Source organism: Centroberyx affinis, unplaced genomic scaffold, assembly GCF_046629955.1.
Source record: "Centroberyx affinis isolate AG114_WGS23_722 - 3 ecotype Tasmania unplaced genomic scaffold, CSIRO-AGI_Caff_v1 ptg004576l_1, whole genome shotgun sequence".
NCBI classification, from domain to species: Eukaryota; Metazoa; Chordata; class Actinopteri; order Beryciformes; family Berycidae; genus Centroberyx; species Centroberyx affinis.
In genome coordinates, this window is record NW_027282199.1 from 217,447 (window position 1) to 361,625 (window position 144,179).

At 43.4% G+C, this 144,179-nt stretch overlaps 2 protein-coding genes across 3 annotated transcripts; one reads left to right on the plus strand and one right to left on the minus strand.

Annotated features, from left to right (window-relative positions):
- The first annotated feature begins 24,690 nt into the window (after positions 1–24,690).
- On the plus strand, positions 24,691–98,601 carry hdac4 (histone deacetylase 4). Of its 2 annotated transcripts, none has more exons than XM_071544435.1 (26): positions 24,691–24,888; positions 33,654–33,884; positions 34,169–34,317; positions 35,632–35,782; positions 38,782–38,902; positions 41,013–41,131; positions 49,083–49,211; positions 49,673–49,779; positions 50,157–50,276; positions 50,967–51,180; positions 52,026–52,249; positions 56,741–57,013; positions 59,312–59,498; positions 59,838–59,971; positions 62,163–62,265; positions 64,260–64,306; positions 67,568–67,675; positions 70,304–70,359; positions 70,727–70,814; positions 71,965–72,084; positions 72,564–72,661; positions 81,321–81,439; positions 82,664–82,797; positions 92,238–92,322; positions 92,625–92,766; positions 93,055–98,601. In XM_071544435.1, the coding sequence occupies exons 1-26, from the start codon at positions 24,885–24,887 to the stop codon at positions 93,092–93,094; spliced, it is 3,303 nt and encodes a 1,100-aa protein (XP_071400536.1). In that variant the 5' UTR covers positions 24,691–24,884; the 3' UTR covers positions 93,095–98,601. The 2 variants fall into 2 exon arrangements, with proteins under 2 accessions (XP_071400536.1, XP_071400537.1); XM_071544436.1 differs by lacking the exon at positions 24,691–24,888 and adding an exon at positions 33,442–33,463 and having other exon boundaries at positions 33,654–33,877; positions 34,177–34,317.
- Positions 98,602–108,500: 9,899 nt separating this feature from the next.
- twist2 lies at positions 108,501–112,784 on the minus strand. Its single transcript, XM_071544439.1, has 2 exons — positions 112,049–112,784; positions 108,501–109,019 (listed from the first exon to the last, which is right to left on the minus strand). Exon 1 carries the CDS (start codon positions 112,577–112,579, stop codon positions 112,082–112,084), a length of 498 nt encoding a protein of 165 aa, XP_071400540.1. The 5' UTR covers positions 112,580–112,784; the 3' UTR covers positions 108,501–109,019; positions 112,049–112,081.
- Positions 112,785–144,179: the final 31,395 nt, after the last annotated feature.

Here is a 144,179-nt window from a genome sequence, read left to right on the forward strand (position 1 = left end):
GTGTGCGTTCGTGTGTGTGTGTGTGTGTGTGTGTGTGTGTGTCTTGGAGGCTGCTAAAGCAGGTCATTGCCGTGTGTGGCTGCCAAGCGACGTGTTCACCCAATGAACAGAGGAGGTGAGTCACACTTCCTGTTTGCCTCACAGAGGTGAGCCCATATACGTGATTCACTGGACACACACACACACACACACCCACACACACACACACACACACACACACACACACAGGCATCATAGAAATGCCACAATTAGGTAAATCACCTATAGAATGCACCTAAAGAATGCATGGCGATGTGAATAATGAGCCTTTCTGATCCATTCATATCTATGTATAATATTTTTCTACTGAGAAACGTTGAAAGGTAGCTGCTCATACAGCTTGCATTTACACACACCTGTAGACACACACATGCACAAACATGCACGCGTATTGCTTTCACCTTGCACACACACACACACACACACACACACTGCTGGCTGTGACACACACTTCGCCGAGTATCAACATGATTGGACATGTTGGGAATCACACCCGTATTCCAGGCATCCAACCACGAACGGCGAACACAGCTCTTGTGAAAACAGGCTGTAAGACAGACAGGAGGTATATTTAACTCTAGTGGTTACAGCCTGGATGGTGGTTTGCCTTGTCCAATCTCTCTCTCGCATATCCACACTTGTTTCTGAGGGGAAAAAACCCAAAGAAAAGCGCAAGCAAAAGTAATTCGGGATAGAGAGACAGAGCAACAGAGGGACACACACAATCAGCATAGTTGAGATATCAGCGCTCATTGTCCTACCTTTAGAAGATGAAGCCATTTACTGCCATTCATTCTTTTGCAGTATGAAAAACAATTTCCAGACTTTCTCAGTGCGTTGTGGTGACTCCTGGGTTTGAATCCAGCCTGGGACATTAGTCACATGTCACCCCCCTCTCTCTACTGTCTCTCTCAACTGTCAGCTTGCTAATAAAGCATAAATGTCCTAGAAATCTTAAAATATAGCCTCAAGTGGTCCGAGCCCATGGACCAAACACACCCAGATGCCTGAGAAATTGCAATTTGCAAAATTGCCAATTTGAACTCTCAGCAACATTATGGAGCATGATCAATTGTGATCTGACACACTTTGGAACCCATTTGGAAATATGTATGTGAGGTTTGATTGCTCTCGCATTAAGTTTTTAGGTTTGCGCATCTTTTCTGTCAACTTCATTAGTGTGTCTTGGCCAAAATATGACATGTATCAAAATTCTCTGGACTAGCCATGATGTAGGCAGTTGAAATATGGTGTGTGTAAAATTTGGTGCAGATTGAGTCAACTTTGCAGGAGTGCTTGGACCCCTAAAAATAGTGTCTTCCTCTCTGCAGGAGCACAGCCTGGAGGCACAGAGAGAGACTGTACTTACTGTGTATATCACACATGCATATGCGTGTATTATTATATTTGTGAGGACTCATTCCCTAACCAATAACTTTAATCTACCATGTAATGTCCATATGTGCAGCACTCTGACAGACAGAGGGGCCCTTCTCTCTACCCAGTGACCCTTCCACTCTTCTGTCTTACTGGGTACGATACACATTCAAGTGTCTCTGCAGCCAAAAACCAGACAGAGACGCATAGAGACTCTGAGCTACACACACACACACACACGCATGCACGCACGCACACACACACACACACACACACACACACACACACACACACACACACACACACACACACACACACACACACACACACACACACGGCACCCTTCTCAGGTATCAGGGGGATCTCCTGTCTCCCTATGGAGCTAGCTCCTGTTGCCTGCCTGCTGCCAGACCACATGGCCACTAGCCTCTTTCTGAACAGTCCTCTGTGTGTGTGTGTGTGTGTGTGTGCGTGTGTGCCTGTGTGTGTGAGAAAGTGAGTGTATATGGGGTACCAATGTTGATGTGTGGATGGATGTTTGCATACTGGAGGCATACTGTACACACAGACACAAATATATAATACATACAAATACACCTAAGTCTGAGATCATTTAGGGGCCAAGATGCCTTGCCCCTTGCCTATTACACACGCAAGCACAGACACACATACACAGACACACACAGAAACACACACAGACACACACACAGACACACCAACAGACTTAAAAAGGCCCGGCAGTAAAAGTACAGTCAAAGGGTGTGGTTTATCTTCTAGGTTTAGAATGCCCAGAGGAAGTGCTAAGTAGTTGGTAAACATGGCCGCAACATCAACAAGCGGTTTTAGCAAGGCAGTGGTGAGAGGTTATGGAGGGATTCAGCCCAGCGCACAGACTCTGTCTGGCTCATAGTCACACTCGAATAAAGCACCAAGAAATGGAAGAAGGTAAAAAACTGCCAAATCTCCTGTTCTGTAAACATTCATTTCATAAGCACTGCAAACCAGGAAGTCTTGCTGTCAGCCGTTCCTACTGAAATTATCTGATTGAGATGCTGGCATTTAAACCAGAATGTCACTGGACAGATTTCATGTGTGATGTAATTTATATGTGTGTGTGTGTGTGCGCGTGTGTGTTTAAAAAAAAAAAAAAAAAAAAAAGTACTCAGCCTCCAACATTAGCTTCGCTGGTGCATTTTCCCCAGTTTAAAGCAATAATTGAAAACAGAATTATTTAAGTATAGCCCTGTCCAAAAATGAAATATTACCTTGGTTTACTTTGCTACTTTTCTACATTCATTTGAAGCATGATTTGTAGACCAAACTTTCAAAATGCATATTTGAATGGTGGTAACTGCGACCGGCATTGATGGCTTATCTTTTCATGAACTCTCTGAGAGGGCTGTGCACTAAAACATGAAACTGTTCTACCAAAGCGAACTATCTCCTATCTTCTAACTGCTGACCCTTGGCATTGTGACTTGGCAGTGTTTGTGGCAGGTAGACTGGCTCCTATTTAGAAGGCAGCAGGGCATCATTTCCAGCCTGGCACCTGCCAGTGGTGTGGGGGTACAAGGGCACACAGAATGGGCTCCAGGCTCCAGTGCAGGTTAGTGCGACTGGCACCATATGAATAGTTTATTTCAAAAGATGAGATTGGATGAAACTTTAATGATCCCCATGGGCAAAATGAGTGTATATATGTATATATGTATATATACCCTAACCCATATATATATATATATGGGTTAGGGTTAGATATGTATATATATATATATACACACACACACATCTATCTATCTATCTATCTATCCATCTATCCATCCATCTATCTATCCATCTATCTATCTATCTATACATACTGTATATATCCATTTTGGAAGGATATATTTAATTAATGTTCATTATTTAATATCTGTTTAAATAGAGAGGATCCAGTGTGTAAAAATGTTAGCATTTTGTCAATGAAGGACTGAAGTTGCATTAGCCTTTAAAGAGTACCATAGTTTGTTTAAAGATTTTGCTATCAATCATTTTTGTAACAGTCAAATGATGGATATCTCATTTTGGAATGAACCTCGTCGTTTTTTGGCTTCCCAGCAGGTTGTCTTGTGGTTTAGAGTGGCGATGACAGGTTGGCATGGCTGGCACTCTCTCAGACTGGCATGGTGTTTGGTTGGAGCAGAAGGGCAGTTTTGGTGAAGCCTCTACAGACAGGATGGCATAGTTGGCAGAGGGGCTGGGGCGTTGGCAAAGCTCTGAGGCTGGTACCGAGGGCTCCGAATACAGCAGACTGAGTTGTAGTGGACTAGACAGGTTGGCATGGCTGGCACACTGTTGTGGTGATTGGCGGTCAGGTTGAGGTAAAGGCGGCCTGGGGCAGGGCGACTTGGCACTTTAACAGTCTAGCAGGGGGAAGGGTGATGTGTGTGTGTGTGTACGCACAAATGTGTATGTGCTGTCTATGTACAGGTGTATATATGAGCGTGTGTGTGCGTTATTGCGTCTCGGAGCAAAGTTGATGGGTTCTCCTCACCACTGTACACCGGGTGTGTACTCACTGAAGCAGGCACGCCCGCTTCCTGCCAGTCTACATGCCAACTTGTCCTCTTGCCAGGCGCGGTTAACTTGGCACTGCCCCCCTTCCTTTTCCATGTGGCGAACACGTATGTCTATCCACAAGGAAGTCTGTCAACACATATAGGCTTTTTCAGATGGGATATGACACATATGTAGAAGAGTAAATTTCTCTCCCACTTGGGGCTGGAGGCATGCGTGCACCATGTCCTGGCCTATATGTATTTTTATGTGCCATATGTGTGCTCCTACATGTCACTTGTGGGAATTGTCCATACTTAACTGTTGCTTAAGGCAACGCATATGGCGCAGGTCACATAGGTCATTACATTATCTATCCAGGGGCTGAGGCCCCTTTGGCTGTACATTAGCATGCTGAATGTAACAGTATTCTCTATACTAACCATTCTACATTTTCTGCTTGTATGTAGACCATGACAGTTTAATATAGCAATAATGCCCCATAGGTCATTCTTTTCTGTGATTATTTATATAAAGGTAATGTGGCTACATATAATGCACAGCAGTGTTTACTTCAAAATAGAGTTAAAAAAAAATGTGTCAGCACACTTAGCTAGTGTAGCAACAAACATTTTTGGTGAAATATAGCATGATGGAAGGCAAAGGGACAGTGCAAAACATGCACCAGACTCCATGCTATCTCAAGTGTCCACTTCTTTTCATTTAACCTGGCAGCGCTAAAGCTTGGACTACAGAAGGAGCTGGAAGAGGTAGTGAACCTAACAGGTCTTCCATCTCTGTCTCATCCCTCTTGAACTTTATCTGTTGGTAGTTCTGTAATAGCAGATGGTGGTTGTGTTGCGGAGAGGACAACTACTCAATACAACTCTTTTAGACAACAGAGGCCTAGCATGGACAGCAAAGTAGATGGATAAGTGCCTTGTTTGGACTGGGCGGAAGCGCTCTGGAGGCAGACACAGTGTGTACTCAAAAGTGGACTGTATGCACAGGCAGCCTGTCCATTGTGGCTGGCCTTGGAAGACAGTGAATTGTGAGCCAGGCGGGGTAAATTAGACCAGTGGTTGGCTGATGGACTGCACACTAGTGTTTTTAGAAGCTATCCATCCTGGAACCTCTATTCTATTCGATATGGGTCTTACGCAGTACCCTCTGTGGGGTGCTGTGGTAAAATAGTTGCCAAATTTAAGGGAGGCCGCACACTCTGATACTTGTAATTCAATGGACTGGTAGATTTTGAGCCTTATACTTAAATATAGTCCTCCTATACACTCCTATTAGTGTTCTACTTTGATTTGATAGCATAGATGCATATATGCCTTGCCTATACAAGTCTCTCTCTCTTTCTTTTTCTCTCTCTCTTTTTCTCTCTTCCTGCATATCTGTTTGTTTTGGTTTCCATGGCGATTGCCTCTCATCCGTGTGTGTTGAGGCAGAGAGCCCTTGGCCTGTCTTCCTCCCCAGGCGTCAAAGGTCAAAGTCTGCCCACTCCATGAGAAGACGACGTAGAAACCAGCCAGGTTTCCATGGGGTTCATTTCCTATACGCACACATGCACACACACACACGCACGCACACACACACACACACACACACACACCCACACACATACACTTCCATATATTTATCTTCCATCTATCTCTCTCTCTCTCTCTCTCTGTTTCTCTCTCACACTCTCTACTCATCACCTATATCGACACACTCCATAGGTTATGAGGTCAGTGGTTTCCAAAGTGTGGTCCAGGGGCCCCTATGTGTCCATGAGAAGTGTTTTAAGGGGTCCTAAGAGCAAAAAGCAAAAAAGAGAAAGTGATGGTTGTCATTAACAGAGGGAAACTGTGCAAGGAGTTCACAGTCACACTACACTTGCACTTAGCACTCCCGTGTGTGTGTGTGTGTGTGTGTGTGTGTGTGTGTGTGTGTGTGAGAGAGAGACTGCTTGGCCCTTCTCTGGCCCATCAGGCTCTGGTGTCGTCTTTCTGCCATCTGCCACTGCCACCCCACTGACGTACACACACACACACACACACACTTGCACACACACATGTACACACACAGACATACATACACACATGCAGCCTTCTTAAAATCCTCAGTCAAAACAAAGCCCAGTTGTTTAGTCTTTCTTCTCCTCTCCCTTTAGACTTAAAGGCTTCCTCTCCTTCCCGCCACCATCCACAGATAAACATGTGTGTTGTTTTTTTGTTTGTTTATTTTTGGGGTTTTTTTGTGTTTTTTTTTTTTCTGGTGTGGTGTTGGAGTTTTGTATGTTTGCGTTTGCTCGGTATCGAAACACAAACAAAGGAAGCAGGTTTTGCCTATGTAAGAGTATGCGTGTGGTGTGTGCTCGTGTGTGCGATATGAATATTTAATTCGGTCCCGCCCTCCTTCATGTATTAATCATGTAGCAGTCTGCTTGGGCTGAAAATAGCGCCCAGCAACCCAGAAAAACAAAAGCCCCAGTAGTTGTGAGTGTGTCATGTGCCGGTGCTCGTTCATGTGTGACACAGCACATGGTCTCCCCTCTCCCTCTCTCTGCTCCTGCTTTTTTTTTTTTTCTTCCACACTCCTTTTCTCTCGGCCTTCCTCATGTCAGTCTCTAGTGGTCCAGTGATGATGATGATGGAAATCGTGGCCATGCCTGCTCTTCGAACTCAAAAGTTTTTCAATTTCAGAAAATAATTGGATTTAGACTTTTCAAGGCCCTCTGGCTGTCAATAAACTGCCAAGACAGCAGCAGCATGGTCACAAAATTTGTCAAATTTCATCCGCTTTAAATGTTGAGACTGAGGAATCCGTTCCTTTCGACTGCAATGGCAGAAGTCGGAGTAGATTTCAGGAATTGCGAGTCGTGCACCACTATCCAATACAGTCTTATGATGTTCTGCTTCCTAGTATGCAGGCTTTGCTAGATTGTGATAAACTGCAGTAAATCATCTTTATTGGAGAGAGAAGGGCCTCTTGAGATGGGGAAAAATGGCCACTAAACTCAACTATTTTTCTCAAGTCATTTTGGCTTTTTATTAGACAGCACACAGTGAAAAATGACAGGAAAGATGGGAGAAAGAGAGAGGATGACATGCAACAATGATGGATTTGAATCTGGGCCAGATGCTGCAAGTATATTGTGGTATGCACTTCATTCTGCTGAGCAACCAGGATGCATTTCATAGGGTCGTCTCTTTACCATAATCCAGTTTTTCCCCATATAATGTTAATATATGGGCATCCTGTCCAGGTAAACTGATTGTAGCCCAGGTAAATTTTGGTTTGGTTTCATTTTGGGTGCTGTGATGCACAAAGCTGTAGCATTTTAGTGAAATACAGTGACCATAATTCATTGCACCTATGAAGTGGTGCACAGTAGTGATCATAGCCGATGCTCCTTGAGTCACTGTCTGTGTGCACTGACACAAACTGAGTCAGGGTGTTGTAACGCTATGAAATTTCACAGTACGGTACGGTATCTACCAAAATACCACGGTATATGGTATTTCACGGTATTCATTTTTTTCTCCCTTTAAATTAAACGTACTATGGCCCATCAAAAAAACAAACAAACAAGTATTTTGCTTTGAAGAAAAATATTGCTTTATTGAACTGCAACACAGACCTTGCAGAGCTGTGGATAGGTAACCCTCCATTGTAGTGGCGTGCGGTGCCGTGCATATGCCTGCATATGTGCATATATGCATACGTGGGCACGGTATTACAGGGAAAGGCTTACGGTTCAGAACCGTGGTTGCTTGATACCGCGGTATACCTTAAAACGGTATACTGTTACATATGCGATATATGATTGTCTCTACCCCTGTCCCAACTGCCAGCCTTTGTGAAACACTGCTGAGCTCAGACTGTTAGCAGCCACATCACCAGGCTAAAATCTATTACCTGATTTGATCTAGCTGACTGCAGGTTGAAGCACAACCAGTGTGGCAGGGTTGCATAGTGAGCAGGATTCAAGCCAGCAAGCATCCAACCTGCTGATTTCCTTACACAGATCAATAAAGAATCATATCATTATTATTAAATGGTGTTGCTGTAATGGGTGTAACATATAACACAAGCAAATGGTTGTCTGCTGACTGGCAACTGCACCTACAAGTTCAGGTGTGGCCAACTTTTCCCTCAGACTATCTCCTGAGAAACACTCTTATCTCTATCTGCCTGATAACAGGCTGCTTACATCTCGATCCACCAGGCTAATTATAGGCTTTCTGTGTGTGTGTGTGTGTGTGTGTGTGTGTGTGTGTGTGTGTATGTGTGTGTGTGTGTGTGTGTGTGTGTGTGTGAGACATGTCATACCTAGGTCAGATACAGCTGGGGATATAGCACATGATATCCCTTTTTTGTAAAGTCTAATACTAGCTCCAGGGGCCAGATCGTGCCCCCTTCAGTCAATAAATTAGATTGGAGTTTACACATGTGGAAATATGCCTCGGGCTTATCTCTAGTGAGGTGAAACAAAATGTGGTCAAACAAAATACAAAAAAAAAAATCCATGATTGAACAGCAAGACATAAAAACACAAAAAGTGTTGTAGTTTTATAGAGGAGAGGTGGAGATTTGTGGGTTTAAGAAAACAAGATAGTGGTGTTTGGAAGAAAAGAGTTCTTAAATACATTGATTGTGGCAACAATTTAAAGGAACAGGAGAGGAGTGGGGATGGTTACATAAGGACAGGAGAGGTGTGTGTGTGTGTGTGTGTGTGTGTGTGTGTGTGTGTGTGTGTGTGTCCTACCAGGCTATTTATAGACAGGTCCACCCTGAATTGAGCTACTGTCTGTTCCTGTTACCACTGTAATTATATGCAACACATGCTGCTCTGTGTGTGTGTGTGTGTGTGTGTGTGTGTGTGCGTGCGTGCGCGCACGTACGTGCACAAACATGAGACACGGGCCTGTGTTTGTTTAAGCAAAGGCAGCACATGTAATGAGTTAACGCTCGGTCTGCATTGATGTTTGCATTACTTTCTGTATCTGTCTCACTCTCTCTCCTTCATTCTCTCTCTTGCTGCAGTGACTGGATATCATATTACCGTAGTCATACCTCTTGTTGTCTTTTTCTTGCTCACTTTTACTTACTTACACACACACACACTCCCTCTCTTCCTTTCTCACTCTCAGCTGTTTCTCACTCCTCCCTCTAGCCTCTGTGTGCCCATTTCCCTCTCCTCTTCTTCTTAACTTCTGTTTACTTGGAACTGTAGACTGGTTTTTAGGTATTCTGAGGCAAGTTAGTAAATTAGTTTGGTGTCATACTGAGGACCGTATGTGAAACTGACTCTTCCTGCTCTCTGACAGGTGGCCTGACCAGCAAGGAGCAGCCTCTGGAACTTCTTAAACCAGCTGCACTCAACCACCTTCGAACTGGTAGGACCGGTGTGTGTGTGTGTGTGTGTGTGTGTGTGTGTGTGTGTGTGAGAGAGAGCTCTGTTGTGGGTTGTCAGCCGTTTCAAGCATGTCTCGGGGCTACCAGCTGGGAAGGACACGTCACTGTTCACTGAGCTACATGGACGGACTGACTGACTGATCAAGTGCAAGTGAATTGATAATGTGAAAATTAGGGATGCACCGATACCGTTATTTTCCCTGCCGATCCGATACAATACCAGAATTTTGAGTATCAACCGATACCGAGTACCGATCCGATATTGACCCCTTTTTTTCTTCTATAATTACACAGCTGCATACAACATGTAAATAACATGGGAACAATAATTTTATTGTTAAAAAAAAGAAAAGCAGCAGGGCAAAAGAACTGACCAAAATAGGAATGACAGTTCCTAGGATATATAAAAGACTGCTGCAATATAGGAATACAGTGCAAAAAAACTCACAAAAGTGCAAAAGAGCAATAAACTGACCAGTGCATACTGCTGCAAAACAATATTGAAACAACCATACAGCCTTTGCTTATATTTTTTTTTCTCTTCTTTAGTGTGAATAACTGACAGAAAAAATACTGCTGCACAGGCTTTTTCTGGCCTCGAGTGTGTGCCAAGTCTAGTCTAGTTTTAATCACTTAAGGACAAGGGGCAGGTTTTTCTTCAGAAACAGAAGCATCTCACCTCTCTCTGCTGTCACCCTGTTCCTCCGTTCACTGACAGTGTTGACAGTCACTGAGGCTGACGCACTCACAGGTCACGTCAGCGTCATCAGCGCGGTAGCATTAGCTTTAGACCCATCTCCAAAAAGCTTCGTTTTGTGAAAACGGAAGACTTAATTGAAACCTTTATGGTGGCGTGTACATGATACTAAGCCCAAGGACACTCGATGTAAGTTTGAGCTAAGGAGCAGGCGTTTGGAAGGCGTCACCAGATTTATTATTTCATTATTTATTTATTTATTTTTAACTGAGCCGCTTAAAGCTGAGGGCAAATTAACTTTTTTAATCCAACGGACAATAAAGTTGAATCTTGAATCTCTTTCGTGTGGACAAAGCAGAAAATCGATTTAGTTTGCTTTGATTTTTACACACACTCTGTTTCTGCCTGGTATTGCCCTCATATACCAGGACTGATGCTGGTGCATCCCTACTCGGAGACTTCATAACTGTGAACTGTGTGTGATGGAGTAATGTCTTTGGGTTTACTGATGAGTAATGCACTAAGTGTGATTACCGACCATCACTGCTGACCTGTGATTTGGTGGCATCACGGTTGCTGCACCTGGCTTTAGAAAACACGCTGTCTGCCAGTGTTTGTATGTGTGAGAAAACTTGTTATGTACTCTTGAGCCTGTAATCATTTTCACAAGCTGATGTCACACGCCGTTTTTAGTACCTGCCAATCTTTTATTCAGCGGCTTACTCCTTGAGAACTTCTCCGTGTCAGTGCACTCGTGCGTGTGAACAGAGAGGTGTCGATCGAGCTTCACGCTCTCGTTGACAGGAACGTGGGAAGTTCACGCCGCACCAGCGTGTCGTCAGCCCACCAGCGACATGTTAGTCCCATGTGGCGGGAGGAAACGCTGACGTGGCGGTGATGTCACCAATACGGTTGCCAAGACCTGGAGCCCATGGTCTGTTAATAGAATGTTTCATGGCCTTACAGCAACACATGAGTGCATACACACACACACACACACATTCACACTGACATACACACACATCACGCATACAAGCATATGTATACATTTATACCATCTTGTCTCATGGCCAAGTATCAGAAACTCGCTAATATAAGCTAAATGGTTTGATGCAAAGCGATAGGCATCTTGCTTTGTCTTGTGTTTGTATCTTTCCTTGTAATCCATGAACAACAGGCGGCACACACTATGAACGTAATTGTAAACTTCTCTTGTTTATTTACATGATGATGTACAAATTTCACACCGCTCAGGACGTTGCGGCACCTGCCTTCCTCAGGGTGTTGGTGTGTTTGGTTCAGTCATACAATAGTAGGGTTTAAATACCTTCTCCAAACAAAGAAACACTAATTGATCTCAATCATCTCATTAGTACAATTCACATAAATAAATAGTGAGTGCTGTCAGTTGTTCATGGATTATTTCTTTCTTGGGATTCAGCACCCTCTATAGCATATACAAAAAGAGACTGAAATTGGTTTCATCGAGTTGAACACACTCCTCTACATTGGATATCTTTCCGTGTAGAAATGAAGAAAGCAAATGGAGGAAGGCTTTTATTGCTCCCCTCTCTCTTCCCTCTCTCCCGTTCTTCCTCCCTCTCTCTCCCACACCTTCTTCTCTCCTTCCATTGATCTGTCTGTTTTATGGGTGATATAAAATGAACAGAAATGGAAAGAACAGCACACACACACACACACACACTGGGGATGTTCCTGAATCCAAATACCATATTCGACATATTTCTCACTGAACTCAGAAGAGAAGGGGCAGGGTTTGTTTGTATTTCTTAGTCAGTCTGTCACATACACACAAAGCTGCAACAAAGAGAGAGTGTTGCTTGCTTGTTCATAATTATGCTTTTTGTTTGCTGCGGGAATATTGTATTTGTTTTGATTGCTAATTTAGCATTGTTAAGGCCAGTTTTTCTCTTTTTCTTGTCCTTGTCCTTTCTTGTCTTTTTCTGCTCCTCTCCTCTTCTCTGCTGATAGACTTTAAGAAGGAAGTTGGCTTGACTGGGAGTGAATCAACAAGACTCCCTGTTCTCCGAGTCTGTTTATAAAAGCCTATGTTTAGGTTACATAACATCTAGGTGGCTGTTGTTAAATACAGCTTGAAAAAGCTGCATTTAACAAAAAACTTTGTTTTTATACTTGACTTTATACTTTTTATAAATTTTTATTGATAAATCATCATAAAACCACAAGTTTAATGTAATAGCAATGTTAATGATTGCAAGGGGGGAAAAAGCTAAGAATTTGGGGGATTTTTAAACCACACCCACTTCCGTTTTAAGCCCCACCCACCTTCAGATTTTTACAAATACAGATAATTTGGTTGGTTGAGCAAATGCTTATTATTTTTATTCATCATTATTATTACAGATATTACAGAAAAAATACAAATAGTAGCATCTTCGCACACTCCTAACACACACACACACACACACATACACATACACACACACTGTCTCTCTCTCAAGCAAACAAATCCATCTCAACAGCCCCGCTAGCAGTAAGTAGGCCTCCCATCAAACTCTGGTAAGATGAAACATTCCTCTCTTAAAACACGACCAGCATCTCAGAAACTGTCTTGGCAAGCAGCTTGACTAATTATAACACATCCTATGAACGTGATAACTAGATGTTGTACTTCCTCCCAAAAAAAGGACAAGATCATTTTATTGGAGGAAATACAATGTTCTGTTAACACATTCATGAGATGTGTTAGAATTAGTTAAATGGCTTGCCAAGAGCGACAGCAACACTTTCTGTGTGTGTGTGTGTGTGTGCGTGTGTGTGTGTGTGTGTGTTTGTGCATGTTGGAGCGAGACAGAGAGTCTATATAGACTATATAGAACTCATTCCATGTCCTATGTTGTGAAGTCGACTCTCACAGAAGCCATCGCGACGGCATCAGTTGGGGGTCAGCGCTATGTGTGTGTGTGTGTGTGTGTGTGTGTGTGTGTGTGCTTGTATGTGTGTGTTTCCATTTCAGTGAGTCATTCGCTCAAGGATCAAAAGTAGGATGAGTGTCAGCCAGAATGGATGACTGATGTGTCGGAGCGATGAAGAGGAGGACAAAGAGGTGGAGGGGGGATGATGAGGAAGGCTGAGACAGATTTGGGTGCATATTAACCAGGGTGACTAAGTTCTGCAAAGGGGGTGGTGAGAGGAACAGAAGTAATATCACCTTCTGCAGTCACTTCCGCACTCAAATGTGCACGTGTGTTGGAGCGTTTGTTTGTGTGTGTGTGTGTGTGTGTGTGTGTGTGTGACAACGGGAGAGGGAGCCAACACTAGAGGCTGGTCTAACATGTATCTGTGTGTGTGTGTGTGTGTGTGTGTGTGTGTCTGTCCCTGTCCGTCCATTCCACAGTATAGGCTAAACTGGGCTCATTCTCCCCCAGCCAAAACAGCTTTCTCCCACTCTGCACAAATTAGCAGCAGCCCACGCTCTACTCACACATAACTGTCAGAGCACAGACGCTGCAGGGAGTGAGGAGGAGGGAGGGAAGGTGAGAGAAGTGAGGAGGAAGGAGGAGGAGGAGGAGGAGGAGGAGGAGGAGGGGAGATGAGAGGGAGTGCGATTGATGGAGAGGCGGAAGAGAGAGAGGAGGAGGAGGAGGAATGGAGACCAATAGGTTTCAATAGGACCCCTGTCATCATGGGCCTGGGTGTGCGCAGTCGGTATTCGTCAACATACGTGACTAGTGGCTTTTTAAGCTTCGAGTCTTTGTAAGCATGTTCATTTTCTGTCTGCAGAGCGCTGATATTAAGGCTTAGCGGAATGAGAAGTCGAGGCGAGCAAATAGAGGGAGAGAGAGAGAGAGAGAGAGAGAGAGAGAGAGCGTGAGGGCCGGTCATACAGGAAGTGGCAGACCTGTTGACCAGCCGCTGTCTTCCCAATGAACAGCTTGTCTTTATTTAGTGCCCTCAATTATCTATGAGCACTTAAGAACCTGACAGGGAGATTGGAGGGAAGGGGGGAAGGGGGGGGAAAGAGATGAGGAGAGAGAGAGAGAGAGATAGAGAGAGAGAGAGAGGAAGAAAAACATGGGAGGAGAACAGCAATTTGAGGAGAAGAGGACATGGATAAGTAGAAAAAGAGTGATGAGAGAGGCACGTTATGCAAATATAAGCAGATTCATTACCATTTCAAAACTCTGGAAGGGAAATCAGGGAAGTGGAGAGGAACAGATTCTGCCTCTCTTTCTCTTTCTCTCTCTCTCTCTCTCTCTCTCTCTCTCTCTCTCTCTCTCTCTCTCTCTCTCTCTCTCACACACACACTTCATCACCCTCACTCTTTTCCCCTCTCTCTCTTGCTTTTACACTCAACTCCTATCTTCTCTCCCTCTTTTCTCAGTGTGTGATTTCTATTTCTATGCTCATTTGGCCTCTGATTTTTACATGCTCTCTCCGTCTCCATCTCTCTCCCTCTCTCTCTCTCCTCCTGCTCTCCCGCCATACTTCCTCCCTCTCTCTCTCTCTCTGATTGCACTGAACATGTCTGGCCCAGCTCTAATATGGTAGCTCTAACATGCTGCCAGGGAGCCAACTCTGCTGCCTAGTCTGCTTTCTAAAATTAACTCTCAATTCACAAATAATAAACCCAAGTAATGATTAAGGCTCCAATTATCAAAGGTTCTCCGACAGAATTGTATTTTAGTTTCCCTTGTCAGAAGAGGCTGAGATTTTATGTTGCAGTTGTGTCAAGTGAGGTCAATCAGTCAGTTGAGTTTATTAGTCTTCTCTGCTGTTTAGTCTCAAATTGGTGCAAACTGCCAGTTGCAACAGTCCAGAAGGCATGTTAAGGGGTTTCCATGCTCAGAAGGATGCAGAAAATTACTTCAAGCTAAGTGATAAAATATTTATTAATAATGAATAATAATGAATAATAATCTTGATCATATTTATTTTATTGTTTTGCCTGACAAAGACATTAGGGTTGAAACAATGTAGTACTATGTTGAATGAATTAAAGTATTTAGAAAGGAGTTTAAATCCAGAGTGTGGATAATCTATATATAGATTATATAATCTAAAATATTTAGCCCTAAACTTTGACCTCAGTTGCATTTTTTTCTTAACACTAATCAGATAAGACTTTATTAATTAATATTAAGTGTGAAAGTCAAACTGAAATGTAAAATCATAAAAACAGTTGAAATATACTTGACTATTTCTCCTTTAGTGAGCTCTAGCATGCATTTAAAAAGGAAGAAAATCAAGTTGATTTGCTTTGATTTGTGATATCTTACATGTGGCTGTTGATATGGGAGTTTAGCACTGGGAAAACTCTGATACCGCTGCCCTTTTAAGTCCCTAAGGCAACATGCCAGCTAGAGGTTATCCTCAAGTTTTGGTATTATGAAGTGTTATTTAGACTTAAGAGCGCAATGTATGTGTATATATATGTTTGTTTGTTTGTTGTTTATGAGGATTGTAGATGTAATGGATGAAAAGGAGAGAGAGACAGTGGAAAGAGATAGGGTTAGGGAGGAAAAGAGGGAGAAAAAGAGGGAGAGTGAGAGATGGAGAAGTGTGTTCCAGAGGACACAGTCTGCAGGTCACCTTGACCCCGGGAAGAGAGCTGTCTGCTGGCCAGGCCCCTGCTGCCTCCCCCCCTTCTCACTGGAACACAGTGTTGCATGTGTGTGTGTGTGTGTGTGTGTGTGCGTGTGTGTGCGTGTGAGACTGGATGCTTGACATGAACTTTGTAAATATTTGTATGTGTGCATGCTCTTCCTATGTTGATTTAAAGGAACACACAAGGTTTTTGGGAGATTGGCAGGTAGATTTTTTTCGCTCCAGTGCTCCATGGTAACTCTCTGACATGCACTGTGTTGAGTGAAAGTAGGTGACTAGCGTTATCGAAGGTGACTACACAGTGAGTGTTTTTTTGTCTGTTTGTACACAGTCTACCATCCCCACCATGTACACTTCCTATGGAAACAAAACAAGTCATGCTCAAAGTCTCGTAGGGAAGAGAGACCTGCCAACAGGGAGAATAGTCCCTGATTCAAAACAATAAGTTATTTTTGTATCATATTTTGACTAAATTTTACACAAAACTGGCAGACTTGACCGCATATCATTTTAACTTACCATATAACTTTTGAGCTTCTACAAGTTCTCATTTGCTCACTTAAGAGATAAAGCTAGTCATCTACTGACACTCAACATAGTGAATGCTAAAGTGTTAGCATGGAGCACTGAAGCGAATGATGCACTGGGGACACATGGATGATTTTGGTGTTCTCATCACTTAATGGGTAAGTTGACCAATGAGCCAATCTCTCAAAAACGTAGTGTATTCCTTTAACGTCTATATCCATCATCATCTCAAAGTCACCCTCTATCTGATTCTAGCGCTACACTACACCACAGCAGTGACAGTCACTTTGCCACGACTGACCACTTTTTTTTTTCCCAATGGGAGACCACCTGCCTGGTATTCACGTGCTGGCCGAGGAGCCCGTGCCACCCTCGGGCCCTGGTGCCAGTTTCCCAGATGGCCCCCACAGCTCCCACCCTGCCCCCACCCTGACGCCACTCCCCGCCCTGGCATGGATGCTCCTGCCTGGTGCCAGTTTAGAGTAGGCAAGAGCTGGCGGGCAGCTGCTTCTTTTCTGCTCAGCCTCCATAGGGCTCATGCACACACACACACACACACACACACATGCAAAGTCCAAATGGGTCTCTTGAACTTTTGATGAACTGAAGGACAGTCTCTCACTCCTCGCTTCCTCTCTCCTCTCCTCCCATCCGCCTTATTTCTCTCTCACACTTGACAGTTTGGTTTATATGCATTGGAGCAAAATGGACCCATATTTGGAGTCAAAATGGAAGCCCAAAGCTAATGATTTAGCCATTAGCAAGTCCACAACTCTAAATGCCGTGCTGAACCAATATAGCTAATATGGTGTACTACATTAAACTTTAAACTGAAAGAGGAGAACTGAGATTGGATCATGAAGGAGGGAGGTGGGAGCTGTAAAAGGGATAAAATACTGTGTACCAGTACCTAACTATATCAGTCCTCACAGTCGTAGCCTGAGGTTATGGCCTTCATGTCAGCCAAGTTCAAGGCAGACAGGCAGACACACGCACACACACACACACACGCACACACACGCACACACGCTCACACTTAAACAGATTCAAGTCTGCTGAAGTACGGTAGAGTGCTCAGAGCCAGACTTGTTTTTGTCTTCCAGCAGAGCAGGCAATGCCCTAACCTACTTTGTCTGCCTCATTGCCATTATCCTGACAGCTATAGCAGGTTGGACTGCCAGTGTGTGTTTGCTTGTGTGTGCTTTTTTGTGTGTATATGTATGGAGTGAGAAAGAAGAAGACCATTTTTACCATGTTACCAGGTTATGAATTTTGTATAGGGCCTGGTATGTGTTTTGCCATGCTGGCTGGCTGGCTGGCTGGCGGGGCAATGACCTAGACGTCTGGAGAGGGAGATGGTGTGTGTGTATGTGTGTGTGTGTGAGAGAGAGAAAGAGAGAAACTTTATGCACAAAGTCATCATTAGTCTGAGTGTGTCTTTGTGTGTCCAACTAGTGCAACAGCAACTAGCTGACATATTTCAGCATATTTCTGTTTTCTTGACCATGACTCAGTGGATATAAATCTGGGATCTCACTTTCCTATCCAATCAGTGCTGTGGCACATCACCAGGTGAAGCCATCAACACGCAGTGTCCTGAGCAAGAGAACTTTCCTGGTGCCATGTCATTTAAAGTTTGTGACTCCTGTGCTCAAAATTATTGTTCTAGCTTGAAATGCATGGGATACCACAGATCTAGATGCTGTAGCTTCTGTAATGCTTAGTGTTGGATATCTGAGGTTTAAAGCAGTGTGTCTGTATGGGTGTGTGTGAACCTCTGCATGTGACTTAACAGTGTGTCTTTATATATACGTGCAGATGTAAAGATAGACAAATGGATATTATATGTACGTTTGACTCCAGCCACCCACTACCCTCCAACGTTTTCCTACAAACCTACTTGTTAATGCAGAAGTGTGTTTTGTAAAAGCTTTTAAAAGCCATAGCAGGGCCATATGGATCCAGGAGAGGCTTCTGGAAGCTATCTATTATGGATGACCACTCCAGGGTCCAGACCTTTGCATTGAGCTCACTAAGGGTTTGCCTGCTTCTAGCCAACAACACCACCGTGACCAAAGGCTAGCCTCCTCTAGTCCGGGAAGAGGAGTTCATTACAGCCGAGCCCACAGCCTAATGGCCAGAGCATGGCCTTCACTGTTAGATTATATTTTACCGCAAACTCATTTGTCAGAAGAAAAATAACACGTTTTCTCTTTGCAACCTTCCATACTATTTTTCTATGTGGGGTGAACTTGCGAGAAGTCCCTAAGAAGAGAACTGGACAAACTGCCAGTCATCAAAACCAGACTATGTATGTTGAAGATGGGCAAATGAGAGAATCCTTCTCATTTCTATACATCAGTAAATCCACACTACCCAGGAAGATATGGAGAATGTTATTTTTCCTTAGGTTTTTTTTCCTTTGTTTCTGAATATGAATCCCATAAACTCTCTCTCATTTCTGTACTGTAATGCCTTTATACCTGTACCCATCTCTGCTTTTGATACTCTTCTCCCTCTATGTCTGTAACCCTCTCTGCTTTCTGTACTGTGGTCCCTCTGCATCTGTTTATATGCCTAGGAAATATTGATAAGGCCCATTTTAGACAGGTAGCTACCTCTGCTTGCACTCAGTCCATGAAGACAGTTTGTGGGTCTAGCTTTAGTGCATTGGGGCATGGCTGTGACCCGAGTGATTCTCAGTGCACAGGGAGCAGTGCAGTAAGCTGACATCTCCCATGAGCTCAGTTCAGCATCGCCGACAGCTAATGGCTCTCTGTCTGCTGCAAGCCTGGAGCAGACTCACGAGGCATTACCATTGAGACAGAGGGAGAGGGTGTAAAATATGAATGAACGGAGCTCCCCAATGCAGCCGAGAGCGCAGAGCATTTCTTTTTTCTTACCTCCTCTGGTTTTTAACAAGATGTTTTTGAAGCGTTGATGTTTTGAGGTCTTGTTCAGAACCGGAGTTGATTGTTGTTTTTGGTATCTTTGTAGAGCTTGTTAGTGCTGGATCAGATGTGCTTGACATACACCCTGGATTGGAAGCCTCAGGCAAACTTGATTTGAGGATGGTGAACAGTTTGTGTGTGTGTGCACGTCCCTAGAGTAGAATTTGACACAAAATGATGTTATTTTTAACCAGGTATAAAACCTACGTGGACATCAAATGAAAGAAGTATGCATTCAGCTGCTTGCATGTGTATACATGTGTGCACGTTGGCCTCTATGATGTTTGCATGCATAAGCGAGAGGTGGAAAGACGACACTAGCACTTGGACCAATGTTCGTTTTGGTGGCGGTATTAGTGTGTGTGTGTGTGTGTGTGTGTGTGTGTGTGTCTGCGCATTGGCATCTTTTGTGTGTGTGACACCTTGTGCCGTGACATGAGAAGAAATGGCGATTCACGGTGCCAGTTAGGTGCTGCTGCTCATAAACACAACAAGTGAACAGCCCAGTGGTGCAGCAACTTTGTTTTCAAGACCAAATACAATTCACACACTGTCTCATTTTAAATGTAGCTTAAGTGTGATATGAAATTTATCTTGGAGTAAACTGAAGCAGACCCTTAGTGCTCTGGCCTGGGTCTCTTAATGCGTGCTTCAGCTCAAAGGGGAGCACTAATTATTTTAAAGAGACACCCATTAATTGAGCAGAGCATTTTGCTGTCTGTCATTGGAACAGCTTTTACCTGATGATATCACTTGCCCCTCTACATGTGAGGAGGACAAGGGGAAGGATATTGTAAGACATAAGAAGCTATTGAAAGCTATCAAAAAGCTTCAAAATGTTGGATTATTATAATAGGTTATTACAATTTTCCATTAGCCTATTGTTTTCTTATTGAGAAAGTCAATTGAGCATGGCTCATTATAAACTCTTCACTCTATTGCATAAAGATCTGCGCTTTCAGTTGACAAAGAAAGGTATCGGAAAAGTATAATTTTAGACACGTTATCGAATTTAAAGTTTCAGATCTGGTGTCTGTATTTCAACATTTCCAGCTATACCAGCCAGGGGGGGAGACACAGAGAGAGTGATATAAAGGGTAATGAGAAACAGAGATAAAGGGGGGTTGCAGAGAGAGTGAGAGTGTATTATAAATAACCCAAATCAATAATAAATGACACCGTATCTCACATATTTGGAGACGGGCTGGAGTTCTCGGGGGAAATGGATGAAAAAAGCAACCACCCCCACCCCACCCCATGCACACACACACACCACCATTTTCCTCCTCTTTCTCCTCTCCCACCATCCCGCTGTCACAGCAGAGAGGAGGAGAAAAGAAGGGGATAAGAAGGAACGACAATGAGAGTTGCTGTCTTTTTTTTTCTTTTTTTTTTTTTTCTCCTGAGCAGAGACCGGCTCTTGGTTACGGGGTGGGATGCACACTCGTGTGTGTGTGTGTGTGCGTTTGTATGTGTGTGTGTGTGTGTGTGTGTTACGACTCACGAGGCGGACGCCGTCCATTACTTATTCATCAGTCCCGTCTGCCTGGCTGCCACGCTGTATACCTCAGCATGCCTTGCAATCATTACGCCACATGCATTATTTAACACACACACACACACACACACAAGCGTGCGCGCACACACACACGCTCACTCTGATGCAGATAGCTACACAAGCTATTTATCTGGGCACACTTATCGCCTTGTCTTGTCTGTCTCTCACACACACACATGCACATGCACACTGATGCAAATAGCTACACAAGCGCTCTCTCTCAGATATACGCACGTATCGCCTTGTGTCTTGCGCACATACACACTCACCAACATATATACAGCTCTGCACACACACCCTTTCATACATATGAGTCATTTTCCCTCCCTCACCCCTTCATGCTGATGCACACACACACACACACACACACACGCACACATACATAAACACACACTTCCTTGCCTCATGCAAACTGTCATTATTTTAGTCTTGCTGAAGTAAAATCAAGATTTATTTATTTTCCACATCTAAGAGCATAGCCTAGGGGAGACAGGTCATGGCAGACAAATTATTTCCTCTTTATTCTATTATCTCTCTCTCACTTCCCTGTCATAATAGACTGTCATATTACGGTCATATTTTCCCAGAGAAAAGCTTCCTGGGGTGTTGTCTAGGTGGGAGTGGCTTTTCATTGGACAACAATGATGACATCTCACACTCTGCATGCTGCTGCCTTGTGCGTTGGCAATGACACATGCCATTCGGTGGACACTTTTATCCACAAACACTTTACAGTACCATGAGTGCATACATTTTTAGCATCAGTGGCCGCAGTGGGAATTGAACCTCTAACCCCGCTGCACTGTTAGTGTCATGTCAACCCATTGATCTATACGGGACCACAAGGTCAGAGCAATGCACCCATGTAGAAGGTGACTTGGATGGAGAAAGACAAATTGCATACCTGCCAACACTCCAGATTTTCGCGGCAGTCCCCCTATTTTTAACCCTTTCTCCCGCTGTGCTCCCGATTGGTAATTTCTCCTGTTAGTCTCCCGATTTCATAGTGATACAAATCAAATGGGTGTTTCTCAGTTTCTGTGTGGGATATGTGTCGTGGTACCTGGCAACCCAACCCAGAGGCAGAGGTGAGCGTGCGCAGACGACCCTGCCTGACGTGCGTCACTCGTCACTGCGCTCGCTCAAGCCTGCCGCTCCGCTAGAACCTCCTTGGCTCTGCTCTGAAAATGGATGAAAACAGGTCCCAAGAAGAAGAAATACACTTCCAAATTTCAGTCCACTTGGTGCAAGACCTTCCCCTTTCTACCCGCTAGCCACATCAGCAAACTTGTAGATGTACTAGCTATTTACTAGCTATTTTGTATAAACCAAGTGACATAATCTAGAAATATCGACACTGACTGAATGCTTGCTTATCTGGTATAGAAACAGATTTTTTCTTAGTTAGTGGAAAACGGAAATGGAAACTACCATGGTAAACAAACAAACTACTTAGGGTCCTATTTGATATTTTACATGTTTTTTTTTATATTTCATACTGCATTTCATTCTGTTATTTCTTGATTGGATTACATAGGCTATTAATCTCTGTGAGAGGTCACAAATGCAAGTATGTTGTACAATAATGTACAATAAATGTACAAAACACACCAGAAAATAGGTGTTAAATGCATATTTTGATTCCCCCCCCATGTATATCCATTAGTAAGAAAATCTCCCTCTTTTTCACAGCCTAATATTGGCAGGTATGAAATTTGACTTCCAGCAACCCCCAAAAAAACTCACCAAATTACACCAGAAGCTCATTGGCTCTTGGAAAGGAGACCGGCAGCTGATTGGCTGTGCTGTGAGTCAGAAGAGAGAGTTCACTGGCCTGATTAACACTAAAACAAGTATGTTATATGGATGAACTGATCAGAGACAGCTTTGGTTGCATCAAAGCATTTAAAGTAATGTTCACTCATTTTCAATACAATACAAATCTTTCAAACAGGTGAGGTGCTCTTGCTCAGAAGCAATTCGACAGTATTGGGCGCTGTCGGTCAGGGCCGATTCTCTCTGTTCTAAAAAAAGAGAAAGTGTGTTTGTTTGTGTGTGTGTGAGTGTGTGTGTGTGTGTATGCTGTGGTCTGGGCTCAGTAGCAGTTATTAGCCGTTATCGGTGTCATGGCTGCATGAAGCTTAGCGAAGCCTTTGACGTCATCAGTGTACAGCACACTGATAACACAGACCTTATCACAGCCAGGTGTGTGGGTGTGTTGTCTGAACAAACAAACCGACTTACTGGACTCTACGTTGAACTTCAAAAATAGCACCCGCAAACACACACACACACACACGCACGCACACAGGAGATGTGTACAGACAGTATCTCTCTGGATCAATTGCTGGATCCCGATTCCCTTATTTTAGCCTGGTACAAGGCGCCCTCCCATCTCCCCATGCAGGCAGAAATGTGAGCATGTGTTCCAGTGAAGAAAGATGGCCTCATATTTATAATGAGCATTTGACATCTAATTATCAGGGCAAATTCCATGCAATTCTCTCTCTCTCTCTTTCTCTCTCTCTCTTTCGCTCACTCTCTAATAGCTTCCGTACTGTTGTATTGATAGGTTTAGTCTATTGATCAGTGTCATGGAGAAGTAAATGCAGCATCGATCTGTAGCGGCCAGTTGTTTCAATGCTGGTCTGAAGACACACACCCTCGCTTTTGTATTATTATTCTTTTTAGGGCTCTCCATTGACTACATTTATTCCCCAATGGCTAACCCTAAGCCATAATAATAAAGTAGCCTCTCCTGTAAGTGAGGACTTGCCAAAATGTGCTCACTTTCACTCACACACACACACACTGGGCGGGGTAAAAACAACTTCATCCCGTCCGTACTGCCAATCACAGTCCCGCCCTGCATGTTTCTCTTCATTCCCATTGGCTAAGTATCAACCCGCCCACTGATATGACAGCCAGCCGTCTGTCAGGTGTCGCCCCCAGGGGAGCAGTTGTCATCAGCGGACTCTGATGCCACTCGATAGGCTCATCCTTCAGCCATCCTGATCGCTCCTCTTTTATCATTCAATAAAAACCTCATCTCTCCTCCTCGGTTCCCCGATGTACTTTCAGGCCTCCATCTCTCTCTCTCTCTCTCTTTCTCTCTCTCACTCTCTCTCTCTCCCTCTCTCTCCCGTCCCTCCATTTTTCTCTCCTGACTCGAACACACTTACTCAAACTGTTGATCATCACGCCAATTATTGTCCAGCTTTAATTGGTGTCTACTGTGTTTGGAGTAGACAGAGACAGAAGTGTGAAAAGACAGAGAAAGACAGAGGTGTTTTGTGTGCGTGTGTGTGTGTGTGTGTGTGCATGCATGAGTGTTAAATGGCAATAAGTGTGTTCCAGTTGCAAGGCCAAGTAGCATCCATTATCATTAAGCCAACAGCCCACTTTACACCAACTGTCTGTCCTGCTGGGCTGCTTGTGAATAGCAGGAGTTTCAAGTAGTGGAAAGACAGGAGTGTGTGCAATTGTGTGTGTGTGTGTGTGAGAGAGAGAGAGACAGAGACAGAGACAGAGAGAGTGTGAGAGAGGTCACAACACAGGGTACAAGCACAATACAGCACTAGCCCACAGCCAAGCACATGAAAAAACGTGAGTAACTACAACATTCAGCTCCATTCAGTCCCAAAAAAAACCTGCTATAGTGTAGTGGAGAAGCATAGTGTTTACTTGATCATAGGAGAATATGGTTGCAATCAGTCCCTCTCTCCCCCTCTGCTTGTGTTTTAGTTAGGAGGGAAACGGGAGAGGGAGAGAGACTCCCATAAAATGCTCAACATGCCTGAGACTGCCCTCTGATGTCACTGAGAGGGAGAGAGAGCGAGCGAGGGAGAGAGAGAGAGAGAGTGGGAGGGGACCAAAGGAACAGAGGGAGGGAGAGAGAGAGAGAGAGGCAGCCGGAGGGCAGAGCAGAGCACTGCCGTCATTGACAGAGAGAGAAACGGAGGGAGAAGCACTAGAGAGAGAAACAGAGAGAGAGAAAGAGTGATCCGTTCAGACTACGAAAACCAGGCTGGTCTGCTGTATTTTGCCCTGCAGTGGACTTTATTGCTCTGTTCAGAGTCGCACATTTAGCCACAAACACACACACACACACACACACTCACTCTCTCTCTCCCATACTGTACACACACACACACACACACACACACACACACACACACACAATACCCGGACGGCGCAACTGATGGGTAAGCGCTCTCGCTGTTGTACGCAGTGTACCGACTCTCTGTTTGTGTTTTTTATGTGTGATGGTGCATGTGGATGTGTTGTTTGAAATTCCTTAGTCAGTTACATTTTGCTGTTAATTGTAATTAAATATGTGTTTTTGTGTATGGGTGGTGTGTGTGTTAAGGGATGAGTTTGGGTGTTTATTTGGTGTACATGTGTGTGTTCAGTTGTGGTGTATGTGTGTCTGTGTTCAGTTGGTGTGTGTATGTTCATTTAGCGTGCATGTGTGTTTACATACATTAATTTGCTCTATGGATATATATTCAGTTAGCGAGTATGTGTGTTCATTTAGAGTGTATCTGTGTGTGTGTGTGTGTGTGTGTATGTGTTCAGTTGGTGTGTGTGTGTGTGTGTGGTGTGGGGGCTGAGTAGTGACAGTGTTTATTGAATGGTACTGATGTATGGAGTCTCACGCTCAGCACCACTCACTGCAGCCTTCCACTGAATGGAGCAGATGGCAGTGGCTGCAATTGTCCCTCCCGCCTGCCTGTCGGGGGTGTGTGTGTATGTGTGTGTGTGTGTGAGAGAGAGAGAGAGAGAGGTGTGCATGAATGTGTCTGTCAGAGTTTGTGTTTAGACACGCATGTTTCAGTGAAGGGTTTCATTCCAAAATGCAATGTATCAGTTTTGCAGAACAAATTAATCACATGATGACGAACAAATACAAATTACTCCATTTTCTAAATGTCTCATTTTTGCAGAAAAAGTACAAAAGACGACTTAAAAATGAAGTTTAACTTTCATACCAACAATAATTTTGTAGGAGAAAGTGTTTTATTTCCAGCTCTCAGAAAGCTAATTTTAGAGTAAAATTCTTCTGACAACTGTGCATGTCTCTGCACACGGATTTGTTTTCCATGCTCGATTACATATATACCTTTTAATCACTGAAAGATGATAGGAGGGTTTTCTGCTTGTGTGTTTTGTTGATTTGTGGCCAGTTTGCATGCAGTGTCCCCATGTGGCTCTACTCATCTGTCTTGGCGTGACTGTGTGTGTGTGTCTGTGTGTGTGTGCCCCATGTGTTGAGAGATGAGCTTAAAAATCACATGTTGAAGAAATGAGAGGAAAATGGGTAGAAGAGAGCAAGTTGGAAAAGGTGTGGTGAAGTGAAGGCATTGGGAGGTTGAAGCATGAGGCCCATATCTGTATACAAGCCTGAGAAAGTGTTATCCCTTTAATATATCCTGGTGCTTGCCATTGACTGTCTTTACTCAGTGGAGTCTGTCTGTATGGGAACATTGAATGGCCAACCTCAGAGACAGAGAGAAGGAGAAAGAGAGGGAGAAAACAAAACGAAGAGGTGGTGACATACAAGAAACAAGGAAACTGCCCCGCTCCACTGACATGCAATGTGACATCCATCAACACGCACGCACATACTGTACTTATACTCACACCCATCCCAGACTTGTTGAAGTGCCGAAGCGCTTCAGAGCTGAGCGCACACACGGGCCATGTGCCGGACCGACGGGCTATCCTCATTGGTCCCCCCCTCAGCCTCCAGCCCCACCCCTCCTCCCCCTTCCGACCAACCGCTGGCCTCATTCCCACCAGTCGCCATGGCGTTCCCTGCCCTCCCATGGGAGCACCTGTGTCTGCGGGGCTCACTGGCTGAGTAATATTATGTCAGTGATTACACTCACTGTTAATCTGCAAGCCGTATGCTGCTGTCACATACGCGTGTGTGTAGTGTTGTATTTATCATGCGCGTTGTGTTGATCTCTGCTCATTATGTTTGAATTGGATTTGATTGTGTATGCTCAGTTTCATGTGAATGTGTGTATGCGTATACGTTTGTGCGGGTGTGTGTGCGTCTGTGGGGCAAGGAGCTCCCTTGGGGAATCCTGCTCTATAAATAACTCTGTGTGTGCTCCATGATCTTAGCCTGATAGTGGGAGGGAGAGAGGGGGGGGGGGGGGAATGAGAGGGGGAGGGAGAGAGTGATAGATGGTGGGAGAGAGGGAGGGCAGGAGGCTGAGGCTGACATTTCACTGTCCGTGTTTGTGTTGGTTTTTGATGCGGTCAGCCAGATTTCACATCGTTGTGACTGTCGTAGGAAAACCTCGCAACTCCATGGGATTTTTGCATTTTTACCCAAAGTAAACGCAATTTCCCCTCTGGGATCAACAAAGTTCATGTAACTTCCGAGCTGTACGGCTTCTGTGGGTCTTTCGCTGCTGAGTAAGTTTCAAGAACCTATTAAACCCATTGTAGGATTTTATAAATAACTGATTGTCAATCTTAAAACAAGGTGGTTTCCATGTAACAGTGGTGAGGTATGTTTTTATTAAGAAGGGTTTTTGCAGTTGTGTAGTTTGTCGATCTGTGCAATGGTTGCAACAGTGTGGTGTCCTTACTGTATTTTTTGATGATTGATATATTTGTTGATATACAATTGATACAACCATAATTAAACATAATACTTAAATATTATAGGCCTTTTAAACAGTTTCTACTTAAAGGAAATCTGTACAAGAGCAGAGTATTTCCTAGAAGTATGATCAAGGTTATTTTGTTTCACAATTTACACGGTAAGGTGTTTTTCTACAATACATACACATATGTATTGGCTGAGAAGTCACTGCGTCTGGGTTGAGTGCTTTGCTTAGTGACACTTTGGCAATATAAATGTCGACCTGTATTCTGACTGCCAGGCCATGCTTGTGATGGGAATGCTTGCGTTATGGGGTCCAGTGCTGCATGTGTGGGTGAGCCAGCTTGTGTAACCACCTGTCCCCATGTTGGCCCAACACCGTAACCTCATGCCACACTCACTGAGCGCCATCCTTGTAAGCCGGGCTAATTGCCTGACAGGTACCCCGCTCCCTGCTGGGTGCTATATGTTGCCCTGCGTGTGTGCTGCCATTCACGAGGCTTTGTTTGCTGTAAACATGTCTTGTCTAATCATCAACTTTGGTTCTATAGCCTCTGGAGGGGATTGTTTACATAGCGGAGCAGAGAGCTGTTGTTGACTCATGTTTTTACCATGGTACGGCTGCCACAGCACCGCGGTCCTCAAGAGCCAAGTTCATGCCATTTGGTTGACTGTGAACTGTCAGTCAGGCAGTCAGGCGAGACACTTCACTCCTCTTTTGACTTGGGTGCTGTCAGACTTTGTCACAGTGGTAAAATCATTTTCTACAAATCATTTCTGCTCTATGTTTGGTGGTGTCTAATTGATAAAAAGAAGTGAAAATTGTATTATTGAGAAAATGTATGTTTTTGTGTCTGCCTCCCTAGCTTCTGATTGGTTAACAACCTCTTAATGGCCACCAAGTCCTCCGCTGTGCATATGACTAGTTCATGGACACTGCGGAGAAGGATTATCCAACAGACGTGGATCTGTCTAACAAGCATACTGAAAAGTAACTTTTTTCCTCTGTAAATATCGCTGTATGTCTAAACAACCTCCATGTGTAGCTTTGTTTTGCTAACATCCAAATCTCAAGGCAGCTAGTGCTCTCACTGGTATGTTAATGTGGTAGCCAGCGTGGTTAGCCTCTGAGTGGCTGGGTCTGAGCAGTGATTACACCGCCTCTCTCTCTCTGTCGCTGGCTCTCTCCTAGCCTCTCAGCTTGAGGATGAGTGGCTTTAATTGGGTATTTATTCTGCCAAGCCTCAGCCTTGCAGCCAGCCATTGATCATTGGGCTCTGTGTAATTGCCCAGCCATGGTAATGCCATAAAACATACACACAGAGACATATATACATACATCTGCGTAGACACTGCGGTTGCACAGTAGTGTCACACTAGTGCTGAGAAACAGTACAGGAGTTTTTTTATTTCCGGTGTTTTATGTTGTAGCGTTTCACACCAAATTTATCATGATCAGCTTCCCTGAAATTCCAACTTACTAACATAAAGCCTTGTAAAACTCATTCATCTGTTTTGTTTATTAAAGGGGCAATAAGTAAGAGTTTTACTGCACCATAGCACAACGTGACAATAATGTGTCTTCGGAGGGTTTGATAGGGTTGTTGATTAATACCAATGACTTAACGATTACTTTGCCAGATTTCTGGCTTTCAAAACTCACTTTTGATCCCATACAAAATCTCTGGAATTTCAAGACAGCGGCAGCCTTTGCAGGCTTCGCCCGCACTGCAGATACCTACAGCGAAGCTATGGCGAGGGACAGTAAATTTGCCTTTACTCCACACACATTTTCATCTGCTCAACTGGCATCGCAACTTATTTTGTTCTCAAACCAAAAAAGCAAATAATAAAGCGGTGTTATTATTACAGCATTTTGCATTGTGATATATTACCGTGATATATTAGCTCTTGCTTTGGATCACTGCTCTAATTAGCTAGCGTACGTCTCCACTGTGGAAATGTGACTTTATTGTTTGTGTCAAAACAGGCCACCATAACTCAAGCAGACAGAAGGGGTGGGGGCAATGTAGAGACCCGTAGATGTTGTTGCAATTCATACCAGTCATCAATAGATATCCATAGAAGTCATGGATTACTTTATGCCCCTTTAAGGTTACATTTTACCAAAACAATCATGCTCGAGATGACTTAAAGTAATCATATGGCCTGTCGGCGACCAAGCGCAAGGACGTTGTGTGACAGCAAAATATGTCCTATGGGTAAACTTTTTTTTTGTAGTTTTTGGGGGGTGGGAGTCCCTTTTGTCAGGCGCCGTGAGAACAAACAGCCCTCTGTGGCAGGTCCGCCTAGTGAGGCACTTGGGCTAACGTCACGGCCACGCCAACAGCTCCCACACATCAATAGTGAGGGGTCGAGAGAGCGCAGCGCTGACTCCGGGGGCCAGCCAGAGTCCTAGTTAGAGGAAATGGGGGCGGCGGAGCTTTGCGTCAAAAGCCTGGGGGCCCTTATTCAGATGGCAGAGATGCCATACTATTTCCAGCACCCTATGGGAAAATCTACAGTAGAAAAGGCGTTAATTGAGGAGGTGCTCCATGCGTGTTTGGCAGCATGGCACAAGAATGGCTGGAGCCGGGGGAGTTCTGAAAGGGCCCAATGTGTGGAGCGGCACTCCGTTTGACCTCCACTGACCCGCTTGGCTGCCCAACAAAATGTTTTGTTTATTTGACCTCGATGTTTGTTGTTTGTTTGGTGTGTGTGGAAACACTTGACAGGCGTGTGTGTGTGAGTGTATGTGTGTAAACAGAATATGAGAGGTGGTGGGATGAAAGTTTACCATGGGGCATTGTGAAAGTGTTTGTTTGGATAACGCGGATGATTAGTACAGGCAGTTCATGGGCAGAATGATCAACGGGGGCATCTTCTAATGCGTCCCATTTCTTACAGGTCAAAGGATCAGGAATGATTTTAGCAACAAGATGCACATGTGTACACACACAGCTAACCCTCATCCTCATCAATACATGCCTAACCTTGACCCTTGACTTGACAAAGGTCCAGGTTGGATCGAAACATTGTGAGTTCCTGTCAAAATAACCCTTGGTTTAACTAATCCTAAACCTAACCCCTATTCTTATGGCTTTTTAACATGAGGACCGACCAAAAACTAATTGTTCCTAATGTCCAGAACTCAAACTAGTCCTCACAAGTATAGTAATACAAGTGCACACACATACACAAACGCACACCACTGAAGCACCAGCCTGTCTGGCCCGGCCACACCCTTTTATCTCCCTGCCGTCCCATAGGGCGGTGTCGAGTTACCTCCCGCACTGAAACCCTGCCCAGTACCAGAGATCCCATTGGCTATCTCAGCAAGTCACTACAACTCCATCACCTCCTCATTGGTCACTGGGGATGCCAGGACATCTGTGATAGGTCAGAGATGCACTCCTCTGGTTTCGGGGCTATTGATAACTGGCAACAGGCTTGGCACGGTGCCAGGTGGCTCTCTTCAGAGGAGATATTGATCAGAGAGGAAGACCCATTGATACACAGCAGGTTTGGATCTTGCTGTGAGTTCAGACATCAAGCGTCTTGTTGAGTTGTTCATAAAAAATGCTTTGTTTGTTTTTCTTTCCTAACCCAGAGTAACTCAAACTAGAGATCTGCCTTAACTTAGATTGCCCGGTTTACCTTAATATAAATTCAATTTTCACAGCCCTCAATACACGTGTAAAACAACAATACACATGTAAAATGACACATACTGCCAATTGTATCGATTACTCAGTCAGTCAGTTTGAGGTTGAAAAAATGTCTACAATTAATTAAAACTTAAAAGCAGTAGCAGGATGCCGTATTCCAATTAGTGATTGTGGCTTTAAAATTGATAGAGATTTTGTTCCCGTTTTCCTTGCTGTGTTGTAGGATTATACTTCTGTTTGTGTATAAGCAGCTGTGTTGTTTGGTTGTTCTTGAGAAATAATCTGATTGCACTAATACTCTGGTTTTAGCATGTTGACTGTTTATGTAGGGACGTTGTTTTATGTCTTCTTCCCGTGTTTGCACTTAGTATCAGTGTTTCAACAGCACTACAGACATGCAATCCTTCACTGGAAAACATAATAAATGTCTCAGATAGAAGGAAACACATAAGGAATCACCATGGTTAGTTATGCTTTAGATGTTGCACAATACTGTTCATTTTTGTGTCATAAATTTTACAGTTTATGAATCCGTCAGAATGACTTGTAGTGAGTGAGCAGGTAGGAGTTCAGTGTCTTGCTCACAAACACTTTGACTCATTTGTGGGGATCGAACCTGTGACCTTTACATTATAGGACGGTCACTCTAATCTTGTGTGTGTGTGTGTGTGTGTGTGTGTGTGTGTGTGTGTGTGTGTAGATGCAGTGTCCCCGTGGGTTGTGACAGTTGCATGACGTATGGGTTATGGCTGAACTGTGTGTCTCTACCCTCTCAACCCTCTGTGATGGCAGAGAGAATCAATTTCCATCAGCATCAGACACAGAACTGCTACAGCTTCGCTTTCTCTGCAGAACACACACACACACCCACACACACACACACACATAATGTGAGCATTGGACATACAGTAAGCAAAATGAAGTCTCAATGCTCACTATACTATACTATCAAACTCTATTTGACGTCTCCACATAACTGCCTACACACACACACACACACACACACAGGCACACACACTGGAAGTAAAGTAAGAGCTGTGCGTGTCAGCAAATCCCTGCTGCTAAAGTCGTGTTGCAGGGGGATTGTTTTTGCTCTGTTGCCATGTTGCACATGTACCCGTGTGTGTGTGTGTGTGTGTGTGTGTGTGTGTACATGCACACAAACAGTACAGTATATGTGACTAGCTTCCCATCCAGTTTACTCACACTACAGTACAGACAGTTCTCTCTGCACTGCTATTCCTCTAAGTCTTGCCAGCCACTGGCTTTACTTACAGACACAGGAAGGATTCTCATTTTACATTTTAGGTGTTTAGCTAATGCTATTATCCAATGTGTACAACAGTAGAATACGCTTAAATCTCTAGTTTGCCAATGTAAGAAGCAACCAATACTGTGTGTAATGCTGGGTGCATGTGTCTTATTTGGATCAGAGAGCACAGGCTTATTTTGGTTGCGATTAATGGAGATGAGAACATTTGGATTGTTAATAAATTAGTACATTTTCACCCTCAGCAGATATTTGTCATATTGAGGAGAAAGGTTAATGTCTCCCTAAAGTCTTTTTTTCTGTAATGTCTCCCCTAGGAGACTGCAGGCTTTTAGCCACGTCGAGGATCTCCAAATCAACATTGTAGTATTCCGTTTTTTTCCCTGCCAAGTTGAACTCAGCGACCCTCAGAGGCAAATCTGTTGTGGGGGTCAAAAGTATGCTTCACTGCGCAGACAAGCACACACTCGCACACTCACACACTCTCTTTCATACATACACAATGTGTATCACCGAGGGCATAGAGGCTTCTTTTGGGGCTTGGATCTATGTGATCTTAGCCTGGGAAATTAGTCTCACTGTGGGAAGCACACACTGCTCGTCTTCCTTTTTTATTCTGTAAAGTTTTGTTTTATTTAAAGATTGGGTATTCCACTCCCATTTGTATTTATTGAGACAGTTAATGCTGGAAGAGGGAGACACAGGAGAGAAAGTTCTGTGGGATTCAGTTGTAGGTGAGAAGGATTACATGTGGCTTCAGAGGCAAGACTCTCTATCACACTGTTTCTGGACATGAGTCTTTAAACATGAATAATGGATTCACATCCACACACACACAAACATGGCCAGTGACAATCACAGCCTCATTCATGTGTTACCCACGCATTGAGCCGATTCCTCATGAAACAGCCATCCACGCACGCATGGTTGTTCACACAAACACACTTCTTCAACACCCACCAACTGCATTTCAAAGGTCTTGTGTCAGAAACCTCATTGTGCAAAGTATTCCTGTGTAAAGCTGAAATTTATGTGTGTTTGAGGAGATGAGCACTGTGTGTGTGTGTGTGTGTGTGTGTGTGTGTGTGTGTGTGTGTGTGTGAGTCGTAGGTGTACTTGAAACTGTGGATAAAGTTGCACTCATATGTTTGTACCTCTATTGTAACTGCTTCCTCTTTGAAATCAATATTGTAGGTGTATGATTTCCCACAACCGTTTGAGTTGAGAAAGCTCTACTGTGAATTCTGGATTATTGCACTTAACACCAATGAGCATAAATGTGCACAGTTTGACATACTACTACTGATTTTACTTTTAACTGAAACAAAAAGTTGTAGCCCCTAACCAAACTCCTCTCCTCTCCTCTCCCACTCTTTTTCTCTCCTCCTCCTCCTCCTCCTCCTCCTCCAGTGGACGTGAGCACGGCGGCGCTGCCCACGCAGGTGCCCCCCACCGCCACAGCCATCCTCCCCATGGACCTGCGCGTAGTGGACCACCACCCCCACCACCACCACCCCCACCAGCAGCCCCAGCACCACCACCACCAGCAGCAGACCCCCTTCGGCCTGGTTCCCCCGGCCCCCTCCTCCACCGCCTCCCCCACATCCTCCGAGCCAGGCCATGGCGCTGGGCAGATCCCAGGTGAGTGGCGACGCTCTCGGTTTCGCCGTTCGATTAGACCCTGCTGGGTTTACGCCGTGTTGTCACCGTATCAGAAATAAAGCTGAGATTTAAAGCCTCTTGCAGTGACTTTACACTGATTAAAATTTCTCTGCTTGCTTGAGTCTTGTCTTGTCTTCCGGTTGAGGTCTGGACTCCCTATGCCCCCCTTTGCTGCCCCAGTCACTCCTACTTGGCTTTGTAAACCAATTATTTCTAACACTCGACACTTTGAATGGCAATGAAACTCTTGCAATCTCCTGCAGGCCACCACCAGGAGCAGCAGCTGCAGCAGGAGCTGTTGGCTCTCAAACACAAGCAGCAGCTCCAGAGACAGCTACTGATCGCCGAGTTCCAGAGGCAGCATGAGCAGCTGTCCCGACAACATGAAGCCCAGCTCCAGGAACACGTCAAGGTGGGGTGGAGGTGGAGGTGGGATTGGGGCGTATTGGAATGTTTGGGTATCTCTTCTCTTTTTTTTTTCTAGATTTTCTGTTCCTCTTCTCGTCTTGTGTCTTCTTGTCTCTCTTGTCTTCTGTCCTCCATGTCTCCTTGTTGATCTTTTTTGACAGCGTGTATGTGTTTGGGTATGTGGGTGTGTGTGTGTGTGTGTGTGTGTGTGTGTGGGATGGGGTTTTACTTCCTTGGATACAGCTAGCAGCTAAGACTGTGCTCAGCAGAAATGCATCTTGGGAAGGACAGGAGGGAGCATGCCATGTGCATGTGTACACTTAAATGTTGTGTGTATGGTGGTGTAATCGGAGCTGGTGGCAGTACTATGCTGCTTGGCCATCTCCATGGGAACCTCGGCCCTGGGAAACACTGTGTGTGTGTGTGTGTGTGTGTGTGTGTGTGAAGTGAGTGAAATGTGTATGCAACTCACCCTGCTAAAAAGCCTCACTGGTGTTGCCACGACCACATAGTCAGCCAATAAGCAAGCGGCAGTCGAGGCTAAAAATAACTCTAGTGTGTATTCTCCAATCAGAGTGGCTGCTTGGTCTCCGGGCTCGCATGGCACTCCTGATTGGACTCCTGGTCGGTGATGTCACATGTCTTATAGGATGGCTAACTTCCTGATGATTGATGCTGCACAGCATGTCGCCCCCTGATGAAGCAATGTCATTCCACTTCTGCTGTTGTTTATGTTTAGATTCATTTGATTTGAGACATTTTTTCACTCAAAATAATTTAGTGAGCAGTTGATACAAGACCTGACAATCTTTTTTGACAAGGTCTGTATTATTCTGAGATATGATAACGGTAACAGTCTTCAAAAATCTCCAATGTGGATTGGGAATTTAACAGATACTCAGTGTTCCTTGACCAAGCAATACTACATTTAATGCTTTTACCCACATATCACTTCTCTCAGTAAGAAAACGAACAAAAGGAAATGTGGAGACAGAGGGATTTGAAGTGGGAAGCTGTCCCCGGCAGCTTTGTAACTTGATAACGAAAGGGAGTGAGAGATAAAGTGGATAGTAACCATAATCTCTCTCCCCTCCTCTTTCCATCCCACCCTCATCCTCCATCTCTTGTCCCATCCTTTGTCCTGCCCTTCTTGTTTATCCATCCGTCTATTTGTGGAGCACGTTTGAGTTCCTTGCCTGTCCTTCTTTGTTTCTCTCCCTACACTTCATTCCCCTTTGCCCCCCCCCCCCCCCCCCAACCCTCCACCCTCTCCTCTTCCTTCCTTTACCATCCTTCTCTCTCTCTCTCTCTCCCCCAGCACCAACAGGACTTGCTGGCACTGAAGCACCAACAGGAGCTCTTGGAGCACCAGAGGAAGATGGAGCGCCACCGCCATGAACAAGAAATGGAGAAGCAGCAGCGGGAACACAAACTCCTGCAGCTCAAGAACAAGGAGAGGGGACAGGAGAGTAAGTGGCAGCGAATAATAACAATAATAATGATAATATTGATGCTTCAAAGAAAATGACCAACTCATCATCATTAGAGGAATGCCCTATGCAGCTTTGATCAACAAAAAAATATATAATACAGTTCGTTCTGGGCAATAATTAAATATTATATTTTATCACCTTTCAATAGAATCACATTGCCATTAAATGATATTGAGTTATTGTGATACACAATTTTGTTGATAAAAAGTAAAAAGTAATTGAAATCTTTTATGAAATGAGATCTGAAACAAATTGGGGAATATTATTTCACAGTTGCAGAGTTTTAGTGTACTTCATATCACCATGCACTTCCATGCGATGAACCTCAATTCAATTATTCAACATGGGATTTTGCATATGTTAGAAGATATTGTTATATATTGATATCCCTAGATATAATATTCCTGCAGAATAATGGACAGGATAAGTTACTAATTCTGGGCCTTGCGTTGACTGTTAGAGATCTATTAGCTGGTGCAACAACCAAAAGAAAGGAATGCTGGGTTATAAGCCAACATTGAATACAATTGTTAATAATTGTAATTAGAATTAGTAATTAGAATCAATCAGAATCACTTTTGTTGTTTTGGCAAATCCAATAAATACACCGGAAGATGTCTAGCATTGGGGCAGAGACATCAAGTATACACTATATACACATGCAGTACACAGTCACACTTGATATACAGTACAGACTACAGGAACTCATACAGTAGAAGAAGACAACACAAGACGCGCTATGGGCAGCAGACTTTGCATATCACACTACATATTCAACTGTCTTTTTTACACTATGGCTGCAAGGGCAGATGGAGGTGGCCACAAGTGCATTAGTCCAATGTACCAAAAGGAAGTTATACTGAATAAAATATTAAATGAGATGCATGAAATCAATTGTTTGCGCTTGTGGGCTTGCATGCCTGTGGCTGAATAGCGTTGTGTATAAAAAAGAACAGCAGGTCTCGTACTGGGTCTTGCTTGACCTCGGGTACACTCGCTCTCCATCTCCTGAATGCCGCCCAGCCTCTGCTGTAACGCTGCTGTGACACCGGGCCATAATATCACAGCAGGTGTCAGAGAGACTGGGCCCTTTCAGAGCCTCTGTCACAGCAGCTGTCCTCCTGGCCCAGCAGTCAGGACAGTCTGACCTCACACATTTACCACAGGGAACGTCAGGCTGAGCCAATCTAGGCAAGGCGAGAAGGGTTAGACAGTAAAAAGAGCCCAATTTGATCTCACTTATAGATTCTGTTCAGGTAGCAGTTATCCTTGCATCACGGACAAAATGAAAGCAATGCAACAAAAGGGGGCAATTTACGCTCACTTTTAGCATTTATTCTTGTTTTCTTTGAACATTTATCATTAGGAGTAGAGGTGCACCGCTAGATAGTATCAGGATTGGTGCCAATCCAGGTGCTCACACTTGGATTGAGAAATGAAACTATCCTCATATTGATACTTTAATGAGCGTTGGTGCAATAAAATAGTTTTCTGGCAGGAGGAAACATGTCTGCAGTGTGGCAATTCTTTGAGGTTAGTGAAACAAACTGCCAGCTGTGCCGAGCTAAGGTGTCTCTCTGGCAGAGGTGAGAGCAGAGAACAGGCAAAGCAGCTGTAACAAGCCAGTCAGAGATAAATGGCCAAAATAATACTGGAAGTGAGGATTGCTGCCATTTATGAAAAGAACTTTCTGCCCTCATTCAAGAAGCTACAGTATATCCTCTAGCCTGTTCTGTAGCCTTTTTTATCATTATAATTTTCCTTTATTGGATTGAGTATGTTTATATAATGGCCAGTGCCTAATTTGATCAACTGAATAAATAAAAGCAATTGCTGCCCTTGTCCCTGTAATTATTTTATAATAGGCCAATACCAGGCAGCGTGAAAGAGTAGTAGTTGGATCGGTACCGATCTACTTAATACAGTACTTGAATTGGTTCTGAAAAATTGGTATTGGTGTAGCTCTAGTCAGGGACAATTTTAGTAACTGGGAATTCAAGTTAGTAGGTCCATCAAAAAAGGTGTCACAGCTTCTTATTAATCCTGTAAGAGGCATTGCTCTGGGCCAGACAGTTAGGCGAGGAAGGGGTTAAGAATCCGACAAGCGTTCTGGCGCAAAACCTTCTCAGGATAGTTGTGGTGGAGCAACACCTAGCAAACTAGTTTTTTCCGCCAGTATGGCACCATTACAGGTCTATTTCTCGACCATCCTCGGTAAGGTGAGCCCACTGCCTGACTACTATGGAAAGAGCATGGGCTTGTAAACAGAGGAAGCTTTGTTAAGTGCTGCAGTAAATTGCCTGGAAGGCAGTCTCATAAAAGCCAATTTGCTTCAGTGGCAAGGCGGACATATTGGGATGTCAGCACTTCCAGCCTCACCATGATTTAGAACGCCTATATTAGCAGTTGTCACATTCACATATTTGCCACTTTCTCTCCTTAGCGTGACATGTCACCTGTTATCTGCTTATTTCCTCTTTCTCTCTCTCTCCGCGTCACGTTCTAAGAAAAACACACCTCCACTCCCTTTTTCCCTTTATTCTCAAAACACCTATTATTTTTTATCACCCCTCTCTCTCCCTCTCTCTTCTCTCTGTCTCTCCGTCTCTCTTGGTCTCTCACTGTCTCTCTCCCTCCCTCCCTGGGCTATGTGTTTCTGACTGTGAAATGAGAGTGGTAATTGAGGAGAGACCGAGAGCTGTGAGTGAATCTCATGATGCGTGTCTTTAAGAAAAAAACAACACACTATCGCTAAGTGAAGCTCATGGAACTGCTGGCCTCTCTGTGGAATTCCAGTGAAACTCTGTCTGCCTCTCTGAAGCAACATTGTGCACTCTGCTATGGAGTCAGAGACCCATGATCTGTTGAAGATTGGACATTGTTATAATCTTCATCTCAGGGTGATCGATTGGGCTGGAGAGGTAGAGGCACTGAAGCCCAAATTGTCTCTCTCTCTCTCTCTCTCTGTCTGTTAGGTGCGGTTGCCAGTACGGAGGTAAAGATGCGGCTTCAGGAGTTTGTTCTGAACAAGAAGAAAGCGCTGGCTCAGCGAAACCTAAACCACTGCCTGCCCAGCGACCCACGCTATTGGTATGGGTGAGTGTCACAGAGCTCTTCTCCAAAACCCAGCCTGGCCTGGAGTGTGACTTGTTGTGTACAAATTCAACTATACAGTATAAAGTACAAATTCAAGTTTATTCCCGTATAAAATTTAAATATACATGGGATAAAAATAGTGAAATGAATTGTGAGTTGATGTCCCGTCTTGCTCAGGTCTTAAACGGAGAACACTTGAATTGATTATTGTGTGTGTGTGTGTGTGTGTGTGAGAGTAATCCGGCCATTTGGGAAGAACCCCTCGGTGAACTAACTTTAAGCTTTTATTCTTCAACCATATAGTGATGCCAGATAGTACTATATTGTAGTATATGGAACATTTAGTTTTAAACTTGCAGGCAAGAAATCGTAAGCTTGGAATTATAACGTCCTGTCTGACTTTTTTTTTTTTTTAATCAAAACTATTCATGATCTTTAAATGTTACTTTATGCTTGTTTGGTGTTATTTTAAAATAAAAAGAACCTTTTGGGGTTAACTATTTAAAAAGAGTACATAACTGTTTTGCCAGATGGGATGTCAAATCTTTGATGCTCAGTATCTCAGAACTGCACCCCACACAGAACATTATAATTCCAAGCTTACAAAACAGCAACTGGTATTATTTTTTTGTGCCTTTAAAAACCTTGGAGCCGTTGCCTTTTCTGATCTAAGCTGTACAATAATAGTCATTTTAATCTTAAAAAGCTTCTCCTCAATTATTGTAATGTTTTGTCTAAGAAGTGGGGAAAATACCAAACATAAAAGTTAGTTGTTCATCATTTTGACTTTGCAAACACGGCAAACCCTGTGGTGTTGTGAACCCCTAGCGCGTGTCTGTCTGTCACTGTTAATCTGCAGTCATTGATGTGCTTTTGTGTGCGGCGACTCCCTGCATGTGTGAGAAACTACCAACATCAACATTCCCCTAGCCTCTCTGCGAGTTTTAAGTCTTTACCAGTTGCCTTTGAGTTAAACTACAGAGAGAATGTTGAAGGAATGAGGCTTCTCTCTGCCTTTGTTTGTTGCCAGTGATTGACAATTGGCTCTCTTTGAGGTGTGTTCGCGCGTGCGTCCGTTTGAAGTGAGCAGAGAGGGAAGAGAATGGCACCTCTCCTGCGCTTTAAATATTTGAAGAGGTTTTAGGCAGGCAAACTTTTCTGCCGAGGCAGGCGGCGATAAGACAACATAAAGAGTGCGCCAGCGGTGAGGAAAATGGGATGGACAGCTCTCGCCGCTCTCTCTCACTGCCAACGCCTCTCTTTCAATATTGTTCTTTTTTCTCCTCTTTCTTTGGAGTCCCCTGTTTGTTTTTTTCCTCTGTGCTTTCTCCTTGCTTTCTACTCCGTTCTCCCTCTTCCCCTCTTTTAACTAGATCCCTCCTCTCATCCTGTCTCTCTCTCTTTCTCTGTCTCTGTCAGTTTCCTTTTCCCTCTCTGCCTTTCAGACAGACAGCTAGTCCTCAGCCTCTTTGCTGTCTGGAGGTGATAAGAGCTGAAGGAGAGGAGGGTGCTCAGTTGAAGGAATCTTAACAACCCCTCTCTCTCTCTCTCTCTCTCACTCTCTCTCTCTTTCGGTCTCGCTCTCGGTCTCTCGGTCTCTTTCTCTACCGCTCTGTCTCTAAATCTTTCTGTCTCTCTCTCCCTCCCACCCACCTTGTCGTCCACGCTCTGCTGCGTCTTTTCATGTGGTGATCTGGGGGAGGGCGATAGAAGCTTACTCTGTCACCACCTCTTTGTGTGTGTGCGTGCATGCGTGTATGGGAAGGCAGGTCTTTAGCTAGGTGTACGGTGGGCTCCCTAACTATTTGGACAGCAACACATCATTTCAAGTTTTGGCTCCATACTCGCACTACTTCGGACGTGAAATGACATAATGATTATGAGGTTGAAGCAGTGGCTGTCAGCTGTATCATATGCCAGAATCACTTCATCACGTCCCATTTGGTGAACGTTTTCATTTCAAAGCACCTGCCTGCATACTGTTGTCCAATGGAAATGGAACCCCTAACCCCAGGAGAGTTGGAGCCAGACCCTGACGGCAAAGAACTACCGAATGGCATTGTAGTCATTTTGCATACTGTGCTGATCTATTTGATGTGTTTCTTTGTAGGAAAACCCAGCACAGCTCTCTGGACCAGAGCTCCCCTCCCCAAACAGCTTTGTCAGCCTACAACCACCCCATCCTGGGCATGTACGACTCGAAAGACGACTTCCCTCTCCGCAAGACAGGTACACCGCCAGCTCCCTGGCACCCCTATCCCTCCACCTCCACCTGCACCAGCCAGCTGAGATCTTACCCTCATCACCTGCCCAAAAAAAGAACCCTGATCTCCTTTTTTCTGCATCAGCAATTGATATGGCTCATTGTGTTTCAAAGTCAGGCTCACGAGCCAGGAGGGAGTCACAGGGGGATTAAAAGGGGCCCCTAAAATATTCGGAAAAAAATGATATCAAAGGTTATTTCATGTCGCCAAAGTTTTCCTGAGTCCTTGTAATGTAAATTAGGGTGGATAAAACACTCCAGGCTAGAACATTAGCAACCATAAAATCAGGAAAAATTTTGTTAAATCCACTTACACTTACACAATAGATTGAAAAAAATCAGCTTTAAATAGCAAGAAAAATTCTGCTGTAATTTAGCCCCCAGGGAGAGCATTGAAATCCACTGATTGGGTATAATAGAGCAGGTAACCAGAGTCTTTCATTATCACTTATCACTGCATTATTACTTTCATTGCACTAAAGAAATTGCCTCAAAGTCAATTATTTGCAGAGGCACTAGAACTGCCACATTTCTTTTCCAGGTTACACAGTTAATTTTTTGTAAAATTTGCAATCAAAATAGCTGTACTTAAGACCCTTGATAAAGATTGTCCAGTTTCCCTTTCTCTTCTTTTACACATTCACATTCACACACACACACACACATGCTATGCAAGTAAAAAATTAAAACCTGACTGCTCCAAATAGTATTCTAGGAAGCATATAGAAACCACAGTGCCTGTCTTTTTGAGGCATCAAACTGTTTTTTCGCCGTACCTCTCTCTGTGTCAAATACGGCCAGGCTGTGATTATTCACTTAGCGTCAGCAGCTGCTTTGGCAGTGTCACTCCCTGCTTTCACAGCTGGAGACCAAACTCAGTGTACTCTGCAGTCCCGCCACCTGCTGCGAGCTGCAGGCAGGAATGATTTATCCTGGCACACCACCTCAGACAACAACATGAAACGGGAGCAGGCCCACAACTGAACTTTTCGGGGGACACTGAAATCAGAATCAGGAATGTGTCTGGGTGCCGTTGGTGCAGAGTCACAGTACAGACTGACACATGGTGCAAGAACAGGAGCTCTAGTACACTGCAAAGGGACAATACGCTAAGCAGTAAGCCAGAGGTGGGGACTCGAGCCACTGTTTTAATTACTTGAGACTTGACTTGGGTCCGGCTGACTTGGGGCTTGACTTGTATTTTGATGAAAGGTTTCTAAAGTATTGACAAAAGATCTTGTGTTTGTGTAAATGACTTGGATTGAAAGTGATGAGATTTGCTCCACCAGATGACGGAATTTAAATTCTGTTTTCTGAATTTGTATGGAATGATTGAATTTATTGTAGTTGAAACTGATTATAGAAATCAAACTCATGATGCACTTACCAAGTTTTTATCATATTAAAATGATATTGCATTGAAAAGTTCTAGATATTTTGTTTTCTTTAAGATTAACTAACTAACTAACTAATTTAAGATTCAATTGATACTGGACTCTTGATTTGTTGTTGACTTGACATTAATGACATGGACTTGAATTGGACTTGACTTGGTAATCCACATTGGGACATACACATGGACTTGGGACTTGTCTTGAGACTGACTTGAGACTTGAGCAGAGTTGACTTGTCACACCTCTGGAGTAAACATATCACTCTACATGTACACAGAAAATGACAGATTGTATTGGCAGAAGAATCAGACAGGTTAGTGCTGAGGGAATTTGAGATTTTGAGGCTTTGAGCTTGGTTTTGTTCGTGTAAATTCTGGTGACAAGGGGATGGGGGATACTCCACACACACACACATACACACACACAGTGGATGTTGATGGACCATTCTGTCAGCAGTGAGACATAGATCAGATTAGACAGACAGAGAGATAAACAGTCCACAGGAGGAAGTGAATGTCAGTGGTCACCATAGCTGCGGGTTGCTCTGCATGACTGGTGCCGTCACGAATGACGTTTTTTGCTCGTAATGACCCATTTTGGGGATTTACGTACATGTAAATTCTAAACGTATGTTAATAATCCTTTTTCTGTCCAGCGGGGGCCAGGCAATATTTCAACAGTGGTTCCTTGTCCAAGTCTGAGAGCCTTTGTGATAATGGCTCTTAGCACACAGAGGGCCACTTTGAATGCTGCAGCAGGAAGTCTGTTAGGCCTGCATGACAGACGCACACTGTCTCACTGACTTTCTTTCTCTCTCTCTCTCTCTCACACACACACACACACACACACACACACACACACACACACACACACACACACACACACACACACACACATGCACTCTTTCTTTCTCCCACCCACACATATGCACACACCAGTTTGTCGCAGTCAGCGTGGTCCTAAATGGAAAGTTGTCATTCCCATCAACAGGTAGCCAGCAATTACTGAGAGAACCTCTCCCACTGTCCCGCCGTGACTCACTCCCAAAACAACAGCGCAAGGTTTCCTCCTGCTCATAACATTTAATACCTGCAGGATTTTCATAGAGCCCCGTTTCTGTCACTATTTTAATCCATCGCATGGCATTAAATTTTACATTTTGTGCAATTAACTGAGGCTCTTATTCAGAGCAGCTTGCAGCGAGTGAGCAGGCAGAGGTTCAGTGTCTTGCTTGAGAACATTTCAACAGGAAGCATGATGGACACACTGGCTGTTACTAGGATGGTCTCCTTAGCACCCTGCTACCTAATGCCCCCCCACCCCCCTCCACCCCAGATAAGACCCATCTCCTCTGCTGTCACTGGAGCTTACTTTCCCCTTGTTCTCATCCCACACACTCTTGTCTCTCCTCTCCACTATCTTTTTTATTTTTTTACACCAGTGGAATTAAATGTTTGTATGTTTTTGTGTTATCCTTGATCGCTCTGAGATGCTATCTTTCTAACTCGTATTTCAAAAGTTGTCCACTAAACTAAACCAAAGAAAAACAAAATCTTCTCTCCAACAACAGCACAGTATTTAATACATCTATTCTCGATAAAGGAATTTAAATTTATCCCGCTGTTGCTCTAAGAGTGCCAGCCAACTAAAACTACTAAAATGTAAATGCAAAATCACCACCTGCCTTTCCACCCACCCTACCCGCTCACCACAGTGGGTGTCGCTACAGTGAGTGGTGGAGGCTGGTGATTTCAGCGGCCTCTTGTCACCTCCGTGAAAAGGCCTCATCAGTTTTAACTGTCAGAGGGAAAATGTCAGCCAGCTCTTTCTCTCTGTCCCACGCTTCGTATCTCCACTGGGGAGATGTAAAGGTTGAATGTTTTGATCTTCAATTTGAAGGCAACTGTCTTCTTGGAAACTTTGAATAACTATGACTTGGTAGCTTTGAATCATCTTTTTTAAGATGACTTGGCTGTAAAGAGATTTACAATTACGATTTTGAATCTGGTTTATCTTTGGGTTCAAAGCTCATCTTTGCCATGGGTTTTTGGACTGTAAAGAAGAAAGATGCTAATACTAAACTAAATATTTTAATATTTTAGTTTCATAATAATTTGCTGGTTTCAAGAAAATATGTAAATGAGATAAATAAAAACGATAGCCCACAGCAGGAATTTTTTATGCATTCCCACTCAGGAGGCATCATATCAGCTTTGCATTCGCATTTCCAGCTCTTTCATCATAAATTAATCTATTCAATGCTCATATATAGGTTACTGTAATTCTCCAATCGCTTTCCACTCAGATTAGACATGTATTTTTTATCTCCCAGAATACTTCTGTTCTATACGAATCTGTGCTAGGGTCAACGTGGCACTTAACTACCTTAATGTTGTTTTGCACCATTTTGAATTGAATAGATTTTTCCTTCATATTGCTAAATTTACACACACATTGCTTTTATTTATTTCATTGATTGTTATTTTTCCCCTATGAAGTTATATATACTAGACTAATCCATACGTGACATTTCTGGGAAGCCGAGAATCCATTGATGAGTTTCGGCAAACTGCTGTATCGATTCCCATAAATGACCTCCCACCCTCCCTCCCTCCCTCTCCTCGGAGGAGCAGCACGGCTTCCCCCAGCATGACTCTGACAGCTCGGGGCTCCCATCTGTCAAAGTGGATGAGCAGCTGATCAATATGTTTTGTATCAGAGAACCAGTTTCCTACTCCACTCCCTTTTGAAATATTAAGCACCACTTTTACAGGCCTTTAATCAGGTATCCAATATGCCGCCAACTGGGCAGAGACGAGGACTGACTAACGTGCAGTGTTTTGTGCTGCTCTAGTTTTTAGCAGATGGTGCGAGCGTGGATGAGAGAACCCAAGGAAATTAGCTGCTGTCTTGTAGTAATAATGTTGGAAATCACGTATATTACACAGGGCGGCACACTAAGAGAAACACTAACGCAGCAAAAACTTAATTATCTAGTAATATCAAACAGAACAAATAGGTTATTGTTCTCAAGTCATCGCTGAGACCAAGGACAATATGAAAGCATGCAGAGAGAGAGAGAGAGGGAGGGAGGCACAAAAATAAAGGAAAGAGGAAGTAACACCAGGGGCAGGAGAGAAGTGGGGAATTAGAGAGGAGGAGGAGAGAGAGAAGGAGATGGATGGAGGTGAGGGAGGGGGAGAGAGGGCTACTTTAAAACTCTGGCGTCAGCAGAAAGCCAGCCGGGGGCCTCTGCAGTGTGTGTGTGTGTGTGTGTGTGTGTGTGTTTGTGTGCTTTTGCCCAGCCGGCATTAACACCCTTCAAAGTCACCGCGTCCTGAGGTGAACACCCCCATGGCTGCCAGTGCAATGTACGGACATGCTGCAAGACCCCCCCTCACAACACACACACACACACACACACACACACACACACACACACACACACACACACACGTAAGTGTTTTGCCTACATCAACACAGCCCCCCCACCACTACCTCCCTCCCTCTAACCATCCTTTCCTCCCTCTCTCTCTCCATCCCTCTGAAACTCACTCAGTTCACTCCTCCCACTCTCCTTCTACCCACTCCTCCTTCTCCCTCTCTCCCTCTCCCTCAGCCCAGCGTCAGAAGACCTTCACAGCGGAGGCTAATCGCGTTTGCTGCGTCCCTGATATGATCTAATAAATCACATCACTTCATTTGTCAAGTACAATTTACAGGATTTTTTTTTGTCATGGTGACATTGGTGCAGAAACCTGTTTTGTGTGGCATTGTGGCCTTGTGGGTAGAGAGACCGTACCCCTTAACCAAAAGAAGAGTGTTAGATTATTGCACTATTGACAGCATACACAGCTACTGGACTGTTTATCTCTCTGTCTGTCTGTATACTGACACATGCTACAGGAACAGGAACTCGTATACAGTGCAAACAGACAAAACATACCATTGAAAGTACTGTACTGTACTGTATGTATACAGTATATATATAACCGCAACACTGACTCAGTTATGTCGGTTGTTTCATGAGCACCTGTTTATTGTCTGCAAGCACTCATATAGCAAGACATACCAATATCCACTTTTGACAGTAGCAATTCAGACACTGCGTCTCATATAATAAGGATCTCATGTAAAAAGCATTGTGGTTAGATGCCATCTAAAACAATGATAAATTAAGGGTATAGTCTTTTTAACACACAGTAAGAGCTCAGCCAGGGTCTTAGCACCATGTTTATCCTCATATTCCCATCATTAACGAACGCTGTCTTTTTCGGTTGTTTACAGCGCATTCATAACAAAATGGGCTCCCAAATAATGCTGCATGCCACAAGCTATTTTTGTGTCAAATACACAATGGCCTCATCAACAAATGCCTTCATTCATGTACTGCAATGTGCGTGTGCATTGATTAAACAGATACCAAGAGCCTTGTGTAAAGTGTCAGAAAGCAAGACCAAAGCAAAGTAACTTAAATTCTGCCTTTTTCTAGATCATATTAGCACTTATTGACCTGTTCTTAACATAATTTTTGTCTGGTGGTAATTCCAAAATCTCAAAACTGCTATAATGTCCCTTGCATTAGGCCCTTCTGAAAATTTGAACTTGACCATACTATACTCCAATCTCTCTGTTGCCTCTCACAGTCTCCAAGCCATCCAGTTCAGCTAATGCATGGCATTTCATCCTGACCCACCCCAATCCTCTTAACAAAGACTTTTGGAAGAGTGCCCTCCACTTAGAAGAAGCGCTACTTTTTTATAATCGAGTTTGATAAGTTCAACCGCATGTCCCCCTTAAAATTGAAAGTGCATTTGCAAAAAGTGCTTATACATTATAGATCCCACACACTCTCAAAAGGTCATCTCGTCCCCAGTGACCAGAAAGCATAGTAAGTGCCCGCACCTATTTCAAGTGCATTAAGACTAGGTGAAGCCTCATCTTTCCTTGATTAGCATTCAAGGCTACAGGAAGCAAAAAGGTTTGTTTGCAGTAAGCCTGAGTAAGTCTACTAAGGCCTTGAACCAATGGCTTCTACTGGGGCCGTACCCAAAAGGCCCAGCTCCGTCTCTGAGGCTAATGAACGTAGCGTGAGGATCCGTTTGACACAAGGGCGTAGAACGAGCATTGGGTCAACCATCGGTCAACGGTCCAGCTCCAACTAATTGAACGGAAGGAAGGCATTGGAGGAGGGAATAAAGCTGCCTGTGTCCGGGGGAGTCTGGCAGAGAGAGACCAAAGAGGAATCGGCCAGAAAAGGGCAGGCCCTCTCCCTGACCTGACGAGATTCCCAGAATTATGCTCGCCTCTTCTCCTCCCCGCCCTCTTGTAGCTGCATGCCCTCCACACCACCTCTACTGTACACAGCAAACTCAGAATGGGAGCATCTGTTTGCAGGCAAAGCCCCAACAAGTATAGAAATAGACAAACACTAGCCCATACCCGCAAACACATACAAACACACTCAGACACACTCTGGCAGTTTTTCTAATTGAGAGTGTTTGGAAACAAGCAGTGTTCATTAGCAGAGCGTGGAGGCAGCATCATTAAGTGTGGGGTCAAGAAAGCTGCCAATTGGCTGCTTCCCCCCTGTTGCAGCGCTTCCCACTGTCACATGGTGGTGGCTAACCTCAGCTCCTGAATCAGTCTGCCAACACGTACAGCATGGCCTATAGGGACGAGCTCGTTAGCCTGACTACATGCCCGCAAACAAGCTCCCACTTGTGTAGCCCAGCAATCCACCACATAGCTGACTGTCACAGCTACAGTCTTAGAAAGAATGTGTCATTTCTAACACAGCCATGTGTCTAGTTTTGAACATAACGTATTAGCATGTGCCATTTGGTGGATGTGTTTATCCTAAACACCTTACAGCACCAGTGTGTATTTTTAGCATGGGTGGCCCCATTGGGAATCAAACCCTTAACCCTGGCACTGCCTTGCTCTACCCATTCATAGAGCTTCACGTTTAGAGCTTTACATGCAACCACATAACAACATATATTGACAGCACATAATGTCATTATTAACGTTGTATTCAAAAATGTGTGTTCATCCAAACTAGTGCAGAGTGCAGTGGGTAGGGTCGATGTTTCCAGGATGACAATACCTTTTTTTCTACTTGGCCAGCATTACACTTTTACATTTAAAGGATAACATGAGTGTAATTTTAGTTTTGTCCCATTGCCATTATTAACCATGAAAAGTCTCAACCCCACCGATGTAGTCAGAAGGAACTACTGTCTGTTCTACTGCAGGTTTCTCTTCTGTTCATTATGTTCCTTCCTCATTCCATATTCCTAAAATATCCACTTTGCACCGTTAGCATTTTTCCTGCCACAGACTTAAGATACCTGCTGTCCTTCTTAAAAGTAACATTTCTTTCAATATTGTGTTATCACTCATATTGTAAAAGTGGGTGCTACTTTTTTCAAATGATTTATCTTATTTTAGAACAAAACTGAAACTTTTCAACCTTTTGGGTAAACCCTCCTCCCTGTCCCTGTCTCTGTGTGCTTCCCAGCCTCTGAGCCCAACCTGAAGCTGCGTTCCCGGCTAAAACAGAAGGTGACGGAGCGCCGCAGCAGCCCTCTGCTCCGCAGGAAAGATGGTCCCATCGCTACGGCCAAGAAGCGCTCCCTGGACATGGCTGGTGAGCTTCCCTGTCACTGGCTTCTGTCTGTTGTTTCAGTTAGTATCAGTGATAGTAGTGTACAGCTTTTGATTTTCCCAGCACTTTGAGAGACAAGGTAACATGCTAGAAATCATTAAGAGCAGGAAACTTTGCATTTTTGTCTTTGTTTGACTTTGATCAGATGTAATGCCGTTATTAATTTATGTCTGGCATTTTATTATTTTATTGTCATCATGTAACTGTTTCAAAAAGTGCTTCAGTCATCTTTGGGGTGTGTCAAATTTCTGCAAAGAAACTAATTCCAATCTGTATATTATAGTGATTAATGTGCTCCAAAATCCCTTTAAAAAATACCTTCAAACCTTCTGGAACATCAACATGAGTGAGGAATGACAGCGTCACATGATTCAGCTTGGAAAGCTGATTGGCTCAGGCCGGCATGTTTGAAGAACCCCATCTCTGTGTTGTGTGTTTTCCAGAGTCTGCATGTAGCAGTGCACCAGGCTCCGGCCCCAGCTCCCCCAACAACAGCTCCAGTAACATCCCCAACGAGAACGGGGTCACCATCTCCAGCAGCCCAGGAGAGGTAACCAACATGCCTGCCTGTGTGTGTGTATGCTTGTTTATTTATGCAAATGTGTGTGTATATGAGGGGCATGTGCATGAGGCAGACAGGCGACCAGAGGGCTCCAGTAGAAAACCAGACCGGTCTGTTTATTTCAACTAAGGGATCAAGCTGTGTATGTGTGTGTGAGAGAGATAGAGAAGGAGGAACAGATATGTATGTAACACTGTATCTACTGTGTGTCTAAACTGTGTGTGTGTGTGTGTGTGTGTGTGTGTGTGTGTGTGTGTGTGTGTGTGTGTGTGTGTGTGTGTGTGTGTGTGTGTGTGTGTGTGTGTGTGTGTGTGTGTGTGTGTGTGTGTGTGTGTGTGTGTGTGTGTGTGTGTGTGTGTCACCAGGCCTCCCTGCTCCAGAGGCTGGCTGCTAGGGAAGGTTCAGTGAGCCAGCTCTCTCTCTACACCTCCCCCTCTCTGCCCAACATCACCCTGGGCCTGCCAGCCACAGGTCCTGCAAGCACTGTGAGTACACAATACAATATGATATGATACCATTCATTATCCCGAAGAACCTTCAGTTCGCAAGGCCTGTACAGAAAGCATAGCGTGACAGTGGACAACATGCAAACACACTGACAACATTCACAGTTCACACTAGTAATCACAAGTCACAGTATTGTTGTCTTTGTAGTCAGTCTATGCACATAGAGTCCAACATGGCACATCTCAGTAATTTTGTTACAAACTCATCGGTGCCAATTTTCGGTGCTGATTTTCTAACTGTAGTGGCTAAGTCAACGCATGAATTAAATATTTTGTTCTGTGATTCTCTTAGCTGCAACAACACTGTATTTTCCACAGTACATTGGTGTTAACAGGTGGAGTTTTTCAAGTCAGCGTAGTTTCAGTGACTCCAGTCATTCCACCCGAAGCAACTAGAAAGTGCTGGTGCACCTAGAAAGCACTGAGTGATCAATTTCTCTCTTTATCTGTATTTGCTGTGTCTCTCTCTCTCTTTTCTCACTTTCTTTTTCTCCCTGTCTCTCTTGGATTCTCTTTGCATCTCTGTCTCTCACTCTCTCCATCCCCCTTCTCTCTGGCTCTCTCTTTGTCCTTCCCTGTCCCCATCCATCTGTCTCTCTTTGTGTTTTTTTCTCTCACTGTCTCTGTCTTTTTCTCTCCTTCTGTCTCAACCTCTCTCTCTCTGTCAAGGTGGTATCGGGGCACCAAGATGGTGAGAGTCGTCTGGCGTTGCCTGCGTTACAGCAGGGCATTCCTCTGACCCCTCCCTTCCTGCCCGCCGCCCACCTGCCCTCCTACTTGGCAGCCTCGGCCCTGGAGAGGGAGGCGGCTGGGGGGGGCACGGCCGGCCACAGCCCCCTCCTCCAACACATGGTGCTGCTGGAGCAGGCCCACAATCCACTAGGTCAGTACACACTGCAACACTAAACTTTCTCTGTAACTTTTCAGCTGTGAGTAGCTGGTGTTTGAATTCTTGACTGACTTCAGATTCGGAATCGCTTAGTTCACCAAGTGCAATAAATGAACAGGAATTGGCCTTGGTCACATGATGGCGATATATTGATTGAGTCATACAGTACATACTGACGCACGTAGTACAAGGACTTTGCGGCAGTCCCACCCAGTGTTAGGGTTTACTTTGTACTTTTCTTGTAATCCATTTTTAGTTACTTTTCAAAATTACAATGTTGTTACTTTTATTTTTCTCTCATATTGTTTCATTTTTGTTAGAGAATTTTTTGAAAAAAGTGAAAATCCCACATCTCATGCAGACAACATGCTGCTAATTGAAGCAACACAATCCAACACAAAAGTATGCTTGGTATAAGTGAAATTGTCTTACCATTTTAAAAACAGCAATAGTCTTGCATTGCATTTTAAAACAATGATCAACAACACAGTTGGCAGCACAAGCCATATTGCTACAGCATGTCTTTGAAGTGGGTGACACAAAAGTAGTAACCAGTTATTTTTTATAAAGAGTAAATTGCTACTTACCTTACTAAGTAAAGGAACAAATTACTTTTTTAAGATTATTTTTTTGGCATTTCTGCTTTATTAGACAGTCACAGTTTAGGTTGACAGGGAAGACAGGACAGAGAGAGGGGATGACATGCAGCAAAGGGCACAGACTGGATTCTAACCTGTGCCGCTGCAATTAGGACTTAGTCTTATCCTCCTACACCTAGTCTCTCCCGTGCCTCCTCCACACCTCCTCTTAACCTCTTAACCTCTCCCTCTGTACCACAGTGGGTCTGGGTGGCCTCCCGCTGCAGTCGCCCTCGGTCTCCAAGCTGGCGCGGGGCCACCGTCCCCTGGGCAGAACCCAGTCGGCCCCCCTGCCCCAGCAGCAGTGCGGACAGGCCCAGGCCCTGCAGCAGCTGGTGGTCCAGCAGCAGCACCAGCAGTTCCTGGAGAAACACAAACAGCAGTTCCAACAGCAGCAGCAACAACAGCAGCACATCATCAACAAGGTGTGTGTGTGTCTTTGTCTGTGTCTGTGTCTGTATCTCTGTGTGTGTGTGTCTGTGTGCTAGTGCTAGAATGCCAGCCTTGTCCATATTCCAAGAGAAGGATGAATCAGCCAGCAGTCATCAAGTCTTCTAGCGAGTCTTGCCGGTCTGAGTTTCTGTGTGCCTGCTTCTCCCTGTCACCTTGGCAACTGCGCTCCGGAGGAAGCTGCCTCCATATATGGCCACACAGGAAATGTGACACTCCAGCTTGGTGTGTGTTTGCGTGGGTGCGTGTGGGAGTATGTGTGAGCACAAGGCAATTAGGGAGTTTGTAGCATCATAAGGTCAGTATAAAGCAGGGGTATATATTGAGAGCTGCTGCTGTTTTGTTTTTTCCTCCTGCTCTCTGGGTATGTGTGTGTGTGTGTGTGTGTGTGTGTGTGTGTGTGTGTGTGTGTGTGTGTGTGTGGTGACATTCCAACAGGATTAAGCTCCATTCTCCTGTGTTGTTTGGTTGTGGCCACCACTAGCTGACTCCTCCAGCTCCTGGACCGCAGGCTGTAGCCACTCTGGCATGACTAGTCAAGCTCAGGTCTAAAACCTGGTTATTTTCACTTTCATTACATTTTAGGTGTTTAGCTGATGCTCTTATCCAGGGCGAACAGTAGAGTAAGCTTCAGTTACTAGATCACCCGCATTACAAGCAACCAGGGTAAGAAATTAACTGGGGTTTTTTTCCAGAGGGAATGTTTTTGCCTCCTTTATCTGATTTTTAGGGGCAAATTGGCGAATTTACTGAACTGCATTGCATATTGGCAAATAAATGCTAAATTTGTACCACTAACATGTTTTTAATTTAAACCACAATATAGTAACAACTAGAGCAACTTTCAACTGCTCCAGGCTGCATGTTTGGTTCTTTTGTGACTAAAGAACTCTCCATATTCTCACCCAGAATGCACTGGAAATAATCGCCCGGTCTCAGGCTCCCATGAATCACTAACGGTGGCCCACAGGTGACAGTAGTCATATTTGCACATGAATATTTGACAACTCAATGAAAAAAAAAAAAAAAAAGTGAACAGGGTGAAATGCGAAGAAGAGTACTGCTAATTATCGGGGTCATTTTTTTGGCCTGTTTTTGCCCCAAGCCCTCATTAATTTTTGACCCCGCAAGCAACTAATAGTAAGAGGTGACAATGTCAGAGCCTTAGTTTGCCCTTTCTGTGACCATATAATGGCCAGAAAAGGAAAGTGTTGACCACAGAAAAGTGCTGGGAAATGTAATAAAAAACGAGCTAAGGAGAAACGTAGATGGGATGTTTTTCTGACAGCAATTGGGTAGAGTGACATTAGGTACTTGTTGAAAAGATGGGTTTCATACATGGTCTGCCCCATTTCACAGTGTTCTAACCTCAGAGTCATTGTGTCATTTCACTTTCAAAGTAATAAGTATGAAGCCCATAACCACACACATCACTGTCCAAATGCGTAAGGAGCTCGCTGCAGATGTTGTGAGCCAATAGGTTGTGCCATGAAAATCTATGATTACCATTTCCATTTTTCTTGCCTTTAATGTCTAAAAGACAAAGTTGACTTTGATGCAACAAAGCTTAGCTCACGCCAAATGAGGGCAGCAGTAAAATGCCTTGGCATGTGATTCTCTATGAGATTAGTTTGGCTGTGTAATCTGTTGTAATCCCCTAAACATGTCAGCATATGAACCATAATGGCTTGAGTGCTCTCAGTCTCAGATCCAATGGTTTGTCAGTGGTAGACAAAAAAAACCCTTAGTGTTTAGCAATAATAACCTTGAGGGAGTTGTGATGCAATACTGACGAGTGAATTCCAAGTAAAAAATATTGGCACCATAATCAACTGCTTCAGTGTCACCGCTTTTAATTATTTAAAGTATCTCCTTAAATTCTGACATCTTAAAAATGATTTTTGTCACCCTTTTCATCACTGGGAACCAGTCAAGCAGCAAAAGTTTGTCTGTAGACCTGCAAACTTGCTTGTGCAAACTTGCTTGGCCAATAAATCTGTGAGTCTGAGAGTCGATGTGTACTATGTTGGTCTCACACTGACAGTGCACAAATTAATAAATTGTTGGAAACTTTACTGCAGAAAGAGAATTAGTTGTCAGTATCTACTGAGAGCTATATCGTAGTAAATCACTGTTATTTAGCTTACTGGAGTCACAATTTAACAGTGGGGTATATTGATATTAAGACAAGTGTGAAAATTCATGGGTGTCATAGATGATCGTGTCACTGTAGTATTATAACTCAAGTATGGGTTATAATAGTTTGAGTCATATTAATCTCAAGTTCATAGCATGAAATGCCACTTCATGAAAACAATTAGGACCATCATTATTATCATTAAGTCTTGTTATTGATATTGGGATTATTAGCCATTATGTTTGTTAATAACAATAACCACCATTCAAGTAGTGCAATAGCTGAGTAATGTAATGTAATGTAATATTCTTAACACATGTATGAGTTTAGTGATAACAAACCATTCTTTCAAGTGTCAAAGAAGTATGCCATGTTTGTTTTTATTTGACCTGCTGTTTGACAACCGCCACTTGAAAAATGTGAATCAAACAGTCCTCTTCCTCCTTTCTTCCCTCATATTTTTGAGTCAAGTCAATAATGAAAGGGACCCCTCCTACTGACTTGAAATTTGGCCTCGACGAGTGGAGGTGTTGGCAACAAAGACAGGCTTGAAAAGAACTTGAAACACTTCCAATATGAGTCTGCTGCCTTGAATTACCTGAGACAGCTAAGCCAATATTGTGCTATGCTCACTTACATAATGCTGTTGTGGGAGTGTGTGTGTGTGTGTGTGAGAGAGAGAGAGAGAGAGAGAGAGAGAAGAGAGAGGGCAGACTGTGAGAGAGACAGATAGTGACAGAGAGAACGAGTCAAGAGTTTGTTTAAATGGCAGTACAAATGTCTGTCACCTCTCACAGTTTCTCTCTCTCTCTCTCTCTCTCTCTCTCTCTCTCTCTCTCTCTCTCTCTATCTCTCTCTCTCTCTCACTGCCCCCCCTCTTCCAACATATTCAACAGGTTTATTTAGTTTCTGTCCCCCTCACAGTTCAAATCACAGCCTCTATTTCCTCTGCAAAAAGGAGGGTTTGGAAAGACTTTGAGAGCAAAAAGAAGAGAGAGAGAGAGAGAGAGAGAGAGAGAGAGGGAATCAGTGCAGCAGGAGTGGAGGAGTGTTAAAAGAGGAGCTTGTTTGGAGAAGAGGGACTGAGATGAGGCAAGAGCCTGCTCTCTGACGTCAATACACCGTTCCCTGGGCGACGTGCCAGCCAGGCCTCTGTGTGTGTGTATGTGTGTGTGTATGTTCCATCCGCAAACAGTGGTCCACTCCAATCATGACCTTACACGTCAAGGTTGAGGTCTTTGGTGTGTGTGTGTGTGTGTATGTGTTTTTCCCCTTGTCATTGCCGTGGCGACAGAGACAGGCCCAGCTGCCACAACAAGATTCCGGCAATCACCCCCCTCCAATTCTTCCTCCCTCTCTCTCTCCCTCTCTCTCTCTCTCGCTCTCTCTCTCTCTCTCTCTCGTGTGCTTTGCTCCCTTTTTCTCCTTTCTTAGCCATATAAATTCTAGATATATTCACAGAGTTTCTTGGTGGAGTTTAACCTGTACATGGAAAATAAGCTTATAACCCATCAGAACTACTCAAAATACAAGTCTGTGTTAGCTCCATGTTTACAAAAAGTACAATTGCCAGCAAACTTGATACAGTGTTTAAATGCGTCTAAGACTCATATTAGCTGTCATATACTGTTTTTGTAAAAAAAAAAAAATGTAGAATGAAAAACTATCTTCAACGGATCATAACTTGTTAAAGCGATGCAAGTAATGGGGTGACTGTTTGAAAAGACGGCATCATACTGCTCTGCAAATGTTTCTCTGGTCCTTAGCATCTCTTCTCCTCCCTAGGAGTCTTTCTTTGATTTCCTCAAACCACCCCCCTCACCCTTCCCCCTCCTCTCTTCTGCTCTCTCCTGTGGTTTTGTGAAGCTGAACTCCTTTTTTGGATCGAAGAATCTTTCTTTGTTTCTCTCTGTTTTCCTCAGACTTTGACCATTCGTTCCGGTTCATGAGACAAAAATGATTGATAGGCAATCACATTGTCTCCATCAAAGATATCTAACAGTATCTTACGTCGCTGCCTTTTTCACTTTGATTTCACACATGGCTCTTGGTATCAAATGTTGTTATTATGGTAAGAATTATCTGATACCGGTGCTCTATTTTAGCCTGGTATCAGCTGATTTCCCATACTAGTATCAGTATTAGTCCATCTCTAATCTAGACATATGCCATTTAGTGGGCATTTTTTGTGTCCAAAAATGTCCAAAGCTCCTTACAGTTCCATGTGAGAATTCATTTTTAGCAATGATCGCCCCAGTGGGAATTGAACCCACCATCCTGGCAGTACCATGCTGTACCACCAACCTGCCCTTCTCTTCCCCTCCTCCAGATGATGTCCAAGCCCAGCGACCAGGTCCCGGCTGCAGGCTCCAGTGGCCCCGGGCCGGGCAGGCAGCACCAGAGTCATCCAGAGGAGACAGAGGAGGAGCTGAGGGAGCACCAGGGGCTCTCGTCCTCCTCCTCGTCCTCCTCCACCACCTCTGCCCAGGAGGCGGGGCCGCTGCGGGGGCTGGTCATCAAGCAGGAGCCCCCAGACCCCCAGGAGCAGGAGGAGAGGGAGCAGAGGGAAAGACAGGCCGAGCAGGAGCTTCTCTTCCGACAGGTAAGGCCCTAGGGTGCAGGAGGGGCGGGTGCAGGTGGGGATGGGAGAGGAGGAAGGGGCAAAGAGTAGAGTAGGAGGGAGCGGAGGGGAGGAAGGAGAAAAAAGATGGGAGAGGCCGAACAAAGAGCTAGCATTGGGATGTTAAATTAAAGTTGAGTTAATTGAAAAGCAGATTCCAAAAGAAAGAAACTCTGTTCGCTTGTTTGTAAAAAACCCACATCTGCCTGCAAGCTTCGTACTTGCATTCATCTAGCATCCCAAGGTAGCATCAAATCCTTCTTCTTTAGCCTTCATCTCACTATCATTAATTTTCTCAATATGTAGTTACATTCACATTTAAACCGACGATGGCTAGACACTGTAGAGCGTTTTTTCACGGCCAGCTCCTCCCGTGCCGTGGTGTGTGAAGAGTTTTTAAGCCAAATGGGTGAGAGAGATGTAACAGCAGTGACAGATGGAGCTAGTGACTGACTGAAACATTACACGCTACATTCGATCTGCCTTCCCGCCTGCCTGTCTCTCTGTTCGTCACTTTTCGGCACAATTTAAGCTACTTTTAAGTTTTGTTTCCATGTCAAGAAAAAAAGACACCCACGCCATGGATAACTCTCGCTCTCGCTCTCTCTCTCTCTCTCTCCTTTGCTCACTTACACACACATACATGTACAAACACACATGCTCATACTAATCCTCCTACTAATCCAGTGTAGTGGGCTTTCTGTGAATGGCTGAGGGCAGACTAACCACCTCCACACTACTCCCTAGCACAGCTCCCTATGGACCAGGAAACTACACACACACACACACACACACAGACACACACATCCGCATGCATGCATGCAAAATACATACACCCACACACACAGACCCTCTAACTCTCACACACACAGACTCACTCTTCTAATTTGCACAAATGCAGTACTCATCCATGCACACATACAAAGCCCCAAACACACTTTCTCTTTCTTTTTCTTTATTGCACTCACTCTATCTGTGCCCACACACACACACACACACACACACACACAGAGCCAGAACACCATGTCCTCTCCTGTCTAGCCAATCCCAGCTGTCTGCTCAGCCAAATCCAATCAGCCACTCCTCTCACTGTCACCATGGCGCCCGTAGTCCAGGCAGACACGCCCATTAGAATGGAACGACAGAAAAGCTCAGTGAGACTTTTTTGGGTGGAAAAGACACTTCAATATTTTACTCGGGTGGACGTAGATACTCGAGTGCAGTTTTCACGTACTTACTGTAAGTCGCTTTCGCAGGAAAATCATTATGAAAATTTAACTGATTACCCATTTTGCCCGTTTTTGTGTAAGAGATTTGATTGGGCATCATTAGCCCAAGATTTGAGCCTGGTCCCTTTTTTAATTACATGAAGAGGACTAGTATTAACAATGAGAGGTCAAGTCAATAATAAAGGGGGTTTAGATTAAATGATAGATCTCATTGTACTCATTATTCTTGTCAAAAGACACTTCAAATAAAAGTACAGACTTTTAAAAGTACTTGGAGTAGCACTACTTCAAAAATCTCAAGTATGGTAGCAAGAGAATCAATCACAGTGCACATTGACCCAAAGGCCCAGTCACTGGTCATGAATATTTATGAGAATACCAGTGAACCAAGGAGACTGATCATAGTATTGCACAGACCTGGCAGACCCAGCTCCTGTCCCCAGCTAGCATCTTAAAGTAGTAATTCTTGTCCCTCACCTTGGCTGCAGACACTGGAGCAGTGAAGGCTCATATGAAATGTGTTGTAAAAGCTCAAGGTTAAGCAACAGTTTGTCTAATATTCATTCATCAACTTGTGGTGTATATTGCTTTTAATAACTCTTATATAAAAATGATGCAAGCTGCCCTGAAGCACTTCCATATTTGGAATTATGTGATGTTGTCATTTGAACCCTCTACACCAGGTTTACCAGTTCAACTCCATACAGAATCAGAAAAGTTTTGCGATCATGAAGGCACCTTGGCTAAAATCGTTTGGCACAACTGAATAAAAGAAAAAAAAAGTTATACTTGTTAATTTCATGTCTATTACATATTATTAGTAGTAACTCACTGTCTAATACAATATCTACTATACTTATTTATGCAGCCTTTATTGTACAGTATGACTGCACCATTACTTTGCATGTATTCAGTGCCATCTTCTGGCTAGGGAAAGGTATTGCAGTCCAAGTATCAATACATACATGTCACTGTGTGTGTGTGTGTGTGCGTGCGTCTGTGTGTGTGTGTGTGTGTGTGTGTGTGTGTGTGTGTATGGTTGAGAGAGCAGCAGGCTCTGCTGTTAGAGCAGCAGCGGATCCACCAGTTGAGGAACTACCAAGCCTCCATGGAGGCGGCCGGCCTGTCAATCAGCTTCGCTGGGCACCGCCCCCTCTCCAGGGCTCAGTCATCTCCAGCCTCTGCCTCCTTCCCCATGGTAGTACAGGAGCCGCCTGCCAAGCCCCGTTTCACTACAGGTGTGTTGAAACAAAACATTTAATACGGGCCTTGTACTTGCTTACAGTTCGCGCCCCTGTCGAAACACTGGCCACAAACACACTGCAACTTCAGGCCCTCTGGAAATGCATGCATACTGCCCATATATATATATATATATATATATACTGTATATATATATATAAATAAATACATATATATATATACACACACACACACACACACACACACACACACATATATATATATATATATGTGTACTCTAATGTGTGAGTGTATAGGTGAGGTCATAACAATGCACAGTTGCTCTGAAACATACATTTATATGTGTTGTGTGTGGCGGTTTGTGTATTCCCCAGGCCTGGTGTATGACTCTCTGATGCAGAAGCACCAGTGCATGTGTGGCAACACCACCAGCCACCCAGAGCATGCCGGCCGCATCCAGAGCATCTGGTCCCGACTGCAGGAAACAGGCCTCAGGGCTCACTGTGAGGTAAGTCCACAGCCATACTTCACCACAGAGTCACTGCTTCATAGATAGATGGATGTCACAATACTTAAATAGAGAGAGACTTATGTATGTGCATGTGTAGATACATAGATAGATGGAGACCTAGTTATATAGGCAGACAGACGGACAGAGAGCAAGACGCTTTATTTATTCCTGGGGAGATTCTTCTAAACAAGATGAACATAGTTAATTTGTCCATCTGTTCATATTGTGTTTCTTTGTGGGGACAGTCTGTGGTCAACAAGATATGTGAATTGGACAATCACTTTTTTGTCCAATCCAAAGTGACAAGTGTCTGGTGAAATACTCCTAAAAATACCCTAGACAAAATATAAATTATCCCTCAAACACTGCCATCAATTCAAACCTTTTTAATATCATAGAGTTTCAGTGGGCTGAGTACCAAAAAAAATACCACTCTGATGTAGTGTCATTCTGTCCTCCTGGTACATCTATAATACCAACATTTCCTTATTTTCCTCTAAAATCTTACGGCACAGTTACATGCAATATACACATCATAACAGTGGACCAAATAAAACATACTGAGAACTAACATTCAATGCACATGGGAAGGCCAGAATAAAAACTGGAAGTACACAATGTGCTCACCAACAGGCAGCATGTAAAATAACTTTCAGGACACGCACAGCATTCATTGTTTTTGAGCAGATGCAAAGATGCCAAAGCTCAAATACTTCAGCCTCTTTGTACTGTAGGATGGTCAGTGTTATAAAAAAAACATTTGTCTTGTAATCTTATGAAAGTTTAAAAGTAAATAGTTTCAGAGATTAATGATGTCAAACCAAGCCACTATCCACAAAGTCCATTTCAGCTCAAAAGTGCAGTTTGTTATCATGGCCAGAAGGGGGCAGTGTATAGCCAGTTTCTGTTGGCTCTTGTCTCTCCCATTGATAAAAAAAATCACATACTTTGGGGTGACGGCTTGAAAAAGATCCAGGATGAGTTTACCCTTCCTAAATTCAGAAGAATTTAAAGTGGATCTTTAGAAGTTCTGTTTGTTTTGTTTCTGTAGGTCAGATCATGCTGTCGGTGTAACAGTAGAGTATTAGACCTGTTTGCTCTTGTTGTGCTGTGACTGATTGCCCTGGCCTGGGAGCGATGGCGTTGTCTGATAGATTATGTAGTGGCAAAGAACAAACAATCATCATCTTATCTTGGCTTTGCACATGTGCTACAGCATATTCTTTTGTGCTTGCATGCCAGCACACGCACACGCACATGCACACACACATACCAAAAGCATTCACCTCTTCATTCGTCTCCCAAGTGCTCTAAATGCAGTATAATTGCCAGAAATGAGACTTGATCTTTCTTGCATCATACTGCTTGTGTGTGTGTGTGTGTGTGTGTGTGTGTGTGTGTGTGTGTGTGTGTTCTCTCCCTGATCTCCCCATAAGCCTAGTTGTATAACTGTAGTTATACTGTAGTCAACTAACCCAGCAGAGAGCAAGTCCCCAGATCATTTAGCTGTGCACCTTCTCTGTCTTTTTCCCACATTTCTCTTACACTATCTCTCTTTCTCTCTCTCTCTCTCTCTCTCTCTCTCTCTCTCTCTCTCTGCATGTCCTTCACACCCTCCAGGTTCTACCTTTTACGCAGCTCCTCCTTTTCCTCCTATTTCTCCCCTTGTCTTCTCTCCTTCCTTCTTTCTCCCTTCTTCCTGCCCTACCTCCCTCTCATCTTCCCTCTATCCTTTTTTCTACTCTCTCTCTCTCTCTCTCTCTCTCTCTCCCTCTCTCTCTCTCACTCTCTCTCTCTGGTGGTATCAGGGTCAGTTATAGTCGGCCTGTGTTTAATCATGATAATAAGAGTCTTACTTTACTACCGGGGACAGTAAGAGACTGCTGCCACCTGGCCATTTCTCTCTCTCCCTCTCTCTCTTTCTGCCTTTGGTTAACACACACACACACACACACACATACAGACACCTTTGGACCTCCCTTTATGTACTACCACTCCCTGATTGCAGCAGGTGTTGCCCTTAACCACCTACTTCTCCCCCTCCCTCGCCCTCTTTTTGGCTGACTATGGCAATTTGGATGGGGGGGGGGGGCTGTAGATCAAAATCTGGACTTATGTAGTTTGTCTCTTTCTTCCTTTCTTTCTTTCTCTGTCTCTTTTTTTTATCTCTATCTTCTCCTCTTTCCAGTGTATCCGTGGTAGGAAGGCCTCTCTGGAGGAGTTACAGACAGTCCACTCTGAGGCCCACGTCCTGCTGTACGGAACCAACCCACTGCGGCAGAAACTAGACTGTAAGACACACACACACACACACACACACACACTCACTCACACACTCCTTCCAGAGTTGAGCTGATCCACCAGATTTCCTCATCGTTATTTTCATTTTAGGCAATCTGGCCTCTAGCCGTGCTACAGGCCAACTGCTCATCACACAGCGATATTTAGCCTAATTAGCCGCATTGGCTTTAAGACTAGCAGGGCATTGTGGTGATGTATTTCATTTTTATGAGTTGGACAATGATACAGGTTTTTCTCACTTAAAAATGTAAAAGGTGTCAAAGAAGAACATTTGGGAAAACAGGTTTCCTCCAAGTGTTTATTTAGAAACATCAAAATCAGACTAAGTACTATGTACAGGAACACGAAATTGGAACAGAAACATATCGGCAACCTTGAGACTTTTACTGTTCATACTGATCAGCATGGTACAAGTACAGCCGAACTAAGATTCAGTGCAAAGGTGCAGTGCAAAGCAGACAGGAGACTATACATATATCAACATGCTGCTATCTACATGCCAGTGGACACATTCAACATTCAGTATGCTATAGCTTTGTGTGTTTGACCATACAGTAAACATAGCTGTTAGCACTAGCCGGCTAAATGTAAATCTATTGTGCTGGTCTCCTCATTCTCTTGTCCATGATATTTAACTCCCACAGTCTCCTTCTAGCTCAACTTGTGAATGCCACGAATCCACAGCATCTGTTAAATGAATCTGCTTTAATGCTTAAGCCATGTCATAACAAAGAGTCCAATCTAATAAAGTATTGGAGGTGAGGGCCCGCTGAAACGGAGTGTTAACCTGAATGTCCCACAGGCTGCTTAGTCACTTAGGCCTTGGCCTTTGGTGGCTTAAAGTACAGGTGTAGCCTCGGCGGTCTGTGTGTGTGCAAGGGACAAACCCCAGTGGCCATCTTTGCTTTCATTCCAGTGGAGACATAAATTCCCCTTACAGTCCAGTCTTTTTACCAGACAGCCACTCCTGTGTGAGGCAAGGCAGACAGGTGGAAGCACATGCACTGAGAAATTAAAATGGAGAAGTAAGTGGAAAAGCAAACTGTTGTAGAACCACAAAGGGAGCAGAACTAGTTAATAGGGATACAAATATTCCTAAAAGACACTCACATATGTAATAAACATATTCTGAATATGAAATTCATTGTTACCCCATTAGTAGCTATTGTAACTTTTTTCATTTATTATTTTTCCCTTAAGACAAACTGTAACCTGCTGTCAGCATGCCAGGGAGAAAAAAGAAATGTATTTTTTTTTTATTAGTTATCATTCCAGTAACGTGCCATTTGTTGGGCACTGATCCAAACTGCCATACACAACCTTGCATACATTTTTAGCGTGGGTGGCCCAGTGGGAATTGCACCCCTAACCATGGCAGTGTGAATGAGCCATTGAGCTTCACATGTTCACTGCTGTAATCTTGAAACTTTGCATTCCAGTATCTCTAGTTCGGTAAAGTGTAACCAGGGTCAGGAGTCAATTTCAATTCAGTTCAATTCAGAGACAAAACAGTGGAATTTAAGAAGAAAGTAAAATGAAATTGGGTTATTTTGAAATAAAAAGGGTATATCCAATTATTTCCAATCTGCAAAGAAAATGGAAGTTCTGTCATTAATAGGTGAATTGGAATTTTAATTTGCATTTTGAATTGAAGCCAGTTGTAACTACAAGCCAATTGTAACCTCTCTGGCATTCAGAAAACTGCCAGTTTCCAAGATGAGACACAAATCTCTCGCTGGCCTAGAGTCTTGATTCCCTCCGTAGCGGGAGAGTGTTTGATTGTGAGGGCAAAGAGAGACATTTGTGTTCCTCACCTAGCCCAATTAAAGCGCGCCCCTGTGTACTCCCGCTGTTGGAACAGTTCACCGGGTCAAACGCTCTGGTTCAGAGGTCATAGCACCCGCCGTACCGTGTGAGTCCACAAGGGTTACCGCCTCGCCTCTCTCACCTCTTTCTTTCTCTCTTTCTCTCTGTCTCTCTTCAGGTTCAGTGAGTTCCATGTTTGTGAGGCTGCCATGTGGAGGGGTAGGGGTAAGTCACTTTTTGCTCCCTCTCATAAAGCTTTTTTCTTTCTTTAATACCACTATTTGTCATTTGTGTGCATGATATCCCTTGATATTGTCAGTATCAGTCACGCTGTTTTGTTCGGTGGAAAATGGTGGGAAAAGACTTTACATTTTATGACATTGTAAGTGTTGATCTAATCAAAACCCAAACGGCACTGTCCCGTCTAATTTTCGTAATGTAACAAATTAACCTTGTTTCAGCATCATCAAATAGTAGCGCGATAGTTGTCCCCCCCCTCACTCTCTCTGTCTCTCTCTTCCCCCTGCCTAAATAATGGTGCCATTTGTTCTCGCACTACCAAGCACACACATACATGCACAGATGCACACACGCACACACACACACACACACACACACACACACACACACACACAAATACCGCCCCTCAACCTCCAGAGGCAACAAAAGCTGTTGCTCGGCTTTCCGTCGAGTTGGTAATTATATCCAGATGTTTTCACTAAACAAGCTCTGTGTGTGTGTTAGTGTGTGTGTGTGTGTGTGTGTGTGTATGGCGGGAGGTATGTTTGAGTGTGTGTGTGTGCATAGCAGTGTGTTTGGGGATGTTTGTATGCTCAGGCCAATGATGATTGAGATGGGCATTCAGTTGGAAGTGTTGTCTTTTAAAAGGGATGGGGTTAGAACAATCTAACATGAGGACATCTGTGTGTGTGTGTGTGTGTGTGTGTGTGTGTGTGTGTGTGTGTGTGTGTGTTCTCCCTTGTTCTTGTACACCTACATTGCCTCTCGCATGTTCATTCTCCCTCTCTAACCCTTCTGCATGTCCTTCACACCCTCCAGGTTCTACCTTTTACGCAGCTCCTCCTTTTCCTCCTATTTCTCCCCTTGTCTTCTCTCCTTCCTTCTTTCTCCCTTCTTCCTGCCCTACCTCCCTCTCATCTTCCCTCTATCCTTTTTTCTACAATCTCTCTCTCTCTCTCTCTCTCTCTCTCTGTCTCTCTCTCTCTCTCTCTCCCTCTCTCTCCACATCCATCCCTCCCTCGGGGCTTAGTGGTGCTGCTGTGGTGGGAACTAGAAGGGCCATTGCTCTGTTCTGCTCTTTTATAATAGCAAATGAGACTAAATTGTTGTCTTCCTGTCGTACACACACACACACACACACACACACACACACAAAGACACACACACACACACACACACAGAGGAAGGGAGCTGAAATTAGGCTGTCAGCCAGAGGAGAACCATCGTTCTGTCATACCAGCACGTTCCCGCTCTTTTCTACCCCCTGAAACACACACACTTACACTCACACACACACACACACACACACACACACACCCCTTCCCTTTCACTTTTTTCCCTTCCTTTTAACTCTGCGTCCCACCCCTGGCTTTAGGCACAACCAACATCAACATGGGATATAATAAAACACTCCATGCTGGTTGAGAAAACCGTCTGTTTGTACTCATTACCTGACTTGTATATATGATTCAGTTTCCCATTCACTCAGTCACTCTGCTATTTGTTTGCTCACTTGCTCACTCACTGACTACTACATACCATCTCTCTCTCTCTCTTGCTCTCTCTCTCTCTCTCTCTGTCTCTCTCTCTCTCTCTCTGTGTCTCTCTATCTCTCTCTCCCTCCCCTTCCTACTGGGCTACATCAGTCATCAATAACGCTCTCTTCACCGCCGTGCCCCCCTTCCTCCTTCCATTTTTTTTTTTTTTTTTAATACTATGTCATGAATTAGGGCACTGGGGTGCATTTTACCAAAGTCCTTCTTGGCGGCACTTGAAAAGAGCCTATTCCTTCCCTGTGGATGTTATTACGGAGTCCGCCTCTAGCCTTGATCGCTCCTGTCACTGGAGACCAGAGGAGAGCGGACTGGCTGCCTGGTTTGCTGGCTGAAAAGCTGTCTGATCGCTTGACACACTGACTGACTGACTGACTGACTGAAGGGGCTGACTGGGTGACTAGAGTTAACATACCAGTCGGCCAGTTGACGGACCGAAAAGCTGTCAGTGCCGCTGAAAGACTGCTGGAAGAATGGCTGTCCGGATGGCTGGCTGGCTAGGGTTAATGTATTCAGAGTCTGAGAGCCTAGGGTTTACATCAGAAAGCCATGCTAGAGCTCCGGCATCAGCGGCTACACACACACACACACAGTTCAAACACATTCACACACAGACTTTACTTTCCTTCTTTTCCTCTGCCAGCTTCTTCCCTCTGTGTTTATCATGTTCTCCATCTGCCTGCAGTGTCTGGTGGAGGGTGTGTATATTATCCTGTGCATGGCTCTGCTTACAATCAGTCACATAGAATACTGTAGTCCATTTGCTGTACTCTGTGTGTGTGTGTGAGTGTGTGTGTGTGTGTGTGTGTGTGTGTGTGTCTGTGCGTGCGTGCATGTGTGTGCATGCACTGAGCAGTGATTGGGGCCGAGGGCAGGCCGTGCTTCAGCATTAATCAGGCCTGACCGCTGAATGGCTGGCCTGTGTCTGAACATACTCACTTGCACAAACACACACACACACATACACACACACAAAACACTCAGTATCTGTCAGTCACAGTCAGTCAGTCTATCTTTCCCCACTGTAAAAAAAACAAACAAAAAGGCTTTCCTCATGTCCTTTTCCTCCACCTTGTTTTTTATATCCAATTTGTTTCCTGTATATCCAACTTAATAATTTCCTTGTCATTGTCCTGTAACTTTTTTGTGTGTGAATGAATTTTCTTTTTGTTTAGAAGAGTTTGACTGATATGGGTTCTTGAAGATTGATAGATATTTTTGGATTGAAACTGACATTCAGCATCTTTAAATTTTGCCATGTCAGTCTAGTACAGGTGGGCTTTTAGCATTATTTGTGTCCGTGCTTAAGCCTCCAAATATCTGTCACTGCCTCATGGTTTCTCTCTCCAAATATTTTCTCTTCATGTCAGTGAATAAATGTTCCACCCGCCGCCACACTGCCCCCTCTTCACCTAGCGCAGACACACTTTCAAAGACTCACTTTGATGCTCTGAAGTGTCAAAAGCTAAACGCACTCAAATGCCCTTTTAGTGTCACGGTTCCCATTACAGTGAGCAGTAAACGGCACCATTATTATCAATATCAAATACTGATAAACTCCCAAATGAACTGCTTACATGTGGCTACTTTTCAAAATGTGTTCTATATGTAAACCTGTCTGTGTTTGTCTGTTTGTTGTGTGTGTGTGTGTGTGTGTGTGTGTGTGTGTGTGTGTGTGTGTGTGTGTTGGCAGGTGGACAGTGACACCATTTGGAACGAGGTCCATTCGTCCAGCGCAGCTCGCCTGGCCGTGGGCTCAGTGGTGGAGCTGGTCTTCAAGGTAGCATCAGGAGAACTCAAGGTTAGTTCTAGTGCTGTATTAAATCAAATGGTCAGCTGCATAGTAATGGCTCCCGGAAAGACTTTGGGGATGTCTGTTGTCATGTCTGTTTGCGTGTGTTTTTGCAGTGCGTGCGTCTATCAAGATTTGTTCATAAACTTCTAAAACAGCCGATATAAAAACAAGAATGTTCATTGGGACTTGGGAGCAAAATGAATCCATGACTACAAGTTTGAAGGGCTCAGATTTAGCGTTCATGTTGGATCTGACTGTCTTGTTCCAGTCTTTGATTGCGAAGGTCTGCGTGTCTGTTGTTAGCACTTCAGACAGAGAGGAAGGGGTGGAAACAAAGAGTTAGCCAGTATTGAGTAATGAATGCTAATGAATTAACCTAGCCTTGTTAGCCGCTAACACTCCCAACACCTCGAGTCCAACAAATACGCCCCGCAGTACCACCCATCCCCACCTCCTAACACTTAGAGACGGAGGAATGCACCCCCCAGTACCCACCCATCCCCAAAGCTCTTATTAGCACCTCCCAGACAGACGCCCCCCCCTACTCCCATCCTGCCTTGCCCACCAGCCAGCCTTCCTGTGTCTGTGGCAGCGCCCACTTAGTGTTTGAACCCAGCAGGGCGGCCTGGTGCGCGGGCACCGCTAGCGCTCACAGTCGCCGCTAACAGGCCTGCTTTATTAGCCTTACACCACAGCCACCTGCGGAGCCGCAGCCGTGCTTAGCGTTAGCTTAGCGCCGACACACCACAGACTAATGACATTCCTCAGAGAGACAGTAGCCTGCCATGCTTTTTTGGCTAGGAGTGCTAGCTTTCAATACCTCTTGTACATGTGGGTATAATTACCGAGAAGAAATTTGTGTCTGTTCTTTCTATATAACACATTGCATGTTTGGTAATACCAGACTTTAAAAAATGAAAAATGAGATGGACCACAGCCACGTTTTAAAAAGAAAAAAGAAAAAAAATGGAACTAAAACATCCATGAAAAATATTGTTACCGGCCCAGCCTTCCCCTTTAAGGACGGCGGCCGTGTGGGTAACCTGTGTGGGTGTGACGTAGTTCATCTGGTGTTATGGGGAGAAGATATCCTTCGTGTGCGAGTGAAGAGCACTTGTGTGTTATCGCAGCCACAGTAAAGTTATGCTACGGGTAGTAAGTTATAGAAGTCAGTGTAAAGCTCAGGTTGCAGATTAACAGTGTTAGAAGACAGTGTATTGTGTTCGCTGCTGCAGAGGAAATAAAGTTCCTGTTTATGAACGCCACCTCAACGTCTCGCTACCATCCTTCATCAGCAGAGTTGGTCCGGACCGCTAACGCTAGTTACCAGCTACGAGCCAGGCTAATAACCTACATTAGTCTAAAGAAACAAGTGCGCTCTCAACTACGGTTCGGGGCCAAGAAGCTGGAAAAGGTAACAATATGCACTCCCTTCGACTAAGGTTAAAGTTCACAGGAAGTGAATTGCCCTCAGCTTAACCTGATCTTAACACACTCATGCACAGGTGCACACAAACACACACACACACACACACACACACACACACGCAGCAGATGCACACAGACTCACGCATGCTAGTTGGTCCTCTGAGGATCCTCCACAACTCTATGACAGCATTCCACCTGCACCAACAACTGTCTGAAGTAGAAGTCCACAGAATACCATAAATCTCTTCAAGTTGCACACACATTTTCCTCTCTGTCTCTCCATCTCTCTCGCGTTCTTTCTTTCTCTCCCTGTGTCTATTTTATGTCTGTCTCTCCCTCTATCTTCACCTCACCCCCCTCTCTTACATCTATGTATGTTATGCAGGCTGCGTTAACTGGGCGTCCTCTGGCCATCTGAGGTAGTTGGTTCTAGAATAATCTCCTGGCCGGCTGCTAATCCACAGCAGCTGACTCAACATCATTAGGCCAGCCCGCCTCGCTCTACATCAGCCTCAACATCTATCTAATGTCCCCACATAGCACTGGGACCCCCAAAACCAGTGGGCGGGAGTTCCCCAGGTGTCCGCATTAACACAGCTCCCCCAGCTGACCCGATGCAAGCATCTGTGTGTGTGTGTGTGTGTGTGTGTGTGTGTGTTTGAATTACTATACTTATGAAGAACAGTTCAAGTTATTGAACTAAGGAATGGCCGTAATGGAATTAGTGTCGGTGTTAGCCGAGACTTAGACATACTGTATATTCTGGTGGATTAAGGTGAGGTGATGAGAGTGTTTTCTTTTGATTTTATCTCTCATGTGTTTTTATTGTGTGTTTTGCCATAAAACCAATCTGCAAACCAAATTTTCTTTACAGGACAATGGAATTTGAATTTAACTTAACTGAATTTGACAAGGGGCTGGGGAGTTAATATAGTGAGCATAGTCTCTGGATGTATTTTGTGTGTGTGTGTGTCTGTGTGTCTATTATTCTGGGTGTGTTTGTGTGTACAGTGTCTGTGCGTGGGAGTGAATGTGTGAAAGAGACAGAGATATCTCACCATCATCTGACCCTCCAGCCTGTCAAAGCGAAAACAATTACACATGAGTTGTGAGAGGATTTCAGGTCAGACAGAGCCGACTTGCACAGGCTGTGTGTTTTGTGTGTGTGTTGTTCTATGTTTGAAGGAGTTTTGTTTTCCTTGACAGAATGGTTTCGCTGTTGTCCGACCTCCGGGACACCACGCTGAGGAGAGCACGCCTATGTAAGTGACCCTTATTTAAAAAAGGAAGTTGACTAAGAATAAATTCTTGCTTACAACAGCAGTGTGGGGGAGTAGTCGCAGGGGGAGGGAGGGCTGCACACAGACACATACTCACATCTAGCTGCTGCCCAGTTCTGCTACGGTCATCTGTTGTTGGCCACTAAGAATTTAATGTCTTGTCTGTGTCAGGATTACAATAATAAAGCACTTTTTTATGCATTAGGTAATTACTGTGTTTTTCTTTTTTCTCCCACTTTTCCACTTACATTCCCTTTCTCTCTGTCTCTGTCTCTGCCTCTGTCTCTGTCTCTCTCTCTCTCTCTCTCTCTCTCTCTCTCTCTCTCTATCTATCCCTCTCCACTGTCAGGGGTTTCTGTTACTTCAACTCGGTAGCCATTGCAGCCAAGCTCCTGCAGCAGAGGCTCAATGTTAGCAAGATCCTCATCGTGGATTGGGTGAGCTCCACACATATACACACCTCTTTGTCTGAGCATGTGGAGTATTCCTACTGGTTGGGCATATGATGTATTCCCTCCTGTCAGCGTAATTGCCATTTAAGCATATGTGGGGTCACAATATAGTCGCCTCATCACCAGACAACCGCTACTTTGAATAATCAAATTTTTTCAGAAAGGGATGCAGTGCTTTATACTAAGGTAAAGTATAGGCATTCTAGGTCTCAAAAACTTTATTACTTGGGGGTTTTGTTCTTTGGGTGACTGTGTAACGTCTCATTTATGCTAACAATAGGCATTGTCACATTATGTTTTCATGATTTTTTTTTTTTTTTTCATGGGGAGGGGGGTGTGTGTGTGTGACATAAACCACACTCCATCCCAGGAATATGTGCCTCAGACCACTGAGTCCACACAACAGTCCAAAACAGTTATTGCATTGTTAGGACTGTACAACAGTCACAACCCAGATATTTGTCGCGGCGGGGAGACAGGGGCTTGAAACATCAGTTATTTAGGTCAGACGCTGTCCCTTCTTTCTTTTAAAAGGGAAGACAAAACCATTTTTTTTAAGAGGGCATGACGAACCCTTGGCTGTGTCCGGGAGGAGTGCCCTCCGGTGGCGTCCCGGGCCGGTCACGGCCATCCCCGAAAGCCTTTGAAGAGCTTTTTCATTTCCTGTCTGTCTGTCACAGGGAGACTTGTGGGGCAGCCAGCTAGCTCGCTGTCATGCCACGGCACGGGGACACCAACCCTCCAGCCAAAGGGACACTTTTAAGACTGGTGTATGAAAACATTCTTGGAATAAAGAGACTGAGGTCATGTAATTGCTGTCATGCTGTTTGCCCCACTAAAAGTGAATAACTATTGTTTTTGAGTTTTTATTGAATCCTGCTGACCGTCCCTGCTGACCCCAGTCACAGCATGCTGTAGCTGAAACAAAGACTAATTGTCTGGCAGTTTTGCAATCTTTCCAGTAAGTCCCAATACAGGTGTCGATAATCCCAACCAATGCTAGAGCCACTTCTGATCATCAGAACTGGGCGGCTTTACTGAAGCAATTGGGGTTAATTGCAGTAATTGTTGAAGGAGGGGAGAGTGTTACACCTGCCTTCCTTTAGGTCAACCTGTCCCTTTTTGTCATTGCCAGGATGTTCACCATGGTAACGGCACCCAGCAGGCCTTCTACAGTGACCCCAACATTCTCTACCTGTCACTGCATCGCTATGACGACGGAAACTTCTTCCCTGGCAGTGGAGCACCCGACGAGGTGAGGAAGTGGACCTGTCTGTCTTTCTGCCTGCTTGCCTGCCTGCCTGCCTGCCTGCCTGTCTGTCTGTCTGACTGTCTGTGTTTATGATGGGATTGTACCATGTATTTGTGGGCTGAGCATTAAATCCAAACAAATGATTGACAGGCAGCCTCTTTGTCAGTTGCTGTTCAAACCTGGGTCACTACCCAACACACAAGACTGCCCAATACGCAAGGTTTTGTGTAAGTGTGTGTGTGTGTGTGTGTGTGTGTCTGAGCACTGGTCAGCTGTATGCTTCCTTTACAGTTAAAGCATCACACAGGCACCCAGCACAGAACACAATACAGTTTAGAAAAAGATGGGAAGGGAGTTTATTTTTGTGTGCATGTATGTGTGTGTGCTTGTCTTTGTCGATATGCACACCAGACTATATGCATAACTAACCTAGTCCTTTGTGTGTGTATGTGTGTGTGTGTGTGTGTGTGTGTGCATTCTAGGTGGGCAGTGGAGCAGGTTTGGGCTTCAATGTGAACATGGCATTTACTGGAGGACTGGAGCCTCCCATGGGTGACGCAGACTACCTGGCTGCATTCAGGTAAGATGCTGGTATCACCTGCTACTTTAGAGAGAACCTATGACTGGAAGTGTCCTGGGTTTGATTCCTCATGACCCCAAGGGGGCATCTAATCCCCCTCAATTTATGTGTTCTAATCTGCAATATGTCATTGGAGTTGTATCTCTGTTGCAACTGATGGCACGTATGCATTTTTGAGACACGTAGAAGAATCAACAATGTTTTATATATTGCTATGTTACAGTGCATATAATCTCATGATGTGGGTAATCCAGGAAATAGCAGCACTTTTGATAATTCCCGCTGTCATAGCCTTTCTGGGTAGTGAGAATATGTAGTCATGTGTAGTAGTCAGGGCTGTTTAGTAGCCTCATGCCAGGCCTGAATTCTATTAGGTCCAGTGTCTGTGGCTATTTATAACCTCAAATACACACACACACACACACACACACACACGCAAAATACACACTCATGGCTGGACATGCACACAGAGGCTCAAGCACGTTGGCCTACAAGCATACAGGCGTGCACTCACCCACAGATATGTAGACGTCACTCACACATACAGTATATTGCTCATACAGCTATGCCCTACCAACATATGGCAAGGAGCAGGTCTGGATTGGTTCCAGCCCTCTTTGAAGATGAGCCTGTGTGTGTGACTGTGTGTCCATCTGGCCTGAGCCAGACACATCAAACCGACAGGCCAGTGTCTGCTAGCCGCTTTCGGCACGCAAGCCCCCGGAAGCACACCTTGGCCCGTTAATGCACCCCAGACCCCTCCATGCTCTCTTTCTCTTGCTCCCTTCCTCATCCTTCTCCCTCCCCCTCATCCTCCTCTCACCCTCCTCCTCATCCTCCTCTCTCTACTCCTCTGATGTGCACGTGCAGCGCTGACATCCACATAAACTATGTCACACTTAGGACGTTATTTATGATCCAGTGCTGAAACCAATGCAATATGCCTCACACACAGATTGGTATACTGCATATGCTCCATCTGTATCTAGACCCATAGCAAAGAGCATCATTCGCATAAGTTTAACTAATACTTTTGACCGTTAATGAGTGTATAAAAAACTAATAACTGTGTACTGTATCATCATTGAACACTTGAAATGAATATATTGCAGACCCTCCTATAATAAACAACAGTGGTTGATGGAATTTTGTTCAGAGCATGGAAAGCATCCAAATTACTCAACAAAATAATTGCTTGTACAGGACTGTAGGTATATTTCAGTATTTAGATTAGATAAGTTGCTTTGAATAAAGTTTATGACTTTAATGATTGCACTGAGATTAGAATTGGCTGAGCTTGAAATCAACATCTGGTCTAACTAGGAGAGGCTGCCATTATAGGCTTAAATGTTCACATTTTTCTAAGTTTCAAACCATTATCCACATTTTAACTGTGAATTAAACTATTGTCTATGGTGATAGACAATAGCACTGGCATTGACAATGCTTACATACCAGATGCAGCAAATGAGCTAGCCTTTGAGCTCAGCTCCATCTAGTAGCTACGATAAAGGTGGTGAGGCCTTGCAAAAGAGCAGTGGCTGCCAATTACCCAAGCACTCCTCCCTCCTCTGTCCCTGGGCCGCCTTGGCTCCACAGAAAACACACTGTCAAATAGCCCCTTTTAGTTTAGATAATAATCAACGTGTCTTGAGAATAAAATGGGAATTTCCTGATGAATAAACAAGGTTTTGTGAGCACTGCACTTTGTCTCTTGAAGAAGTGTAACAGTAACTAATGACTTGGAGTGGACAATATCTGTATTTTATCCAGTTTTCTACAGTGATGTAGTGTTCTTGATTTAGCTCTGAAACGCAGCTTTTGCTGGTTTATTATTCAGCGATAATTCACTTGACAAAATGTTAAATATGAGTGATCCTTGCTGGCTCTGAGATGTCATGTTGAAAGACACTTGACTTTGTCCAGTATTGCCCTGCTGTCATCGGGTTCCTTTAGTTTGGTGCCTCATAGACTGTATATTATGTGAGTTAGCCTCTGTGCCAAAGTGAGGGTCCAGTGATTATTGGCTCTCAGTGATCTGTCAGTCGTAGTCCAACTCAGTAACCTCTTCAAGAATATGCACTTCACTTTTTTATTGATCCAATCTTTGAATAGGCACAAACTTGTCTGCATTGGTGTTGGTATGTGTATGTTTACACACAGGTGCATGCATACACACATCTGAGTGTACCTGCATGGAAATCTATGTGTGCCGTGTTTGTATGTTATTATATTTATTTAAGTGTGTAAGCTATGATATCACTCTATCTTCCTGACATTATAGAAGAGGTCCAAAGACATAGAGTAAAGGAGAATGAGAGTTTGGGTGTGTATCACCTCAGACCTGGGTGTCATTAATCCCCTGGGGCCATAGCAGTATCTGAAGATTTATTGGCCCCACAGGACAGCAGGAACCCAGTGTCACAGCTCATAGATCTGCCACACACACACACACACACACACACACACACACATGCACACACTCACGACCAGTTATGCCACGCACAAAGATACACACACGCACACATGTACACAAATGCATATGCACACACACATATACACATGCACATGCACACAGTTGCACATAGAGAGACACACAGATACAGCTATGCCCACACGTGCACACATACACACAGTCATGCACATACTGCACACAAGCTCATAGAAATACGGAAAGCCCTTGCTCAAATACACATTCAGACAGAGAGATACAAACACACAGATCCTCACACACAGCTTTCATATCAGTGTGCTTACACATATGTAAGCACATGCAGACCGACACACACGTGCATGGACGCACTGATACACACACTCTCTCTGTTTCTCTTTCAACCCCACTGTTTATTCGTTTGTTGTGGCCCCCACTCTCTCTCCCTCTCCCTCTCTCTCTTTCTGTCTCTCTTTTTTTGGGAGGGGATGCGTGCCTTGCGGCCAGCACCTTCCCATTCCTCCACTGGCCTGTGCCACGTTGCATTTGCAGGGGATCAAGCCTGAGCCTCCAGAAAGCACGGAGAAAAAAGATAAGAAAATTGGCCCTAATGAAAACCAGAAGCACCCTCTCTCTCTCTCTCTCTCTCTCTCTCTCTCTCTCTCTCTCTCTCTCTCTCTCTCTCTCTCTCTCTCTCTCTCTCTCTCTCTCTCTCTCTCTCTCACCTCCTCCTTTCACTCCCTCTTTCGCCATGAACTTGGAAAGACGAGAGAGGAGGAGAATTAAAGTTAATTCAAACCAGCTCTCCGCAGCGCCAGATGACAGGGCTTTGAAGTGTAAGTGTGCGTGTGTGTGAGTCTCTCTCTCTCTCTCTCTCTCTCTCTCTCTCTCTCTCTCTCTCTCTCTCTCTCTCTCTCTCTCTCTCCTCCCGCTCTCCTCTACTTTTTTGTGAACGGAGAGGGAAAGCCTCAGAGCTCTGCAAGTTAACCTTTTGTTGACTGCTTTGATGAGCACTGCTCCCTATATTAGGATCTATATTTTCTTCAAAACTGGCCTCGCCACACCTTTCATTGTGTGGCTGAGGCTGACTGTGTGGATGAATCTCTCCCATGGTTGACTACCAGTGTGTCAGAGGTGTATATGAATGGACATATTCCTAATTACACTGTACGTTTTTGATTGAAGTGTTCTTAAAAAATCAATCTTCCACTGACACCTTCCAAAGGCTTCATTATTTCTGGTGGAAGTGCAATTCAATTTTGTTTGTGGTGGAGTGATGTGAGAGACATATTAAACAAAATATACAAGATATATACACATATATATATATATATATATATATATACACAACATATTAGCAAAAACCATGATGATTGCAACCTAAATATGCTTTTGAATATATAATGTCTAGTCGTATTTTCTGGCCTGTCGCCCAGTACCCATGCTACGTTTCAGCCCTTCACCCTCCATATCAGACACTTTGGGCACCATTAGATCACAAGAGAGCAGATGAGGGAGAGGTTGAATTGGAGACTAGAGTGAGTAGTGGAGGATGGGTCGTCCCTAGAGAGAGAGCTCTCCTTGGCTCTTAAAATCATTATGATGCCGAGACCTGTCCCCTGTTTGTCTATGCAGATGAAAACATGGAGGATGGGAGGTGGGTGGGAACAGAGAAAAGGAAAGCAGGCTCTTTGGGAGGGTGGGCCTGTTGCAAACTTTGGCCTGTAGAAGTGATGTTCAGAGGGTTTGATGCACAAAGGGAGCTGTACTGGGTGAGCACACAGTTGCAGAAATGATGGTCTGTCTTGGCAGTGAGAATGAAGTTGTGAGTGTGTGTGTATGTGTTGGTTTTGACATTGGCTGTTGGATAAGAAAGATGTGTTCATTCAGTTAGACTTAGCAACTCCCCCGTGCAATATCTCACTTCCCTCTAAAACACACAGACACACATAGTGTCTCACTGCGCAGTACATCAAACAACACGTTACTTTGACTCAGAACAGTCCATCAGGATTCATTCCTACTAGATGAATATCATACAAATTTTTGTCTGTCTGTCTCTCAGTATAGTCATTTTATAATTTAGAAAAGAACGTATCAAAATAATTCCCCAGAGACTTCATGACCACACCACCATTTCCACATCCTCTCTCTCTCTCTCTCTCTCTCTCTGTCTCTCTCACACACACTCACTCACTCACTCACACACACACACACACACACACACACACACACACACGCAAATGCAAACACACACACACACACGCACACACACACAGACAGACTCAAGTCCAGTGTTTTATCCCCATCTTGTATACCTTTATGCATGCACACCTGTTGCTAGGTAAACCAAACAATACCAAACACAAGTTTACCCTACATGCAAATGCTTGCTCATGGGATCTCATTCACAGTGGGATCTAGCGCATGAGAGAGCCAGCGGTGGTTTGGATCGCAGCCCTAGCTCGCTCAGGATGTCCCGTAGCTACGGCTCGGTCGTAAACTCTCCCCTCCCTTAATTAACAGACGGTCTTTTTCATCTCTGCATATATGGCCTCTGATTCACGCACAATTAGTCCCCCTTAAAACCCCTGGTTTCCTCTTATGCCAGTTTGTTAATTGATCACTGTGGCTTTTTATTCTGTTAAATGTCAGGATGTTATTCCAGGGGATGGGGGTTGGAACTGATGACACTAGCAGTTTTCAATGGGACCAGAACTGTTTCTGTCTGCATTCAAGGTTGGGGGGGGCAGGGGATTGTGGGATATGAGCCTTCTGTAGTTATAGTAACCTTGGCGTTCAAGGTTCCCCTGTGCAGCGTGTGGCGGCCCACATGAGCGCCTGTGGCCAACTCCCTTTAGTGTGGGGTCTTTTATGGTCCAAATGTTAATGGGCCAAGGCTGTGTGTGTATGCAAGTGGGTGGGTGGGTGAGCTGGTGCAGAGAGAGAAAAACCTGTAAGACTTGCGATAAAATCTGAAATTGCAGCTGAAAAATATTAAATTCTCCTCCAAGTACAGTGGCTATAATTCTCACATAATCATCTAGTTGTCTGTGAGGTCTTTTCATAAAAGTTTGTGTTGTTAACCATATACTTCCTTAAATCCCATCAACTGTTGTTGGAAATGCATCATATTACCTTTGTATTTTTTTGTTGTTATTGTTGTCGTCAGACAGTAAGAAAGACGTGAGGGGGTCAGAGGAGAGAAAGCTCTGGCAGGATTTGATCCTAGACCAGTACACATGTGGTTCCAGAGGCGGCAGACTTACTCATTCAGCTGTCAACCCTACAAAAAGCATATTCTGCTTATTTACCAGGATAAGAGCATCAAAAAAATAAAAATATTAACTTACAGCCACAAAAAAGGAACAATAAATACATGACACAGGATTTACACCAGCTTTAACTCTGACATTGTTCACGTCATTCATCCGCTGTTCATTCATGACTTTACTCACTCAGTCTTAGTCCATGTTCTCTTTCTAGACTCCTCCCCACACAACCCTCTATCTTTCATCTTCCTTCTCTATCTCTCTCACTGCACACTTTTTTTACTGCATATTGCTTCTTCATCTTCTTTGTATGACGTTTCTTCCTGAACTGGTGCCAGATGCATGCTGACACACAGTGACGCACGCGCTCTCTGTGTATCTCTAGCTGTCTAGGGCTACCAAAAAGCTCCTAATACTGCCTCTAGCCTCTCCCTCAGACAGCTGTGTGTACGTATGCGTGTGGTTGTGGCGGGGGTGTGGTGTGCCCAGTTGAGGGTTATAATTTGGTGGTAAGCGAGAGATGGAAAAACCAGTGGCCTCAGGAGTTCAGGGCATACCGCCCGCCCACAGCCAGCACACCAACACGGTGTTCCTGAGGTCGACAAAGTACAGGGGACCAACGACGGAACCCTGTGGTACTCCGTCGCTCACGGACCTCACCAAAACACTGCTTGCCCAAATATCCTGGGCCCAAAAATTCCTGTGTAGAACCAAAGGTCCCACAGCTGCTCCCAGAGAGCCACTGATTTTGCCATCTGGGAATTCCTTCTATTATTATACAACGCAGACAGCCTGTCATGCTAACCCAGATCACCATGCCACATTATACCGTAATATATTAGTCCACCCTTAAGGGTTGTACTCTATTCCGTCCTTTATGTACTAGAAAAGAGAAGATTGCTATAATAATAAGGAGAAGAAGAAGAATTAGTTGCTATTATTATTAGTTATTATCAATATACAGTATAATAGTAATAGTGTGCCAACCTTATTATTATAGACTAGTTCAATGATTAATTATTATTGCTTAATAAATACATTTAAAAGACATTTGATAAAGTGATTAATCAAATTTTGAATTTACATTGTGGAATTAATTTTAACATTTAACATTTGAATTAAATGTGTCCATAATTCCATTTCATTATTCAGCCTTTTAAACTATGAATAAATTACTGAATTTATACATTGATTTGTAAAATGATTTTTTTTAAAAGGCATTTGAATTTTAGTTGCTTTTTTTTTATTCAATTTATCTGTTTTTTGTTTTTTTGTTTTTTCATCTCACAATTCATTTGTCTACTGCTTACACTTTCTGCTCGGGTCGCACTTTATTAATAATCGACTCTGCACCAAGGACATGCACCAAGTGAACCAAGCTAACAATAATATGAGGTCAATAAACTCAATGTAATCTAATTTAATGTAATGTAATCTAATCTTCCCATGCAAAACGATCTTAGTATGACACAGAGGTGAGTCAAATAGGGTCACCATATAAGCTTGGCTCATATATAGCAATGGAAACTCCAACCACAACCTACAGTGAATCATTGTATCCCGCAGTTGATTGGATTTCTGTGTATGACACATAGCGCACACAAGTACTCTGTACCAGCTGTGTGTCAGATGGAGGTTGTACTCAAACAGCCCTCATTCACCACACCCATCCCGTGTTAGAATTATCCTCCGTAATTAACACGCACATACACACACGCAATATTATCTGTCCTGTTCTTCCTTTCTTCTGGATCTTCTATCATCATGCTGCCTCCAAATTGCCACACTTCCCACTTCAAGAAGTGTTCATGGTTATGCCGCCGCTCCACACACGCACACACACATGCACACACACATAAAACTTAGGGATGAATGTTTGCTTTGAGATTCATGAAGGGGAGAGCAAAGCTGTAGAAAAAATGAAAACTATAATGAATGTTTTAATTCAAATGAGCAGCAGAAAAGATTATTCTCGCTACTGCTGAACCTTTGTTTTGAAGGTTAGAGAACCATTATTAAAGTATGTAATATGGGTGAAATATCTCTCAAAAGGCCATAGTTGTACATCCATTGTAGTCCTTTGAGAGCCTCAATCGTATTGCTCCCCTTTCTTGTGCCTCTTAAGTCTCCCTGTCTATTGAGCTGTGGGTTCCACTTCCATTGCCACAGTTAAACGTAGTGGAAATATGGTACTGGAAAAATCCAACCTGTTTATATTCCCATGGGATAGATTGAAATGTTGGTATCTTGAAATCGTGTCCTAAAAGCTTGGCTCATCAGGCTCAGTGGTTTTGATTGTGCTTTGGAGTGGGTTGAGTTGCAGGTTCATATCCCATGAAATATATTTAATGTGTTTTGGAGCCATTAATGTTTGGCGGTGCCGATAGCCCAGACAGTCATCCTGCCATTTAGCCAGCCTAGAAAAATTTGGGAACTGCAAAAATATTGGCGGGGAAATGGAGTCTGACCACTCAATAGGCCTGTCTGATACAGATGCAAGTCAACAAGGTGGCGCAGTGAGTAGGGAGATCGGCCTTCAACCAGAAGAACCAGGTTCAAGCCCCCAAGTCAGCAAGCCTCCACCCTGCTGAAGTGTCCTTGAGCATCGAATCCCTACCGCCTTCAGGGGAATTGGTCTGTAACTGACCCTGCACTCTGGCCTTCCTGTGGAGGGCAGCAAGTGAAAATGACAGAATTTCCTTATATGCTTATTGATCACGGATCAGTATCTCAAAAAACTATGCACATGGACATACAGTGATAAAGTCACAAAAATCCCACAAACACAAAGCATCCTCTAAAGCCCCAGTAGTTGGTCAGTGATGACAAGCCTTGTATCACTTTTCAAAATCTGCCTGCTTTTATGAATTCTATGGATGTATTCTATTAACTTGTCATAACAGTCTCCATTGTAAAAACATTATTTTGTTGACTTTTTTTCCTGTGCTTACTCTAGGACGGTGGTGATGCCTATTGCCAACGAGTTTGCCCCAGACGTGGTTCTGGTGTCATCAGGCTTTGATGCGGTGGAGGGCCACGCTCCGCCCCTGGGAGGATACAGACTGACAGCCAAATGTAAGTGCTGACCACATCTGAATTAAGTAATGTTCCCATTGATATACTGTAAGCTTGTAGACACACCGTCAAGAGCCGAATCTCACAACACATGCGTACAGAGAGACACTCACCACATCCCTCTCTCCCCACACTGATCACCTTTTCAGCAGTGCTTGTCCCACTTGTCCAAGTTTTGAAAAGCCAGGAGTCGTGGCTTTTAGGGAATTTGGAGATCTGTTAAACCGCATTCTAAAAACTTTGGTGTAAAAACATGGTGACAGGCTAACAGCTCTATATGTGCCACTCACATACATAAGGCAGTGTTCCAGTCTGATTCATGCAACTGGAATGATCTGAGCCAAGAGCAATGGCTAACAATGACCAGCAGTGTGGCGCAATTGCTGGTGTATGACTTGGTACTGTTAGTGGGCAGTTTAGTGGATTCTGGCTTGAGAACACATATCATCATGTCAAGGATACCAGGAAAAAGTGCAGCGCTTGTTTCTCAGAATCAATGACACAGCGTCCAGAGATACAGGCAGATGGAAAGAAAAAGACACACATACACACACACAGATATACAAACACACACCTAGTCTTTATTTTGTACCTCTTTGACTTGTGTATTCAGACCGAGCCCTTGGCGTGCCAGCAAAGAGCTTTTCTAAAACCGTCCTGCAGATCTCAAATAAGAGCAGGGGTCATGGTTGGGGAGGAGGCGATAAGGGTGGTTTAGAGGGGATTGCAGGATGAGGGGAGAGGGGTAGAGCGGAGGGGAGAGGGTGGTATGGCTGAATGCATATATTAAACCCCCCCCCCCCTCCTGGAAGAAAAAGATCAAAGACAGTGGCCGAGCCAAAACGCAAAGCTGCATTTATTAAAATTAAACCTGGCTCGTATTATGCCGTGTTTTTAGGCCCCCAGAAAATCCCCGGTGCCTTCTCTCTCTTCCTTGTTCTCTTTCCCTCTCTCTCTCTCTCTCTCTCTCTCTCTCGCTCTCTCTCGCTCTCTGCTTAAAGAAAATATGATGCAATCGCCCATTTTTTCATCCACCCTCAAACCCCCGTGTCTCTCTTTTTCTTTGATCAATGTCCAAAAAGGAACTTTGAGCCTGAACAGCAATACTCCATCTCTCTCTCTCTCTCTCTCTCTCTCTCTCTCTCTCTCTCTCTCTCTCTCTCTCTCTCTCTCTCTCTCTCTCTCTCTCTCCTTCCTCTCTGCTGTCATTTCCTGTGTGTCCAGGCTTTGGCTACCTGACCAGGCAGCTGATGGGTCTGGCAGGCGGCCGGTTGGTGCTAGCCCTGGAGGGGGGTCACGACCTCACAGCCATATGTGACGCCTCCGAAGCCTGCGTCTCCGCTCTGCTGGGCAATGAGGTAAGACGAGAGCACAGGGAAGGAGGGAGGGATGGATCGGGGGGGGGGGGGGGTTAGAGGGATGATTGAGGGATGATAGATGGGGTATGCCAAAGAAATACTTCTTGTGGAAATTGTCATATGCAAGGGAAGTGAATAACTAATGCTTTCACCTACCTAAAAACTACTATCAGAGTATCCTCCAATCACCCAACCCTAGTGCCAATACACTGGGAATGAGAAATGGGCTGAATCTATTGCCGGTGGACATTCCCTTGCCGATTTTTATTTATTTATTTCATTTTGTTTCAATTTAAATTACCTCTGTATCTTTGGTAGCATAGTGCAAAACGCTCAAATGGGGAAGTGCATGTAGGGACATAAATTATGCTCAAGTTGTTTTAGCAACATTTCACAGAGTCTTCATCAGCATTTGCTGGTTTTGTCCCATGTGCTTCCCCATTTGCGTGTCTAGTGTCTTGAGTGTCTAGTGCTACTGCTTCGTATCGGGAATACATCCTAACCTAATACTTGTTTATCAGTTTTACTGTAAAGATAATAATTCTCGTTTGTTGTGCATGTAAAAGCTGTGTTCCAATATGTGCCATATTATGTGATGACGATTGGTTGACAGGAGGATTTCCACTATCGCCCAATCCTAAAGTACCGAACCTCCAATTGTTCAAGTTCAGCTGCTAAGTGAGCAACAGCAGATTTTCAAAAGAGAAAATATTTGGCAGACGGCCCTGTTATACTTGTCCACATGCAGACTCACATGTGTCCACAGCACACACACCTGCCCAGTACTTTATTTAAACCCTTTCAATCATTTGTGATCTAGAATTGAGAAGTGACATGGTTGCTTTAGTTCCTGAAGTATTTTTTATATAATTTTTATAGGAAAAACTTTACCATAAGGTGGATTTGTGGTTCCACACTTTTAATTTGATTTGATTATGTAAAGACATAACACGTCTGACATATAACACGTTAATATAGAAATATTTGTTAATTAATGCATTAATTAATTAGCTTAATTCAGTACCTCATTAGCATAACTGGTTATGTTTAATATACCATGGTGGTTATGACGGGACATTAGGCAGCTCAAGTGCCTCTTGTTTATTGTTGTTGTGAGTGTGACATTTTCAGAATGCAGTTGCACTCCACTTGATTGTTTCTATTGCTTGCTAAATTTCAGTTGATCCTGAAAATCAATATGCTACAATTGAATGATCAATTCAATATTGTCTGTCACGCATGAACGGTGCTAAAAGAAGAATTCTGTCTAGAACGAAGACTTAAGCAAGGAGGGTCATAAGAATTACTTTAATCGCCAAGCATAATACAGGCGCAGGAAATTGATTTAATGGCATTGTTGCACAGATCTATTAAGTGAAAATCAATACAGGGAGAGCTTGTTCATTCCTCCTTCAATACTGCTCCTTATCCTGGCCAAAACCATCTTCCCTACATCCTCTCTTACCTTGTCCCTACCACTCAGAGAGGAAGTCACACCACAATCACACACACACATACACACACACACACACACGTCAGAGGGAGAGGATTTCCAGGCAGAAGGTTAATTGTGGGAGTGTGTACGTAGGCCGGGCCGTGGAATTGAACAAACATCAGCCCTCTGATTCATGGCACACAACAGAATAACAGCTCCTCAAACGCCCACTCTTTTCTTCCAGCTAATGGAGACGCTGGAGTGCTTTCTTGGAAGAGCTTCTCCGTCTCGTTTTCTCCCCTCAGATTATGGGTCCAAGATATCTCAAGGCTTTTATTGGTTATAGGACTACTGTACTTGTGGTGCAGAAAGGAGAGTATGGAGCTTTAGGGGGAGAGGAGAGGTTGTGTATGTGGGTCCTTGCATGTGTGTGCAAACACTCTTGTGTCTGTTTGTGTCTCAGAAAAGTGTAAGTGTATGTGTATAAATTCTTCAGAAGTTGGCGCAGTGTTTGAACAAGGTCATCACTCACTGCATCTAGTCAAGTGAAGCTTAAGGGGTTTTCATGGTCTGCAGTGTTAAAATTGTTACATAACGCCAATGGTTACATGTATTCAACCCTATCCTGTCACCTGTTGTGGAGGAATTCTTATTCTATTCTTGAACCACACCCTTTTTTTAGTAATATCTTAAACACAAGTTTTCCCAGTGCAGACAAATTGCAGACAAATAATTATGAACAAGTGAAGAGACGAAAAGTGTTCTACTTCTCATTTTGCATTCAAAATGTTGCCTTTCTTACCCTGAGCCACTTCAGCTACACAAGCTAAGGAAGTGTTCATGCCATGACTCAACACCAAGAAGACTGTAGTGGCCATTATCTAAACTAAGAACTGCACATAAAGAGTGAATATCCAGACTGACAGTGCATGCATGAACTTCATTTATTTTGAGCAAGTGACCAGTCTCCTTAAGTGTTGCTGCAGACCCAGCCACAAGCACACCCTCTGAGTGTTTGTTGTAATTGGACATGGCTACCTGCTAAAGCCATTACCCTCTGCCTAGTGAGGCCTTCAGAGCAGCAATAATGATGCATATGGGGCTACACTTCCTATTATATGCCTCACAGTGCATACAGAGCGTGACCAGTTCTCCACAGCTTATTTTCATCATGATATGGTGTACGAATGCATTGTTGGAATTAGAATCATGAAATACAGTCGGTGACAAAAGTTTTAGGACAGTTAGCTAAAGTTGGCCGTTTTTGCTGCTGTCACTGTTTTATATGGCTTAACATGGATGCCAGTAAAGGTTGTGATGTATGAGAGTTATGTGCGCGTTCACTCTTCAGTCCTGTTGGTCATTGTATTTGAGTATTTTTCCAGTACTACTAAGATTGGATACTAAGCTCCACATGTAACATGTCAAGAATCAAAGCAAAAGCACTCATTTGTCCTGCCTTTGTTTGTATTATATCTCTATGTCTTGGCCCCAAATGAATGGTCTAAGTCTATATTAGTTAAAGTAATCAATCAGATCAGTACTTGTTTAGTTAAAGAATCCGTATCTGCTGTGAAAAAGGTGGTACCCATGCATCCCTCTGCCTGTTGTTGCAGTCCTGCAGACAGACCAAGCTATAAATGAGCTCTTGGAATCGTAAAAAGCAGCATGGCCTTGTTCCATGTGGATCTTGGACCGAGAGCAAAACAAACAGAACAATAACGTAGGATCACATAAATAAAACTTGGTCACCGCGACCAACCAAACCCACCATCTCCTGGAACATAAAGACACTGACCGCCACAGACAGATGAATTGCACAGGAACTTTGAAGTGACACAGGACAGACTGGGGCTTTGTTAAAGGATTATGGAACATGGCTGCAATGTTACCAGAATGTTTCTTCTGAAGAGGAAAGCACTGCAGTGTGCCAAACCTGTCACAGAAAAGTAACAGCTCTGCTGTAGCAAGGTTTGCTTATGAGAAGTAATAAACAAACACTAGAGCCTTAATCTAATAACTTTAATCTGTTTACCTGTGCTATGCCCACCAGTGACTCAAAGGTTGCAGCTGCAGTAACTGTCAACCTCAGTCTGAAGGAGCCTCTGTGCATCTGTCTCCTTTAGTTTACCCAAAGGGATTAGGATTTGGTGTGAAACCTGCAGATGTTAAAGACGAAGGCACTGATATCTAATTTGTCTTATAAAGGCAAAAACGCCCCCCAAAAAAGAAGAGAATTTCCCCAATACTAAACTCTGATACAAAGAGTCTTGTGTAACATGTCAGGGAGCAAAGCAAAGTGACCAAATTCCTTTTTTCCCCTTTAACGATGTTAGATCTATCTAATGGAGAAAAACAGTATATATCTCAATTATTTTTGTCTCATGGCCCCAAACTAATGACTTACATTTATATTGCGATACTCTATTGATCCTGGTATGACAGAATTTTCTTTTTGCTTCTCTGCTTCTGCAGCAAAGTCAAAGCAAACAGGGTCAGCTACATAACAGCATCCACTGAGCTGGTAGGGATTCAGGGATTCAAGGACACTTTCAGCAGGGCGGATGCTTTTTGCTGTCACAGAGGCTTGAACCCTTCCAACTGAAGGACGGTCTCCCTACTCACTGCACCGCCCTGCTGCAAAAGTAATGAATTGGATCAGGGGGCTTGTTCTCAGGTTTCAGCAGCCTGCAGAGCGCCAGGCGCAACAGGGGTTTTGAGGAGGTCACTGGGTAGGTGCCACAAGGAGCCGAGAAGCCTAAAATAGGCAGGGAGGCAGTGAGCAGCAATTCCCCTCGGCCCTGCAGGACGCCCCTCTTGCCCGCGCACCCGTGGACCCTGTCACTGGTACACATCTGAAAGTAGTTACCCTCACACCTCTCCCAGCAGGGTCAGCCACGGGCCTAGGGATCAGATAATCAAAGGAAATGGAGGAATCATTTGAAGTCAGGAGGGAGGAAGCTATTGTTATAAAGCAGCTATATATGCAGGTCTAGAAAGTTTGGAAAGGTATGGATTGAATTTGATCATATCCAGGTTTTGAGAAGTTTGAGAATTGTACAGAAACAAGTCTATAGGAGAAATCACCGTGCTCACCTTTGCTTTGTTTGGTGCGTAAGAACCAATCAAATGTCTTCAGTGGAGAAAGTGGTTCGCACTCAAAGAAGAAATACGTTTTCCAAGACCTTGTACGTTCTCATTATATACGCTTTTTTTATTTTTATAAATGCAGAAGGGAATTCATCCACATGAATTGTACAGAAAGTATTGTAAAACGAGTCATATTGTTGTTCATTCCCGATATGCATGACTACACATTTTATGTAGATGTAGACGCCACTGTACAATTGTGGTATTTGTTGTGAAGAACAATCCTCTTTAGAGTGCAGCATACATACAACATTCAATTTTCACTCTCGGGAAATATGAATAAAAACCCAGAAAAGTATCACAACAGCAGCCTGTTAAAGAGTTGTATAGAACGCTTCATTAGCAGATGCTGACTTTGATAAAATGGTGAACAACACAAAGTTAGATGCTGTTGGCCAGCTGAGTGCAGACCTGGAGTTCTTATCTGGATGGGTCTTTGGAGAGAACTGAACCTCTTTTAACAAAGGCAGATCATTCACTTGTTTGTCCCGTTACCCATTCATAGTGCTGTAACTGCAGCACAAGAGGGAGAAAACATGGGGCTGTCATAACTGATAGTAAAGAAAAAGAGAGAGGCTTAAACGTCCTTGATCAGAGCGAAATGGCAGGAAGCAAGTGTTTTTATCATAATCTCAGCAAAGGTCTCTGTAATGGAGGTGGAATGTAGCTGAAAAACTTCAGCGGGGGTTGAGCCAGAAGGAGAGGAAAAAAAAGCTGGTGTGTGTTTTTGTGCATTTGTATGTGTCTGATGTGTGGGGGAGTATATCGCGGATATACTATATTTTGTGTGTTTGAGTGTGAAGGGAGCAAACGAGTCGGCTCAGGCATGGGACCACAGCTGGATTGGCTGGTCAGCTGTGCTTTTGTTTATGCAGCCTCCAACTGCCCGAGGGTTTGTATTGTCTGGATTTGTCTTGAATGCAAGACGTCATCATACTAGACCTGACATCTCTGATCCAACTGTCGCGTACAGTGTTAACCATAAAACCTGGGTTAAATGGTATATGCCAATAAATCTTGCTGTTTGTTTTAACCAGCTTGGAGCAGCAGAAGGACGATCCAAGGTGCACAGGACTTCAAATGTCGAACCCTTAACTCCACACATCTGCTATTCCAAGCAGGGTAAAATAAATGGTTAAGAATTACAGTAATTACAAATACTTCTTATCCTTTGGCTGTTAAGTTTAAGACTTGGGCTTGTAGCGTACAGCAGTCTACGTATGCAGAGTGAGGCAGCTCCTTCATCGGAGCCAAAACATCCTGAAGGTGTTCCTTACAGCCCCCTTCACCTCCTGTGTGACTGTTGCTTGTGCATCCAGCGTTTTACTGCTTGCTCCAGTGTGAGAAATATATCCCGGCTTTTATTGGCAGGTTAAGACGAGCTTGGCTATAATGAGCGTTAGGTTCCCTTTGAAAGCAGCTCAAATTAGCTGGGAAAGAGAGGGATAAAAATTGCTGAATGGACTTTATGGGCTCTTTTCCTCACCCCCACCACTGGAGTGCGTAATCGTGAAGTCTTTCTAGTTAAATAGCTCATGAATGATGCATTGGCGACTACACTAGTCAACTCTGAACTCGGTACTAATTGATGATTGCTCGCAAACAGATGTTGGCCCCGTCCAAACCACGGTTGTTAGCAATTATTTGATAAACAACAGGCTAATATGCTAATTGTTACCAGCTGTCAATGAGGTTATTCGGTGTGTTTACACTCCAGTTACAGTAAGCACGCTCGACTTCACCTGTCCCCCCTTGGGCATGGCTATTTCCCCCCCGATTACAAGGGAAACCTACACCCCTTCGCCGAAAAGGTCACCTGCTTTGCACAATACACATCGTTACCTTGTTCAGTTAGCATAACGTAATCAACCGCTTTCAGTGACCGCCAACATATGCACATGGACACAACAGTAAACAATGGATGCCTTGTGCACTTTTCTTTTGCTGAACAAGTGGAATTCCTCCTCCTTTCCACTGTTTTGGTTTCAGCCTCCCTCCGGAATGTTTTGCCGGGGCACATTCCTCACGCCCGGCTCATGGCTTTCCATGGTGTCTCAGTCTTGTTGGCCAGGACCTTGTGCGTTTGAAGGCCGTACCACACAGGGAAGCAGACTTCCCCAGGATTCAGTCAACATGGTGACAGCAACCCATCCTGAACAAAAGGACACTTCTCTCTTTCTCGAAGGAAAGCAGCAGACCTGACGGTATGAAGACGCAGAGAGCAGGACCGCAAACTCAAATAAACACAAACGTCACCGTGAATGATGTGGCAGATCACTCTGTGTGTGGGTTTGGGGCTGGGTGTGTGCGTGCATGGAGTTTGCATGCCTGTGTGTGTGTGTGTGTACGTGTGTGTTTGCCATACCTGGCAGGTGGGGGCCCCTGGAGTCCGCTGACAAGAGCCATTAAAGTTTATAAGCGTGAGGCCCAGCTGTCAGTCAAGCTGACAGGCTGCCCCGATCCCACCCTGGCCTGGGTGGAACCCCACGGGACCCCGGGGAACCCCTGACCCTGCTTTGACAGGGTGCTGAGGCAGGCTGGGTTAGTTTGGGCTGGGCTGGGACTGGCTAGGGTTATGGTCGAGGGTGAGCAGTGGGCGGCTGTAGCCTGAAAGTTGAAGAAGCAGGTTTTTGACTGGAAGGTTGACCGTCTGAATCCCCAGACTGGCTGGGAAAATTTTGGATGGGGGTGGTGAATAAGTAATGCTCTCCCATCCCTCAATCACTACAATCGAAGTAACCTCAAGCAAGGTGCTGAACCCAAAACTACTCCAGTGGACCGGCTTCATAGCAAACTATACTGGGCAGCTCCCAGGTGTGGGTGTGTGTGTGTGTGTGTGTGTGATGATATGTAACACTCCCTCACCTTGGACACATTGTTAGTTACAGCAACACTGTAAGACTTAAAAAGATGGCTGAGATGAAGAAACTAAGCCTTCTGTCAGGGGATCATAGAAAAAATCATAGATCATACAATATAAAATAAAAGCAAATTGTGCAAAGACAGCATGAGTAAATAACTGCTTCATTGTGTGATATCAGAATGATTGGTCAATAGAATCAATAGAGACAGACTGATGGCTACCAGACGGATGCCTTCTCCTCAGATCTGAGTTAAATAGTCTTTGTAAATATTTTTCTTGGTTTGTTTTAACCTACATGGATTACTCATTGTATTTGCCAGATTGGACAATACAATGAGTGCCAGAAAGTTTAAACAATTACAGGCATTTGAATGTCAACCAACCATGCACATTAAAACAATAATGCAAAGAATGACTTGCAAATACTATTTGAAGCAGGTGCGGTTCACTTTGTTGTCCGCCACACACTTTTGGTGTAAAAGTAAGTGATGCACAGGCTGCACCGTTTTATTTTTCTATCAATAGATTGAGGGCTGTGATTTTCATTTTATTCTCCACATTGTTACTGTTGCAGTGTGGAAAAAATGGGGTTGGCTGTAGGTGAATAAAATATGGGACTGCAGAGGGAGAGATGTACAGGCACTGAACAAAGTGCCTGCAAAAATGTACAGGCTATCGGTTGCTTGTTATGTTGGCGAACGAGTGTCAACTAAATACCTTAAATGTAAATGTAAACGTGTTTGTGTACATGCACATCTGTGTGCGTGCACGCACCTCTGACCATGCCTGTGTGCATGATGCAGCCTGTCGTGCCACAGCAGGATTAAAGTATCCCTCTCCCCAGACTGCCTCTTCCCTCGGCCCCCGCGGACCCCTCCCACTCACTATTTGTTTTAATTAAAAGAAAACTTCCAGCCTTGGCCGAGTGAGACCGACCGACGATCCCTTTTTCCTCTTCTCTCTGGCATTCTCCGCCTCGCTCCAAAATCTCAGTCCAAACCTTTTTTTCTCTCTCTCTCTCTCTCTCTACGCCCTCTTCCCTCAGTTTGTCTTTTTTCCAGTGGGGTTATGATTGAGCAGAAAAGGGGTGCATTTCTTCTGTGTGCGAATATAGAGCTGAATGGACCTGTTTGGAAAAGGGGGTGAGAAAGTGTTGTAAGCGCAGTCGGCCAAGGGGAAATGGAATCATTCCGGGTTGGGAAGGCACACTGGGGAATACCCAGTTTCCTCTGCGTTGTGGCTTGGAGACTTTAGTAGTCCTGGCCACAAGAGGTGTGTGTGTATGTGTGCATGAGTGTGCATAAGTGTGTTTGTATGATTAGGCGGCTTTTATGTATCTGCATCTGTGTACACCAGTATTTGAGTCCGTGGAGTGGGACACAGTACAAAAGCGCACATTGTAGTTGTGTGTCAGAGAGTAGCAAGGCTCTCGGTGAGTGGGAGGAGGTGTGCATCTGCAGGACTATTTTCTTTTGTGTCAGCAGCTCGAGCTGTTCTTCACCGCTTAGAGTGACTCAACACTGGGCTGCAAGCCACATTCAAAAGTAATCCTGTAAACCAGGAGGGATCCACATTAGTTCAAGTGAGGTTTCTGCAGTGTTTGGCTGCAGTGTTTCTGGACACCTGTCCATCACGTTCAAACACGTCGTCACTTTGATGAAATATTCATACCCAGGTATACCCGCTATATCTTAAGATGCCTTAAGACTTTTAAGACATTTAGCTGATGCTCTTATCCAGAGTGACTTGCAAGGAAAGAGCAGGTAAGGGTTCAATATTAACCCCGTCAGTGGCAACTTGACAATCCTGCAGCATTTTAGCAAAAGTGTCTTAAAAGGTATCAAGATGGCTCGTTATGTTCCTTTTGTTTTTATGTTGTTTTAAAGGGAAGTGCCATTGTTTTCCTTTGGGTAGAGAAGGTGCAGCTGTAATACACATACACATTCACATACACATTCAGCTGTAATGTGATATTTTTTGGTTTTGCTCCAGTTGGACCCCCTGCCTGAGGAGGTGCTGCAGCAGAGACCGAACCCCAACGCTATCCACTCCATGGAGAAGGTTCTTGAAGCTCACAGTGAGTGGATTATTTGCACATTTATTTTATTTTGTAGATATTATTTTTATGCCTTTTGCCAGAGCGTCATTATTAATAACAGTTTGTTCTTAATTGACATACCTGGTTAAAAAGTTGAACACCTAGACAAAACAAATATCTGTCTAAATATGACATAAATCCACATTCAAAACCTGTATACCCACAAATGTCAAATCTCTACATGCACTCAACCTGCAGACACAAATTACTAACCACTGACCCAGTGTGTCAGCATCTTAACTGTCCCAATTTGATGTTTGCCCTTTCCCGGTCTGTTTTAGGTAAATACTGGCGCTCACTGCAACGCTCCGCCTCTACGCTCGGCTACTCTCTGAGCGAGGCCCTTAGGTGTGAAACGGAAGAAGCCGAGACTGTCACCGCTATGGCCTCCCTGTCTGTCGCCAACAAGCACATCGGAAAGAAGTATGTTGTGTTGCCTGTCTGTTGATTGAGTCTTTATTTATTCCCATACCATATCCAAGTGCATAATGTGCATCTGCCTTAGCGCCACATCGGGCTGTAGTTATGATGTTGGAGTGTGTGTGCGCGCATGTGTGTGGGTTTTAGCTCAGAGCTTGGCACTAATAAAGCCAGGGTTAGTGGTTCTCCTCACATTGCTCCTCCCCCTCCCCCCCAGTACTTATATGTATACAGTTTTGGCACTGTAAGTAAATATTATTATATTATTCATGAATGTTATCTTTTCCCCAGGGCCGATGAGGAGCCAATGGAAGAGGAAGCTCCCATGTAAAGCAGCATCTCTAGCCTTTGACCACTCACAGACTGGTCTGCATCTCTGACAGTGTCCTCATCCAATCAAATCTCTGTTTCAATTTAAGCCCCACCCCTGTGTCTCACCCATGCCATATGAAGATGGTGTCTTATCTTGGGAGGGACCGTGCAGTGTTGACAAAAGGGGGCGCGGGAAGGAAACGGAACACGGAAGATGACCCAATCGCACTCGCCGATCGGCACAAATGTGTTGCGTTGCCTCGGTGACGGGAGCAACGCCTGGGATTTTTAACAGGGACGACTCAACCATCCCGCAACGACAACCTCGAGTGCCAGTGCTTTTTAAAACACTAGACAGACATTCGCTGTACCTTCGAAAACCTGTCGGAACCAGACGCAGACGATCTGAAGTCGTCTCTTTTTCTTAGCATTCTGTTCTCTTTTTTTTTTTTTTGCTTTATCTCATTCTTCTCGCTTTCAACAAAAGAAAAGACAGAGCTAATGTGATTGAGACTCTGCACTAAGGGACGGACCGTTACTGCTCTTCAAAGACATCGGGGTGAAAAGAAAAGTTGGAGTGGTGGAGTTTCCTGCGACTTTCCGAGGTGGTTTTTACTCAACAGTGGAGTGAATGTGACAGATGAGAAAGATGAACAGATCTTCTGGTTTCCGAAATGATTGACAGTAAAAGACTGTGAGTTTGTGCCTTTTTTTAAACCTGGTGGATATTTCATGTTGAACTCGACTTAAAGAGCTTTGCCTTAAAAACAGGTTTGGGAACAAGGCCTCTTCTCCCTAACCCCTTAACATTTTCTATCCTGGCAAGACTTTCAATGCCTGCACGCTGTTGGCACATAGACTGGAGGCCCTTGGCATGTTTACCTATAATTCCCTGCAACCAGCCTACTGTCCCACCCTGTACCCCCCCCCAATTTGAATCCCAGTTTTGGAAGGTAGTTCCCAGCCACACAGGCGTTAACATGGTTGGAGTTGGTTGTTTCGATTAAAACGGTTTAGAAAGTTTAAGGTGGTTTAGTATTACTCAATGTAACCCTTAACCAGATAGGCATTACCTCTTCTCAAGGGAAGAGTTAACTAGCATGCACTGTACTAGAGCGACTGGACTTCTGAAAACTAGAATGCCGTTCATATGTAGTAGTAAGACAATAATCAAGCCAAAGCATGATGTACTATCATCTCTATAGAGTCGAACCACTTAGTATTGCAAGTGTATAAGACTTTGCAGTCGCAATTTTTACATTTAAACTCTTGCCTGCGACAAACAGTCAAACCGTTATCAACTTACCTGCAGCGAGCTTTGAGATCACTGAAGAATCTCACTTTTTCAGATTAAGGGGAGAGAGAGGAATGAACTTTACATCGGTTTGTTTGATGAAGAACCAGCCCTCCTATTTAAGATGAGTCTGTCTCCACGGTAACAAGGACCGTACCACCTTTGATTTTCCAGAGGGGTGTCCAGAGGGCCCTATAGGCTCTCACAGCTGGTCTGCCATCTATAAGCACATCTGCTCCCCAACTGTCAGGTGCTATCAGGCAGGTGCGTGTGTGTCCATACACATTTAAGTACAAGAAGCTCTCTATTCTGGCCTTGGCTTACACTCATACTGACAGCACATATGAAAGTGTATGCACATATTTTTTATAAAGAGTTCTTTTATTTTCAGATCCTCCTCTCTCCTTGGCCAGTGGCATTGCCAATGAGATAAGCACATGCATAATGGATATCCTCTTGACTTTCGCTAGCACATGTAGCTCAGATTCTGGAGAAATGAATCACTGTCTAATGCTCTGATTTGTTGAATCCTCCCCTAACCAGTGTGCAAAGTTAACACCAGCCACCAGCCAAATGATAGTACATTTTGGCAGGTCATTTGGAGGTCCTATTCTGTTTTGAAATTATATTTGCCTGATGAAACGGTCCAAGTGGCTGGAGAGTTTTGGGATGTACCAGCCACTGTGGCCAGTGGGGTAAAAGTTAGTTTCCTGGCCTGTTCCTAACCATCCTTCAACTTGTGTTTGGCCTCTGGGCAACTACCTTCTTCCACATTTGTTTCATCTAAGAGCTAATCACATGTTTATTGTATTTTTCAGTGAACAGGAAACAGAGTGCTGTGGTGTTTACTGTTGTTTACTGTACACAGGACATTGATCTTCTGGGTATTCCTGCCACACACGGTTGTCAATGACTACTCTAATTTTGTTGATTCTTTTTCCTCCCATCCTTTTCTTTTTTTTTCTCTGTGCTGGTTTTGTTGCTGTCTCTTTAAGTGGACTCCAGTGACTTTTTTTGTACTTTTTTATGTGTTTTCCTGTTATTTTGTACACTTTGTTCACTCTATCTCTCTCCTGTCTGTCTCTCTGTTACATTGTACATTGTACAGCTGACATACCTCACAACAAGTGAGGGTTCAGATTCTGTTTTTTGTGGACATTACATGGCTATGTTTTCTGGGTTCCGGGTTTTTGTGGGAGGGTTAGGGATGCAAATATTTCTACTTTGTATAATGATTCCAACAATTGTGTATTTACTGTCTGTTCATAGTAGATTTATATATGAAAAAAATAAGTATATTATATATATAATGAAATATTATGATCTTGTTTTTGAAGTTGGTATTGCAAGGTGATATTTTTCATGGGTCTTACTGAGGCCCTTTATAGGGAGTTACTGAAGGCACCGCTTACTGTCTCTGGCTACAGTTGGTTGCGTGTTGAGTAACATAGCATCTTATTGGTTGTCTCTTTGTCTTTCAACATTGATGACTGGCTTTTGGCTTTATTCATCCCATCGATGCCATAATATTGTTAGACATGCCATCGCCCACCACACACCCAAACACTCACACACACTTATCCAAACTGTCCCACCTTACATTGTTGTCATTGGCAAACATAGGTTAATTTTGGCTGACACCCATGTAGTTTCAGTAGTTTAAGAAATGTATCCAAGACTCCTATTGTTATGAATCTTGGTTCTACACCGATCTTACTTACAGTATCAATCTCAAAAATGACCAAAGTGATGATGTGAAACTAACACTAAGATCTTGATCTTCAACCAGTCAATCTACACTACATGAAGTTACCAATCTGGTAAAAAAGCCATTCCAATCTGAACTGTTTCTTCACTTTACTCAACAGTTTACAAGTTCATCCACTAACATCTTAGGAGGAGGGAGAGAACGAGGGAAGGGTGGGATTGAACTGGAACGTGGCCATGCTATCCCCTCTGCCTACATTAAATCACTGTGATGGCCTGTCCCAATGATTGCGGAAGATCATCACTTATTTTCTTATCTGGCCAAGTGTCCCTAGTTCTAATTTAAATTAACAATGCTTTAAATTGATTATCAAGTTCACATGGACAACCTCATACATCAGCAGTGTGAGAGATGCCTCCAGGTCGCAGGCTGGCCTGTATCCAGAGGGTCACAGGTTTGGTTCCTGCAACCGCCCACGCGTCCAACCTAGAGCAAGACACTGAACCCCCATCGTATTTAGAAGCTTCCGGCTTCCTTTGCACTCTAACCCGTCTGATGAAATACTTGGTGATCTTAGGATATGTAAACAAACAAATCCCGGTTATACTGTCTGTCATATGGCGATTGAAGCGCTCTAAAATCCCTTAAAAACAACCTACATCTTTCAAGACACGGAAATGGTAGCTTTTCTTACGCCGATTGAAACAGAGACTCGCCGCCTGACCCACAGCGGCAGAGCGACGCTGCCCTTCTGTCCCGTGAGTTGACCCAAACCAGCAGAAGCCCCTGCTGCTCACTTCACCTATCTCACCCTCCCCAGTGTCTCTTCAAACGGCCCCAGCAGATGGCCAGAGAGGTCCAAAAGGTCATTTCAAGACTATTTCCTGTTTGTGTCACCTTCCACTTTGCAAAATCGCATGAGACTTCATGAGACTTTGTGAGGGACAGAATCTTTGAATGTGGTGGAACGTGAATCCAAGCTTGCAGGAATGTCTTATTTGAGAAAATTTTATTTAATGAGTATACAAGGGATAAGGAACGAAGGTATAAGCTTTTGTAAAGGGGCATTATAGAGCACTAAATATTTAGTTTTATTTCAGTATGGTCATCTTTCTGTAAATTCCCCTTTCCATCAACATCTACACACACACACTATCTCTTTGAAACATACCAGCCAGGGCGCGGTTTCCCAAAACCATCTTAGCCCAAAGACATACATAGCCGAAATAAGCTCATATCCCAATTATATAGAAACTCAAATATGATTACTGGGATATGCTGATATCACCCAGGGATGCTGAGTCATGCAAACACTTTCTGTGTTTGGTTTCTTTGGGCTCTGTTCTGTTTCCAGGGTGATATTGTGATACTTCTTGTGTACAGGAGTATTTGCGGTTAGGATATGAAAATGCATATAAACTGATTGGCCTGAATATGACCTCAGCTTGGGGATATGCACTAGTATTTCGGACTACTCTGCGTGCATGTAAACACGCTCGATGAGATGCTTTTCGGTAACCCAGCCCGGATCATTCCCAGAACGTTCCCAGAATCCTTAAACAGCAGTGCCAGTCTTGCAGCCATGGGTTTTTCTACTGGCTTAATGCTTTTGTTTCTCAAAAGGAGCCAAAACTAGCGCCGCCTGGCCGCTCTGCCCGTCTGTCTTCACAGGTAGTCTTAACACAATGTCCAGTAAAAGAAAGCAACATTCCATTTTGTTAAAATGTTCCATTCTTTTTCTTTTGTTTTACATATCCTTGCCCCAAGTTGACTTCTGTCCAGCCAGGCCTGAGGATTGTCTGTTGTTTATTTAGGTGGCCTGGTCGGACTTGTCTCCATTCCCTCTTCGCGTGCCTCTTCTCTCTCTGCATGATTCGTATGTCCGCATGCACTGCCTACCTGTCTGTCTGTTTGTCCCCTATCACATATCTGCACAAGGGATAGAGCACTGAAGGACGTTAGTACTTAAACTGTATCCAAACTGTCTTATCCCTCTTTTCTTTCAGGGGGCAAGAGTGGGGGGGAGTGCTTTCCATGTTTGTCACATGTGCTTTTTACCTGTATAAATAAGGAATCAACAAATCTGAATGACTTAAATTGAATATTTTACAAAAAAAAAAACATCTTTTATCTAGCACTTGTAACACAGACGATAGATTTTATTGTATTTATGTAGAAAAAAAACTTGTTTTATGGGGAAGCTATGTGAACGGCAACAACAACGGAATAGACCAGCTGTTTTTATGCCAGACAGGATTTAGGTTTGGTGGGGTTTTGGAGAAGAGATTTTTTGTTCTTTGTCACATCTGGACTTATCAAAGGGCTCGATCCAGATGCCTGGTCTATCATTGTTATGGTCGTCCATTCCACTAATTAAGCCAGTTATATCTATGACCACTGTGGTTCAAAAAGAAACAGTTCTAGGTTTACAAATGTATAAAATGCATATTCTTTTTTTATTGGTTATGTTTTTGACTTGTTCCTCCATTGTTACAGAAATAGTACTTTTTTTCTCGGGAACCTTTGCTCTAACATGTTGTCTTTGACATCTACAATATAAAGTATTGTTTTGGAAAAAGCACAACGTCTGGTTTTTATATGGAGGGGGAGGAGGGATGGGAACTAGGGTTGGTTGCTGGTTTTCATTGCAAAGAAAAGGCTCACCAACTGTCATGCAAATGCATGTCCCAATATCAGGCATCAAGGCAGATGTTGGGACTTAGATGTGCGCACACATGCTAGAGTAGGTGCAGTGATTAGAAAACCATTACATGCATTACAAATGATGGCTTTGTACAAAAAGGTTTGTCACATAAACTGCTCTCATCCTCCCTTTTCACCTCAGGGATTGATGAGTATCTATTTAGCTATCCAGTGAGAACTTAATCCACTGATCATTTAGACATGCAGTTCAGTTCATGAGCACAATGACCAGGTTTCCCCATTGACTGTCCTGCTGCATGGGTCCAGAGGGAGGCAGCACTGTAGGAATGGCAACACCGGCCCCACAGAAGCTCCGAATGGGATTAGCCACCCATTTGGAAAGGTCAAAGGTCAGTGCTAGTGTCCAAATAAACAGTAGTGAATCCCTATTGGTGGTGGAACTAACGTTAAGACAACATTCCAAACGCAAACACAACCAAGCCCGCTTTAGCTCCCCTCAAATAAACACACATGTCCCACTGCTCTCCAGTCAAACTGAATTTAGAGAGAAATGGTGCAAATAATACCACTGCCTTGGGCTTTGTAGGCTGGTCAGAATCTCCATAAATCAAGGAGGTTTGAAACACCATGCTGTGTCGAAGGCAAACGAACAGGACCGCGTCTCTGGTTCCTTGCGAGGAACAGGGTAAACGGAGACATAAGGGACAATATTTACCATCTTACAGACAGTGAAAAGGGCTCTGAGGGCTCCCAGAAGTCAAGAAAGGTGACATAAAGGCAAGGAATGCGTCGTCTTTAGGGTCCCTCGGCGGCGCGAGACGCTCTAACAACAGCGCTCGGGGCACACAGGCCGTCCGTCTCGCCTTCAGCTCATCATGGCCGTCGACATCGGTGTCTGTAGAGACACGCGACCTCTGTGACCTTTCGGTGAGGTCAGGTCAGAGAGAAGGCGGAGCCCTGCTACTTGAACTTTTTTCCCCCCTTAAAGGCCAGCCCACAAGATGGCCGCCTCTTCCCCACAACAAAGAACTGACATGTCAGTCGGAATCGAAATGTGGGAAAACCCCCCATCTATTTTTCCTCTCGTTTCCCCACAATGACATTCTGGTCTGTGGTAGCTCTCTTGCCTTGCTCATCTCCTTGCCGCCTCTGGCGTTGTCAGTTAGCTCTGTCATTACCCGGCCACCCATATTCGTAAAAAGGCCTCATCCTCCCAACTGCGCTCATCGCCGCGCTTTTTAATTGCAGGTTTGACTGACTCTAAATGGCAATGAGGCTTTGGCCAGCTGCTCAGATGACAAGCAAAACTAATTACAGATCAGAGTTATTAGAATCCCTTTTGGATCATGTGACACACATTAGATCTGTTTGAAGAGTTCCAAAACGCAACACATAGATATTTCGGGGGGGAAACAAAATTTCTAAATTCAATATTGAAAAAAATCCAGTCAACCAAGGATTTGGGCTACGCATTACTTTAAAATGTACCATAATTGGTTTTAGAATTTTGCAATCAATCACATTGTGAGAGTTTGAATCATTTTTTAAATGTTGGATGACAAAATTCAAGACCCAACACAGACTGTTCCAAACGTCTGTCCTTACATCTGTTCAAATCAACAGACTTGACAACAAGAGTGCTTTATGATGGTAATGTATCAGGTGTGTGTTTTTGTGTCTGCCAGGAGGTTGGGAGATGGGCTTTGCAGGTCACAAACACACAGTACATTAACCAGCTAAAAAAAAAATGAACTGGAAATGCTTTAGCTAATTCGTCACACAAGTCAGTTTGTTGCTAAAAGTGAAAGGCAAAAAAACAAAAATCCCTTTAAATTTTCAAACAATTTCAGTAGCTTAAGTTCCACTTTTCCTTAACTTGTGTCATTCCGCGAACTATGAATTTGGAAACGATGGAGATGTACATGATGTAATCTGTTGACCGTCCACAGTTCTTTCCACTGGTCGTTCCACCGGCCCAGTTAGGACTTCTGATCCATAGTGTATTTGAAAAGCTGTGTAGCGTTTGCTTGTCTTGCCATGTGTTTAGTCTAGTGTTGAAGCATCCACTGACAGAGAAAGGGCAAGGACACACAAGGAAGTCCACACACAGCGGGGCGGATGCAGACACCGGGCCACGGGGAGCCGCTTCAAACATAACACTGGACATAACATGACACTGGAGCTGGGTGTTATGAGGACAAGCGGCACTATGAAGTTCAATGACTGTCTAATACTCATGCTTCCAATGATTGCTTTACCTGATACTGATGAGACAGGATCAGAAATGGATGGTCGTTTTAATGAAAATGATCAAAATACATTTACGTTTCTGTGGAAATATACAGAATACAAGATTCAGATTGTATATGCATTCACACGTATCTGTGTATCTGTGTGAGTGTGTGTGTGTGTGTGTGTGTGTGTGTAGTAATAGTAGTAGTAGTAGACTTGCCCATTAAAGCCAGCCTTTCAGCCACATTTTACACATGAATTCCCCACACCTTCTTTAGGCACACATCAAGCTCAAGCCCAGCTTCAATTTATGCCTGTTGTGTTAGCCTGAATTATACAGGTGACCTATCACCTCTCTAAAAGACCAGATCAAAAATGGAGGGAGCGAGGGAAGGGAGGAGAGGAAATGATTTACCCCCTCAGTGCAGTTTTAATTTTAGCTCCACTCACATCATTGGCACCGCAATTCCCCCCAGGCTAAGCTAGGCTAGTAAAGAGGCTGTATGTTTTGTCCTGTAGGGTAAAACATAAGGAACGCATTACCACATTAGACGGTGAACGGTATCCCCTTCAAAACCAACATGCTCCACAGTGAACAAAGTCATGGTTTAAGTATCTTTCATTTGAGGAATCTTCTAAAGAAATGTACTCACGCACTTAAGGGTACTTATTGATATTTGAGTCTATACGCATTTCAAAGTTGCATGGCGAGTGACTCATTATAGTGCTGGTATGAGGTATAACTTGAATGTATAAGTTTATGAAAGCAAAGACACAGTTTTGTGGTAATTGTGTAAGGGATCAAAGCTTGATGTCTGGGTAAGTGCTTTTTCTTTGCTGTTTTCAAACGCATAACTCTTTATTTGCAACTTATCGTTTACAGACTGTACATGATGCATCTGATTGTGTTGCCTATATGGCTGAGATTTGACATAAAAGCCCCACTGTAGGTGTTTGCAGTATAATAAATGACTTGTTTCCATGGGCTGCCACTAGGGGGCCTTTCATAAACAGAGTCTAAACCACAGACTGTAGATGATATCTATACAATGCATGACCAGACTGTAAACCTCAAACTGGCCACCGTTGCACCTTGTGTCGCTCATTATCATATTAACTGTTCTCTGGCATGATACTTTACACTTAAGGGGATTTTTATAATTTAATAATGTGCACAAAATCTTAATTTTTGTTTCAAAATAGCTGAGTATTCGAGTAGTATGTGAGTACTAAGCAACCCCTTTACTTGAGTTTTTTTTTTTTTTGGAAAAGTACACTCTCATACTTGAGTAAAATTTAAATGAAGTCACAGTAGCTCTCCTGTCCCACTGTTCAACTTTAGGGCTGTTTTATTTAAATCATTTACAGATAAGTACTCGTAACTCGTAAATGAGTTAACATTATTTCTTCAGCAAATGTGTTATCAGTTCTCTTTCCACCTCTGGACGTGTTTCACACAGGACTGATCCTGGGTGAGGCAGAGAAAGCCAGAGAACAGAAACTGGTGGAGAGTTTGAGAGAGAACAAGCAAAGGTGAATGAGTGAGAGCGTGAGCTGCTGTACTGACGTGACCCGCTGACCTCTGCTGACCCCCGCGGTCGTCACTGGTGCTAATGAAGAGGGTAGAGGAAGGGGAGTCCTGGTATGTCACCCCACACACACACACACACACACACACACACACACAGAGAACCCCCCTCCCCAGCCTGGAGACGAATCAAGTTTCACAGCCTAAGGTGAGGAGGATGGACAGCCCGGCTGCTGGAACTGTTACCAAATCCCAGGATGGAAAGATGGAGGAAGAGAGAAAAGAGAGAGGGAGGAGACGCTGGGGAAGAGTGATTTAGGTCGGGAAGGAACAAATGAAGGAAAAAGAGAATGAAGCAGTTTAGATTATATTAGTGTATTTTTGTGTGTGTGTGTGAGAGAGAGAGAGATGAGACCAGAAGAACCAAAAAAAATGCCCAAGGAAAAGATGTGCTATAAACCTTCTCAACAAGCCAAATTCAACACACAGACGCACGCATGCATGCATGCACACACACACACACACACACACACACACAAAGTAATACAGTACAAGCACACATTCCGAGACATATTGTCACAACTTGCTCAAACTAGGCTTCATTCACACTGCATGTCTTAGTGGTCAGTTCAGATTTTTTGCCCTCAGATCCATTTTTTTTGTCTGACTGTTCGCATTCAGTTTTGAAAGTCTCCCATATCCAATATCAGTTTGAACAGACCTCCATCCCGAAATGAACCACAACAAAACGTCACGTCTGGACAGTCTGTCATGGAAGCCACCGAAATTACAGCCCATCCTAAGGAAGATTTGCTATGGAGGATGGATGACACTTCATCAGCTGAAGAATCAAGGCATCTCCCCAAATACTAATTAAATTTACAGCCTCGCTGTCTTTCCACTGGCTGTTTTGGCCATTGTCTTCCATGTTCTTCTGGTCAAATGGACGCAGAGTTATGATGACAGTGATCTGTCCCATTCAGAGTGACGTAAAAACCACATGAATTCCAATCTGACAGTCCAGACTGCGGCCGCATGGCTACAGATCAGAAATGTATCAGATTTTGGACCACATACGAATGTTTTCCAAATCAGAAATGAAAAGATCAGATGTGGGTTTCTTTCTGTTCACACTGCACTAAAAACATCAGATCTGTGTCACAGAGGAGGGAAAAAAATAAGAGATGGGACACTTTTAGCTGCAGTGTGAATGTAGCCTTATACACACATCTTTTCCTAACCCCATCTCTCTCTCTCTCTCTCTCTCTCTCACACACACTCCCAGACTCTGTCGGCCCTAGCTGGGGTGAGCCTCTCTGATGGGTAAATTCCTCCCCCGGTCGGTCCATCCTGGCATTCCTCCACTGCTCTTACAGTCATCTTTACAGCCTCTTTTCATGTTCTTTACCCATTCTCCTGTCCAGTTACACTCCCCCCCAGAAAACCCTGTGAGCGCTATGGTGAGGAAAGAGAGACCAATGGAGAGGAGACGACAGGACATAATGCCATGTGATGGACATTTTCATCCACAGCACCTCAAAGTACCGTTTTAGCATGGGTGGCCCTAGTAGAAGAGTTAGTACCTACTGAGCCAGAAAGGAGAGGAAAGTAGAGGAAAGATCAGGCCCTTCCCTGGATGATCTAAAAAGTATGGATACAGGTGTGTGTGGGCGCAAATCATGTCTTCACATCCTCTGCTAGTGCATATCCAGACACAGGGGGAAATTCTCTTTTCGTCTTCTGGTTGGGACATGGGGTCAGACAGCTAGTGCAACGACAGGAGCAGGAAGGGATTAAGCTTCTTGCTCCAAGATACTTAAACAGGTGCAGGCTGCACATAAGGAACTGAACCTGGGTCCTTCGGTTTGGGGACGAGTTCAGAAGCGACTAGGTTTGTGAGTCACACAGTATCTGAGAGGCTTTGCGGTACCCCGACCAGGCCAAAGTCGTGCAGTTTTTCGCAAAACACCGCCAAGTCTCTCCAAGGTTGTGGATCCCTCCAGAGGTTTTCACACAAAATCCTGAGGTGGGGTCTATGTGGAGGTGATGGGAGTCAGGAGAGTGAGAGAAATAGGTTTGTGACTGGAAGGTCGTCAGTTTAAATCCTCAGATCAGCTGGGGAAATTTGGATGGGTGTGTGTGTGTGTGTGTGTGGGGGGGGGGGGTGAATGAGTAATGCTTTCCCCTCCCTCAGCAAGACTAAAAGACTGCGGTTGCATTGGGCAGCACTCGGGTGTGAATGTGTACAACTGCGAGGGTGTTTGCTAAAAACAGAGCATGCAAACCCTCCCTGGATAAATAAAGGTTAAAAAGAAAAGCACCAGCCCTGAGGCCCGATGATAATGTGGAGAGGCCCTTCTGTGCAGGATCAAAGTCTTAGGGACCCTGATTAAATGATGGAATGACGGAAAGGAAGGGAAAAGCGCAAGAAAAAGGCCAGAACCTCTGCTGATTCCTTTTCATCCAGGGAGCCTTGACAGCTGAGGCTCTGCCAGATTCCTCTGTGCTCTGAGCGGCTTTGTGTATCTCGTCTCTCTCTCTGCACTATACGTGAGGTCTTATTGTCCGTGTACCATGTGTGTCGGGATGCACTGTATTGTTAATTTAGTTGTCCACATGTCTGTGCACCAATGCCAAAGACAAATTAATGTATGGTTATTGTTTGTGGCAAATAAAGTGATGCCGATTCTCTGGGGGAATTTCATGCAGCACTTCTGTGTCTCTACTTGCAAAGATTTCTGGAAGCTTCAATAAACTTTGTGGCCCAGGAATATATTCAGCACCTGTTTCAGCATTGCGTATAATGTCAAAGATGTTGTGATTTCAAGTGGTGCTTATATTACTCCTACTAATCAGGGTCTACTACTTAAATAGAAATAATAATCACTGGAGGAAATACTGTGACTGTGGCTGCAGTGGAATATAGTATCTGGCAAGGCTAAGTCACTGTATTGAGCAGGTGCAACTGAAAAAAAAAAAACATTCCAGCAATTTGGAAAAAAAAAATTGCACCCACCATTTAAAAATGATTTATAGCACAAAAATTTAAATAAATTATGACATTGTTAGAGGATAACATATAAGCTAAGTCCTTGGTTTGTATGTTTGCTGACTGGATCCTCTATATTTTAGAGATATTGAACAATGAACTACAGGTACTTTTTTCTAAAAATAAATGTGTGGCTTTTTGGAAATGAATTGTTCAGCTATTGGCACATAGCTGGTTCTCTCTTCTAAAGGATTAACAGCCAAAACCGCTTTGAGAGTCTTTACTGTGACTGAATAATAATGATTATTATTGCCTCTGTTTATCCATTTCAGCAATATGTGAAAAGCCCCAACTCATAGGAGAGCCTGAGTTGTTTACATCTAACCGAAACCATTTGTCAGACACAACAATATGAAATGGTGAGAGAGAGAGAGAGAGAGAGAGAGAGAGAGAGAGAGAGAGAGAGAGAGAGATCAATACTTGAGGCCTATTTGAAGTCTGACTCATGTTTGGCACCCAATGCTTTGTGCGTCGTCGCGGTGGCAGTCGGCACAGCTGACTTTCAGCCTTGCCAGCAACCAAAAAAAAAAAAGGAAAAGAAAAAAAAAAGTTCAGTCAAACCGACATCAACCTCCAAAGCGGTATAGGCTAACCTTAGGATTTTTTTAGTGAACCAGACGAACACGGAATTCTGTTTGAGGCGCACGAGAGCGTAAACCTTCGCTTTATCCCCCTTTTACTGCAAATTAAAATTTTGTAGCTTTTTCCGTCTGATTTTACGGGAAACATCTGGGTCTCTCGCCCCGCTGGAGCAGTGTGGCCCCGGGTGATTCTCTGCTGCTTGGCTGTGAGGGCCCGGGATAATGAGCAGGTATCAAACGGGCTCCTATGGATAAGCCGGCCTAGGTAGGAAGGGATGTCCAACACCCTCCAAGACCACCATGCCAAAAGTCAAGACTACGGATTCCCTTATATTTTCTGTATATGCAAAGCAGCCCGTGTTTATTAATTTCCCCTGATTGGTTCTTGTGAAAGGTTTTTATAGTTTTAAGAAAAGATTTTGCTTGTCATTGTAAGGGATAATTTTAGAAGGCACCTAAATTAGACCTTGATATTTTGGAAGAGGTTATAAGGTGGAAATATTACATTTTGATTACTAAAGACTGAAAATGTGATTTCTAACCCCTTGTGATATATGCCTGTCTGATGTTGCCATTATCACAAACTCACCTTCCCCTGTTTCCACCTGCAGATCAGACATGTGTCTGTCTGTCATGCGTAAATCCAATACAATATTAACTCAGTAACTAAATACACTGGCCTGCTCCTATATGACTTAAACTGCAGGTCTGGACCCATACAGTCTCCATGCAGGGAGGGCAGTGTCATTCTTGAACCAGCAAGATTGAAATTAGTCACAGAGATCGCGATGTCACGCCTTCCTCTCCATAAGATAAATCACTCAATTTAAAAATCGCAGGCCTACAATGAATCCGTATAGACGCGGTTTTCCTCTTATTTCAACGAGGTTGCGCAAGTGCAGCCAAGGTGAGGAATGGTAAACCAAAAGATGAACCTTGCAAACACTCACCAACATAAATATACATCGATTCTATTTTCAGAAAAGCAGAGTAAAAGACCCCATCTCCTCATACCTGACATCAGTTTTATACTGGCTATAGATTTATGCCAGTCTAAAAATGTGGATAAACTCTATTCTATCCAAATAAAGCGGTGGGCAAAGAGAGTTTAGGTGGCTTTACCTCCGGCCAGCTGGTACGTGAGCATCCTCACCAACCAGCAGGAGGATACTGCCACTGGTCACAGGTGTTTCTCCTTCAAACCAGATAGAAACTCTCATCTTCAGAAAATCAGACTGATTTTTGGTGGTGCGAGCCCCTCAAAAAAACTCACTGTAATAGGTCATTCCTATTATATTCCTATGGAGACTTATAGTGTGCCTGTGGTATTTAATAGTGGGTTTATAGTGACATTATCATGCTTTATGGTATTTGTTATGTCCTGTGGTATTAGGGTTTTCTTTGGTGCATTTTTTCTACCTATTGTAGCTGCCTGATGTAATATTTGCAGGCCTACATCCTTCTAAAAATATATTATAGGATCATTAGTTCTTTTTCGTAATGGGAGTGGATGTAATGCTGGTTTAAAGATTAGATGTTCACATCAACAGAAGCCTATAGTCCCAGTGCACAATTTCCTAAAACAGCCATAGAGAGTTAACCACTTGCACTAGTAGCACCAAGTTAACAATGAGCCCCTTTCACTGTTTAGATTGCATCTAACCGCGTCTGGGAAAATGAGATGTAAACAATTTAATGTTTTGAGAGTGTGGGGTAAAGATTCAAAGGAATTTCTAAAGCCGTCTAGTTGGGGTCCGGTTTTTAAAAGCTTCTTGTCCTTATCTGCGCTTGTTGGGGCTCCCCCGCTCGTTAAACAGCCCGGTCCCCGCTTGAGGCATTGCCATTTTAAATGATTACTCGTTATTTAAGCGGACAAGCATTTTATATGCCTGAGTTTGAAACTGGCTCGAATTTCCTCCACTGTTAATGAAGCTGTATTTTTTATGGTCGTTGGCATTTTCTTTCCACAACAAGAGCAGGGGAAGAAAAAAAAGATCTCACACCCAGCAGTGAAAATATGGTGTTTGTTTTTTCCTAATCTAGCAGCCATCAGGGGGGAAACTCAACAAGCAAGCCCGATTACTTTAGTAGGCTAGGCTAGATTTGTTTAAATGTCTCTTTAAAAAGAACAATGAACTTTTCACTTTCAGTACTTCTGATCTGGTCAGAGGGAAGTTCATCAGAAAATGCATGGGTTATTCTTATTAGATTTTATTAGACCTGAACTATATAGGCTATATATATTTTTTTGCTTTTTTGTAATTATTTACATCAAATGTGAAGTTGGCTAGTCTGACAATGAAGACCCTACAGCTGCTATTGACACATAAATCAAAGAATTCAACTACAACTCGTTCAAAAAATATGTGTTTTAATAAATAAGCAAAAAATGTACATTGGACGGAGTTTGGAGACTTGCTAAAGAAAGTCGGTGAAATAAATCCATGCAGCGTATTTCAAGAATGACTCTAAATTGCATTGGTCCCTTTACAGGCTAATAGGCGTACTTACACAGGTATGTACAATATGCATTCATTTTTTATATTTATATATATTTATATATATATATACTTTGGTTTAAAGTCTTTGGAAAACAAACAAAATATATCTCCTTCTAAGGCGGGTAAAGGATGGCTTTGCTGTAATACAGGCCATAAATCCGAGCTATTCGCTACAACTTCTTCGGCCTATACACATTTCAGGGTCTCTGCTTTCCCTCTCTGCCACAAACAGCTCCCAAAAGCCAAAAGCAGTGTGATGAAACTGCATCCAAAACATCCCCAAGAGTTTGTATTTGTGTGTCACATTACGTCTCTCCGCCATGCCTTTGAGGTTGATGGGTTCTTCAATAATCCCTTTGGTCTTCATACTTTGTAGAAGTAAACAGTCTGTGGGAGGAGGAAAGAGATGCAAACAGAAAACATTAATTTAGGCTTGTGGATGTAAATGCAAATTAATTAATTGGAATTACGCCTGTCTTATCTTTATTTGGCTATTTCCTTTGGGTTGGCACAAATGATCTCTTTTTTTTTTTTTTTTTTGTGAAACCCTGGCTCCCCTAGCATATGGGAAGTCATTAATGAATCAATTATTAGCCACTAAGTAAAGCCATATGGCAATAGCAGGAAAGGGAATTCATTTTGTATGTAGGCCTATACTGCTCCAATGAAATACAGCATGGCACAGTTTCATTGGCCGTTAGTTTAAAGCACCTGCGTAAATTCGAGCGTTTTCATTTCTATGGAGAAGTAGACAAAGCCATAAAGATAATAAAATGTCATTCACCAGAGCAATAATGTTAAGCCTAAAGTTATTAATTCGATATATCACTAAGTTCACTAATGCCATGATTTTGGAAGGCGAATTTGAAATGTTTTTACATATTTCATGGATTCTGTTGATGACATCCCCATGATAATTCTCATATATTTTCATTTTTGTCAATTTCAATCCATGCAGCCTAACAACAATTCAAACTGTTCGCTTACCTATTCTTGATTTTTAATCACACAATTTTCTGCGGACCTCACCTCATATTATTATGGGGGGTAAAAAACAGGAGAAGTAAGATTGAAGACATGAATGTCATTAAACTTGATATGTCCGAGTTTCTCAGCCTGTTAACACGATTCAAAGTTTTGCTTGTTATTTTCTTTTACATTCCGCGGGGGTCAATGAAACAGAGAATTACAGTGGCAGCTTAAATGAATGCCAGTTTGGCTTTAGAAAAAAGAGCCACCTTCAAATTTACTGTGCTTACACAAATCACTATAATGAAGTTTATTTCTTCCCTCTCGGCACAAAGGATGGTTTATAAGACAACAAAGCCTCGCTGATGAGCAATTACGACTGGGCGGTCTGTAAACTGGATGTTAGGCCCACGAGAACTAAACAAACCCGGATTCCAATTATTTTGAGAGAGAAGTGCTATTTAGTGTCGCCTACTTTCTAAATCTTTCACCGGGAAGCTTTATTCTGAGTCGACCAGGCCATCTAATAAGAACTAGCCCTAAATAAATAACTCACATTACACTCTCTAACCTTTAGCTTGTTAAAACTAAACCCCATAGCTGTATCTAATGTCATTTGCTACCAAAACTTCAAACCCCGTCCATGTTGACTAAAAGAGGACAAGTAGAGTAATTACTGATGACTGGCAGGATGTTATCATCTGGTCAATGTGATAAATTATTAGACGCAGGTAACCAAACTATCTGGCACAGACGCACACAGCTTAGAGGGAACATTTATCCTGAATGCTTCTGTGATGTCATTATTTGTATGGTTTCCAAATACATTTCTGGCAATTTTGCTTGATCTTTGATTTCCATCACAGTGGTAAAAACTGTAAGATCAAGTTTATCCTCACTTAGACTAAAGTAAAGTGCCTTTACCTCGCCATATCTAACTGACGCCCATGCACAACTAAGTATTACGCACAGACTTAGTAGCTCCAGACTGTCCATAACAGAAGGCTTTCCCTAGAAACCATCCCAGTGGAAAAGAAAAGGAAAGCACAACTCTAAACAACTTCACTATCAGATGCTGAGTTATGTGTGATAGTGATGCCTGAACGGGTCTCAGCTGTTTGGGTCAATTGCGCAGAAATGGTTCACGCAGGTCTCCAGACATCAGCGGAGTATAGGCTACACATCTGCAAAACGCCGTGACCAAACCCCGACTGGCTGCTAATGCGAGTCCTATTTTTTATTTTCTCGCACTGGCTTGAACTTTCAGGTCCAGCCGAGCTGCCCATTCCTGCGGTCTCCACACAGGAAAGCACTCCATTGTGAATATAAATTACCCGTGATGGCACGGCTGCTGCGTTTTGGTGTGGCCTACTACTCCCCCCCCACCCCTATTTTAAAATGTTGTTAAGAGCGAGTGGATGAGGATTAACTGCAAAAGTCACAACTGACGGGTTTAATGTGTTTTCGCCTTGTCATGAAACTTCGGCTACAGCTTGGAAATGGCCCGAGTTGTTGCCCTTTCAGTCAGTGAAGCATAGCCCACGTTACAGACGTCTTTGGCCTGGCATGTGAAAATGTTCCAAAACCATTATTTATATTAATCCGTCTACTTCCCCCGCTTAATCGTATTCTCATAATAAATTAAGTGTTCCATTTTCCACTTCCTGCTCTGATCTGATTCCTTGTGGGACGGTGGAAAAACAAAATTATCAGGTAAACTGATGGAGCAGCTGTGTAACTGTGATATTAACCCAGGTTAACCCAGGCTCCTCACACAGGAGGTCCCAGGTGCGGACACACAGCGGGATGTTTGCAAGATGTTGAGGCCTTGGTGTGAAATCTGTCACACTCATAACAATCTGGTACAACTTGGACAAAATTAATGTTTTTCAATGCTTACATTTGATCAGATTGTTTTTTATAAACATACGTTTTGTTGTGTCATTTGTGCAAAATTATTAAGTCTGACTATTCAAAATATACATTGTCTGAATCAAAAAAGAGGTGGTTGCTTTATATGGCATTAGGTTATCCTTATAAAATGCCCTCAAATTCCAAGACTAGGCCTAATCACCACACAAACACCACATTGCTACTCCTACTACTATTCCTACTCACATTTTGTGTGGAATAGAGTTTATTCCCTTTTTTTAGACTGACATAAATCTATAAGACGAAAATTCACAGTATAAATCATAGTAAGCGGCTTCAAACTCGTGTTATATGAGAATGAGGTCTTTTAAGGGGGGAAGCACAAAGTAATGCTTTTTAAAAATATATATATAACTGGTTGTATATTAGTGTTTTCTTTGCCTTATGATGATCACTGACTAGAGGTTGTAGTTTACCCACTTTTTTCACTAACCCATCACTACTACTACTTCTACAACTACTAATACTAATAATAGAGGATTTTCTTTGGCATAGAAGCTGTATGTGACACCCACCGCTTTGGCATTGTAAGTGTAGGTCTCTGGGTGCTAGTGGGATGCTGACATAGACCAAGCGCCCTCCATCCTCCACACGGAGAACGCGTAACTGAGTCTTTCGTGCGCAACGTAGCTGCAGCTGGACATCTTGTTGTCCATCTCGTCGCTCTGCAGCACCTGATAGAGAAAGTCAATGTATCTGGAGGCCAGCTTCAGCGTCTGGATCTTGCTGAGTTTATCCGACGGCAGCGTGGGGATGATTTTGCGCAAAGACGCGAAGGCCTCGTTGAGAGACTGAGTCCTTTGCCTCTCCCGGACGTTGGCCAGGACCCGCTGGTTCTGCAGCTCCTCGTACGACTGAGTGCTGCTCGGACTCGGTTTTTTGCCCCGTTTCACCGGACCACCGGGACTGCTGCTGCTGCTGTCCTCGCTGGACTTTTTACTGTGTCTCCTCTTCCTCCCGAAGCGTTTCTGCTGTCTGTCCAGCTCCTCCTCGCTGGTCACCAGACTATCCACAGGGGAGACCGGAGAACTGGAGCCCTCTTCCATTTCTTTCTTGAAGAAATGCAGGGATAGAGAGGAAAAAACGCTGTCCACCTTTGAAGCCGTGGTTACAAAAATGTATAAATATCCGTAAAGATGGGAGAATATGTCAAGATGTCTCACTCTCTACGCTTCTATCTGTGCCTTCGGTTAAGGACGAGGCAACTTTTCAAACTGAGCGTTGGCACGCTTCTCCTCTCGCAGGAAGTTTTTTCCCCTCAATTTTTTTGGAAACTTTATCCCAGTCTCAGATGCTAAATAGTTGTGTGAGTGGAGGGGGAGCTAGTACCGGCCTCTGATTGGTCCACTAATAAACAGGAGGGACCAGTCTTGGGTTACACTTCATCAGTCTAACGGGATATGACTGAAACAAGGTATTTTTTTGCAATCAAATGCAATGGCAATTGTTCCACTGTTTTGTTTTCCTATTTGCGCAAGGTTAAGCTGCACCGTCAAGCGTTAGGCATGCTTCTTTGGAATTGTATAGGCTATTAGTCATTTTTTTACTGAAATGATAGGTGGATTCACAATTAATCAAATAATGAACAACGCATTGAAATATTATTGAATGAATTATGTTTAATTACATATTTTCGTAATTTAGCCTATAGGCAGAGTGCTTCTTGTTTTCTTGAATTCGTACATAATCCTTGTTTACACGGCCATATTGTTGCAATATGTGGCTAAATGAGTAACACAAGTTTCAGTAACATTATTTCCTAATGGGAAAAGTCTAAAATGTTTCTAAAACGGTTTAAAAGTTTGAGGAATTTCGTATTTAAATTGTGATATAAGTGCGGAGAGCCTCACGGTCAATCAACGTGCAAAACTAACTGCTGTATAAAATGAATCAGTTTATTCTTTAAGTGTTACAGCAATATGCTACAGTCCAGTCCACAGACACATTACACTCACATCCACTTTGTAGGTTTTGTTTTTTTTTTTTTTTACATATAGGCTAAGCATCTCTGTACAGTACCATGTGTCCAACCACAGCACCATGTGCGCTTATGGAGGGAGATTTGCGCACAAGTTCTGGTTGTAAAAAGCTGGGAAGGCAGAGGGAAATCTATCCGCTTGATCCTTAATCGAATCAAAAGTCTGTACGCTCTCACAGTTCCTATAATGTGGAAGTCAAACAGGAAGGAGGCTTAAACTAACCGAGGAGCTCTCCGGTTTCTGCGGATACCTCCAGTGGACGGTCTCCATGCGTTTTGTCAGCGGTCCACCTCTTCATCCGTCATGTCATGTTTTCCCTACACATAGTGCTGCACAGGTGGCTCGTATTATAGGGCTGAATTTATCCGCTGCCAAAATGCCGAGTTTGTCCGAATCAGCTGACTGACCTCTGGAGATTTTCCCTTGGTCTATATTGTTGTGGTTTGTAGCCTCGCCAATATGCTGTAGCTCCCATGATTTTCATTTTCATGCTGTGTGATAGGCCTACACTGCAAAAAATATCCACCTAACAAGTCATTTTTAGTTTAGCATCGAGCCTTAAAATCTTTCTTAAAGCAAGTGCAAACATCTGCCAGTGAGGAGATATAATTCCACTTTTTTTCTTGAATTAAGTCTATTTTTCTTGACACTAGGTAGAGTGTTCTGCTTTATTATAAGATAGTGTCACTTGTTCCAAGCAAATTCTTGAAACAGGTGAAACCTTTAGCAAGCGGATGTGCAGATTCCTTCACTTGTTATAAGAAGACAAGATTTTTAAGACTCAGAATTAGACTAAATCACTTTTAAAGATATTTTTGCAGTGTACATACCCTCCTAAAAATATAGTATTCGATGGTGTTGATATTCCTGAAGTTATTTGGCTGCAAAAAAGGAGACAAGGCTGCAACTCTTAGTCTAAGTCAATCATAAATCAACTTGTGCTGAACAGTTGCATTGTATTATGAGGCGATTCTGTGCGTTTACACTGCAGCCTAACACATCATCATCATGAGTATCTGAAAACAATCAAACTATAGCGACTTGAATGCTTATGCCCAGGTTATATGTGTGTTGCGCACGTCCGGGAAGCCTGGCTGCTGCAAATGGGGTGGAACCAAGTACCTCCTGAAATTTTCAAAGTTGCACAATATTGTTTGAACCCGTCAGTGCTCACTTGGTATTGGGACATATTCTGGCTTTTCCTTAAAAGCTCCCTCTGCCTGTTGGCCCATAGGAAACCTGGTCTGCTCTGTGTTTTGGGTTCCAGTGGTAATGGTGACTGTCACACTACTTTTACTCAATGCCAGAGCTCTTAATTCAGACCCTGGCATGCCTCAGCACAGGTCGAACTGTGGTTAAATTTTTCTAGTCTAATTCATATACCTTGTTTAAAGAGAAGGTAATGTTTTACACATGCAAACCTATGAAAGTATAATGTTCAAATATGTGTTCATATGGACACGTGTGCACACATACAGTGCATGAAAGGGGGAACACACACAGAGCACACCGGCATGCAGACATACACACATACACACACACACACACACACCCACACACACACACTTTCCCTGATTATGCCCCCTGACCTTCTGCTCTCTGTCTCAGTTGCAGGAGGCCTTCATGCCCAGGGGAGAAGGCTTCTGACTTGCAGAGTGAGAGTCTGATCCTGCACAGTGCCTGCACAGTGAGGTAGGCTCCACACACACACACACACACACACACCAGAAGAAGAAAAAGAGAGAGAGGGGCCCCTGGTCAGGTCTCTTCCACCCACTGTATATGCTCTGGGTAACGATAAGCAGGTTTTTATTCAAATAAGCAAGCAGCAAATGATGAGGATGACAGCTTGCCCCATTCCCGAACTGATGGAAATGCTTTGCTAATCGTGTTCCATCGCAAGACAATGTGAAAATAATGTGAATGTAATTATTTTCCTTAAAACGCTTGAATTTGATAATTTACCGCACCCTTTCACTAAATCGGCACTATAAAAATACTTGTGAGGAGTCGGACACCCCAGAACCCACCTGTGCATATAATTTTTTTTTTGTGTGTTATTCTCTTTGGGGCATAAATCTGCAGAAGTTTGTATAATTTCACTGATTAGATATTAAACCATGATCCTTAGCTCATATATTGTTTGAAAGTTGCATTGACCATTTTGGTGTATAAGTCAATGAAACACTTTTGATATGGAATTTGCAGTATCTAGACAGTAATGTCCACAAGGGCCAGTTGTAGGCCCACCTGCTCTCTCAACCCCTCTGGATGTCAGGAAGTGAATCCTGCATATCTCATCCACCGCCCATGGGAGGAAAGAGGCATTCTGGATCCCTCTGGCTCTGGCAAGCACCACTGACAGAGAGGAAGAGAGAGAGAGAGACAGAGAGAGGGAGAGAGAGAGAGAGAAAGAGAGAGGGATGGCCTGCCTGTCAGATCAAAGATGAGCCCGGGCCATAATTCACCAGGCTCGGATGACGTACCTCTGTCTTGTCTGACACCTCTAAACCAGCTCCACATGGGCCGAGGGCTCGGCCTTAATAAGCCCAGATCCTTTCTGCTGAGGGGCTGTCACATCAATGGGAACACATCCTTGCCGCACGCAGGGCCTGCCGCCTTCACATCAGCCTCGTAAATAGAAACGATCAGCGGAGAGACAGGCAGCGAGAGAGAGTGAGAGAGAGAGAGAGAGAGAGGTGTTGAACGAGAAAAAGCGGGTTGAGGCAGAAGAAGAAAGGAGGGGGAAAAAGAGCAAAGAGGAAAAGGGATGGGCCACCTTGTATGGCATCTGCAAGGGTTTTTTTTCCAGTGTATAGCCTCGTCCCAGAAGCCAAATGTATGGATGTGGGTTCGCTGATTTGCCAAGCCCTCTGATCTGACAGAGAGGGTTATGGACGTGTGAGGAGAAGTTATGGAAGAGATGATTTGTTGGAGGCTGTGATGAGTGGAATTTTACTGTCCATGTGCCTGCCAGGATTGGTCACCTTCGACTTCAACTCCCCCCCCACCCCCCCCCCACCCCCACCCCCACCCCCACCCCACACACTTGTGAGGCTCACCCCAAATGATCTTGGCGAGTGGATCTAAAGCCATAGCCTGTGTATGTGTGTGTGTGTGTGTGTGTGTGTGTGTGTGTGTGCGTAACCGCTTTCTCATTCATGTGTACATTTTCGCCTGATTATTATGTGCATCAGTGTATATGCATCTGCCGTTTCATGTGCGTGTTTGTGCGTGTGCGTGTGTGTGTGTGTGTGTGTGTCTGTGAGCAGCACAGTGTGTTTCAAGATGGACCAAAGATGTTCAGCGGAGGAAAGGCCCAGCTGGTTCTCATTGCTCAGACTACAGTGTCTATTACCAACAGTGCAATCACTTTTAAAGCTACTACTGGGCCCGCTGCTTCCATTAGAACAACCATTTACATATCTGCACCGCTGTACCGCTCCGCAATGTAAACACGGCCGGGGAATAATGGATTATATGTAACAGCATTGCAGTAATCGGATTTTAATAAAGGTAACTATAATCTGTTACGGGTACTGTGAAAACACAGCAGCAAAAAGGGGAACTGCTTGTTGGAATACTTAATTTTTTAAGGGAGAAGTGTATTTAGTTTGCTTCTGCATACTTTGAAGCACTGGTTGTTGATACTGGGTGGAGATGATAGCACTATTCAAATTATCACATGTTTATTGGAATTTATTGTTCATTTCACTGCATAGTTTATTTTGGAGGCAAAGTCTCCTAAAATTGCCTGAAAGTAGTCAGTTTACATTACTGAGCTGGAGCGTTCCAGTGGAATGCATGACTGATTAAAATTTGAAGAACGTAATCAATAAACTGTAACAGATTTTAAAAGTAACCGTCCCAACTCTGATCAACATTCAGTGGTCTGGACATCTGACCAAAGTTCAGACTACATTTACCACTTGCTTTTTCTTTAACTTGATATACTTAACTATGATATTGATAATATAAGCTAATATAATTGTTAAATAGTGGTGGTATGATACAGGGTAGTTTCATACATGTGCTGTGTTACCTATTGAGAAAGAACAGTACATGTTGATGAGTACCGTCTCAAAGAAACAAATTGTCTACACAACCAATATTAAAAGTCAAAATGTTAAAAACATTATAGAACTAACAAAAAAACACAACCAACAAATTCCTTAGTCCTTATTTTATTCTGCATTGTTATCCTTCAGGTGCCTGGATAAAAGTTAAACATACAAAACTGATGAGGTCTTTTGATAACTGAAACCCTTGTCTTGGCTGAAATATGGGGTTGGTTCTTGAAATCGAAAATAGGAGATAAACATAAGCTATGTCTGTTTTATTGCACAGTTCTTTTCCAGTAAGCGATCATGTTGGAGCCGTGACTCAGAAAATAGTCAGTTCTTCATAAAAAATTGTACGATGACTGGACGTGGATTCAAAGTTACTGTTAAATCGAAACAAGATATGAAAAGCATCACGGCCGTGATACAAGAAAACGCGTAACATGCAATTTCGATGCTTTTGTTTTCTTTGAATTTCAGGTTTACATTCCCGTAAATGTGTTGAGTAAATTTTGTAAACCTCTGAGCCTTGCAACCTGTTGAACCCATTGCATAATTTCAAAACTGCATGGGCGTCAATAAGAACATACGCACTTTTCTTCTTCCTTGAAAAACTTTTGTCCAATGGCAGGAATACAAGTGTACTTTCTTCCTCGGCCCTAGCGCTATCCCTAAAGTCTTTCATTTACTGTGTATGATGACATAACAAGATTGGCACGTAACATTATCACTTACAGGCAGCGTTTCTAAAATGAGCCTGCAGTTACCACAAGCCTCTGTAGTGAATGAAACAATAGGCAATATCGGTGAGGTGTACATACTGGGCAATAAAACCATAGGCACCTACACTCAAAGAGTCATTCTTCAGTAACTCTCAGTAACTCCGGGACCCCATTCATTCATATATCCACACTTCTCCATTCTGCTGCCCCGGGGCTGATGACAAGGTGTTTCTGAAATCGCATTAGGGGCCCTTTCATAAAGGTTTCATTGGGGAGTGTGTAACAGCTTGAAGCATTTAGGTTTTGTTTAATACGATGCAGACTCACCGCTCCGCGCTTTGTCTCCTGTATGGACAGGGGCCCGGGGTACCAGAGACCACCACTGTCAGAGTTTACTTTGATATCTGGAGGTGGAAGGGGGAAATGGGGCAGATAACCCCCCCCACACACACACACACACACACCCACGCCCCTCCCCACCCCCCCTGCTCACCCCTCCAACCTGTACGCTCCATACCTGACTCTGCCCTGTAGAGTTATAGCTGTCCACTGGATAAGCCAAGCTTTGAAGTGCAGCTCACCGGGGCTCTATACCCTGCTGGAGATGTGCGTGGAGAAAAGAAATCGTGATATACTGTGTCCATTTCAGCCACATACTGTATCTATTAGGTTACATGGTTCCGTTTACTGCTCAAAACATTGATCATCGGTCAAAATGATGCTAAAAAATATGCTGCCCATATCGTCATCATCTGTGAGCTTTTCTTGATGTGTTTTCGGGTGGATTTAACAGTTGTAGATTGGTGTGTTGTGTATTTTGTCAGTTCTCTGTCCACTGAGAGGGAACTCTCAGCGCAAAGTCATGAACTTAAAATTCAACCCATACTCAACTCAAATGCACTTCATTGACTTGACAGTTACAAAAAACAGCGTTGCTGCAGCAATTATGTCCGCTGTAACACAATTATATTCATTATGCATATGTACTACTTCCAGAATCTGAACTTTAACCAGGCAAAACAGGAGGAAAGTGGGGGAAAGGTCTTGTTGATAGGGTCAAAGCAAATTTGCTAAACAAATGACAGAGAGACTATGCACTTGGGTGCTGATGGGGGAAGTTCGCCAGCAGCCTCCTGCACAAATAATGCAACGTAATTAGTGCTGCACTTGTGACCCGGGTGCCAAGGTTAGCATGACGGTTGGCCCACGTTCACAGTGTCCTGTGCTAACCAGGTGGCCCCACTGGGCTGGGCTGCAGCTAGGTTAGGCTGAGCTCAGTTAGCTGGGGGGAGGCAGCGCAGGATGGCTGGGCAAACAGTGGTCTTGTTTATTTTACTGATTGGGCTAAGACAAGGAGGGTGAAGACCACCGGATGTCAACACAGGGGTGGCATTTACAGTCCGCTGTCACTCCCTCCATGTCACCTGTGTCACCAACATCCTGAGCTCTGGTAAAGACCGGAGTATTGGCTTATCCTTTAGCTGCAAGCCAATAAATCTCTCAGTTGCCTGGTTGGTTCATTGCATTCCAAACTAGCACGAACACCTCAATTCATTAAAGGACACTCTGAGGAAAATCATTTACCAAGAACTTCAAATAGCAGTCTTTTCTATTGGTACACCGCATGAAACAATCACGTTTTACTACTAACCCTGATAGCCCTCTGAGCTCACATAGCTAACACCTTGGAAAGCCTTAAAAACTGACACTGTTTATTTCTCTCTGCGCAGCGTGTTTGCTCTGGCCACCAGGAGGGCTGTGATTCCAATCCGAGGAGGAAATTATCGAATGTCCCAGCGCTCGTCTGAGAATGCTTCAAATGGGGCCCCCCACCGTTAGGGGCCCTTGAGTGGAGGCCCCCGGGACACATTGTAAAGACGACACCGTATTTTCCCCTCCACACGCTCTGATCTGAGTTATTAGCCCTGAGGCTAAAAGCGTGGTCCTGTGAAGAGGAGCTGTAATGAGAAAAGCAGGTGAGGTATTTAACTAGAGTTTCACAGCTATTAAAGTGCCAACACACTGGGTTGCCATGGTGACGAGTGCTGGGTGCAAGTCTTCTGGGGAGTCAGCATTTTCTTGTAGGGGGTGGGCAGTTTTTAAATTCCTTAAACTCTAATTTATGAACTAACTTAAAGTCTTTTTTCAAGAGAATGTAAATTAAGCAGCACACGTATGAAGTGCTTTAGAATGCCCAATATGTTTTTATGATATGAAAAGGTCTCGCTCTTCCATTGTATTAGATGCCAGCCTGTTTTCTACAGTTGCCTCAAATTGTTTACTTTTGCTTGAAGAACATTAATGTACATACAGATTCTGGAGGGTGTGACATGATGAAAAATGTTTTAACATGCTTAAATTAATATCTTTGCAACTTTCAGACCCCACTATCACTCAAAACTACAGGATCATTGTAAATAACAGCCTTCTAATGTAAACAAACCATTCACAGCTTCAAACTAGAGTTAGTGGTGTTAGACTTATAATTTATGTTTAGGTGTCTTATCCTATCAGTCCTTGGTGCCCATGTATAAAACTTTGCATACATTCCCCACTAAAAACCTGTGTGGGAAACATGCATCCGCACATTTATTATCACATCTATAAAATAGCTGTAAAATAGCTAGCTGTGTGTATTGTTGTTGAAACACTCCAAGATCGCCTGCTAAGCATTTAAAGCTACACTCAGCAACATCGCACAATGGCGGGCCAAAATGGCAAAAATGGTTTGAAAAATTGTAACTTCCATACCCAGAAATCCTGTAAGCACACTCATGTTTACCAGACATGTTTGTCTGTGACGCTTTATACCAAAGGAAACCAAAGAGACGAGAGAGGAAAAGATCTAACATTGGTGAGTCCAGCTTTCTCTGGACGGAGCGCTGCTCTCATGCTGTTTAGGAGAAAGTTTGTATCTCACACTTAAGTTTCAGTTTTTCACTCTCTGTATCCATTCCTGACACCAGAATTTCATTTGAGCAGTAGGGCAAATCTACGTGGTCTCAGTTGATGGAGGATATTGCAGTATTTTTACATAAAAATCTTCCCTAGTGTAGCCTTCATTTCTTCTTCTTCAACTCATTCACTCTTGCCAAGAAAACCAAAAAGTTCATAGCTCTAGACTCAAACAACTGAAGCTTCATTGGTGGTGAAGATGATCAATGTGGATAAGACTAAATATGAGTCCAGGGAAAAGGGAATCAGCTGGAGGACTTTATCATCATTACACATAAAAGAAAAATTCTTATAAGATGTAGTAGTAATAAATTAAAGTCCTGTAGTGCGTATGTCATCATCAGTGGCCCAAGATGTCTAGACGAACTCCCTCAGCTCTTCCAGCAGGGCCAAATCAGTCATTGAGTGTCAATACATGTGAACCCAACACATCATAAACCAATAACCAATGTTAGGGCTTAACAATGCCAGTAGTGGGACAATTCGTCTGCCACAGATGCTAATATACTCTGGCCTTTGAAAAAGATGTTTAAGTATAATTCTAACACAAAATTTGAGCATATTTAGCATGGCAGCTTAGGTGTGAAAATTAAAGGATGAATGAAATTAAATGAAAGAATAGATGATTGAGATTATTGAGCAGAAGGCTATTGGCTCCTCATTGGTGGAATGACCTTCCCACCCATCTTTCAGCCTGAGTTTAAAATTAATCTCTTCAAAAACCATTTCCCCATCTAGCTTACCATCTTTCTCTACTTGCAACTGGTTTCCTGTGTCGTAAAAATCTTCTGCCTTATTTCTTTACCTGGCACTTTTGTATTATACATGAATACTTTGGTGATGCAGGAATATTTGTTACATTTATTGTCTGGGTTGTTGGTGATCTAGACATTTAAGCTTATCCTACTATTGCACTCATAGTAAGTCCAGCTGAATAAGAGTGGCAGCTGGTGGAAATGTACAGTAATCGTACTGAAGATCACACCAGGTGCAGAGTCATTGTTCCACATGGACCAGGAGTTTGTATATTGTTGCTATGGTAATGAACATTTGTCTTTCACTCACTGTCTGACCCCACAGTGCTACATTGTACCTCTGGTGAGTTTAATACAAACATAGCCACAGCAGCCATATTTTCCCTAAACAGCTGTAAAACCAGTGTGCTCTGGGCAGGAAGAGGTATGCCAATCTGAAAAAAAAAAGAAAATACACTTTGATCATTATTTATAGGCCATTTTTGGTGGGGTTAGTAAGGCTACCTGTGGAGTGAATTCTCTATCTATTGTCATTTCGGGGAAACTCGAAATGACTATACATCGAAACCTTGACAAAACCTTGAACCTTTTAGATTAAAATGAAGCTGCCCAGTTTCCATTTGGTGAATTTGGGGCCTCCAGGATCAAAGTCTAACTCCGATGGACACTCCAGTATGCTGCAGTGTAGCTTGACACTGGCTCAAGTGATATTTACAAAATTGCTTGCTATATTTATACAAAGACAACTGTGGTTTTCCAAAGCTACAGTCCTTTGTTCCCTCTGGCTGATGATGCTTATGCCTTTTCTGGAACCTCAAAGTGTCTCTTTTAATGGATGCCACCTGCATCTTTTCACAGATTTTGATATATACAATTAGCTATCCATAAGTATACAGGTGGCTTCTTTTTACTACAGATTTATGTGACATTGGATTCATATCTAATAAAAATGCCACATGTTCAAACTTTGTTGGCCACCTTCTATAACCGACTGATGAATCAACAGCTTTGTTTACGTTTTAGAGATTTGTAGCTTTTTGACGGGGCTGTTTCAGATCTCTTCCATCCAGACCCCTACACTGTTCCAACAGGATGTGATGCGCTAATTATATTTACAAGTCGAAGGCCCAGACTCCAGAGTTTCACCAGCGCGATAAACACACCTGCCAGCCTACGGCAGAACAGCCGCCCAGCGCTCCAGGCCTCACAGTGTTTGTCGGCTCAAGTCTGCCGGATGTTAAATCAATAAACTACCTCAACGCAAAAATAAGCCGGACAAGGTCCTGATGCAGTCCGCAGACTGGAAGAATCTTACTCATGCTGGCCTCTGAATTTTCCTTTGGCCGAGTCATATCTCATCCAAAAGGTATTTTAGAGCTGCTTTTGATAGATGAAGATCCTAAGTGCATGGTGTCAAGTGACAATGAAGAGTCAATTTCCAAAATGCTATATATCCATTTGACTAAATAAATAGATAAAATATATAAACACCTCAAGTTTATTTAATATCCCTAAAATATAGAGGATACAGTCTGTAAGTGTCTGTAATTTTGTGAATGAGGCTTAAGTTATCTACTTTGATTAAAAAGTACCATTATTTGTTGTAATTTCATGCTATCATTCATTTTGTATGAGATGCCACTTTTTCGGATGGTGTTTTTCAAACACACAGAATGTCAGAAAGGTCAGAACCAGCTGTCAAAACACATACTGTAGGTCGCCCTGGTGGCTCACCGAGTAGGGCACGTACCATAAGGCTCAGTCCTTCCTGCAGCGACCCGGGTTCGGCCCGTGGTCCTTTGCTGCATGTCCTCCCCTCGCTCTCTCTCCCATACCTTCCTGTCTCTCTCTCACTATATCTCTCAAATAAAGCATAAAATGCCAAAAAGAAATCTTCCAAAAAAAAACACATATTGTATAAAGTCTTTTCATAGCTTAGTTTAAAGCTATAGATTCCTATACAAAGCCTCCCATCAGAAACTATATTTGCAGAAATCTCTAAATAGATTTAACCAATAAATACCACTAGGGGGACCCAGGGGTCACTGAGCATCCAGGGTGCCACAAAGGTCAGTCACCATCAGCAGGGTGCTACCATCAAAAGGCAAAGGGCTTATGCAATACTTATAAAAGTCCAAACCAAATCCAAACTCTTTGCATTTCAACATGGTGAAATTCAAACGTGTTGAAGGTCATTTCATCTCATTTCTTATCAAATCAACAATCACTTAAACCTGTCCCTTATATAACCCAGGGTCTCTGGTTGTACGTTTAAGTAGAGCAGGTGTACAGTATGGAGAAGGAGTCAAGACAACATCTGTACTGCCTATAGGAGCAGTATCACTGAGGTGTGAGGAGACACACACACACACACACACACGCAGTCTTATGTCACTTTTGGAGTATTTACATAGACTTACATTCATTTCCTGGAGACTTACACTAACCATAACCATAACCATAACCACTACTTGCCTAAACCTAACCCTAACCCTAACCTTAACCTAACCCTAACCTTAACCACTGACCCAAAAATCAGCTTTTTTTGTGTGTCCCTGAAAGTGACTTAAGTCAAACCCACACACACACACACACACACACACACACACACACGAGGAAGAGAACAGAACAAGGGATTGATTCAAATATTTTACCATGGGACAGATTTTCTCATAAGAATTTTCCCTTGGTATCCAACCTGATTTTATAGACTATTGTGTAGTGATCCAATCTAACTTTTTTTTTGTTGCTTTTTTTTTTGCAAATCGTCTTTCATGTTTCATTCATTTTGTCTTCTTGTCTTACATAGCAGGAACAGGGGAATGCTATGGCAGCATATGATTGAAAGCAGCTTCATGAAAAATTAAATCTTCTTGTCAAAACCCATCAACTTGCTCTCCAGAATAACTAGGCACCCATTTTAATCTCCAATTCTGGGTCCCAAACCAGAGTTTCATCATAATCTATGCAGCACCCATACGTCTCAATGTAGTTCCCATACTGTGCTGCATGTTGCTTCTTAATTGTTTCCTAAGGGCTCCATTAGTGGCACTAAAATTACATGTGCAAAAGAAGAATGAATGTGTTGACTCCCCTTGCCTGTTTTACACATCTGACTTGCACACCTGGAGTGGCATCTGTGAAGTGTGGAGAGAAAGGTCTGGCTGCATGAGAAACTATGCTGTTACAAATAAACTCTGTTAGTGTCACCATCTTTACAAAGGGGAGCTATGTAGCGAGATAATGACACTCACCGTCGCTTGTGGTGACAGTTTTGAGCGGTGTGGAATCTGTGCTAAACCAACCTGTGTGAAAAAAGAGGTAGCTATGTGGGAACAGTTTGCCAAATCCCTGAAGCAGGGCCTCTGTAGGAAAATTGCTTTACCAAATGCTTCAAACTGGCTAAAGGTAGGGGGATACACTGGACCTGGATGTGACAGCTGTGAAGTCAATGTTGCATATGAGGCTGTCGGAGCCAATACACACAGCTCAGTGACACACTTGTGTTGCATACACTTCCTATATGAATCACAATCCTCCATATATTTACACAATTTAGGCATTCAGCTGATGCTCTTGTCCAGCGTGACTTCCTGAGAGAAACAGTAGAATTAGCTTAAATTCCCAGGTTAGCAGCATTGAATGCAACCAATAGAGGGCTTTCAGGTGACGTAATGCAAATCTGGCGGCCATAGTGGAGGTCCTTCACTTTGACAACAGCAGCTGTGAACAACTGATTGCTTTTCTAAACATACAACTTGGCTGTCTCTAAAGAATTTAAAACACGTGGCTAATGTCTGTGATGTCTGATATATCTGATTGATTTTGTGTTTAGATAATCTCAGCTTGTTAGCTAACAGCTAACCATACCGTCTTCTTGTAAACACATCTGATTTGCGCACTAGCTAACATACCTATTAGAAGCAAACAGTATCACTAGTAGAGGTTAGTCACATATTAATATTAACATTGGGTGCTTTGCTAAATTGGCCTGCTGGCTGGTTAGCTAGCTATCAATGCCTAAAACTGGCTTGAACTGACTCTTCTCAAGCTTAAAGGCAAAAAGACAAGATAGTTTCCTGTGTCACAGTAACCTAAATTTAGAAATAAGTCTTCCCTGTCAGTTTGCCTTTACATGACTGAATTGACCTACACTCCCTCCACCACAATTTTTTTCAGGCATCTCTCTGAGCGCAAAGGTCAAAGCCACAGTGGCCGTGAACAACAGATATAAAAAAAAAAAACACTCTTGTGAATGATCATGTGCGATAGAGAAAAATAAATAAGAATCAGGGAAAAGTTAGAAAAGTCTTTCTGATACATTTCACATCCACTAAACAATTCCTTTGTACACGCACACAGACACGGAGAAGCAGCTGCTAGCTACGTTCCATCTACCTGTCAAACCCATGACCACCGCGGAGGAATGTGACCAGAGCTCACTTCAGTGATCAGAAAAACACACCATCCAGTTTCATTGTTTTTCATAAGATTTCCCCCAATGGAGTCAAAATTCCCCAGCGCCAACCTGCTGCTGTGCATCGCTACTTTCCCCTCAATAACAGCAGTCACAGGACCATGCAAAGACATTTTGGTCACACATACATTAACTGCTGAAATGCATGACAGTCTATCGATTTTCTTTTCCAAAGGTCGTCCTGATGTTGAGAAAGTTGACTGGTTTAATAAACAGCAATAAGATGCAACAAGCCAACCTCTACTATGATGTAATGGTTTAAAAGCAGAATTGAAGATTGTTTTGGGTTTTAGGATTGTACTTTATTCCTTTTTAGAGTTATGGATGGAAGATTTTTCACAATGCATACTGAATGTAAGGAAGTTGGAGGATTAAACTTGCTCCTTTGGTAAAGATGCCATCCTTTGTCCAATTCAAGAGTGCGAGACTAGACTTGGCTCCACCGGTAGCCTTGGGAAGCGGAAGGCCATGTATCATGCTATTAGGCACAAGAATCACTGTTCAAGGCTGGGAATGAAGCTCACCCTGAGACCTAGGTATGGCTCCAGTGCTCTCCATCACTGTTCTGTCGACTGGCCTTCGTTTAACCCGTGTCTATAATTCTGTGTGTTTTATGTCTTTTGTTTTTATGTCTTATTTTTTTTTTACTGTTTTCTGCTCTTATTTTCAATATTTTACTCTTGTGAAGCACTTGACTTTGCTCTGTGAAAGATGCTACATGAATAAACTTTACCAACTTTAATACTACTAAGTTTATGGGGTTGGTTTAAGTCACTCCTCTGGTAGAAATACTATCCTTCTTCCAAATCCAAAAGTGCAATTTTGATTTGGCTCTATGTAGTGCAGCACTTTAAGAAGTCAGGGAAAGGAGGCTCAAGTGGAATACAAAAAAATGACACAAAAAGGATATTTTCTAAAAAGATCATCTTTGCACAACTGTATGTATGTGCCAGGTGCATTGGAGGAGAAAGATAAAATCAAAATCTGTAGACTCCCACACACAGGTCACTTGACTGGGACAATTGTGTCTTGAGATAAAACCCTTGTAAGTGAAGAAACATTGTGTCTTGAAATAAAACCCTTACAATTCAAGACAGGGAGTCTACAGATTTTGACAAAAAGGATATTATCCCCATACAGCCATATTGGAGAGGCGTGGGATGCCCTTTTTATGACTTTGCCTTGATTTAAGTAAAGATGATGTTGAGTGAGATGATCTGTCTTTTTACACAAAAATACATGAATGAAACTATTCTAGGAAGATGCTGTGTGAGCGGCAAGGCAGCAGGTGAATCAAGCCCCTTTTGGACCTTTTCTATGGATCAGCCTGAGTGTATGTAAGAAAAAATAACGTTCACAGCACTTTCTATATGAATCACAATAAACAAAGCATTCTTATTTAAGTTACAGAAAAATAAATAGTCCTATAAATTAAGTTGAAACATGTCGAAGAAAGTAGTACAAATGTTTTGACATAAATACGCAATAAATAAAAATAAATATATAAATAATCCAACAGATGAATGAGGTTATGAACTCATGAATCAAACAAATAAAAGTTTAAACTAGCCTTATTGCCATCATTGGACACAGCACCTGACACGCTAAAGCGCATTGCGCTGATCCGTTTCTCACGCTCATCGTCTCATTTACATGATCAAGGCTCTTTTAACACATCGACTCGCAACAGCGCGCCTAATGAGCACGAGCCCGCGTCTTTACCAGAAAACACTTCAGCGCTGCATGCAGAAGTATGAGCCCTCGGAAGTCCATTCAGCTTCGTGCCAGCGTGCCCCTCTCTCTCCCCGTGACAAGTGCCATCCATGTGGGCAAACAACGCCAACCTCCCCCCCTTCCCCAGCCACAGAGACAATGGCTCTCAATTACCAGTCAACAACAAATTAGAATATTAAAAGCCATGGAGGACGGAGGAGTGGATGAGGTTGGAGAAAGCCTGAGGTGAGCGACCTGGTGAGAAGTCTACAGATGTCGATTCGTCGGCTCTGCCGTGCCGGCCGGCCGCCTGCCATTGAGAAGTAAAGAGTGAAGGGGGGTGTGGGGGGCACAAACCCAAACCCCCTGCAATCTCCGCACTTGGGGTGCCCCATGGTCACAGTTAATCCCACTTTATCCAGGAGAGGCGGGCCGTCAGATCTGGAAAATGGGGAGACAAAAGCAGCACAAACACATAAGTTTTGATACATTTTAATGACTGTTTAACAAGTCGCAGGTCTGGGCCTAAGAATAGGGGCACACTTACTCCTGAATGGCCACATACAAAAAGGCTTGAGAGCGGATTCCCACAGAATTAGTTAAGTAAAGTACACAGGGAGGCAGTGAGTGCGGTAAGAATACTTGTGTTTAAGCAGAATAGGGCTCATTTGAGCACTAATGCCCAAGGGAAAGACACCTGGGGATAAAAGTGTGCAGCAAGCACAAAGCAAGCTGCTCAAAGTGACATTTGCTTTATTTAAAAGGCACTGAGCACTGGGGATTACTTTGAATAAAAACACTTTACTCTTTCTGTTCACTCTTTAAAATGATTTGATTTTAATTTAGCAGTGAAAAGCCTATTGTCTCTCCTTGGTTCTTACAGTAGCCTAGATGCAGACTGAAAATGGATCATTGCACACTGTGTTAATGGTATTGTTGTGACTACTGTAGATGTAGACTTCTGTTATAGGTATTTATGTTCTGAAATCATAACATGTGCTTATGATTTAATTGAAACATTCAAATAGTAAAGGTCTGGTATTTTACGTTCTGGGGTGTTTATAAACTGCACCAGTCTTAAGATTTCATTCAGGTATTTCTGTTCATGCAGTACAGTGTAATAGGCTTCTGTGGTTCTTTTGCAATTACTCTATCTCTTATCTATTGTGTAGCCCATCTCTATTTTAATTTTTTATACAACATGCTCTCAGCTTCACACATAAGCATGTTCCAAACACCTGAATGAGCTTTACACACTGGTGTAGTTTCAAAAAGATTTAGTGTCAATTGTAGGAGCCAAATATTAAAAAAGACAAGTTAAATTCCTTATTATAAAGAAGTATTCTGTTAGACGGTGTGGTTGGTATATGTGCCCCATGTGGCCAACCTCAAAATTCAATGTTAATGTCAACATTCCCACTGAAATTGGCTGAATGTGCAGAAGCATAGTAATGCATTGAGGCATCAAAAGGCCTCTATCTGAACTTTAGATTACCCAGGGGTGCTGTTCTTGTTCTAAATCAATTAAAACCCTATAAGCAAATTAGTCGCTGACAGTTTTATTATGGACTATGGGGTATCAGCTCACCACTTGTGTTCCATATGGCGTTGGTTTGATTCTTGTAGCCATTCTTCATGCACTCGTCCACATAGGATTTGGGGTCGCAGCCTGACATGAGGATCTCCCTCAGCAGGGCGATGTATGCTATGGCCAGTCTGAGAGTGTCTATCTTCGACAGCCGCTTCTCGTAGGGGAACGTGGGTACGTGGCACCGGAGCTCCTCGAAGGCGGAATTAATGCTCAGCATCCTCTTCCTCTCCCGGATGTTGGCGGCGTGCCGCTGCACCTTGTAGGGGTGATGGGACACCAGCCGCCGCGCCCTGCGCTTGCTGATCTCCAGGGGCTCGTCCGCCGAGGAGCCCTCCGTTTCTGCGCAGACGCCCAGCCCCGGTGACTGCGAGTCGAGGTCGGTGAAGGTCAGCTGCGCGTCCGGGAAGACGGACTGACAGCCGAATGAGGACCAGGGTGAGAGCTGGCCCGTGGCCGCCGTGCAGTCCAGCAGGAGAGAGTCCAACTGCGTCTGGAACTGGAAGTTTGGGTCCATCTGTCCCCAAAACGCAAAATCCGTTGTGCCATCCTGGTCGAAGTCAAAAAAGATATCCTCCATATTTCAAAAACAAAATTAACAGTAACCTGTGCTGGGGCGATGGACAACGTTCCTTGACCAGGCAAACAACAGAGCGCCCGGGTTTGGGACGAGACGAGCTGTGTTGGCGGCCTACCTGCTTGAGCCTTAATCTGTGCAGTGTGACAGACTCATGGACACATCTCCTGGATTAAATACTTCCAGGGCCTCCATGTTTCTCGGCGGGGTGCTCTGGCCTATTGTAAAGGCTGAAAGGGAGCGCATTAAGGACTCTTTAGCCCTCCTAGTGGATCGCTCATTGCTTTTAAAACCAATTACAAAGGAATCAGTTGATCTCCGAATTACCAAAAGCGGGGAAAACACGTGTCCAATTATAAACTTCCCCCAAGTAGTCCCGCTAATATTGACAAAAAACACTCAGTATTTAGCAGTCACTGAGGGCTTGTGCCTAGCGGGCCAGGCCGTCTTGGCCTCTGAATGGGATTGCTTTATCAATTGAGGCTCAGCTGACAACAAACAATACTGTCAGAAACATATGAGAGCACTTTATTTATCCAAACAGGCGGTGATGTGATGGGGCATTTCAATGTTCTGCATGTCGGGCCGAACATTCATCTATCACATCGTTTTATTCTGGTCTATTTAAATGCGTTTTATGCATTGAAGTCAGGTATAAGATGTATGTCAAATGCAATATTTCAACACTATCACCACGACTCTTTCCACATCATTTTGGCCTACCGATTTAATTTGCAAGTTATATGTGCTATGACTGACTAAATGGCAAACCATGGAGAAGGTGCATGTTGTAATTATGGCAGAGTTCATGAAATAAGCCAAGTTCTTCCTTCAGGGTTGCCTACAGGGCATTTTTCAGATGAACTTTAATTCAGGAAGTCTGTAGGTTTCCTAACACGTGGTTTTGGTTTAACTAAGTCCTTAAGGATGCTAATTAAAGGGGAACTGTTTGTTGCAGTAAACAGATGCGCTATGGTTCTCTATTGTGGCCCGTGAGTCTTTATAAAGAGTTATTAGCGCACCCTTTTGTTCCAGGTAGATTAACCAAAGTTATCCATACGACTAACATAAAGACAGGTGAAGCTGGTGACTGACAGTTGGTGACAATATCACCCGGAGCCCAATGATACAAGTGTAGGCCTCTTTAAATTAATATTAACGCCTCTTTTGAATATGTTAGTCATCTTTGCATTGACTGCATGTGCCCTATTTAAATGTCCATTTTATTGGTTTGGTTATTGTTTATTTAAGGTCGATGTTATATTGACTCGAGGATCTTAATGAAAAGTCCTATGAGGCATCTTCCCTGGCATTTCATTCTTATTTCATGCTAATTTCCTTTAGTTACTGGTGGTTTCAAAGTTTAATAAGGCGTTGAAATAACGTATTCCTCCTAAATCGTTACAGATGTTATTAAAAAATGTTCCAGTATGAATAAGAGTTTAAAAAAAAAAAAAAAAAAAAAGATGACACGCAGACAACTTGTTTGCTTATATTCAAACAGCAATTGAGACACATTTTAATGGTCAGAAATAGCCCTTCATTCTCACCTATGGGCATTCTTCTTTCCTGAAGTTGATTTCCCTATAGGGACTTTTGTATTTGTTTCAGGAAACACATCAAAGTAACTTTTATTTTCCAAGCATCGGGTTACAATAGTTAATGAACCTACAGTTCCAGTGTTTCTCTAACCCCTTTCCTTCACAGAGTTCAATTAGCCTGTGAGTCTGACACACAAGAGGAATTTGAAAGGACAACATCTTGATTAATGGGTGCATTTCTATCGAGCCCAGCATCTTGTTTTTACACTGCCTAGAGCCCGAAAAACCGTTCGGGAGTGTAAATTACGCGCGGCGGGGAAATGTGCATGCGTTTCAAACAGATGACTGACATACAGTAACATATGTTGATGAACGCTGCGTCAAATCCCGGTTCCTTCAACTTTCTAATCCCGGATGTCCTGTTGCTGTGAAGGGTTTAATAATGAGCCTAACAAATGGCATTAAAAGCGTTATATCACACAGCGCAGCACCCGCTAACCTGTAATAGCCTATAAAATCAAATGCTCGTCCTAAAAGGTCCATGTGAAATGATGTGGGCTCTCTTAAAGGTTTTAGCCTATTTCATTTCCCTTGAATGTAGCCTAATATCTCATCCCAAAGCCAGACGCACAGGATTAAACTGCAAGAAAAACATCCATTTTAACAAGTAATTTAGTCCAGTATCAAATATTAAAATCTTATTTTTCTTAAAACAAATGACAATCTGCCGATGTGGTGGCTATTTTCCATTGTAAATCAACTTCCAATGTAAATCAATTTTAAGATTTTTCTTGAATTAAGTGAAATTATCTTGATACTACTTGATACTGGGAGTGATCAGCCTTAGGTCTATTTCAAGATATTGTCTTTTCATTCCAGAATTTTTTTTAAACAGTCTAATATCCATATTAGGCCTATCTCACCCCACTGGCATAATTTTTCCACTTGTCTTTAGGGAATTACAAATTTAAGACTCAATTCTTGACTAAATGACATGATCAGATGGACATTTTTTTTCAGTACATGACTGTAAAACCAATTCAGCTGTTCGCTCAGGCAGCGCTACAACCACACAGTCTGTTTATTGGATTTTTAATTAATGGAGATGTTAAGGAGACCCGAGGCCTGTCAGGACCTTCTGCCAGTCTGCCAGCAGCAGCTCTGTCCCAGCTGACGGTCTTGGTTTGGTTTGGTCGGGGCTGAAGAGACGCGCCTGTCACATTCAGATTCGCTCTATTGTTTTCCAACAATTCAGCTACAAGAGGCTGCAGTTTGTCAATTTATCGTCCTGACCTTACGCAAAAGAGTAGTGCATTTTATAAGGATGCTACAAATATCACAGCAAAGTCCCTAGGAATATATCATGATACAATAAGAGAGAAAAATAGAACGACAACTCACTACTGACTTCCATAAACGCACTATAAATCCCGAATATTATAGGAAAATCATAGTTATTTCAGTTACGAACCGAAAATACAATAGTCTATAGCTGAAATGAGGAAACATGGCTTTATATCTCCATATTATAAAGTGAAATCTGTGTTTTCCCCATAAACAGTCGTTAAATCCTTTATATTCAACATGTGGTGCGTTTATTCATTCACATGTATACTGCGGACCAGGTGACGTGCGCTTCTTAACCCGGAGGACTGGACTGCCTGGAAAAGTCAAGTGCGCCTTGGAAGCTGCGCAAGGCCACATGCTCGCAATTAAGACTGTGGTTTTGAAGTTGTCTCCCACCTGGGAGTTACTCCGAGGAAAACAAGGAAGTTAATGAAACTGCGAATCAAACGCACATCACAATTGATCCACACCTGTTCTTTCATGTTCTGCGCAGTATTATGATTTTTAATCAGTGACATGTTTTGTATAATTTTCGCTCACGGAGCTTTTGTGTCATTTCCGACAATTAGTTGAGATGTCATTGCTAAACTCTGATGGAGTTTTGAGAATCAGTGCCAAAATACATTGCATGAACACTGCTGCTATGACCAAACCTTCTCTCTCTCTTTCTCTCTCTCTCTCTCTCTCTCTCTCTCTCTCTCTCTCTCTCTCTCTCTCTCTCTCCTTTGCTCTCATTTCTCTCTCTTGCTCTCTCTCTCTCTCTTTCTTTCTCTCTTCTCGCTCTCTCTCTCTCTCTCTCTCTCTCACACGAAAATACAGAGAGACACTCCACAGATATAGCAGATATAGTAAAGTTGTGAACAGCAGACTGGGCTCACCATTCAATATAAAAGTGAAGAGAAAGTTTAACATTGAAGCGTTGTGTTCAGTGACGTAGATCTTGTTTGTTTGGGCGGCTGGGTATGAGGCTGATAACACATCTTGGTTGTGAAAGCCTCTGGGATCTCACTTGGCCGCTAGGAGAATGGCATAGCAGCCAAGTGTAATCTCCAGAGTCAGCCACAAACAGCTCTTTGATCTGGGCCAAGGCCAGGTCATTACAGTGTCACGGCACAGTGAAGCGATAGCTCAGAGCAGAAGTTACCCTTGACCACAGATTAGGGCTCAGATTACCCCGGGCCTTTACCTTTAAAGGTAAGGTACAATCAACTGTAATCCAACGTATGTGCCCAGCATCAAAGGGCAAGCCAGTCGGCAGAATGAAAATAATGCAGGAAATGCCTCAACTGATTGCATGCAAATCTGTCTTGCCTGCAAATTATTTGAGGATTTGGGGTAACATCGGTATATAAATTGTTATTGCATTCCTCTTTAGGGCAACAACAGATACTTGAAGTTATATGTGAGGTCCTGATAGTATGTCATTTGTTGATGTGTCTCTGCCACCGAGACAAATTCCGGGACGTTTATTGTGCTTGGCGAATGAAGTGACTCTGATTCTGATTCTTAAAGTTAGGAAGCAGCTTCCTGGCTCCGTGCCCGTTCCTGTCTGCATTTCAGGCCCGGGTCTGGTCTGGAAAAAGCATCATGGTCGTAAAGTGGGCCTTAAGCAAACACCCCTTTGGGGGGGCACCACCCCTCTCCCTGGACCTGCATGAGCCTGAAGCTGGCTCTTGGCCCCCGGCTTGATAAAAACACAGCGGTCCTGCAGTATGGGTGTGTTTCCACTGCATGACAACAGGTGTTATTTAGATAATGTGACTTTATATGTGTGCACGTGTGTACAGCACATCATATGCTTCCCCCTCTCTGCTATTACATTCATTTATCCCATTCTCTGCGTCTTGCACTGTGGGACTTTTGGTGTGGGGTCCCTGTAGCTCTTGAGTGTATGTGAAAGGCCATAGAGATATGGGAGAGGAGGGAGTGTGTAGTCCATAGTAATCATCTATGGGGACACCTGCCAAGTACCAGATGTTAATACGACTCCGCTGTCGCTGCTGTCAGACAAAAAAACACCTATCTGCAAAGAGTACGCTTTGGCTGAAAATAATGCGAATTTTCCTCATTGACGCTGCATGTATTTGTGAAATTATAAACTGTTTCTTAGCATATTTCAAGAGCCCAAGGGTAATGAAACTCACTCAACCCATAAAAAGGCTATTTAAACTTTCAGTTCCAATAAGAAAAAGAAAAAGAAAAGTGCCAAGGCTGCAGTTGTGTGTTTTTTCCACGACAGCAACAGTAAGTAGACAGGAGACACAGGAGAGGAGCAATAGGCCTTTTCCAGTTGAGTGAGTGGCACAGCAAAATCATCAGTTTTAATTTGACTCTGAGTGTGTAAAAATCATCACTATGCCAGTGTTTATAAGTCCACACCCATTCAAGTTAATTTAACAGTTTAGACAGTTTTAAGCAACCGCCCCAGAGCCATTGCAGCTCTATGAGCGGACAACCAACTCTCCAATCAACACTTATTAACACTAGAAAAAAATCAGTGTAGTGTGGATTCTGTCCGATCTTGAATATCAGTTGTATGAAACTGACAATTATTTTGAATTGACAAATGTTGAGTGTTTGTGTTTGTCCACTCACAGAGCTCAGTCTATTCAAATCTATCTAAAGTGTTAAACTAACTCTGATGGGTGTGGACCTAGATAAACACTTGGCATAGGGTTGATTTTAAAAGGTCCAGTGCAGTGAGAATTGCATTTCTCAATTTCATGGTATTAATTTTTTTTTTACAAAAGACCTGTTAATATAAAGTTACCCAAATTATTATAACTTTCAACTATTGCCTTTTGAAAAACTCTCCCTCTGTTTGCCAGCAGAATCCAACAGATTTACAATTCCAAACTACTTCCTGGTGTAAATGATGTCACCTACACCCAGGTTTTAATGAATGCTCTGATTGGTTGACAGTATGCATATTAATCAGGTGTCCCATTGTCTGTCAGACAGAGTTGAAATCATTGCACCGGATCTTTAACAGTGACCATTTGCATCATCTATGTGGACTCTTGCTGAGAGCAGATGTGAATATGACTTGTACCTTATCCTCCAGTGACTCCACCTCACTGGAACACAACACTGTCAGGTCCCGGTTGAAGCACACATGCACCGGTCTTAAGATGGTCTTAACAGCCTCGAGGTCTTCTGAGGTCACTGCAGACCCATGCCAGTGGACACATTACCCCTAAACACCATCTGCTAGCTTTGTTGGACAACAGTTGTTTTTTTCTCTCTTTTCGTCCCGCTCCTGTTGTTCAAGTGGGTGGAGTGTTGCATTTATTCCCTCATACTGATTAAGAGAAAATGACTGAAAGTAAAAGAAACTTTTGCCCCTTCAGGCTTTTCTCTTCAGGCTTTGAGTAGTCTCTGCTGTGAATATGACTGGAGCTGAAAAGAAATGCTGTCACTTGTTAAGACAACCCTCCGTATATTCACAGGTTGAGTGGTGGATAGGATACAGTGTCCAAAGGGGGCAATGAAAGAAAAAAAAAGCCCCAATTGAATTGAAGATGCAGCGCAGTGGAGGCAGAGGGTGAATACATCGTTGAATGCTTAGAGACCGAAGACACAAAGCAAAGAATGTGAACAGGGAGCATCTCTAACCTCGCTCTATGGTTAGCTGGGTGATTATCTGATAATCCAATTATCTCTTTTTCTACCCTCTGGTGACAGATGCTATATGGGATCTATGATGGGATCATTTTCCATAATGAAGAGGGAAAGTGACAACTAGTGCCCCTGCCGGTTGCTTTCATCCCTGATCCTGATTATCCAGACCATGTTCTCCTTGGCAAATGCAAAATTATTTTTGAAGAACAATGAGCTTCCCAGGAGCAGACATATTTCTATAGATCAGGTTTTAGACTGTGAGCTACAGTAAAGTTCATTGCAATAGAAAAATGTAAAAACTAATTTTGTCTTTAGCAGCTGACAAGGAAGCTTGTTTCATTAGGGTTAGGGTTGGGGTTGTTCATTTTAAAATACATAATTGTTTCATTCATTCTACACTAAAAAATAATAATAAGTTAATCCATGCCTTTTTTTCATGAGTTAGAGGAAGCCATTATTCAGTGTGGAAAGAATCACGTGACAAACATGCAAAATTATCACATGAAGTAAACGTGCTTGCAGTTCACATGTGATATTTTATAGATTACACATGTGAAGAACATGTTAATATGACAAGTGATTCCATGTGTGAAGAATCACATGTGGAATCCCATGTAAAACCAACATGTAAAATGTGTCCAAAACATTCACATGTTGTTTTCCACATGTGATTTTTTGTAAGGGTGAATATGGTAATGGGTTTCCCTTTTTAATACAAAATTGTATTTAAAAAAAATTGTATTCATTATTTATCACTGAGCATTGAACAGAACCACCATGGTGACTTTCACTCCCCATACAAAGGTAAAATATTATTGAGATTATTTAATTATCATTAATTATTACTAGACATTCATCATGGGATACTATATCCTATACCATAAACAAAGAGGTGTGTAAGTGTCTCTCTCGTTCTTTCTCTTGCTCTCTCTCTCTCTCTCTCTCTCTGTGTTTTCCATGCTTAAACTCCTCTGTTTTATGACTCATTTTAGTATTTACTGGTGACACAGCTGACTCATCCAGCCTTGTGATTGTGTATCACACACTGATTGCACTGACCTCATCTCCGAAAAATAAACCTTTTGACCACTTACATTGTACGTGGGTGAAGAAGAAAGAACCTCAGCACACGTAGATGAACAGAAGTTTATTTTATTGGCCAAGTTTTTGGTCTTGTCGACTGCCATCAGGGGCATAACCTAAACTCCTAGTTATTATGTCATTTTCCATCCAAAGTAATAAAAGCATAGAGCCAAAACATTAAAGAATGTGTTGTTGTCTAAATACTTAAGGAACATTGCATTTCAAATTATTTCTTTTTGTTTTGCACATTTTCATCTTCACCCCAACAGTAATTCCTTTGTAATAAAGCCCATGACAGTTGTTTTCATGATTTTACGATAAAGCAAATCACCTCCTGTGAAAAATGAGTTGGCAACAAGAAGTCACTCGCCATACCTCTGGCTCAACCTCAGCCAAACCATGCAGGCAACGCCCGTCTTGAGAAGGCTCTTTTGTGGTACACTGAACCTCAAATTTATTGAGTTGTCACCGAACTTGGCTATTTCTTTCAACACTGCCTTAAATTCGCCCTTACTGTCAGGAGTTTTTATTCACCCATTAAAAGGCTATTACGACGCAATTCTTTGGACAAAAAAAGAATATATAAAATGGGATTTTTGTGCTTTTAAGCTTATACTGTTTCATACATGACAAATAATTGCTGCAACATATAGCATTAAAAATATATGGCCCAGGAAAGCCTATTTAAGTGTTAGAGGAGCTTGTGCATGTGTCAACTGGCATATGACAAAAACATCTCTACCAGGAGGAAATTCCTGGTCGTGCCAAGGATATATAAACTAGAAAGAGAGAGTGGGCGCGTAAAAAGGAGGAAGGTTAGGCTGTTAAACATATAGAGAGCTTTTTCAAACAGGGCCCATCTGAAAGAATGATGGCTCCATCATTTTTCCCCAAGTTGTTGGCACGTTGAAGCCAAACCTGCAGAGGAATCACGACTGCACAGACGTGCTGTGGAGGAAAAAAAGGCCGGTCACTCGATGGTCAGTGTTTGTAAGGATTTGTAACGTAAGAAGGCCGAAGAAATGCGATCACAGTGGGCGAACTTGACGGTGGGTTTTCAGTGAAACTAGAAAACAGTCTAGGGAACAATCGAGCAATGATTGACTGATGTTTTGAATGATCCACCAAATGCTGGTGAGACACTGGACTGGTGATAGAATTTCATATCACAGCAGAAGATGAGACATTTGATTTTCCTCAGACCTGCATGTCAAAATGCTGCTTTCAGCTGAGGCACACCTGATAGAGTTTGCAATGTGAAACCTATGAGATGGTGTGCATGGTAAGCTGAAGGTCTGCAGCTGCATCTAAAGTTGGTGAATGGAAACAAATACTCTGCTCTGCATGAAAGAGGTATTAAGATATTTAAAGAGTTCTGTTCTATTGTACACCGATTTTCTGTAGAAATCATTTCCTTTTCATCTGTTTATTATTCAGTGTCACTAAAATATTATAGATCCCATCTGTAAAAATGTTATCAGTTGGTCATTCAAAGACTTTGAGTTACCTGCTGTTCTTTAAAACTGCACAATAACTTCTACTAACCAACTAATTTGTTTCTAAATTTGTAGACATTTTGTAAGAGGAGGTAGCATGTTTTTCAAGTGGGTTAATCTCATTTTGGAAAAAAAACTCTTCTTTTGTTTTTGTGTGTATTCCTTGAAACCCCATCTCACCCCAAAGCCTATCAACTCCTCACAAATCAATTACTTTGATTTACTGAAGCCATTGGCCAAATAGTGTTTGGTACTTTTTACCAAACACTTTTTATAGCTTGTTTTATCCCATATAGCCACTAGATGAGTGGGGTTTGCCATACAATCACAGAAAAGAATATTTGAGAGTCAATTAAGCATACTTTTGTGTGATTAACATACCCAACACTGAAATGTCATGGTGTGGCAAACCCCACCCACCTGGTACTCCTTGCAGGTCAAAACAATCGCTAAGAATTCTTCACAACGCCTGTTTGACCCAGGCCTGATCTGCCCCCACATTCATGCAAACTTCAAGCCTGCAAGGCACGCAAGCATTTTTAATCAACGGCAGTGAATTAATTCAACCTTAGAACAGAGCGAAGTCACACATTGCGGCTCGACACCAAAGCCTCAACATCTGAGAACAATTAAACGTCTGGTTTCCATGAAAGGGCGATTTGCCAGTTGACAGTTCCAGGGGAGGGGGAGAGCAATAACCCCCCGAGTGCCCTTCTGCCTGCGCCAAATCATACCACCAGACAACATGCATTAGCATTGAGGCCTGGTTTTAAAACACAAAGTCTGAAAGTAACGCTGAAAACAAAAGCAACAACATTGCGAACATGCCGACCCATGTGCAGACGTGTGAGTCGCATTCCTTCCTGCACGGCGCCACCTCAAAGACCCCGTGTTTATTCCAACATGGCACCAGAGAATAAAGCCATGCCATTGGGTAAGAGATTGGCTGTTTTCCACTGTCTGTTTCCACTGTCTATAGTGTCATTTCACTTATTAATTTGGATAATACTTAAGAAAAGAGAGAAGCTCACCATGTCAAGTGGCCTCTAAAAAAGAATGTCATTACATACTGACACAAAATCCCTCCTCTCAAACTGTATATATAGTAAAATGTAATATGGGGTGTCAGTAGTTAGGGAACCAGGCTTGGAAGGTTGGCAGTTTGTTTCGTATTCCCTTCTACCTGTATCCAGTTGATGTCCGCCGACAGTGAAGACAACACTGAGCAGATTGAAGAGAGACTGGCTGAGGAGGTTTGAACATATGTTCATTTGTAGGACACCTCATCCCCAAATTATAAAGACTACCAGAATTTGTGGTGAGAAATATCCCAGAACATGAGTTTCAGAGAATATAAACATGACTACTTCTGTTGTTATTACTACACAACACCATAAATTAGCCTCCAACTTCTCCAGTGAGGCTGCTCAGTTGCCAACAGCAGAAGACTGTGGTTGTACTAGGCAGCTCCCAGGTGTGAATGTCTGTAACCTGCATGAGTGTGAAAGCAGGGCGCTGCTGAAAAAGGAGCGTGTGTTCTCAGCAAACCTTCCCTGGATGAATAAAGTAAAAAAAAAAAAATGCCCTTGTTGAGGTTTAATTGGATTACAGTCAGGATCCAAGTTCCAACTGATTCCACAGAGGTTTGCCGGTCTCTCTCCGCACCCGCTGGGCAGAACAAAGGGAAGTCTCCCATAGAGGCCATGCGACCATAATTGCAGAACACAGGAGCCCCTGAGACCTCTAAGGAAAGGTCACAGATCCTTGTGGTGACGCTCTAATTTTACACTGTGAGAGAGAAACCAGCGCGCCGTGACCCGAAGATGGGTCCGGTCCATATCTGGACTGTGTGTTGCATTAGGATGAGGCAACATCGCAGTGTCGTCAAGTCAAATTTATTTATAAAGCACTTTTACCATGCAGATTCCCTCTTTGTGTATTTGTTGTTGGCAGACCATTAGTCCAATGTCAAATGGGGATAAATGGCACTGAAAGGAGACTTTTTTTAACTCTAAATTAACAGCAGTTCATTTAGCTTATAAGCTCCAGTGTGGGGAGTATAAAAAAAATTCACTCTCCAGCTCTGAGCAAATGTGCTTTTTCCATTTCAAGCAACCCCACCCCCAACACACACACGCACACACACACCCCTTCCCCAATATGGCCGTTTGGACTGGATTGAATGGCTCAGGCTGTAGGTGTTGCCGTTTCCTGACTGTTTTAACTGCTGCCAAGGCCTAAAACCCCCTCATCCTTGAGTAGGCCTAATCTTGGAACATTTCATATGGACAATAGAGCGGGAAAGAGAGAAAGAGAGAAAGAGACAGAGAAGGGGGGGTTAGAGGAGAGCAGGAAAAAAGACCGGAAAACAAAAAGATTATAAGAAACAGATTGCTAAACATAAACACCAATCAGTTGACGGGAGCAGAAACAGGAAATCAGATTCCCAGGAGCTGGAAAATGCATCCATGAGAGAAAAATGAGTATCAATGAATCATTGTTTCGCCTGCCACAGTTAGGAGAGGAAGGCAGAGAGAGAGAGAGAGAGAGAGTGAGACAGAGAGAGAAAAAAGTTAGATAGAGAAGGAAACAGAAAGAAAGAGAGAAGGGAGGAAGGAATCAAACGGAAAAGAAAGAAAGAGCAGGGCAGAACAGACACCCGACACTCCAAGGTCTCTTCCTTGTTCTGCCAGATACCAGGTTGAGCACATTCCCCCACAGCAGCATCTGTCTTGGCTCCGCAGACGTCACTCTACCACCCTCTCTTCCCTTCATCTCCTCCATCTCTGCCATCTCTTCATCTGTCCTCCCATCCCTCTCCCAGGACATTGCAGAGGGGCTGGAGGTCAGAGCAGAGAGGCCCAACTTGCCAGCCTGAACTCTCCCATCCAGGTAGCACACACCCTAAAAGAGATGATTTAGCAATGTAAGCTGTGAGGTGAAAGGAAAACATGGAGGAATAACTCAAATGTAAGGTCTGATACTCTATTGCTTTAAAACTGGCAGCTTAAATATAGCCCGGATCTAGCCCACTCAATTTTCAGTTGTATTCGCTTGTATTCCATTGTGAATTTGAGGCAATACATTGGCCTGGTTTTGACATTGCTAAAACCACCAAGGTTCCTTTGGGCAAGGCATTACATCTTCTTCTGTGGAGGATTTTCAAGTCAAATTAGAATTATTTATGAAAAATGAATAAATTCAAACGGTTCAATCACTCGGACACTGATCTGTCAAATTTTATGTCAAAAGCTCCCTTTAGAGTGTGTCTACTGGCTTCTAGTTTCTATTAATTGACATGTGAACTATAGAAGCTCCCATTTAACCCCTTCTCTCATGTTTTTTTCCCTTCTCCTTGTTTAAGAAAACTGGTGACGAGGGCCTGCTGTGATAGAGCAGAAGTATAAAGTATTGGAATGGTAGCGATTGTGATCAATAGTGTCAATGGATTTCCTGCTGAGTCACCTGAAACACTGGAGCCATCTAGCCAATTGGATGAGTCATTGCATTCTCACAACAAAAGTCATGACATGACACACAGAGGATTAGTGCGGATACCCAAACCTCCCAATTACTGGATTAACATCAAAAACTGTTTCTAATTCGGCTACAGCAAAAAAAGGACAAAAACAAACCATTTAAATGTTGTGTGTAACTCATGGGAAACCACAACAACAAGAAAATGCATTTGCAGTCACTTATGATTATTTGAAGTCAGATATTTTTGGTAAGGGTTTCCCAGTCCTGAAAGCTAGCCACCGAAAACACAAAGTTTAATAATACAACATGAAACTCTTGTTACACAATAAAACCCCTGTGTCCACTGCTTGAATTGAAACAAAACTAACATCGAGCTTGACAGGAGTTCCTGCAGTGACCCAGTGAAGATGGATTGGATGTTCCTACTGTTTTAGAGAAGTCAGGCCAGTACATTTAAGATAATATACAACCTTGCCTTATTCTATGGGGCGAACAAAGGTACAGGAGCCGCGGGGTGGTGGAGGATCGAAGCCCGGGTTGGTGACCCCCACTCCTTGAAGGCCTGACCCCGCAGCTGCCCCCTCATGGGCAGGAGGAAGCTCGGCTCGACAACCTGGGGGCTAGCATGAGGGGGACTGGGCCAAACTGGCGAGAGTCACAGTGTTTTGGGGGCAATGAAAAATAATTTCCTCCTGAAGATGGGCCCCAGGGGAACCGGCTTGGCCCGGAGCAGAGGAGTGTGAGCCACGCAGGAGGAATTCCAAGGAGGGGTGACTGGGAACGTCAGAGGGAAATGTCAAAGACAGACAGTGGCGTTGGGCTGCCGTACCCTGGACCTGTTTACTCAAAGCTTGATTACACTGCAGTATGAAGGAATTCAGCATCCGCATCCAGTCACCCCGGAGCAGAGTGGAACATAAGAGTCAAGCAACAGGCATCAAGTCACTAATGTGCAGTGCAGAAATGTCAAGTGGGACAAACCCGATTTTTTTTTGCTTCATATTATGTAATACACGTATTTTCTTAATTCCACAAAGCTCTTGGTAGAAAGCAGCATTTCTTCCATGACCAGTCTCTGGAAGTTATGGTTGGGGAGATATTTTTTATTTATTTTATTTTATTTTTATTTAACCTTTATTTAACCAGGAAGTACCTTGAGATTAAAATCTCTTTTTCGAGGGAGACCTGGCCAAGATAGCACACCATTACAAGGTTACAAAAATAAAAAAATGGAGCACATTAAAAACAGAC

What these genes read in the sequence shown, in the direction of transcription:
- twist2 (XM_071544439.1), bottom strand. Translation starts at nt 112,579, where the DNA reads ATGGAAGAGGGCTCCAGTTCTCCGGTCTCCCCTGTGGATAGTCTGGTG.
- hdac4 (XM_071544436.1), top strand. Translation starts at nt 33,442, where the DNA reads ATGATTTCCCACAACCGTTTGA. An exon ending in CAGGCCATGGCGCTGGGCAG is followed by an intron (nt 33,878 to 34,176) that starts ATCCCAGGTGAG and finishes GCAGGCCACCAC; the next exon opens with CAGGAGCAGCAGCTGCAGCA. An exon ending in TAGCATCAGGAGAACTCAAG is followed by an intron (nt 67,676 to 70,303) that starts GTTAGTTCTAGT and finishes TTTCCTTGACAG; the next exon opens with AATGGTTTCGCTGTTGTCCG.